Source organism: Caretta caretta, chromosome 2 (genome assembly GCF_965140235.1).
Source record: "Caretta caretta isolate rCarCar2 chromosome 2, rCarCar1.hap1, whole genome shotgun sequence".
Classification (NCBI taxonomy): domain Eukaryota; kingdom Metazoa; phylum Chordata; order Testudines; family Cheloniidae; genus Caretta; species Caretta caretta.
In genome coordinates this window covers 147,826,210-147,927,990 of record NC_134207.1, presented here as the reverse complement: position 1 = coordinate 147,927,990, position 101,781 = coordinate 147,826,210, and the positions used below count along the sequence as shown (strand labels likewise).

At 42.8% G+C, this 101,781-nt stretch overlaps 1 protein-coding gene across 1 annotated transcript; it reads right to left on the bottom strand.

The window, feature by feature from the left end:
* Positions 1-15,791: 15,791 nt before the first annotated feature.
* On the bottom strand, positions 15,792-93,569 carry SLC6A19 (solute carrier family 6 member 19). The gene is made up of 12 exons (XM_048839508.2): positions 93,285-93,569; positions 68,144-68,284; positions 62,071-62,208; positions 50,660-50,841; positions 49,676-49,786; positions 48,248-48,360; positions 43,680-43,808; positions 38,014-38,170; positions 34,255-34,459; positions 33,939-34,098; positions 19,563-19,725; positions 15,792-16,346 (listed from the first exon to the last, which is right to left on the bottom strand). Exons 1-12 carry the CDS (start codon positions 93,484-93,486, stop codon positions 16,137-16,139), a joined length of 1,911 nt encoding a protein of 636 aa, XP_048695465.1. The 5' UTR covers positions 93,487-93,569; the 3' UTR covers positions 15,792-16,136.
* Between the last annotated feature and the right edge of the window lie 8,212 nt (positions 93,570-101,781).

Here is a 101,781-nt window from a genome sequence, read left to right as displayed (position 1 = left end):
GTGGGTTCCAGGACTAACTGCTCCAAGAAGCAGTCATTTAAGGTGTCACGAAGCTTTATCTCTGCATCCCATCCTGAGATGATACGTACCCAGTCAATAAGTTGAAGTCCCGCACTATTATTGAGTTTTATTATAATAGTCTCTCTAATCTCCCTGAGCATTTCACAGTCACTATCACCATCCTGGTCAGGTGGTCAGTAATATATCCGTACTGCTATATTCTTATTATTAGAACATGTAATTACTATCCATAGAGATTCTATGGTACAGTTTGGTTCATTTAAGATTTTACTTCATTTGATTCTACACTTTCTTTCACATATAGTGCCACTCACCCACCAGCACTACCTGTTCTGTCCAGCCAATATATTTTGTACACTGGTATTACTGTGTCACATTGATTATCGTCATTCCACCAAGTTTCTGTGATGCCTATTGTCAGAAATATAAAGGAAAGGGTAACCACCTTTCTGTATACAGTGCTATAAAATCCCTCCTGGTCAGAGGCAAAACCCTTTCACCTGTAAAGGGTTAAGAAGCTAAGATAACTTCACTGGCATCTGACCCAAAATGACCAATGAGGGGACAAGATACTTTCAAATCTGGAGGCGGGCAGGGGGGACAAAGGGTTCTGTCTGTCTGTGTGATGCTTTTGCTGGGAACAGATCAGAAATGTAAGCCTTCCAACTCCTGTTAAGTTAGTAAGTAATCTAGCTAGAAAATGTGTTAGATTTCCTTTTGTTTAATGGCTGGTAAAATAAGCTGTGCTGGAGGGAATGTATGTTCCTGTTTTTGTGTCTTTTTGTAACTTGAGGTTTTGCCTAGAGGGATTCTCTATGTTTTGAATCTGATTAACCTGTAAGGTGTTTACCATCCTGATTTTACAGAGGTGATTCTTTTACTTTTTCTTTAATTAAAATTCTTCTTTTAAGAACGTGATTGATTTTTCATTGTTCTTAAGATCCAAGGGTTTGGGTCTGTGTTCACCTATACCAATTGGTGAGGATTCTTATCAAGACTTCCCCAGGAAAGGGGATCTAGGCTTGAGGGGGATATTTTGGGGGAAGACGTCTCCAAGTGGGCTCTTTCCCTGTTCTTTGTTTAAAACGCTTGGTGGTGGCAGCATACTGTTCAAGGACAAGGCAAAGTTTGTACCTTGGGGAGAATGGTAAGAATAAGCTTAGGGGGTCTTTCATGCAGGTCCCACATCTGCACCCTAGAGTTCAGTGGCACCTTTTATAACAATATCCTTATTTAATATCTCCTCCTTACTAGGACATAGACAATCTCTATTAGTAGAGCCTCCCCTAAGGTATGTCTCTGTCTGAACTATGTGCTCCTCCGCACATGTCAGCTTTCCCCCAGCCCTTAGTTTAAAAACTGTTCTACAACCTTTTTAATTTTAAGTGCCAGCAATCTGGTTCCATTTTGGTTTAGGTGGAGTCCATTCCTCCTGTATAGGCTTGCCCTTTCTCCAAAGTTTCCTCAGTTCCTAATAAATCTAAACCCCTCATCCCTACACCATCCTCTCATCCATGCATTGAGACCCTGCAGTTCTGCCTGCCTACCTGGCCCTGCGCGTGAAACTGGAAGTATTTCAGAAAATGCTACCATGGAGGTCCTGGACTTCAATCTCGTGCCTAGCAGCCTAAATTTGGCCTCCAGAATCTCTCTCCTATCCGTCCCTATGTCATTGGTACATACATGTACCACAACCACTGGCTCCTCTCCAGCACTGCACATAAGGAGAGACATCTAGATGTCTCGAGAGAGCCGTAAACTTTGCACCAGGCAGGCAAGTCACCATGCGATTCTCCTGGTCATCGCAAATCCAGCTATGTTTCTAATGATCAAATCGCCCATTGCTAATACCTGTCTCTTCCTAATACCACACCATCATCTGGAAGGAGGGTCCCAACTATGGGATTGTTTCCCTCTGCTCCAGTTGGATGTTCTCCTTCTCTGAGACTTTGATCCTCCTCAACAGCACAGAGGCTGTCAGACAGAGGGTGGAACCATACTACTGTGTCCCATCTATGTACCTCTCTGTCTCCCTTAGCTCCTTCAGCTCAGCCACTCTGGTCTCCAAAGCCCGTACACGGCCTCTGAGGCCCAGGAGCTCCTTGCACCAAATGCACACAAACGTCACCTGCCCATAGGGCAACTAATCATACATGCTGCATTGGGTGCAATAAACTGGATAGCCCCCACTATGTTGCTGGACTTCTGCCTGCATTGTCTTTTTACTCCTGAAGTTAGTTCTTTTGTTGAGCTGTTGTTTTTATCAGGGTCTTTTTTGTGTCTTAAGTTTAAAGAAGTTTAAGGAATATCATGTGTATCTAGCCCCCCCCCCCCACTCTCCTACTCACACTCTAACAACTGTCTTGCAGAATTCCCCTGTTAGCCGCTCCTGTTCGTTAGCTCCTCTGGTCGCTTAGGAGTGGGCTTTTTAAAGCCCTCGTCTTCCTGAGTAGCCCCACCTCCTGGTTAATGGCTGAAGGGTTTAGGGATCAAAACCTCATTAAGAAGCTCTCAGGACAAAGTTGCATATACAGGTGTTTTTATATATATATATATATATATATATATATATATATAATGCCTGTTGGTACAACACCTTTTCTCATGAGCTCTTACTCTAACAAAATTGCCTTAGGTTCATAAGAACAAGATGTAAACAAATTAGAATACCTTAATTAAGCAAACTAATATGAAGTTAGTTATTTTCTAACTGCTATTTTTCTTTTTTGCAAACTCTCCTGACACTAGCTTCTTTGCATGTGTAAATACAGTTTCTTTCATGATTTACATATTAGTAGCAATGTGCAGTAAACTAATATATTTTTAAGGCCAGAAAGGGTTATTGTTATAACCATCTCATCTTATAATGCATAATACAGGTCCAAAACATTCAGTATTTTCTGCATCAAGCACATACTTCTCTTTGAGTTTTGCATATTTTTTAAAAGCTTTCTTGTCTTGATTTAAAGCCATTAAGTGATGAGACTCCACCACATCCATAGGTAAGTTGTTTCAATGGGCGATTCACTTGTGATCTGAAAACTCCTCAGTGCCAATTGGTTAAGGGTTCGCTGTTCTGTAACAGCAACACCTATCTGGCCTGACAAGCACACTACACTTAACACACTGTTTTCGTAAAGGGTCCTGTGAGAATACTCATGAGGGCATTCTGCACAAAAAAATTAAAAATTCTGCACAAAGTATTTTAACATTTTGCAAAATTCTGCAAATTTTATTTGTCAAGTAAATGTGGAGACTCTAGCATGATATTGGGGAGCACAGGCCACTGGCTGCATAGAGATGGGAGATCACTGTGTAGCTCCCCACTGGGACCCGGACTCAGTGGTGAGGCTGCACCCAACCCTGATGCGGCGCAAGGACCGGGCCTTCCCCAGAAACACCCCAGGGCCCTGCCCCTCCCTACCAGGTGCACCAGGTGTGAGCAGGCAGGCTCAGCAAGGCAGGATCCAAGCTTGGAGGGGTTTAGTATGGGGGGATCCAGGTGTGGATTGAGAGGGTTCTGTGTGGGGCAATCTGGGTGTGGTGGGGATCTGGATGCACAGGGGTTTGTTGTGGGGTTCTGGGTGCAACGGTAATGGGAATCTGCAGGGGGGGGTCTAGGTGAAGGTGGTTGGGGCTCAGTGGTGGTATCTGGGTGTGTGGGGGATAAAATTCAGCAGTGGGGGGTTCAGATGCTGGTGAGCTCAGTGTGGGGTCCAGATTCTGGTGAGCTCAGTGAAGGTGGGGGTGTCCAGATACTGGGGAGTTTGGTTCAGTGAGGTGGGGATCCAGGTGCAGCTGGTTGGGGCTCAGTAGGGTGGGGATCTGGGTGCAGGTGGCTCATTGGGGTGGTCCAGGTGCAGGGGGAATGGGGTTTGTTGGAGGAGTGGGTTCTGGGTGTGTGGGGGGGGATGAGGCTCGGCAGGAGGGTCTGGATATGAGAAGGTCTGGATGCACAGGTGTTGGGCAGATGGGGGAGCAGCTCTCTGTACAGTGATCCCTCCTCCTGCAGCTGAGGAGTGATTGGTGCAGGAAGCATGGAGGAGGGGGCAGTTTTCAGAGCTTCCTACAGCCAGGGGAGAAATCTGGGGGTGGGTCTGACACAGCCCCAGATGCTGTGCAGGGGAAGAGGAAGTCCTGTCCTCCCCAGCCCAGCTGGAACTAGAAGTTGAGCCCAGCGCAGGATAGGAGGCAACAGCCAGGTCTTTCCCAGTCCCACCCTCCTGCCCCACAGTGATTTACTGCTCTACTGGCTGCCCTGGGCATCCAAAACATACTGCTGGGAAGGGTCATATGACTGCTCTTGTGGCTTCCCTTTGCTTCTCCATCAGAAAGTCATTTTTCTGCAGGGAAGCAAAGAAATCTATGGGGGACATAAATTCCCCAGGAGTAGATGTCTAATGGAAGCTTATGTCATATTGATTCATAATTGTTATGTATTTATGTACAGTTGATATTTTAAAAATTGTATATATGCATTGAAAATACGTTTTAGGATCTGTGTCCCAGCCAGAGTTGACAAACAAATTGTTTCTAGACAAAGGAATGTTGATTTACCTGTCTTCTTAGATTCGTGTGTAAATTAAGCATTATAAGTTGATACAATGGAGGAAATCAACATTTGCAGAGGAAATCAACAGGGGGATGTGAATTCAACAGAGGAAAGCACACTAGAGTCTGAACCCTATGGGGGCAGGGTCATGCTGACTCTGGAAACAAAGACAATGACCTCTAGGAAATATAAGGAGAAGCAAAAGGACATTTTCGTATCCATTTCACTGAGGAACATCCTTGGCAAAGGGGAGTGATTCATGAACCTGGTTTGACTGAAAACCAGCAAGCTCTGCAGAAAAATTTAGGTGAGAGATTTTTTAGACAAAGAATTGTAGCCTGCTAACGTTAAGTTTTAGTTTAGTAAAAGCATGTTATACTCTTGTTTTATTTGTAACCTGTTGTTCTTATTACCGTTGCTTGCTTTCCCTTAAAATCTTTACCTTTGTTAACAAACTTACATTGGTTTTCACCATAAATAGATTACAGTGCTGTGTTCTTATTGGAATTGATACTCAGTTGAATCACGCAAGTTGCTATGTTACTATGCCTGTGGGAGTAGCAAACCTGGTAACTATTGTTCGTGTCCAGCAACAGGGCTGGACACTTAGGGACAGGGGGAGGGAAACACTTCTGAGACGTTCGGGACTGGGGTGCATTAAGTGTTTAAATGTAAAACAAAGTAGAAACTGGCAGAGCGAGAGGAGAGTGCTTTAATGTCTGAAGGGCTGACATCCAGCCACCACAAGAAAGACTCCCTCTGACTGGAGGCAGGAGGGTAGCATGGTGACCCAAAGTCCAGGAAACCTGAGAAGGTGTCAAATCGCTGTCAAAACTTTGCACTTTATTTCGAGTCTGACTTTGTCTAGCTTCAGCGTCCATGCTCTGGATCTCATTTATGCCCTTCCCCGCTATATTAAAGAGCTGTGTACTATCAGAAATCTCTTCCTCATGTACAAATATTGTAGTCTGTGATCGAGTCACCTGATATTCTCCATGTTTACAGATTATAAAGACAGAAGGGATTACTGTGATCTTCTCATCTGATCTCCCGTATAACATATACTTCCTTCAAATAATTTCTGTTTGAACTAAAAGCATATCTTTTAGAAAAAACATTCATTCTTGATTTAAATTACCTTCACTCTTAAAAAATTACACCTTATTTCCAGTCTCAATTTGTCTAGGAGCTTAAATCACATTTTCAAAAGAAATGTATGTACTTTGGAGCCTAAGTCCAATTCATTTTCACTGAGACTTAGGTTCCTAAGTCACTTATGCCTTGCAATGCTGCACTAAGCAACACTTAAATCCTTTAAAACTCTGGGCCATGGTGCAAGAACTCATCAGGTTTTACAGGCTCCAGAATTAATTCTCCCTGCTCACATTTTGTTTAAAAAGCTTTAGTCAAAAATTGCAGCCGCAGTAGCTTAAGATGAAGAGTCCTGGTCTACTACTGTAGAATGAAAAGGAGTACTTGTGGCACCTTAGAGACGAACCAATTTATTTGAGCATAAGCTTTCGTGAGCTACAGCTCACTTCATCAGATGCATACTGTGGAAAGTATAGAAGATCTTTTTATACACATAAAGCATGAAAAAATGGGTGTTTACCACTACAAAAGGTTTTCTCTCCCCCCACCTCACTCTCCTGCTGGTAATAGCTTATCCAAAGTGATCACTCTCCTTAAAATGTGTATGATAATCAAGGTGGACCATTTCCAGCACAAATCCAGGGTTTAACAAGAGCGTCTGGGGGGGGGGGGGTAGGAAAAAACAAGGGGAAATAGGTTACCTTGCATAATGACTTAGCCACTCCCAGTCTCTATTCAAGCCTAAGTTAACTGTATCCAATTTGCAAATGAATTCCAATTCAACAGTCTCTCGCTGGAGTCTGGTTTTGAAGTTTTTTTGTTGTAATATCGCAACTTTCATGTCTGTAATTGTGTGACCAGAGAGATTGAAGTGTTCTCCGACTGGTTTATGAATGTTATAATTCTTGACATCTGATTTGTGTCCATTTATTCTTTTACGTAGAGACTGTCCAGTTTGACCAATGTACATGGCAGAGGGGCATTGCTGGCACATGATGGCGTATATCACATTGGTGGATGTGCAGGTGAATGAGCCTCTGATAGTGTGGCTGATGTAATTAGGCCCTGTGATGGTGTCCCCTGACAGGGTGCCCACATATCTATTTAGGGGGGAGAGAAAACCTTTTGTAGTGGTAAACACCCATTTTTTCATGCTTTGTGTGTATAAAAATATCTTTTATACTTTCCACAGTATGCATCCGATGAAGTGAGCTGTAGCTCACGGAAGCTTATGCTCAAACAAATTGGTTAGTCTCTAAGGTGCCACAAGTACTCCTTTTCTTTTTGCGAATACAGACTAACACGGCTGTTACTCTGAAACCTGTAGAATAGTGTAGTGTTAATTAAACTACAACAACTCTTTTATTCCTCTGCTGACTATGTAGGATACAGTCACTTCACCCTCTGACTGATCCAAAGAGTAGTTGCATTCACAGACAACCACATTACAACTTCTGGGTCAGGAACTTTGTCACTTTTTTTGGCATCTTCTATGTCATATCCTAATTTCTTCCAGTTTAGAGTGGGCCAGTTCTATCAGGTTAATTGGTTAAGCTTCTCTTACCCAACAGGAAATGAAACCAGATATTATAGGGATAACAGAAACAGGGTGGAATAGTAGTCATGACTGGGCTACAGGTATTGAAGGGTATGTGCTGTTTAGGAAAGACCGAAATAAAGGTAAAGGCGGTGGAGTAGCACTGTATATCAATGATGAGATAGAATGTAAAGAAATAAGAAGCGATGAAATGGATATGACTGAGTCCGTCTGGGCAAAAATTAAATTGGGGAAGAAAACTATTAGAGCCTCCCCTGGGATAGTACTTGGGGTGTGCTATAGACCGCAGGGATCTAATTTGGATATGGATAGAGCCCTTTTTAATGTTTTTAATAAAGTAAATACTAATGGAAACTGTGTGATCATGGGAGACTTTAACTTCCCAGAAAGACTGGAGGATGAGTGCTAGTAATAATAATAGGGCTCAGATTTTCCTAGATGTGATAGCTGATGGATTCCTTCAGCAAGTAGTTGCTGAACCGACTAGAGGGGATGCCATTTTAGATTTGGTTCTGGTGAGTAGTGAGGACCTCATAGAAGAAATGGTTGTAGGGGATAATCTTGGCTCAAGTGATCATGAGCTAATTCAGTTCAAACTGAACGGAAGGATTAATAAAAATAAATCTGCAGCTAGGGTTTTTAATTTCAAAAGGGCTGACTTTCAAAAATTAAGGAAATTAGTTAGGGAAGTGGATTGGACTGAAGAATTTATGGATCTAAGGGTAGAGGAGGCCTGGGATTATTTTAAATCAAAGCTGCAGAAGCTATCGGAAGCCTGCATCCCAAGTAAGGGGAAAAAATCATAGGCAGGAGTTGTAGACCAAGCTGGATGAGCAAGCATCTCAGAGAGGTGATTAAGAAAAAGCAGAAAGCATATAGGGAGTGGAAGAAGGGAGGAATCAGCAAGGAAAGCTACCTTACTGAGGTCAGAACATGTAGGGATAAAGTGAGACAGGCTAAAAGTCAAGTAGAGTTGGACCTTGCAAAGGGAATTAAAACCAATAGTAAAAGGTTCTATAGTCATATAAATAAGAAGAAAACAAAGAAAAAAGAAGTGGGACCGCTAAACACTGAGGATGGAGTGGAGGTCAAAGATAATCTAGGCATGGCCCAATATCTAAACAAATACTTTGCCTCAGTCTTTAATAAGACTAAAGAGGATCTTAGGGATAATGGTAGCATGACAAATGGGAATGAGGATATGGAGGTAGACATCACCATATTTGAGGTAGAAGCGAAACTCAAACAGCTTAATGGGACTAAATCGGGGGGCCCAGATAATCTTCATCCAAGAATATTAAAGGAATTGGCACAAGAAATTGCAAGCCCATTAGCAAGAATTTTTAATGAATCTGTAAACTCAGGGGTTGTACTGTATGATTGGAGAATTGCTAACATAGTTCCTATTTTTAAGAAAGGGAAAAAAAGTGATCCGGGTAATTATAGGCCTGTTAGTTTGACATCTGTAGTATGCAAGGTCTTGGAAAAAATTTTGAAGGAGAAGGTAGTTAAGGACATTGAAGTCAATGGTAAATGGGACAAAATACAACATGGTTTTACAAAAGGTAGATCGTGCCAAACCAACCTGATCGCCTTCTTTGAGAAAGTAACAGCTTTTTTAGACAAAGGAAACGCAGTGGATCTAATTTACCTGGATTTTAGTAAGGCATTTGATACCATGCCACATGGGGAATTATTAGTTAAATTGGATAAGATGAGGATCAATAGGAAAATTGAAAGGTGGATAAGGAATTGGTTAAAGGGGAGACTACAGCGGGTCCTACTGAAAGGTGAACTGTCAGGCTGGAGGGAGGTTACCAGTGGAGTTCCTCAAGGATCGGTTTTGGGACCAATCTTATTTAATCTTTTTATTACTGACCTTGGCACAAAAAGTGGGAGTGTGCTAATAAAGTTTGCGGATGATACAAAGCTGGGAGGTATTGCCAATTTAGAGAAGGACAGGGATATCATACAGGAAAATCTGGATGACCTTGCAAACTGGAGTAATAGTAATAGGATGAAATTTAATAGTGAGAAGTGTAAGGTCATGCATTTAGGGATTAATAACAAGAATTTTAGTCATAAGCTGGGGACGCAGCAATTAGAAGTAACGGAGGAGGAGAAGGACCTTGGAGTATTGGTTGATCATAGGATGACTATGAGCCGCCAATGTGATATGGCTGTGAAAAAAGCTAATGCGGTCTTGGGATGCATCAGGAGAGGTATTTCCAGTAGGGATAAGGAGGTTTTAGTACCGTTATACAAGGCACTGGTGAGACCTCACCTGGAATACTGTGTGCAGTTCTGGTCTCCCATGTTTAAGAAGGATGAATTCAAATGGGAACAGGTACAGAGAAGGGCTACTAGGATGATCCAAGGAATGGAAAACTTGTCTTATGAAAGGAGACTCAGGGAGCTTGGCTTGTTTAGCCTAACTAAAAGAAGGTTGAGGGGAGATATGATTGTGCTCTATAAATATATCAGAGGGATAAATACCAGAGAGGGAGAGGAATTATTTAAGCTCAGTACCAATGTGGACACAAGAACAAATGGATATAAACTGGCCACTAGGAAATTTAGACTAGAAATTAGACAAAGGTTTTTAACCATCAGAGGAGTGAAGTTTTGGAATAGCCTTCCATGGGAAGCAGTGGGGGAAAAAGATCTATCTGGCTTTAAGATTAAACTCGATAAGTTTATGGAGGAGATGGTATGATGGGATAACATGGTTTTGGTAATTAAATATTCATAAATAGGCCCAATGGCCTGTGATGGGCTATTAGATGGGGTGAGATCCGAGTTACCCAGGAAAGAATTTTATGTAGTATCTGGCTGATGAATCTTGCCCATATGCTCAGGGTTTAGCTGATCGCCATATTTGGGGTCGGGAAGGAATTTTCCTCCAGGGCAGATTGGAAGAGGCCCTGGAGGTTTTTCGCCTTCCTCGGTAGCATGGGGCACGGGTCACTTGCTGGAGGATTCTCTGCTCCTTGAAGTCTTTAAACTACGATTTGAGGACTTCAATAGCACAGGTGTGAGGTTTTTTTTGTAGGAGTGGTGGGTGAAATTCTGTGGCCTGCGTTGTGCAGGAGGTCAGACTAGATGATCATAATGGTCCCTTCTGACCTAAATATCTATGAATCTATGAATCTATGTTCACAATGGTCTCTTCTGGCTGTGGAATATATGAAACAACAGAGGGGGTCCTCTCTATTCAGGAATGCCAACTGAAAAAATATCTGTTTTCCTTTAAATAAGAAAATTAACCCCCACATTTTAATGTCTATCTTACAAGTCCCTTTACTGTCTATCTTACAAATGAGGACTTGTGAGGATTTAGTAATTCAAGTACCTACATTTCTCCATACACTAACTCACTGCCTTAAAGTATAGCTATACTTTTTTGCAATGGGCTATCTTTGTTATGTTGGAAAGTCAGGATGGATTGCCTAAGACTTGATCTTTTCTTTAAAAAAATGTGCAAAGTGATACATGTGGACAAAGGGGATAGCTGGATAAAAGAGGCTTACAGTGAGGGCCTTAAATGCTCTGGTGCTTAATACTTTAATGATTACTGTAGATGGCACCTCCATCAATAAATGGCGCAGTATCTGTAAGGTGGATAGAAAGCTGGCTAGATCATTGGGCTCAACGGGTAGTGATCAACAGCTCGATGTCTAGTTGGCAGCCAGTATCAACTGGAGTGCCCCAAGGGTCGGTCCTGGGGCTGGTTTTGTTCAATCTCTTCATTAACTATCTGGAGGATGGCATGGATTGCACCCTCGGAAAGTTTGCACATGACACTAAACTGGGAGGAGTGATAGATATGCTGGAAGGTAGGGATAGGATACAGAGGGACCTAGACAAAAGACAGGATTGAGGCAAAAGAAATCTGATGAGGTTCAACAAGGACAAGTGCAGAGTCCTGCACTTAGGAAGGAAGAATCCCATGCACTGCTACAGACTAGGGACCGAGCGGCTAGGCAGCAGTTTTGCAGAAAAGGACCTAGGGGTTACAGTGGACAAGAAGCTGGATATGAGTCAACAGTGTGCCCTTGTAGCCAAGAAGGCTAACGGCATTTTGGGCTGTAAAAGTTGAAGCATTGCCAGCAGATGGAGGGCCATGATCGTTCCCCTCTATTTGGCATTGGTGAGGCCTCATCTGGAGTACTGTGTCCAGTTTTGGGCACCACACTACAAGAAGGATGTGGAAAAATTGGAAAGAGTCCAGCAGAGGGCAATAAAAATGATTAGGGGGCTGGAGCATGATTTATGAGGAGAGGCTGAGGGAACTGGGATTGTTTAGTCTGCGAAAGAGAAGAATGAGGGGGGATTTGATAGCTGCTTTCAACTACCCGAAAGGGCTTTCCAAAAAGGATGGCTCTAGGCTGTTCTCAGTGGTAGCAGATGACAGAACGAGGAGTAATGGTCTCAAGTTGCAGTGGGGGAGGTTTAGGTTGGATATTAGGAAAACCTTTTTTAGTAAGAGGGTGGTGAAGCACTGGAATGGGTTACCTAGGGAGGTGATGGAATCTTCTTCCTTAGAGGTTTTTAAGGTCAGGCTTGACAAAGCCCTGGCTGGGATGATTTAGTTGGGGATTGGTCCTGCTTTGAGCAGGGGGTTGGACTAGATGACCTCCTGATAGTCTATGATTCTATGATCAATATCTTAGTGTTAAGTCTTGTATAGTTATGTTGTTGTATTTGACCTGGGGTGGTAGGGTAGGTAGAGGTTAGCAGGAAGTTGCGTCCTGACTCTGTGTGCTGGAGTTAATGCTTGCTGTGTCCCAATACATCCCTGTGAGTCTATCAGTGAGTATTACAACTCGTAGCAGTAATTTCAAAATGGCAAAAGGACTTTTGCCTGAGAAGTAGTTTATGGTCACGCAGATGAGATTGGAATCTGTGAGTAGCTGACAGACTGAGCTGTTGCTCTCTGTGAATGAGTTGGTAGATGAGAAAGCAGTACAATACCTAGTAGTGGTTTTGGATAGTGATTCCAAAGCCTTTTACTAGCAGCTTGCCTGTGCGGATTGTGGTTCCTATAGACAGTTATGCAAGCATTTACACAACTGCTGTGAGGGGGGATTGGCCTTTTTGAAATAGGAGAAAGAATGGCAAGTAGACTGTCTTCTGAGAGTGGCCAATGCTAGGTGCTTCAGAGGGAATGAACAGAACAGGTAATCATCAAGTGATCCATCCCCTGTTGCCCATTCCCAGAAGGATGGAAATGGATTTGCAATCTGTCTGAATATACATTCACAATTCACCATAAACCTAGAAAGCAAAATGTGGTTGTGGATGCTCTCAGCTAGGTAAGGAGCAGTGAGACTAAATTCACCCTGGTCTTCATCTAGCAAGAACAGTCTAAGGACCCTAAGTTATGTTCAGTGCACCAACAGATCTATCAAAGGAGACCCAGGCTGGGCAGGTCCAGCACAGTACCAGGAATGATTATCCTGTGATCTGGCTACCAAATTGCTGGTGCATGAAGGTAAAAGGATTGTCTCTTCCAGCCAGTTTACAGAAAACAGTACTAGAGTGCCTTCATGATCATGAAATGGCAGGCCATCTGGGGTATAACTGAGCAGTGTATTTTTGGCAGATTTTTTTAGACTGGGCATGGCTGCAGATGTTAAAGACTTGGTACTTTCCTGTCTTGCCTGTCCAGAAAGGAAAGCTGCAGCAAGGAGAGGCAGGACTCCCTTAGGGGAAATGCCCCAACCTACTAAGCACAGGGAGTTCACACACACTGACCACTACCAGAAACACCAGGTGGCAATTGATAGCTGCTGGTAATGTATGTGATGGCACAGTCACTGAAAGATAGAAGGAATGATACAGTTACAAATACATTAATGAAACATGTAACATAGCAGTTTGGCCCTCCAACTTTTATCTATAGTGATCAGGGGAAGGCATTTGAATCACAGTTACTACAGGAGGTTTTCCAACAATGCCAGGTAACTATGTGAGGACCAGCATTGCCCACCTGCAAGTAATGGGGAAGTGGAGAGAGTAAACTGCACCATTGGTTCCATGCTTTGAGTCCAACAAAACTGGGATCCAAAGACATGTTTTCATAGAATCTCAGGGTTGGAAGGGACCTCAGGAGGTCATCTAGTTCAACCCCCTGCTCAAAGCAGGACCAATACCCAATTTTTGCCCCAGATCCCTAAATGGCCCCCTCAAAGATTGAGCTCACAACCCTGGGTTTAGCAGGCCAATGCTCAAACCACTGAGCTATCCCTCCCCCACAAACTTGTTTTGTCGTCTTTGTCTAGAAAACTAGATAGCACTCAGCTAGCTATTACTCTCCCTATGAGATTATTCTTGGACTCTGCAAACCATGCTTCCCTGTAACAATGTTCAGGCAACAGGGCCTTGCTTGTTCCTGCACCTACACGTGTGTGACGCGGCAGATTGTTATATCAGTGATCTAAGAACAGCATTCCAGAAGGTAGCAGTGGAACAGATGAGCCAGAGGTGAGCATGCCCACAAAAGATGTCAGGAAAGAGGAACATTAAATTCCCATCCCGGAAGGCGAGAAGATGTGGTTACGCAACTGGAAAAGGCAGTCTGGAAAAAATCCCAGACTTACTCCTTTTTAGAGGGGCTCGTATACAGTAATTCAGAAATTAAACAACTTATTCTTGCTGATAGAAAAAGGAAGAGGTAGCCTTGCTGCAGAGGCTGATTAAGGTTTCCTGCCCTGGGCCAAAGCAAGTGGGGAGACCCTCCCCACCCCTTCTGACTGTGGTCCCACCCCCCCATTCCACCCCTTCCACCTGTGGCCCCGCCCACAACACCATCCCTTTCTGGCCCTTCTCCCGTGGCCCCATCCTGTTCCACCCACAGTCCAGCCCCATTCCTCCGCCCTCCGCCCACTGTGGCCCTGCAACCCTTTCGCTCCTTTCTGCCATCCCGCACTGCAGCCCCAAGACTGGAGAAGCTCTGTCCTTCTGCCATGACCCCGGGGCCACAGCAGGAAGTGAGAGCTCCTGCAGTCCTGGGGCCACAGCCGGGGTCAGGGCGCTGGGGCTTCCCCTGCCACCTGGAACTTCTGAAGGGAACCAGGGTTGGGGCACTGGCAGTTCTCTTGCTCCACCCACCAGTCCAGCACTTGTGCCGGGGACCAGGGTCAGGGCACTGGAGCTTCTCCAGCCCCACCTGCCTGCCCAGTACTTCTGCCAGAGACTGGGGTTGGGACACTGGGGCTTCTCCAACCCCACTTGGCACTTCTGCCAGGGACCAGGGTTGGGGCTCTGTGATTTCCTCTGCCCTGCCCCACCCATGGCTTCTGCCAGGGCTCCAGGCTTCCACTGCCCCATGGCAGATTTCTTCTGGGAGCCCATTTTTCTGGGGCCCCCAATTGACTGGTACTTCTGGGCATGGGCCTCATGGGCCCATTGGCAGATTTGCCACTGCCTTTCTGTAGTCCACTGAAACCTGATGAACAGATTTATTGAAAGAAAAGGGAGAGTAAACACTGAGGATGCTCCTCAACTGTCCCAGAGGGATGCAGAACAGGATTTGAAGGTACCCTAGCAGATTTTTGTTCCTTAGAGTGGGAGACAAGTTTGCAGGCAGAATTGCCAGAGTATTTTCGGGACCTCAGCACACTGCAGTCTTCAATGCACAGTCTGGCCACAACAGCTATGCCTAACCTGGAGGATGTAAACCCTCCAACTTGCTAATAATCTAAATCTAACTATGAACAATAGCTCCATTGTTAAATATGGGACTTGAGCAGGCAGACTTACACCGAAGCTTGTGTGGATGGCAGACTACCTGGATTCCTAGGAGTTACTGTTTTAAATCCTTATTTTACTGGCGGGGATAAGTTGTAATGATTAGTGTAGACAGCACCTCCACCAATAGATGGTGCTATAACTTTATCTTAGTATTAAGTTGTGGTCTTGTTCGTTGTAGCTGGCCTGGTAGAGAGTTAACAGGAAGTTCAGTGCTGCTTGTGTGTGCTGAAGTTAGTACTTGCGTGGTCCAATAAATTCCTATGATTCTATAAGCAAGTATTACAATACTGTATTAAAGTGAGGTGAAGGGGTGAAGATCTTATCCCAGCTTGCCCTAGGGTTGCCAACTGTCTAATCACACAAACCCAAACACCCTCACCCTGCCCCTTCCCTGAGGCCATGCCCACTCAATCCCTCCTCCCTACATCGCTTACTATCCCCCAAGGAGGGAGCATGCCTTAGCCCCACTGCACCGCCGGACTTTCAGTGCCTGTAATCTCCCAGTTTGGCTTCAGTAGCCTCCGGGAGATTCCAGGAGACTCCCGGCAAAACCAGGAGGGTTGGCAACTCTAACTTGTCCCCTGTCAGCTCCCCCTGCCATCAAGGACATTGTGGACAAGAGGTGTGTCTGAGACCACTCCTCCTTCCACTGTTTGTTAAATAGGAGCTAAAAAAGGTAGATTGTGCCATTCCCTGAGCTGCTGCTGCTTCTCTCCTATATTGTCAGCAGGGGAAAGAACTATCTGCTGGCAATTAGAAAGTAAAGGGGAAGTTAGTGAACTATCCAGAGGGTATAAATAAATCAAGATATGATTTTCATACTTAGAAATGTTTTAATATTTAAATATTTAAAACTTTCGCTTGAGGAAAGTATTTGTGACTCTGTGCAACACAATGATATCTGTGGTTAAAAACAATTGAGTGTGCAAGGCAGAGGTCAGCATAAAATTAGTGTTCACATTAGTTCTCCTGCCTGAACAGTCAGACACTGAAATCAGTTACTGTAGGATTCACTTAGTTTCATTGTTCCCCTAGGAACCTCACATCATTGCCCCTTTATGACAATGGAACTAACTATGGATTTCATTTACATTTTTTTGGTTTGTTTTTCCTTCCCTCACTAACTAGGTCTTTTTTCCATCTCTTTGAAATATGTTCTCATGCACGATTCTTCAGGTCTCCATTCACAGAGGGCTCAGAAACTGAGATGACAAGGCCCTGATGTCCATCTTGTTCTTGACAGCAATTTCTGATGCCTTTGTAGATGGCGAGGACAGGGATGACCAAACAAGGCACTCCAGCCAAGATTACAATGATGGCATACACCCAGTCAGGATATCCAACTTTCTCTGATTTGGGGAACTGATCCTGTGAGAATAAACAATCAACTTTCAAGGACTTGTGGTGGGCAAAATATATAAGAACATTCAACTCAGGAATATAGTCCTGGAAGAGACTCTCTTTGGTTACTGAGTCCAGTCCCCTGATAATACAAGCAACCCTGTTATATCCCGTTCATAAATGTATCAAGATTCATCCTAAAACTAGTTAGGTTGTTTGCCCCTCTAACCCCATTAATAGATATAATAAACAGTAATACAGAGAAAACCCAGAACCATAACATTAATTCCTCCATAACAGTATTTTAACTCTGAAAGGATAAGGGAGTATTTGTAGTTTATGCATTAAAAGATATAAAACAAGATTTTTTAAAAATAGCTTTTATAATTTGAGTTCCACAATAATACCATTTAGCATTTAACATCTTAAAAGCACTGATGAGGTTCAACAAGGACAAGTGCAGAGTCCTGCACTTAGGAAGGAAGAATCCCATGCACTGCTACAGACTAGGGACCGAGCGGCTAGGCAGCAGTTCTGCAGAAAAGGACCTAGGGGTTACAGTGGACAAGAAGCTGGATATGAGTTGACAGTGTGCCTTTGTTGCCAAGAAGGCTAACGGCATTTTGGGCTGTATAAGTAGAGGCATTGCCAGCAGATGGAGGGCCATGATCATTCCCCTCTATTTGGCATTGGTGAGGCCTCATCTGGAGTACTGTGTCCAGTTTTCGGCACTACACTACAAGAAGGATGTGGAAAAATTGGATAGAGTCCAGCAGAGGGCAACAAAAATGATTAGGGGGCTGGAGCACATGACTTATGAGGAGAGGCTGAGGGAACTGGGATTGTTTAGTCTGCGGAAGAGAAGAATGAGGGGGGAATTGATAGCTGCTTTCAACTACCCGAAAGGGCTTTCCAAAAAGGAAGGATCTAGACTGTTCTCAGTGGTACCAGATGACAGAACAAGGCATAATGGTCTCAGGTTGCAGTGGGGGAGGTTTAGGTTGGATATTAGGAAAACCTTTTTCAGTAGGAGGGTGGTGAAGCACTGGAATGGGTTACCTAGGGAGGTGGTGGAATCTTCTTCCTTAGAGGTTTTTAAGGTCAGGCTTGACAAAGCCCTGGCTGGGATGATTTAGTTGGTGATTGGTCCTGCTTTGAGCAGGGGGTTGGACTAGATGACCTCCTGAGGTCCCTTCCAACCTTGATATTCTATGATTCTATGGTACACACATTGACTAAGTAGTCCTCACAACATCACTGTAAGATAGGTACAGTAAGTTTTTGTTTCAGATAATTAAAATGAGAAAAAGGAGAGGTTGAGTGATTTGTCCAAATTCACAGATTAAGTCATTGTGGCATAGCTGGGGCTAGACCACAGGAGTTCACTGGTGGTGTCACCTGGTCTATGCTCTAGACTACAGTGACTTCTTTGTTACTGCAAATTCTATCAACCTATTTTTTTTCTGCAGTAGATGGGGCTAGATTTTCTGAGCCTAGAGGGTTTTGTGTATGTTCTGAGTCTACCTTGTCAGGTTTCAGAAGTTTCATACCTGAGGGTGGCAGCTCTGAGAGGTGGCTCAGTTGGTTAGGAAGAAACAAGGAGCTCAGGGGTGGAGTTGAAGACCTGCCAAAGTATCTCCCCAAAAAGTGGCTTTTGTGCAAGCCTTCCCTCTTTCAGCTCCCTGACACCCCCAAATGTCTTCTGTAGCACTGCAAGCTCATGATACTAAGTATTTGTCTTAAAGCCTCAATTCCTGGATTCATGTGATTAAGTGAGAATTTCCATTTTCTTCTTTTCTTTTTTAAAAGTAAATTTCTAGCCATAGAAAAGCTTGAAAATTTGTATCAAATCCACACTGAAGGCTTAAAAATCAAAAGATAAATAAAAAGAACCCCAAACTTCCCATTTTTAAAAAATCAAAAGTTTTTGGGACTAACTCATGAATTTTGAATGATGGGGAGTTTGCAATAAAATTTTTGCCCAGACTTTCCTCTGACATCCCCTCCCAAAGTGGCTTCTCCCTTAGGAGATCACAAATAAGAGACTCTTTGGATAGGGCTCAAGGCAGACAAACCCCACCTGTGGCAGCAGAACTACTGGCTGCAATGTCATTCAGTCTTCCTATAGGGCCAGGAGGCTGTGTCCTGTCCCTGAATATTTTAGTGCTCTTTGCAGATGCAAGGAAGAGGAGGCTGTGGCCCCTCTTGGCAGAACCCTTGAAAACAAGATGGAGGGTAGCATTTGGTGCCCCTGGGGAAAGCAGGAAAAGAGGTGATGGAGCTTCCCCAGAAGTCTGCTGAGGTAAGAGGTGAGACCTGTGTCCCAGGGGCTAACTGTAGGGGTTTGGGGAGCTGGCATACACTGTGAAAGAGGGTAAAAGAGATGGAAAGACCCTGGGCATGATTCACTTAGGGCGGGGAGGGGGGTAGAGTTTCAGGGCATTATCAAGTTGTGAAAAATCTTAAGTGGGGAGTTGGACCAGTATCTTTATCCTCTTCTTGGCCTGAGGGTGGTGAGGCTTCTGACCAGGGCCAGATGGTACAGCTCAGCGGTGCAAGGCTGGGGAGCTGTGAGAAATTGGCTGAGGCCTCCCTATTGTTAGTTCATGAGTGGCTGGAAAAAGCATTCATGGAACTCAGCTGTGTGTGTCCTTGCCTGTGGCTGTCTGTGTAAGTGCAGTACCTGGAGAGGTTTGCAACTTGTCATAATATAACAGTGGGAGAGGGAGCCCAGGTTAGTAAGCCAGTTAGAAAGCTCAGCGGTACCCCAATTCCAGGTTGCACCCTGGGAAAACCAATCACAACCTCACTGCAGCTCTTATGGATTTTCATGAATATAAATGGCTTCAGAATCTGACCCACTTGTCTTTTGTTAACAGTGACAGCTCTCTACATTTCAAACTGTTATGCAATCCCTACTTTATAAATGATTAAGTTCACAGGGTCCTGCCTTGATCCTGTCTCACAGTAGGATTCTCGTTTCCTTCTCTTGAGTAAAATTACTAAGACATCATCATCTAGCAATTCCCATTCATTTGTGGCTGAATTTAGAATAGCAAGTTCATTTATCTAAGGTCTAACATTTAATTTTTTATATTCCATTTTATGCACTGTAGCAGAGTATTCATGAGAACACTGTTGAATGGGCAACATGGGGAAGATGGATGTAATTAGTACACACACAGAAAGAAGGAGGAATACATAAAAAAATTGAAGATATGTGTTTTGACCTTATGTACTTACATAATTAGGATCCCAAATGATATAGAGCAGTTCTTGGTTGACTTTCACCACAAAGTAAAAGAAGAAGATAACTATCATAATGAGAGGACTGACAACTCTCCATGTGACCTGCCAGAAAATGTTGGGTTTGTGTCCAATCATGAACTCTATATCCTTGTTAAACCTAAAAGCAAAGGTAGAAAGTTCAGGAAATTCACTCCACTGTAGTGGTTTAACAAAGCACATTCAGAGACTGTCCAATCATATGCACAAATGACAAAGTAAAATGCCCTAATTGTACTTTTCAGAACTTTCCAATGCCACAGTAAAATATAAATGGTAAAAACAAGATTTAGAAATATTTTTCTAATTCAGGCAAATATCAATATAATTATCCTATAAGTTTGAATCAAATTTCCCAAAAGCAAGCCAGGAAAAATACTCTTAAAAACATGCATTATTTCAATAATTGTGTGACTGCTTCTGATTTCACACTGCTTATAATTATCAAGAAAAGCAAAAAGATCAAAGCTATCAACTTATGGCATGGTATCTTCAAAAAGTAAGAACAGGTGTGAATTGGATGACTGAGTGTAAGTTGAGTTTCCCTCTGATGTAAAGTAAAACTTCTCAAGGTTTTTCTGTTTGCACCTCAGAACTGTTTCTTTTAAAAAGTGTAACATCATTTATTACTGAAAGGAGAGAAGGCAAATTGAAGGCATTTTTAAATGTGGCTTTTATGTATAAGGTCCACTTAGATAGTCATAGCAACTGTATTTCAGAGTGTTAAGTAGAGGACTGTGACTTTTCTTAACCAGACACATGCTACTTAATTATAGCCATTTTTGAAACTGTCCTTCAGTCCTCTTTTGTGACTGTCCAGTAGATCGCTTGGGCGTGTGTCTGATTGAGCTATTGAGTTGCCTTAACCGCTGTGAATGGTGCACAGAATCAGGATCACAGATGCCCACACTCAGCTTTCCCCAGAGATGCTCCACCTCCACTCCACCCGTTCCCCCAAGGCCCCACCCTTGCTCTGCCTCTTCCTGCCCCCACTCTGCCCCCTCCTCAAAGCTCTGCCCCGTCCCGCCTCTTCCTGCCCCCATTCCACCCCCTCCCCAAACATACCCTGCCCTCATTCTTCTTCCTCCTGATCAGCAGCAGGCGGGAGGCACTAGGGGGAGGGGAGGAGCTGATCGTCAAGGCCCATGGAACAGATGATCGGTGGGGAGGCTGGTGGGTGCTGAGCACCCACTATTTTTTCTGTGGATGCTCCAGCCTCGGAGTCAGTGCCTATGATCAGGCTGAAGATAAACTATCATATATATTTTATTTTCTCCTTTTATGTGAGTGGGACAGAGCCCCAGCTGCCATTGTAAAGCTGCTAAAAACATGTGGTACCAAGGCTGGGGGCATGCCTAAATGGGAGAACAGACGCTTCCCGGGTTATGCAAAACCCGACTTACGCAAATCTGCACTTACAGAAAAAGTTCCATAAGGTAGAAATAGGAAGTGGGTTGTTTTGGGTTTTTTTGCGTGACAGTCGGGAATACATTTCGACTCATGCAAAATTCAACTTATTCAAGGCGTTCCAGAATGGAATGATTGCATAAGTCGGGAAGCATCTGTAAAGTTTTCTATTTGCAGACACTTTCCGTTTTGATGAGATATATTATTTTTTCTCTTAAAATCCACAATAATATTTGAGGCATTCTGGGACTCCTTAAGCCTCTGTGCTGAATACTTACAGCACACATTGAGTTCAATTGGATTTGTGTGGGTGATTAGCACTTCTGAAAATCCAGCTCAGTGGGTCTCAGTTTAGCAGTCAAAATCAGAAGCCACTTTTGAAAATTTTGGCCTTTACCTCTCTATGACCCAGTTTCCAAATCTGAAAAACAGGGAATAAGGGATGAAAGGACCCTGACACAAAGTTGCTGGAAGGATTGCACAGTCTGTTACCCACAAGAGTAGAAGCTTCCATATCACATTAAGCTTGTGCAGTTTGTTTTTAATATTTAGAACTGTCCAGATCGGTACAATGTCACCTAAGCACTGCACAGCAGGCACTGGCAGATTCTGAAAAACATGCAGGAATAAACCGTACACTGTTCAGAAATGGCTACTGTGTAGAAATCTTTTTTAAAAACTTAAAGATTCTACGACTGTCTTTCCCAGTTAGGAACATAGGAATTGCCACACTGGGTCAGACCTGAGGTCCATCTAGTCCAGTATCATGTCTCCAGCTGTAGCCAGCACTTTATGCCTCAGAGGATGGTGTAAGAACCCTATAGGCGGTGGATGTGGGATAAACTGCCCCAACATTAGGTCTCATCCTGATCTTTAGTAGTTAGAGATTGGCTTATGCCCTAAAGCATGACATTTTATGTCCTTTCCAAAAATTTTATCATTAACTATAATTTTGCTTATTCTTGTTACTCATGTAAATGTCCAATCCCTTTTTGAATATTGCTAAATTCTTAGCCTGAATAACTTCCTATGGAAATGAATTCCACAGTTTAATTACACATCATTTGAAAAGTATTTCCTTTAATCAGTTTTGAATTTGTCACCTTTAACTGCATCAAATGTTCCTTTGTTCATGTGTTGTGAGAAAGGAAGAATAGAAGCTCTTGATCTCACTTCTCTATAACATTCATTATTTCATATACTTTATCATGTCCCCACATGCTACTCCTAAATCCTTATCTCCTTTCTATTTTCCTCACTAGGAGTTAACTTCCACTTTTTAAAGGATGCCTTTTTGCCTCACGCTGCTTCTTTTACTTTGTTGTTTAGCCACAGTGGCACTTTTTTGGTTCTCTTATTATGTTTTTAAATTTGGGTATACATTTAAGTTAAGCCTCTATTATGGTGTCTTTAAAAAGTTTCCATGCCACTTGCAGGGATTTCAGTTTTGGCACTGTACCTTTTGATTAATGTTTCACTAACCTACTCATTTTTGTGTAGTTCCCCTTTCTGAAATTAAATGCTACAGTGCTGGGCTGCTGTGGTGTTTTTTTTATTTTAATAGCCTCTCTAATCTCCCTGAGCATTTCACAGTTACTATCACCATCCTGTTCTGGTGGTCAGTAATATATCCCTACTGTTATATTCTTATTATTAGAGCATGGAATTACTATCCATAGAGATTCTCTGGTACAGTTTGGTTCATTTAAGATTTTTACTTCATTTAATTTTACGCTTTCTTTCACATATAGTGCCACTCCCCCACCAGCACAGTATTTTGTACCCTGGTATTACTGTGTCGCATTGATTATCATCATTCCACCAAGTTTCTGTGATGCCTATTATATCAATATCCTCATTTAATATGAGACACTCTAGTTCACCCACCTTATTATTTAGACTTCTACCCCTGGTATATAAGCACTTTAAAAACTTGTCACTTTTTAGCTGTCTGAAATTACATAATGTAATTGAATGGGACTATTTTTTTTCATTTGACTCTTCCTCATCAGATCCTACCTGTATTTTATCATCTTCCAGCCTCTCCTCCTTATTAGGACATAGAGAATCTCCATGAATAGATTCTCCCCTAAGGTATATCTCTGTTCAAACTACGTGCTCCTCCGCACCTGTCGGTTTTTCCCCAGCCCATAGTTTAAAAACTGCTCTATAACCTTTTTAATTTTAAGTACCAGCAATCTGGTTCCATTTTGGTTTAGGTGGAGCCCCTCCTTCCTGTATAGGCTCCTCTTTCTCAAAATTTTCCCCAGTTCCTAATAAATCTAAACTCCTCCTCCCTACACCATCCTCTCATCCACGCATTGAGACTCTGCAGTTCTGCCTGCCTACCTGGCCCTGCGCATGGAACTGGAAGCATTTCAGAGAATGCTACCATGGAGTTTTGGACTTCAGTCTCTTACCTAGCAGCCTAAATTTGGCCTCTAGGACCTCTCTCATATCCTTCCCTATATCACTGGTACCTACATGTACCACAGCCACTAGCTCCTCCCCAGCACTACACATAAGTCTATCTAGATGTCTCAGGAGAGCCGCAAACTTTGCACCAGGCAGGCAAGATACCATGTGGTTCTCCCGGTCATTGCAAACCCACCTATCTATGTTTCTAATGATTGAATCGCCCATTGCTAATACCTGTCTCTTCCTAATAACTGGAGTTCCCTCTCCCAGAGAGGTATCCTCACTGTGAGAGGATACCACATCATCATCTGGAAGGAGGGTCCCAACTATGGGATTGTTTCCTTCTGCTACGGTTGGATGTTCTCCTTCCCTGAGACTTTCATCCTCCTCAACAGCACAGAAGCTGTCAGACTCGGGGTGGGACCATTCTACTGGGTCCCAGAAAGTCTCAACTATGTACCACTCTGTCTCCTTTAGCTACTCCAGTTCAGCCACTCTGGTCTCCAAAGCCCGTACATGGTCTCTGAAGGCCAGGAGCTCCTTGCACTGAATGCACATATACACCACCTGCCCATAGCATACATGCTGCATTGGGTGCAATAAACTGGATAGCCCCACTATGTTGCTGGACTTCTGCCTGCATTATCTTTTTACTCCTGAAATTAAATCCTTTGTTGAGGTTTTGTTTTTATCAGGCGTTTTTTTTGGCTTTAAGTTTAAAGAATGAATCTAGCCCCCCTCACACGCTCCCTCTCGCAATTCCCTTGCAAAATTCCCCTGTTAGCCACTCCTGTTCACTCTCTCTAGTTCCTCACAAGTCCCCTCTGGGCATCACTCACCTAAATAACTTTGTATCATGTGCAAATGTTGCTACTTCATTATTCATTCCCTTTTCAGATAATTAATACATATATTAAACAACACTGGACCTAGTACTAAACCTCAAGGCACCTTTGCTATGAAGAAAATTGAGCATTTAATCCTTCTCTTTGTTTTCTCTCCTAGTCAATTCTTGATCCATGAAAATACTTTGCTTCAGACGCCATGACTCTTTAGCTTCTTAGTGGCTTTTGTGCTAGACCTTGTCAAAGGCCTTTTTGTAAGTCTAAAATTATGTCAACCAGTTCTCATAGATTCATAGATTCCAAACCCAGAATGGACCATTGTAGTCATCTAGTCTGACCTCCTGCATAATGCAGACCATAGAACTTCCCTGAATTCATTCCTGTTTGAACTAGAGTATATCTTTCAGAAAAATTTCCAATCTTGATTTTAAAAACTGCCAGTGATAGAGAATCCACTACAATCATAGAACTGTAGAAGATTAGGGTTGGAAGAGACCTCCGGAGGTCATCCAGTCCAACCCCCTGCTCAAAGCAGGACTAACCCCAACTAAATCATCCCAGCCAGGGCTTTGTCAAGTCAGGCCTTAAAAACCTCTAAGGATGGAGATTCCATCACCTCCTAGGTAACCCATTCCAGTGCTTCACCACCCTCCTAGTGAAATAAGTTTTCCTAATATCCAACCTAGACCTCCCCCACTGCAACTTGAGACCATTGCTTCTTGTTCTGCCATCTGCCACCACTGAGAACAGCCTAGCTCCATCCTCTTTGGAACCCCCCTTTAGATAGTTGAAGGCTGCTATCAAGTCCCCCCTCACTCTTCTCTTCTGCAGACTAAATAAGTCCAGTTCCCTCAGCCTCTCCTCATAAGTCATGTTCCCCAGCCCTCTAATAATTTTCATTGCCCTCCACTGGACTCTCTCCAATTTGTCCACATTCTTTCTGTAGCGGGGAGGGGGCCCAAAACTGGACGCAATACTCTAGATGTGGCCTCACCAGTGCCGAATAGAGGGGAATAATCACTTCCCTCGATCTGCTGGCAATGCTCCTACTAATGCAGGCCAATATGTTGTTAGCCTTCTTGGCAACAAGGGCGCACTCTTGACTCTTGCTAGCTGCAATTCCAGTTGTGTTTTGGCCTTTCTGATTACACCCCTGCATGCTGGAGCAATATTTTTATACTCCTCTCTAGTCATCTGTCCAAGTTTCCACTTCTTGGAAACTTCATTGTTGTGTTTAAGCTCACCGAAGATTTCTCTGTTAAGCCAAACTGGTCGCCTGCCATATTTGCTATTCTTTCTGGACATTGAGATGGTTTGTTCCTGTGCCCTCAATAAGGCTTCTTTAATATAAAGCCAGCTCTCCTGGACTCCTTTTCCCCTCATATTAGCCTCGCATGGGATCCTGCCCATCAGTTCCCTGAGGGAGTCAAAGTCTGCTTTTCTAAAGTACAGGGTCCATATTCTGCTACTCTCCTTTCTTCCTTTTTTTCAGGATCCTGAACTTGACCATCTCATGGTCACCGCTGCCCAGGCTGCCACCCACTTTTACTTCCCCTACCAATTCTTCCCTATTTGTGATCAGAGGTCAAGAGGAGCATGGCCCCTATTTGGTTCCTCCAGCACTTGCACCAGGAAGTTGTCCCCAACACTCTCCAAAAACTTCCTGGATTGTCTGTGCACTGCTGTATTGCTCTCCCAGCAGATGTCAGGATGATTGAAGTCCTCCATGAGAACCAGGGCCTGTGATCTGGAAACTTCTGTTAGTTGTCTGAAGAAAGCCTTGTCTACCTCATCCTCCTGGTCTGGTGGTCAAAAGCAGACACCCACCACGACATCACCTTTGTTGCTCTCAACAAACTCTAAACTTAACTCAAAGACACTCAACAGGCTTTTCTCCAGTTTCATACTGGAGCTCTGACCAATCATGCTGCTTGTTGCACATACAATACAACAATTCTGGGTAAATTCTTCCAGTGGTCAGTTACTCTAACAATCTATGCTTATTTTCAGTCTAAATGTGTCTAACTTCAACTATCAGTCATTATCTATTATCTGATTTCTATTCCCCATGTAAGTATTTTTAGACAGTGATCAAGACCTTTTTACTACTACTTTACTGGCACATTCAAATATTTCTAAGAGAATAGCAAGACACAACTTACCTTTGCAGAAACTGTGCTGGTTAGATGTGTTTATATCACAATCTTCCAAAAATTGTTGTTGTTCTGTTTCAACCAATTTGACTAATAAGCCTTACATATGTACCTGGCTATATTTCCTCAGATCATCCCCAGAGCCTTTAAAACATGAGTGGCTAACAGGGGAATTTTTCAAGGGAATTGTGAGAGGGAGCGTGTGAGGGGGGCTAGATTCATTCTTTAAAACATAATTACAGCATTTACTACCCTCAAATATTCTATAACAGTGGTTCTTTTTAATGAGAGTGCATATTTTTGTTAGAGGCTCAGCCACTTCATATTTAAGCTTCTTCAGAAGAAGATGTGTGTCCCTATGAGTGCTCCACTGTAGATGTATCTGCGCCTCTGTACCGCTAATCAGAGATTTTAGGTAGCAGTGTCCATTCAGCCTGCACAGGTGCTCTCCCTCCCTCGTGGTTTGCCTGAAGACTATCTAATGCTGTGCGGGCAAACTACCCCCCATTCCTTCTCTACCACAAAGCCCCATATTGGGAACTCTGAAGTAGAGGGGAGGAGGGTAGGTTGTGGAGCACCCATAGGGACACACATCTCGAAGAACCATCGTTTCTGCACAGGATGAGTAACGTCCACTTCTTCTTCGAGTAGTGTCCCTCTGGGTGCTCCACTGTAGGCGACTTTGCAGCAGTATCCCCAATGAAGGGCTGAGACTTTGAGTGGAGTCTGTTATTAAAGAGAGTAGTGCAGAGCCAAAGATGGCATCAGAGGCTGAGTCTCCAGTGATCACATAGTGCTCTGCAAAAGTATGGGTTGAGGCCCAAGCTGCAGCTCTGCAAGTTTCCGTTATGGGGAGATCCTTAAGGAATGAGACCGAGGTAGAAACTGGCCTCGTGGAGTGCGTGCAGAGTCCGGATGAAGGCAAGAGGTTGAGCCCCTGGTACAGTGAGTAATGCAACCAGAGACCCATTTGGATAATCTTTGAGCCGATATTGCAGAACCTTTGGATCTTTCTGTAGCCAATGATTTTAGTTTCTTATCCATTTATTGTGTGATATTAAGATTAGTCAATATGTTTTATTACATATATTCATTGTATGTTAATTAGAGTTAATTTGTAGGATTATAAAAGTATATGATTGATCAGTATTTATCAGAACCAAGCTAAGTTCCCTCTAAGCTGTGTGACCACACAGCAGCCTATTAAGTGCCACGCAGGCACGCAGGGCTGCGCTGGGGAGAGATGCCCCCCCATAGCACCATACTCACTGCAGTGCCCCTCCCCAAGCCTCGACAGTACCAGGTATATAATGGCACCAGGCTCACACTCAGCAGGGGCCCTGCGGCCTGGCCCGGCACTCCACTTCACTAGGCTCCTCTCTGGACCCTTCCCCATGCTCCTATGGGCCCGCCGGCCCAGGGCTCCTCTCTCTGACCCCGCCCTCCGTCATGGGGTGGGAGGGTGGAAAGGAGCCCATCATTCCTCTGGGCCACTGGTGAGGGATGGTCTGCGGTGGATCATCATTGGCAGCCCGGACTGTGGATGGACCTGCTGCGGCCAAGGGGGAGAGGCTCCCCAACCCCCGCCCTAACCCAGCGCTCCTCTTGGACCTGCCACAGATGAGGGGAGAGGCCCTCCAGCCCAGCCCCCTGGTCCCTGGAGCTGCTGAGGACAGGGAAGAGGTGCCAAAACCAAGCCTAGCCCAGGAGCTGCCGGGGCAGCCTGCACCCCACCCCCTCATCCCAGCTTGCACCCCCCAGGAGGAGGCTCTCACCCCCTTCTGCACCTCAACCCTCTGCCTCAGTCCTGAGCCCCTCATCCTTGGCCCACCCCACACCCCCAGCCAGAGTCATTAGCCCCCTGCACCCCAACCCTCTGCCCCAGCCCTGAGCCCCCTCCCACACTCCGAACCCCTCGGCCCCACCCCATCACATGAATTTTGTTATGTGCACCAGTATGGAGGTGATGTGTCACCTCCATATTTGTGCACATAACAAAATTCTTTCAGCACATGTATGGGAAAAATTAGAGGAACACTGGAACCAAGTATTAGATGTGAGTAAGACAAGCTGAAACAACCTGTTGGCTGAGGCCTGCAAGACTTTAGCTTAGCTATTTTAGGCCTTGGAGACAAGAAACCATGACTTAAATCAGTGACTGAGAAATAACCCTAAGATTATGGGAAAAGAGGAACTAAGTGGTAATATTGCACAAAATTATCCAGAAGATTAATATTAGATCATAAAAATACTGTAAAGGCCCATCTGTCTCAGATGTGTGTCTTAATCACAGGATACAGGTTGTGCATCAGTACTAGCGAGAATAAAGGCAAATTACACAGCCTATAGAAAAGTCGGGTTCCTTAAGTTTCCAGGGGATACAGACCAATAAGAGAAAAGAAGGTTGACACTTTTATGGACATGCACAGAATGCAGGTATAGACAGAATCACATTATAAAAAGGGGATGCCCAGAATGGGAAAATTGAGCTCCCTATGGGAGATTCCAGCAGGAATCATTCCTCTACTGATGATCGAGCCTTGAGGGACCCATCAGACCCTAACACTATTGTTAAGGATGTGAGTATAATTATATTTGTAATTTTTGCATAGGTCTGTATAAAATTTCTATATGCTTGGTAATCATAACTTTAATTGTAACTTTAATAAAACTTGTAAAATAGACTAGACTTTGTACTGGTGAATGTATGTGTGGTCACACTACCCTTAGTCTTTATGTGTTCCTAGGGACCCTAACTCTGAAGCAAGTAGCAGAGGTGACTTTCATAGAATCAAATCATAGAATATCAGGTTTGGAAGGGACCTCAGGAGGTCATCTAGTCCAACCCCCTGCTCAAAGCAGGACCAATCCTCAATTTTTGCCCCAGATTCCTAAATGGCCCCCTCAAGGATTGAACTCACAACCCTGGGTTTAGGAGGCCAATGCTCAAACCACTGAGCTATCTCTCCCCACACTCTGTTAAGCCTGAAACTGTATCCTCCAGAGCTGAACCTACGGTGGTGTAATACCACATTACAAAATGCACTTTGAATAAAATAAAAGGCTACATTTCCACGAACGAAAGAGTTTAGGAGACTTCCTATAGTCCTTAGTCCTGTCCAAGTAGAATGCTAGCATTTTTCTAACATCTAGCATAGGCAGAATCGCTTCCCTGTTATCATGATGTGGTTTTGGGAAAAAACAGGAAGATGGATTTGTTGATTCATATGAAAAGCAGAAGCTACTTTTTAGGGAGAAACTTGTGATGCAACCTCAATGTTACTTTGTCTTTAAAAAAGAGTGTGAATGGCAGGTGTGCCATCAGGGCTGCTATTTCTCCTATGTGCCTAGCTAAGGTGATGGGAACCAGAAATGCTGTCTTCATAGAATCATAAAATATCAGGGTTAGAAGAGACCTCAGGAGGTCATCTAGTCCAACCCCCTGCTCAAAGCAGGACCAATCCCCAATTTTTGCCCCAGATCCCAAATGGCCCCCTCAAGGATTGAACTCACAACCCTGGGTTTAGCAGGCCAATGCTCAAACCACTGAGCTATCCCTCCCCCCCATGGACAGGTATGAAAGAGAGTAAGTCATTATGGGCTCAAAGGGAGGCTAGTTAAGGCTCTGAGAACTAGATTAAGATTCAAGGTTTGAGTGAAAAGAAAAAGAGGACTTGTGGCACCTTAGAGACTAACAAATTTATTTGAGCATAAGCTTTCGTGAGCTACAGCTCACTTCATCAGATGCATTCGGCTTGAGTGGGTGGTCTCACATGCAGGAACAGGTTTCCAATACTCTTATAGGAATCTATGTGTCAGTGGGTGAGCGAACACTGAATATCCATCTACTTGACAGTGGAAGGCCATTATGAGTGCTAGATGTACTTTAAGGGAGCTGAGAGAGAGTTCTGATTTTTTGAGGTCTAAAACATAGTCTAAAATCAGAGGGAGGGAGAATGACACCAAATTTGGAATTGTTTCCATTTTTGCAGGTAAGTATGCCGAGTGGTCGATTTTGGCTGTGTAGAAACACCTTGTCAGACGATTCTACCACTAAGTATTGGAACCAAGAAGGAGTCAAGCCTAGAGATGAAAGATCCACAAGTTGGGGTAAAGGATGAGTCTGTAGTTTTAAGAAAGTCATTTTGAGAATGGGCCAAAGACAGACCAGAGGACATACTGCCATCTATGCCAGGTAAGGGAACCAACCTTACCTTGGCCAGGAGGGGGCAATCAAAATAACCCTTGTCATTGTATTGTCAACAGGATCTTGGATAGTAAAGGAAATGGGGGAAAGGAGTATAAAAGGTCCCTGACCCATGAGAGAATGAGAGCATCTCCCAGAGACTGTTTCCACAGGCCTCTCTTGGAGCAATAGTGAGGACATTTCTTGTTCCAGTAAGTAGTGAAGAGCTCTATAGTCAGGGTTCCCCAAAAGGCAAATATGTCGTGAAACACCTCTGAGTTCAGTTCCCATTCGTGGTTTTGTGAAAAGTTCTGACTGAGACTGTTGGCTGTCATGTTCTGTATCTCTGGTAGGTAGATGGCTTAGATGAGCATGTTGTGATGGTTGCACCAATTCCAAAGTTTGAGTGCTTCTGTACAGAGGGAGTGAGATCTGAAGCCTCCCTGACGATTTATGTAAAACATATTGTCCATCATGATCTTTGTGAGAGAAAGTGTGCACAGGCGTTCCTGGTAGCTCTTAATGCTCCCAGCCTATTAGGGAGGCATCCTTCATCAGAGTTGGTGATGGTTGTACGAATGGGACACCTGTTCGGACATTGGATGGGTCTTTCTACTAGTCCAGGGAGAGCTTTACAGTGTAGGGCAATTATAGGGGTTTGCTTAGTTTGTCCTTGTTTGGGGAATAGAAGGATCTGAGCCACATCTGTAGACACCTCATGAACAACCGAGCGTGTGGCATGACGAAAGTGCATGCTGCCATATGACCAAGCATCTGTAGACAATTCCTGGCTGATGTTTGTGGACTGGCCTGGACTATCTCAATGAGACTTGTGAGGGTGGTGAACCTGTATAGCAGGAGGAATGCCCTCACTTATACTGCGTCAAATTCAGCACCAATAAACTCCAGTTGCTGTACTTGGGTGAGTGCTGATTTCTGGGTGTTGAGCTGTGGGCCCAGTTGTAAAAATGTGCACATGGTCGTCTGAGTGGCTTGTGTGGCCTCCTTAAATGAGGGAGTCCTGAGGAGGCAGTCATCAAGGTATGTTCACAGGTGTGCTGCTATGATGGACAGAACCTTGGAGAATACCCTGGGTGCAGATGAGAAGCCGAATGGGAGCACCCTGTATTAATAATGGTTCTGGCCAAAGGTGAACTGTAGGAACTTCCTGTGCGACAGTTTGTATTGAGATGTGGAAGTAGGCATCTTACAGGTCCAAGGCTAAAAAACAATCTCCTTGCTCTAGAGCTGAAATAATTGCTACTAGCATGACCATCTTGAACTTCTGCACCTTCACATATCTGTTTAATGCCCTTAGATCTAGAATGGGCCTCCAACCTCACTTCGTCTTGGGGATCAGGAAATAACAGGAGTAAAACCCCTTGCCTCTGAGTTGCATCAGAACTGATTCTCTGGCCCCTAAGCATAACAGATTATCTCTTTTCTGGCAAAGTAAGTTCTCATGAGAAGAGTCCCTAAAAAGGGACAGGGAAGGAGGGTGGCTATGGGGGAGGGGTGTGAATTGAATGGCATAACCCTTCAAAATAATTTTCAAGACCCATCTGTCGGAGGTGATATTTTGCCAACTTTTGAGAAAGATGGTCAGGTGACTTCCGAAGGGCCATGACAAGTGCATAGATGGCAGTTGATTTTGCAAGGAACAGCTGTTTGAGACCGTGACAAACCTGTCAAAAGTGCTTAGGGAAGGAGGGTTGTGAGGTCACAGACTGGGGGGCTAATTGCTTCCATTTTTGTATCCTGGATCTTTTACATTGTGGCTCGTAAGAGTGCTGTGATGATAGGTACTGAGGTGGTCGTGAACTGTGCTGTGATTGAGAGCCATATTTTCTCTTTTGTCCAGCAGTATAGATTCCCAGGGATCATAACGTGGCCTGGGAATCCTTCAGAGTATGAAGAGAGGTGTCAGTCTTATAAGCGAAGAGCTTGGGGCCTTTGAACGGGAGATCCTCAACCATTGGCTGTACTTTTTGGGGCAACCTGGAAAGCTGTAATCAAGATGCCCATCTCATTACCCCTGCTGTGGAGACTGAGTGGGCTGTTGTATCTGCTGCGTCCAATGCCATCTGTAGTGCAGTTCTGGCTACTAACTGGACCTCTTTGAAAATGGCCTGAAACTCTTCTTTTTGCATCTCTGGTAGACGTTCAATAAACGCATGGAGTTTTCCATAATTAATAAATTCATATTTTTTCTTTTTTGTTTTTTTTTTTCTAACTGAGAAAAACAGAAAGTCTAGACTACTATATGCCACTATGAGGGTGATCCCTCCAGCAAGGGAGGCGGGGGGGAGACGATCTTATAAAAAGTTCTTTTTTTAAAAATCCCAACAGGGTAAACAGAAACTCTAACTATTAAAGACAACAAAAAGACTAAAAATAACTACTACTTAAACTAATGATGCAGAGAAGGAAGAGATAACTTCTCGCTCCATTTGAGGCCAAAGGTAGTTGAGAAGGAACTGGGGGCGATTCACATGCACAGCACTCAATAGTGTCAAGGCAAACAATGAGAGCGCATGTGCGGGCCGAACAGACACTGCTACCTAAAATCTCTGATTAGAGGCTTGGGGCATAGATACACCCACAGTGAAGCACCCATAGGGACACTACTCAAAGAAGAAGTCTTGAATATGTAGCTAGGCCTGGTGACTTACTGCTTTATAAATTATCAATTTGCTCCAGGACCATCATCTTCTGACACCTCAATCGCTGCTATCATCTCATCGTTATTACCAGAAAGAATTAACTAAATCAGAAAGTTAAGAAGTAAAGATGTTTAAGTGTATTTACAATGAATCAATACTTTAAAATACAGGTATATTTCCACTGACAGTTTAGCATAACCGTAGGCACCACACTTAAGATTCATATGAACTAATTATTGCATATTTGCATTACACTGTCTAATACTCATTTAAAAAAACTAGGAATTCATATGCAGAATACTCTACTCTTGAACACTTGCTAAGTATATTATTCTCTTGCAACCCTTCTGAAAATAATTTAGTTTTGTTTTAGGTGTGTAGTCAGGTATCATTTATGGTTTACTATTACCTGTTGACAGAAAAGCTGCATAGCTTTAATCTACAGTACAAATCAAGAACACTAAATCTTAACAGATATTTTTCTCTGTTCATTGAGAGAGTTTTTTTTTAAATTGTAAGACAAAGGCTAAATTATGTTTGTGTCATTCCTGTGAATTCCATTAGAGAGCAGACATGCACTGGGGTATAGTAAGATGGCAGCTATGGTCTTCATTCAGTCCTGCATAGTTTCTACAATACTTAAGTCTATGTTTATTTCATACCTGTCTATCCCATAAATGTAGACGACTGAAAACATCTCACAAAAAGCAATTATCAGCAAGGGAATTGATCCAGCAAAACTGTCAAATAGTGCCAGCCAGTAGTTACCAGAATTCAGCACAAAAATAAAAGCAAGCAAATAAGACCCGGCACAAATCAAACCTGTAAATAAAGAACAAAGTCAAATATTTTAGACATAGACTAAAGCATAAAAACTAATAAGAAATGTGAGACTGTTCACTTCTAACTAATTTTAAGACAAGACAATTCCAAATTTCTTTAAAGATGAGAGATACTGAAGAACCATACAATACCTACCTGTAACAAGTTCCTTAGGCCATTTTTTGGGTATGACATTAAGATCTTGCAAAGGTACAAGAACACCTTCCATGTTTCCAAACATAGATGACAAGCCTAAGCAGAACAGCATGATAAAGAAGAGAATGGACCACAAAGGTGAGACAGGCATTTTGGTGATAGCTTCAGTGAAGACTATAAAAGCCAAGCCAGTTCCTTCAACTCCCTGTAGAAAAATAACAGCAGACTCAAAACGTAGGAGCACTGACACTATTTAGCATTTAAAAATACTTCCATGTATACCATAGATGGTAATGCATTATACTGTACTATAGTTATACATTTCTATTTATTTTCATAAATCAACCCTAATTCTGCATTATGTTTACTGTTACATGTATAAAGAAAAGGAGTACTTGTGGCACCTTAGAGACTAACCAATTTATTTGAGCATGAGCTTTTGTGAGCTACAGCTCACTTCATCAGATGTTTACCGTGGAAACTGCAGCAGACTTTATATACACACAGAGAATATGAAACAATACCTCCTCCCACCCCACTGTCCTGCTGGTAATAGCTTATCTAAAGTGATCAACAGGTGGGCCATTTCCAGCACAAATCCAGGTTTTCTCACCCTCCACCCCCCCACACAAATTCACTCTCCTGCTGGTGCTAGCCCATCCAAAGTGACAACTCTTTACATAATCAAGTCGGGCTATTTCCTGCATAGATCCAGGTTTTCTCACATCCCCCCCACCCCCATACACACACAAACTCACTCTCCTGCTGGTAATAGCTCATCTAAACTGACCACTCTCCAAGTTTAAATCCAAGTTAAACCAGAACATCTGGGGGGGGGTGGGGTAGGAAAAAACAAGAGGAAACAGGCTACCTTGCATAATGACTTAGCCACTCCCAGTCTCTATTTAAGCCTAAATTAATAGTATCCAATTTGCAAATGAATTCCAATTCAGCAGTTTCTCGCTGGAGTCTGGATTTGAAGTTTTTTTGTTTTAAGATAGCGACCTTCATGTCTGTGATTGCGTGACCAGAGAGATTGAAGTGTTCTCCGACTGGTTTATGAATGTTATAATTCTTGACATCTGATTTGTGTCCATTTATTCTTTTACGTAGAGACTGTCCAGTTTGACCAATGTACATGGCAGAGGGGCATTGCTGGCACATGATGGCATATATCACATTGGTGGATGTGCAGGTGAACGAGCCTCTGATAGTGTGGCTGATGTTATTAGGCCCTGTGATGGTGTCCCCTGAATAGATATGTGGGCACAATTGGCAACAGGCTTTGTTGCAAGGATAAGTTCCTGGGTTAGTGGTTCTGTTGTGCTGCTGGGTTAGTCACAAGTCTTGGGAGACAGGCCAGTCCTTGCCTACAGACAGCCCCGCAACCTGAAGCAAATACTCACCAACAACCACATACCACACAACAGAACCACTAACCCAGGAACTTATCCTTGCAACAGAACCACTAAACTGGACAGTCTCTACGTAAAAGAATAAATGGACACAAATCAGATGTCAAGAATTATAACATTCATAAACCAGTCGGAGAACACTTCAATCTCTCTGGTCACGCAATCACAGACATGAAGGTCGCTATCTTAAAACAAAAAAACTTCAAATCCAGACTCCAGCGAGAAACTGCTGAATTGGAATTCATTTGCAAATTGGATACTATTAATTTAGGCTTAAATAGAGACTGGGAGTGGCTAAGTCATTATGCAAGGTAGCCTGTTTCCTCTTGTTTTTTCCTACCCCACCCCCCCCAGATGTTCTGGTTTAACTTGGATTTAAACTTGGAGAGTGGTCAGTTTAGATGAGCTATTACCAGCAGGAGAGTGAGTTTGTGTGTGTATGGGGGTGGGGGGGATGTGAGAAAACCTGGATCTATGCAGGAAATAGCCCGACTTGATTATGTAAAGAGTTGTCACTTTGGATGGGCTAGCACCAGCAGGAGAGTGAATTTGTGTGGGGGGGTGGAGGGTGAGAAAACCTGGATTTGTGCTGGAAATGGCCCACCTGTTGATCACTTTAGATAAGCTATTACCAGCAGGACAGTGGGGTGGGAGGAGGTATTGTTTCATATTCTCTGTGTGTATATAAAGTCTGCTGCAGTTTCCACGGTAAACATCTGATGAAGTGAGCTGTAGCTCACGAAAGCTCATGCTCAAATAAATTGGTTAGTCTCTAAGGTGCCACAAGTACTCCTTTTCTTTTTGCGAATACAGACTAACACGGCTGTTCCTCTGAAACCTGTTACATGTATAAAGTATATTACTGAGATAACTTTTCTGGAATGGACAATAACAAAATAAAATCAAACCATGTAACCAATTTTTCCCTATAGTTTTCTCCTTATCTCCCACAATTGTGCCATGAATAGAATGCTCATTGAAACCACTGGGAGTTCCGGTCGAAAAGGACTGTGCAGATGGAGGCATTATATCAGATTATAAGAAGCCCAACGAGCCAATTTAGATGGAGTCAGTTTTTCACAGAATAACATCAATCCTAAACAGAGCATCACTATAACTAGAAGTGCAGTTTACACATTGCAATTCAGTAAGACAGTTTGAGTTATGCTCTGAAACCACTCCTATTTCATGGGCAATAAACCCAAATACAAACTTTTAAAAATATCCACAGTTTTTAATATATGTTAAATGCTATTTAGTTTGCAAAGTCAAGCATTCAAAAGCTTGAAAATACCAGATTTACAAATGCCAGAGCAATCTTTATTTTCCCAATTTGTGCATCCATCCTGTGCACTGAATAAGGAAAATATAGTATTTGAAAATCCTGTGGAAAATATAGTATGTGATCATGTAATTAAAGACAGTATCCTAATTCATATAAACAAAGGGTCTAAATTAAGATGTCCAGGAAACTGTAAATCTGACAATCCCTAACTTTTGATTGCTTGTCTTCACAACCTAAATAGCTACCTCAATGTAGGGTTTTTTCATATGTATTTTCCTAACTTTTCTAAAAGATAAAGGTAAAAATAAAATTCTGTTATATACAACTGTAACAAACCCTTCCCACCAACCAACCATCAGCAGGGTTTGAAACCTAACCCTTTAGCATGGCAGCACTAGCTGCAGGTAACTGAACTTCAGGGTTAGCTGGCAGCAGGTATGGTTGTTGTCCCAGAGTGGGGCTGGATGGGTCCAGGGTTGGCTGGGATTGGTTGGAGTGGGGAACTTGGCCCAATTCTTTCTCCTCACCTTGGGAGCTGAGGGAAATCCTGCCCCACATTGTGCCCCAGAGGGAGACATGGGCCATGTTTTGGGTCCAGGCTGGGAAACCAGCCTTTCTTTCTTTTCTCCCACTACAGCTGCTCTGGCAGCTCCTAGGCTTTTCCAGAGTAGTGTTGTCTCCCACCACTTTAACAGTACACTGAGCCTGGGCTTAGAATATTTGTGGGTTTTTTTATTATTCTGGGTGGCTGCCAAAAATTTCTTGAGGAATGAAAGTGAGAGGAGGGAAATGTCAATGTTTAACAGTTTTTAGCTCAGCAAAAGCTGAATGGATTTTCATGCGCCAAAGAAAAAGCACTTCCCTAGTCCAGAGGCATTCCTTCTACCAAATATCAAAAGCATGCTGTAAATGGAGTAGATCTGAAAGCATCTCATAGAAAAGGTTGCAACAGGTTCCTTTATAATGGTTCATCCATTGCATTTCCTTTATAATGGAAAGCGTTAAGAAACTTAAATATAAGGGCTGTTACCAGCTCACTCTGTAGTAGTGTCAACTTACATCAGTTAAGAAACTTTCGAGGTTACAGGTCTCAAACTTAAGGCCTACAAAAGTCATTGTATCAGTCATGTTACACCACTTCTGCATCTGTTCAAAGTTTTCCTGGGTTACATTACCTTCTGGCAAATCGAAAGCATTTGTCAGGGTAAGAATATTTCTGTAAAAGTAAAATATAAATAATTGGAAATTAATGTTTGTATATAAGCAAACTAAGATTTCACCTTCATCATCAAATACATTATCATTAATTCCATGTCTCATAGTCATAAAGAAGACACAATAAAGAAAGGTGTTGTATTTGTCTAGTTGTCTGTGTACAGGACTGAGTGCCAGGAAGTCCACTGAGTTTTGCAGGTACAAATTCTAATGTGGGGGCCCCTACTATGTGTCACTATGACAATGCCAGCCTGACCCCCAGTGACTGAGTAGGGGGGGATGGGCAGAGAGGACAGCTGGCCCCTCTGCTCTCAGAGCCCTAGCTGGCTAGAGGGCAGGGAAGAAATTCCACTCCTGGCCTCCTGCTACCAGCTCTTCTTTCACTGGAGAAGGGGAATGCTGTTCCAGAGCAGCTCTGCCCATCTGGATACAGGGGATTGGCCATAGGCCACCTGACTGGCTCTGGGGTGAACTGGCTGACAGAGTGCAAAGAAAAGCCCTCATAGGTCAAAAAGAGAGCACATGCTGCTACTGGGAGGGGCAGGCCTCACTAAATGCAGCCTGAACCCAGGGCTAGGAAACTCATCCAGGAAACATGGTGTATGCAACCCACATCCAACACTGAATCATCCATTGTATTCCATGCCTCAGTTCAGGAGACATTATGGAAAAAATTCTGCTGGCTTTGTACGAACCAATGAATGAGATTTTTAATGAACTGAAGGACACAGACATCATCAGAGAAAGTTACAGCATTTGGGCAACCCCCATCATCCTGGTCATGAAAGCATGGGAAAATCCAATTGTGTGTGGACTATTGGAAACTCAACCAATTTACACATAAAGATGCACATCCCCTTCCTCAGCGAAGCTGCTCTTCATTCTGCCTCCCTCATGATATAGCTAGCAGATGTTGGCAGAACAGATGGCCCTAGAGGACCAGCAGAAGATAGCATTTATCACACCCATGACATTTTGTGAATTTTCATACATGCCATTCAGGCTTTGCAATGAGATGGAAATGTTCCAGTGACTGGTAGAGCATTGCCTAGGAAACAAGTATTTCCAGATTGTCCTTTTGTACCTGGATGACATCATTGTGTAGTCAAAGGTTTATGAAAGTTACATGAAATATCTAGATGTTGCATTTACTAAATTAACTCAATATGGGCTGAAGATTATATCTTCAAAGTACCACTGTTGAGAAAGTGGCATACCTCAACCATAGTGAGACAGCAGATAGGATCTTCTCTGATTCAGAAAAGATCCGAGTTATTAATGGTGTGGACAACCATTTTTTATACATGCCTAGAGTTTGTTAGATACTACGAAAGACTTTCATAAAGGACTTTGCCAAAGCTGGGTGCATCCCTTCATGCCCCATTATGAGGATTAAAGGGCAGGGTTGCCAATAGGAGTCCCATGGATTGGACTGAGGAATGTAAGGAGGCCTTTGAGTGCTTGAAGTTTGCCCTGGTAGGAACACCAGTATTAGTCTACCTGGAACACATCCATATTTTCAAACTTTATACAGATACCAGTAACAAAGGACTGGGCACTGGCCTCTCCCAGGACCAGGATATACAGGAGATGGCAATTGCATATGCCAGCTGAGGAATTAATGTATCAGAGCAGAATGACAAATGCTACAGCTCTTCCAAGCTAGAATTCCTGCCCCTGGACAAAGCCATAACTAAGAAGGGCTACTAGGCAGCTGTTCCCATCACTTTATATACAGATAACCTCATGGCATACATCAACTCTGCCAATCTGAGAACACTAGAGGAATGCTGGACCTCAAGGCTGCCTATCTATACCTTCATGCAAATACAGCTGCTCTATTTAGGTTTCAAATAATATTTGAGTCAGAAATGCTGCAAAGTATAAAGATTTGGGGAGGGATAGTTCAGTGGTTTGAGCATTGGCCTGCTAAACCCAGGGTTGTGAGTTCAGTTCTTGAGGGGGCCATTTAGGGATCTGGGGCAAAAATGGGGATTGGTCTTGCTTTGAGCATGGGGTTGGACTAGATGACCTCCCGAGGTCCCTTCCAACTCCATGATTTAGAGATGATGAAATTGCTAGAAATCTTTCAGCATAACAGTGCTCTCTGGCACTGAGTGCAAAAAGCTATCCTGGAAGCCACCCAACAGCTGAAAGCTGAGGCAGTGGATCGATTTATAGGAGCTGAGGGGAAGACTGGTATACAGCACTTGGGATCCCAGGACAAAAGAAGAAATTGCCCAGACTGTACTGCGTCCACCAAGGGCTGAGATGGTTCTCCAAGTCTGCCACAATGTTTCCGGCCACTTAAAAGCTAAAAAGACAGTGATGGCTGTCCGCAGGTGGTTTTGCTGTGTGGACCTGACCCAAGAATGTGCAGGAGTGGTATGAGGATTGTAAGATCTGTACCTATAAGAGGAAACCAATACCAGGGAAAAGGACCTTCTTTAACCCAACAGAGATCAACTCATGTTTACAGTTGTTAGCATTAAAACCACTTGAAGGTGGAATCAAGCCAAAGTGAGTCATAGAATCATAGAATCATAGAATATCAGGGTTGGAAGGGACCCCAGAAGGTCATCTAGTCCAACCCCCTGCTCGAAGCAGGACCAATTCCCAGTTAAATCATCCCAGCCAGGGCTTTGTCAAGCCTGACCTTAAAAACCTCTAAGGAAGGAGATTCTACCACCTCCCTAGGTAACGCATTCCAGTGTTTCACCACCCTCTTAGTGAAAAAGTTTTTCCTAATATCCAATCTAAACCTCCCCCACTGCAACTTGAGACCATTACTCCTCGTTCTGTCATCTGCTACCATTGAGAACAGTCTAGAGCCATCCTCTTTGGAACCCCCTTTCAGGTAGTTGAAAGCAGCTATCAAATCCCCCCTCATTCTTCTCTTCTGCAGACTAAACAATCCCAGCTCCCTCAGCCTCTCCTCATAAGTCATCCTACATCCTGATCATTGTAAATAACTAAATAAAATTTCCAGCTGACAGTGCTTCAAGGACATCACTGTCAGGTCAGCCTGAAACCAGGGGTAGGAAACCAACCTAGGAAGCTGTCAGGTGCACAGCTGCAGTCAGGCTGGAAGACGCAACCCAGATTCAGTGAAGAAGCCCTGACCAGCACGATGATCATGTGAACAGACATATTGATCACCATCCTCTTTGTAAGGTCCCTTAACGTGTTGAAGACTGTTTTCAGGTATCCTCTCAGTCTTCTTTTCTCAAGCCTAAATATGCTCAGTTTTTTTGACCTTTCCTCATACGTCAGGTTTTCTAAACCTTTATCATTTTTGTTGCTCTCCTCCAATTTGTCCACATCTTTCCTAAACTGTGGTGCCCAGAACTGTATACAGTGCTCCAGCTGAGGCCTCACCAGTATTAAGTAGAGTGAGACAATTACCTCCAATGTCTTACACACAACATTCCTGTTAATATACTTCAAAATGATACTTCACAATTGCATCACACTATTGATTCTCATTCAATCTGTGATCCACTATAACCCCCAGATCCTTTTCATATGTGTGACTTCTCATAGGAGTACATTAATAGTCCTTTTTTTACTAATTGATAAAATCTGGTACGTATCTGACAGTGGTATTTATTTCTTAGTTGATTCTCAGCTTCCCAAAGGTTATGCAAGTGAACCAAGAGTTTTGGGCCTAGTGAGAATCAAATAGATTTTCCCACCACAAGCCATGTACTAAATTTGAATTTGAGGATAGCTTAGCAAACTGGGATGGCCCCACCACATTAACAATTCCACAAAAAGTGGTAAATCCAGCCCATATGGATTGTATAGGTTTCTCATTCTACAGATCCAATCCACATATCTGAGGAGGGTAGATGCATAGCTCTGCACTTTGAGCTGTTTATTTTTGAGGATGTGCCCCAAAGCGCACACACAATTGTTTGCTCCCACAAAGTACTCATATAGGTATGTGCATATTCAAATCTGCACACAGACATCTGGAGACCTGGTGCTGAAAATCTGCCCCTAAATTATGATAAAGAAAAATTATCTAAATCCTGTTCAAATAAACCAAAGTAAAATTACTCACCTGTTCCCACCTGGGTCATGTATAAGTGTATAATAGGGTATACCAGCCATTCTTGTATTTATTATGCAGACATTTTGGGTCAAATAAGGATTTTAATTACTCTTTTTACAATATTTATTGGTAATAGTGAATACAAATATATTCAAAATTATATTAACTTTTACAATTAAAGAAATTATATTCATAAATAGATATCAGCGGAACTGGTTCCGCAAAATAGTTGGGACATATTCATTGCTGGTGTGAGCTTTAATTATTTTTTGTCTAAATCTTCCATGGAAAAGTTCAAATTTTCTTTCAAAAAATCAAAAACTGAAATTCTACAATTCAGAAATTATGCCAGGGCCTCGTGAGAGTTGAAGTTATGGTTTCTCATGCTACCATTCACCTTTATAGCCTGGGTTCTATGGATGGATTATATCTCCTGTGATGCAGCATGGTCTCACCTCACAGTGAGGGGAAATGGCTGCATCATGGGAGTCCCCAGTTTTGGTGCATCATGGGAGATATGTTTATACAGGAGAATGGGGACCTGAGGAAACCAAACAACAACTCTCATGACAAACCATAGCAGGATAACTGAATCAGTAGGGAGTAGAGAGAGCTCAGTGGTTTGAGTATTGGCCTGCTAAACCTAGGGTTGTGAGTTCAATCTTTGAGGGAGCCACTCAAGGACCTGGGGAAACCCTGATATTCTATGAAATAGTTTGGATTCTGGCTAACTTATTTTTGGTTTTCAGGAATGAAAATTCAGTGGAAAACAATTCCTTTTCACATACACACACAAAAAAAATGGTTTAGTGGATAACCCAATTTTCTGCAAAAATATTTTCACTGAAATATTTGACCAGTCCTGAATTCAGTGGTTTATGCCTGATTATGCTAATGGTAAATTGTCTCATTACATGTAAAACTATAGTTATTTCAGTATTCATGGTGGGTATTTTGCCAATTTGATCTACCTCTGTGCCAATGGAAATTGCCTCCTTAATAGCTATTTCTGAAAGAACTATATTGACAAAATTATCTCACAAAATGGAATATCAATGACTGGATGGTTTTAACTCTCTAAAACATCACTGTTCAGAACTTTCAAAGGTTAGGGTGGCTATAGGTGGAAAAGGAGGACTGGTCAAACAACTGCCACGCATTATGGTACCATCATTTTGGTTTATTTACTTTTCCTTTACAATGAAATAAACACATCTTACAAAATCAGATGATCAAAAGTTATTGATCTTGGACATGATCATGATTTTTGTTTAAGTTACAGTCAACAATATGGGACCAGATCCTGTAACTGGTCCATAGGGCTCCTTGTGCAAGCAAGTGCTATTCACATGAATAACAGAATAATTCTAACTGAACTAATGGTGTGGAAAGGCAGGCTGCTTCCACTCATGCTAAACAAAAGTCTGTGTAATTAGGTTTTATTACAATTTACCTGTTGAAACAGTCATCATATCTCTCTGTTGCCCTGAACCCAATGATGGAGTATATGACAGTTGCTGCATAAATGGATGTGAAACCATTGATTATAGAGATAATCACAGCATCTTTCTCACAGTTGTTGCTGTAAATCAAAAGACAGAAACATCAGTGAATTTTCCCAATATATATATAATATTAAAAATTGATTATTGGGATTATCACAGGACCAGGACACTAATTTATATGTATATAAAAAGTTTTCTGAGAGTTTAGAAACAAATCTGTTAACTAGGTTGAGATAAACTTAATTAAAAACTGTATCCTCAAGAACTTTAACATTGCTCAGTCATTTTTGTCTTTAATTAGATTGAAGGAATAACACAGCTACATCAAACTTTCAATACAGTTAAAATTAATCAATCATGTGCAAAGGTTATACTTGAAGAAATGTGTAATTAAGCTAAATTATCAATGTGTCAGAGGATAAATTAGAATAAGAACATAAGAACGGCCATACTGGGTCAGACCAAAAGTCGACCTAGACCAGTATCTTGTCTTCTGATAGCGGCCAAAGCCAGTTGCCCCAAAGGGAAAGAACAAAACAGATAATCATCAAGTGATCCATCTTGTCACCTGTTCCCAGCTTCTGACAAACAGAAGTTAGGGACACCATCCTGGCTAACAGCCATCAATGGACCTATCCTCCATGAACTTATTTAGTTCTTTTTTGAACCCTGTTGTAGTCTTGGCCTTCATAACATCCTCTGGCAAAGAGTTCCACAGGTTGTCTGTGCATTGTGTGAAGAAATACTTCCTCTTGTTTGTTTTAAACCTGTTGCCCATTAATTTAATTTAGTGACTCCTAGTTCTTGTGTTATGTGAATGTAAGAATATAGAATGTAAGAGTATTGCTCTCATTCGCATGCTTGCAAGATGGTTTTGTTGGGGGAAGGGGAAAGGATATGAATAATGTGACTTTTCCTAATCACTGTGACAGAGTGTCAGCCCTAGTGACCAGTTTATATTTTACCCCTTACAAATCATGAACTCTTGCATAGCTTATATTTGTTTTAAGGTTATCTATACAATAAAAAAAGGCTAGAAACTTTTTTTAAAAAAATTATCCTTGACTTGTATCTATCCCCCAAAATCATGGGGACTCTGCAGCTAGAGGCCCTGAGGGCCCCAAATGCCAGTTATCTGTGTGTGTAAATGAAAGCTATCTCTGGCACAAAGAGCACACCTACATTTTTGAGGTGTATTTCACCTCTATTTGAAAACTTCACCTCGGATAAGAGATACTCACAACGATCATGAAACAATGAGAAATTCTGTGCATTCACATCCGGAATAGTGTGCTCAAATAAGTCACGATGCATCACATACACTGTAACAGATATTGCAACCTCATGCAATATCTTTGGGGACCATATTGTATTAAGTTTATATATCACCGTGGGCCATAGATTATATGAAACTCCAAGGAAGAGGGTTATCACAGCTACTCCATGAACCAAAGTAGTGGGGAGTGATTAAAGTGAATCACTTTGTAAACACTTCCAGAGAGGTATCACCCCCTGAGAGGTTTGCATATTCTGGTTCATACTGGGTTTCCCAGAGACCAAGAGACAAAGAAAGGGATTTTTTATATAAAAAGGCTGGGTTTAAACTGACTCAGGGACTTCTTTCTCATCCAGCAAACAAACACCTGATAAATTTAGTGTGCTTAAATCTGTTTATTGTTATGTTTTCTCTGTATGATTTTACTTCAAGAATAAATGTTCTTGCTGAGAAAAAGCTGTGAAGTAACCTGTAACTGCTGGCAGTACACAGTTCATAGCCCTTGGAGAGAAAGCAACATACAGGCCCTGGTTGTTAGGAAGGCTGGCTTACTGAGGATATCACAGGGAGCTGAGCCACCTTAAAACTTTCTGATCAGAAGAGAGTGGGACGAGGATCCCTGCCTAGAGACAGGTGACTGCTAGAGACCTGAGAACCTGACTAGGCACTCCTGGTGTGGACCATGGAGAGGAGTGGATACAGATTCAGTACCCTGAAACCGTGACACACATTACATACATTCATAGAGTTTAAGGCCAGAAAGGACTATTAAGTTATCTAGTGTAAACTTCTATGTCTCACCTGCCACTAAATTTCATCAGGTTTCAGAGCTGTAGCTCACGAAAGCTTATGCTCAAATAAATTGGTTAGTCTCTAAGGTGCCACTAGTACTCCTTTTCTTTTTTGTAAATTTCATCAGTTACCCCTGTATTAAACCTATAACATTTTGTATAATGAGAATCCAATAGCAAATGGGCACAACTGATATTTGGTTACAGAGTGCCTGTAACTTTCTGGTTAGTATAACTCAACCCCCAACTCCATCCATTTGTCATAATTTCTATTGACTTGATAATATATTTTATCTCTCAGTGTATGTAATGTATTTCTTGAGACCAAATCCTGCAATCTTTAGTTTGTCGATTCAGACAAAAAGCTCATTAAAGAACTTAAAGGGAGTTTTGCTTCAATAAAGTGAAGGAAGAAATGCATTATCTGGACACTGAAAAATCAAAGGACTACATTGTCAACTATGTATCAGAGGGGTAGCCGTGTTAGTCTTTATTCACAAAAACAACAGGGAGTCCAGCGGCACCTTAAAGACTAACAGATTTATTTGGCCATAAGCTTTTGTGGGTAGAAAACCCACTTCTTCAGTTGCGTGGAGTGAAAATTGAAGATACAGGCATAAATATATATAGGCACATGAAGAGAAGGAAGTTACCTTACAAGTGGAGAACCAGTGCTGAAGGCCAATTCAGTCAACATGGATGTGGTCCACTCCCAATAATTGATGAGGAGGTGTAGATTGTTGATGATGTGCTGGAGAGGTTTTAGCGGAAGGCTGTACATGATGGCCAGTGGGGTTCTGTTATTTTCCTTGTTGGGCCTGTCCTGTAGTAAGTGACTTCTGGGTACCCATCTCACTCTGTCAATCTGTTTCCTCACTTCCCCAGGTGGATATTGTAGTTACTTACTACAGGACAGGCCCAACAAGGAAAATACACCACTGGCCATCACGTACAGCCCCCGGCTAAAACCTCTCCAATGCATCATTAATGATCTACAGCCTATTGTGGAAAACGATCCCCCACTCTCACAGGCCTTGGGAGGCAAGCCAATCCTCACTTACAGACAGCCCCCCAACCTGAAGCAAAAACTCAACAGCAACTACACACCACACCACAGAAACACTAACCCAGGAACCAATCCCTGTAACAAACCCCATTGCCTTCTCTGTCCCCATATCTACTCTAGTGACACCATCATAGGGCCCAGACACACCATCAGGGGCTCATTCACCTGAACAGCTACTAGTGTGATATATGCCTTCATATGCCAACAATGCCCCTCTGCCATGTACATTTGGCCAACCTGGACAGTCTCTGCTTAAAAGGATAAATGGACACAAATCAGACATCAGGAATGATAACATACAAAAGCCAGTAGGAGAACACTTCAATCTCCCTGGACATTCAATAACAGATTTAAAAGTAGCCATTTTTCAACCACAAAACTTCAAAAACAGACTTCAAAGAGAAACTGCAGAGCTACAATTCATTTGCCATTAATTTGGGCTTGAATAGGGACTGGGAGTGGCTGGCTCACTATAAAAGCAATTTTCCTTCTCTTGGTATCGACTCCTCCTCATCAATTATTGGGAGTGAACCACATTCACCCTGACTGAATGGCCTTCAACAGTGGTTCTCCACTTGTAAGGTAACTCCCTTCTCTTCATGTGCCAACATATATTTTTGCCTGTATCTGCAATTTTCACTCCATGCATCTGAGGAAGTGCGTTTTTTACCCACGATAGCTTATGCCCACAGAAATCTGTTAGTCTTTAAGGTGCCACCGGACTCCTCATTGTTATTGTCCGCTATGTGTGGAGAAAACTCGGGTATAGTATATGAATTGCCATGAACTGCCCAAAGATGGAATTTCTTTAGAATTGTCCTATTTAGGGAGCAGGGATTACCCAGCTGCAGACTTGACTTGGATTCTTCTCCTTACATTTACAGAGTTGTTGAGCCCTACAGAGGCTCTGGCTATCTATGCAAGAGCCTTGTGACTGTGCACTGCTTCTGGACCCCATGGCATGGTGCGTTCTGAACAAACCAAGTTTCCACCGACTGGCCTATTTTGCCATTTCCTCCCCTGCTTTACAGCTTTGCTCTGAAGGGTGAGGGAGGGAAAGGGGGAGGAAACATTCAGTATGTAGTGATTCACATCATACAGGTTTATGCTGAATTCATTAGTATTATAGTGCATTGGTGTGCTCTGCTAGGATACGAGAAAAGAACAAGGGCTTCCAAAGGATGAAGAGAAAAGAGGATTGAAGTTGTACTCTTTTATCCCTCCAAAGAAGATGTGCTGGGTCTGAGTCTTCTCAACTGTTGGAGCTGAGAACCATCCAGCCCTAAATAATTATGCAATTAAAGGGCAGAATCTAACTGCAACACTTTATATCAAGTAATGAAATACTGATATCAAATTGTACTTTTTGTGCTTGCTACTTACTGAATGGAATTGTAACTAGAGAAGGAGATGAGGCCTCCGAAGGCAAGGGAGAAAGAGTAGAATACCTGGGCTCCAGCATCCAGCCATGTGACTGGGTTAGCCAATTCGGTAACCTGAAGTATCAGACAAAAGGCTTCATGAATGTATAATATGACATCTTATGATGTATAAATATTACAGCTTATACTGAATATCAGAAAGTCATAATAGTGACTGGAACAAGATCATTGGAGAGATGGTACATAGTTAATTCTCACTCTTAAAACATGGACAGCAAACAAAATGAGTGCTTTTATAAACTACTTTTCTTTGTGTTTCCTGTGTGTTAAAATTAAATATAAGTAAAATTAAATAAACAAATATATACAAAGACAAGATTATGCAAATAATTGTCTCCCTGTAGGTGACAGTAGATTTCTTATCTCTTTTCTCCAAAAAGTGTTTAAGTTGTACCACTTAATACTGATTGATCAGTAGATAAACCCTGATATCTGGGCTTCCCATGGCAGCTGAACACTTATTTTAGTGAGAAACTGCTCTGAAAATAAACCATTTTAATACAGATATCTGGACAGAAAATTCCAAGATAGGACTATAATCCCATCCTAATTCCACCATTTATGTTTGAAACTCAGGCCAAGTGCTTTCTACTGGTAGAGTATGGAAGCGTTCTAGAAGCAGAATGTAGTAGGAGGTGAGAAAATAGTTCACATTGTTCTGGAATGATCCGTCTGGCCCATTCAGGAGTTCAGCAACATAATTTGAGGGTAGCATATATTCTTTCATGTCTGAAAGAATAATCAGCATGATATGGTGATAGGTTTGAGACCGTAATCACCACTACAACAGAAGACCCAAATGGCTAGCATGCAATTATTAACAATTTCCTAATGTGTTCCTCTAATGAAGTCGTTCCAAAACTTGGTTCATGGCTTGTTCAGGGTAAGCCCGTGGTGGGCCACAAGATGCTTTGTTTGGCTGGGAAAGGGAGCTGCCAGTGGGAGTTGCAAGCAGCCATACCTGTAGACACTCAGGTAAACTCATAGAATACCAGGCTTGGAAGGAACCTCAGGAGGTCATCTAGTCCAACCCCGTGCTCAAAGCAGGATCAATTCCCAATTCTTGCCCCAGATCCCAAATGGCCCTCTCAAGGATTGAACTCACAACCCTGGGCTATCGCTCCCCCCAGCTTCTCACAGCCCGCCAGCAGCTTACCATGAACAAGCCACGAATCAAGTTTGGGAACCACTGCATCTAATGCAAAGAAGGGCTCTACCATCCAACTCAAGCCTTAAGGAAATGGCTTTTAGGATGCCTGAAGGATAGTCAGAATACATATTGATGGAAGGGGTTTATTTTCTACTTGTCATTAATGATACAGATATCTACTTAATGGCCTCATTCACAGACAAAAGAATCCTCACTTACATTGGGAGTGAAGAGATATACAATTCCACTGACTGACCCTTTCAATGTCAAGCCACGGATCAGGAAAATGGTAAGCACAACATAAGGAAGAGTTGATGTTACATACACTGCCTGGAGGAGGAACATATAAATATTTTAAAATATGAGATAAATACTGTTTCGTGAAAAATAGCATAGAAAGAAGGAAATGAGAGGAGAAAACAATGAAATGTGAAACAACAGATAAACAACAGAAAAAAAGTGTCAAATTTGTCATGATTAACATACTGTTGGAACTCTTATGTTTGAGAAATGCAGTACACGTATATTTTGAATTATTAATATATATATTTTGAGTCAGTGCTCAATTTAAGACAGGTTGTAACTCTTCAGCATTGAAATCAGGTCATTCTGTCATGACTGCTAACTATGGGGGAAAAAAATCTACAACCTGATGTCTGATTATTACTGTTGATAATTAGGGGCTATTACAAAAATTTGGGAGCTGCTGAATGCTCAACATTTTTAAAAATCAGGATACTTATTTAAGTGCTTAACTGTGCACTTAGGAGCCTAAATTTAGGTACTCATTTTTTAAAACCTTGGATTTGGTATTCAGATAGTAAATATTGAGGGATGAGCACAAACCCAAATAAGGACATACACATATGATTTGAGAATGGTCATAGCAGAAAGAACATTGGATCTTGGATCCTTCATTAAAGACATCTTAAAGGTAAATAAGTACAGAATGAGAGAAAGGCTTGTTGAGATCAGGGAGCTGGATCCTACTGAATCCACACATAAATTGAATCCCCATCCATCCTACTTCCCTGTTCAAAAGGATTGCTGAGATATATTTTTTTAATTGACATTGGCAATAGTATTACTTTTGCTTATGAAATATGTAGCTTTTATAATGTGACTAGTTTCACATGTCCTCCTGTTAAATAGGGAATCACAATAGAATTTGTATATCTCACTCTCATATAAAACAAAATGTACCTTTCCTGTTGTTTCAATGCCTCTGATTGTGCACACGTACAGTACTCCCCAGGCACATGTTAAACACAGTAAAAGCCACCACTGTATGGTGCCTGAATCATCAATGGAAGTGGAAATATTTAAAGTTTCTCTATACCAGAAATAATCTACAGGAGAACTCTTGGCACACTCTTCTACATAACCTGTAACCATAAAAAAGATGGTCATTCAGTAAATTTATTATAGATATGTAAAATAATTATACACTGATGATCTAATTCTATCCTAAATTACACAACTGTAATCCCACTGAAATTTGGTTGGTAAGTCTCAGAACCTCTTAGAACCTGGTTCCATGGGAAACTAATAGATTCTTACAGAAGGCCAGCCTAATGGCAATTCTCATAGAGATTTTGTTGTTTTATTAAACCTGTTGTTTTATTAAGTCTGTGAAGCTGAATAGGAGAAAGACTCTTGTATATGAGTTTCCTTTCCCGCCTTTTATTGACTGGCTATGAGGCGGTTATGGTGGCTTGGGGAGAAGAAAAGGGGAGGGAAGTTATGAAAACAGGTCCGTTTCTACAGTATGTATTTTGGATATTTTTTTTCAAATAAAAGAGATGTATGCATGGGTGTTCTTCAGGGAGAGCCTCCTTCTCCAAACTCAATTTAAAAAAAAATCTTTGAGCCTTCCATTGTGTTTATCTTGCAAGAGATCTTTTCTGAGAATTCCCTTCTGGAATGTCCTTGAAGCAAGAGTCCCTATTGCCATTAATTGCCCTCTTTCTTCTCAATATAAAGGGCACAATTCTAGAGTTGGAACAATGTACAGGTGGATCTACTGATTGTTGATCTCTCTGCATGAACAGGTAAGTTTGGCTAAATGTAAATGTATACTTCTAGAAACAAAGAAAATAGTGATATGATAAAGGAGTCTATCCTGGGAAGTAGTCACTCTGATAAAAATTTGAGGGTCATGGTGGATAAGCAGCTGAATGTGAGCTCCCAGTGCAACACCGTGGCCATCCTTGGATTCATACACAGGGGAATCTTGAGGAGGAGTAGGGAGGTTTGTATTTGGCACTGGTACATCAGCTGCTGGAATATTGTGTCCAGTTTTGGCATCCACAGTTCAAGAAGGATGTTGAGAAAGGTTCAGGGAAGAGCCACGAGAATGATTAAAGGATTAGAAACCATGCTTTATAGTGACAGACTGAAGGAGCTCAATATTTAGCTTAATAAAGAGAATAAAGGGTGACATGATTGCAGTCTATAAGTATCTACTTGGGGAAAATATTTAATAATGGGTTCTTCTGTCTAGTAAATAAAGGTATAATACGATCCAATGGCTGGAAATTGAAGCTAGACAATAAGGCATACATTTTTAATGGTGAGAATAATTAATCATTGGAACAATTTAGCAATGGTTGTTGTGGATTCTCTCACACTGAACATTTTAAAATCAAGATTAGGTGTTTTTCTAAAACAGACATTCTGGGAATTATTTTGGGGAAGTTCTGTGGCCTGTGTTATACAGAGTGCTTCCTGTCACAGGGCAGCCGGCACCAGTACTCAACGTCAGGGAGACCTGACTCTAGAGAAGAAGCAATGCATTGGACTCACAGTCCAAGATATGCCAGGCTGATGACCACCAAGCTGCAATGGTGGAAAATGAACTAGGCTACAGGACAAGTTCCCAGGAGCTGAAATAGAGCCCTGCAGTTCCTGACAGAGCACTCTGGAAAGCACAGCCAGACATGATTAATTTAATAGACATCAGAAAGTTACAGGAGGTGAAAGTCACTGTGGATGGACAACACATACTGGAGCAGAAAGGCAGCGCTTCACTGAAGGATTTGAAGTTGCAGCTGAACCTGAAGTGGAAGCAAACAGCAACATCCCCACCAGGTCCAGCAACTGCTGTTGGAGGTTGAGCTAAAATGGGAGATGAAGAAAGAAGAGAAAGAGGCTGCTAAAGAAGCAACTTGGGAGTCTGGAGAGGGCAAAGCAACTCAAGACCTCCCAGCTTCAGAGCTGAATAAGCTCACCAATAAACTGAAGCATAAGCATCAACAGCTACAGTTGGAGAAGGAAGCTCTTTACAATGATAGCAGGACCAAAATCAATGAGCTTCAACAAAGGACAAATGACAAGCTGAAACCAAAATCAGAAACTTGGGTGGGGGAGGGATAGCTCAGTGGTTTGAGCATTGGCCTGCTAAACCCAGGGTTGTGAGTTCAATCCTTGAGGGGGCCATTTAGGAATCTGGGGCAAAAATTGGGGATTGGTCCTGCTTTGAGCAGGGCGTTGGACTAGATGACCTCCTGAGGTCCCTTCCAACCTTGATAGTCTATGATTCTATGAAACCGCAACAGCGAAACCATCTCTCTCTGGTGTGTGGGACCAGCTGCAAAGCCAGCAGAAGCAGCATGAAGTGGCTCTGCAAGCCCTCCAGGACCAGATCTGGACATTGAAGACCCAGGAGATGAAGCTGCTAAGGGACCAGAACACAGTGCAAAGCCTAGAACTGCAACAGCGGCAGAATGAGGAGGCAATTGTGAGGCAACAGGATGACATCAACACCTAACTACAGGAATCCTCCTAAGTCAAGGGCCCCCTCCTGTAAGCAAGTTAAGGAACTGAAAGGACTAAAATAGTCCAGGAGAGAGAAGAGCTATGTGAAGAGGGCATGAATATGGACATTGAGATGGAAAACATGGTAACTGTTTACTAAGGGGCTTACGTCCCCACAGAGGAGTGGACAACAATCCAAGCATTCTGGAAGATGGTGCAGGGAGATGGATTCACAACTCAGCGAAGGACTTATAATCAGTGCCTGCCAATACAGAATTGACTATAGAAGCTGCAGTATTGGTGGTAACCTCTACAACTACCCAAGCAAACCCAACTCCTCATGGAGAAGGTTAGAAGACAACCTTAGAAAACATGGTTGCTACAGCCCACAGGGCAAAGTAGAAATCATAGAAGAATCACAGAATCATAGAAGAGTAGGGTTGGAAGATACCTCAGGAGGTGATCTATTCCAATCCCCTGCTCAAAGCAGGACCAACACCAACTAAATCATCCCACCCAGGGCTTTGTCAAGTCCGGCCATAAAAACATCTAAGAGTGGATGTCATAAATATAAAGGGAAGGGTAAACCCCTTTAAAATCCCTCCTGGCCAGAGGAAAAATCCTCTCACCTGTAAAGGGTTAAGAAGCTAAAGAAGGGTTAAGAAGCACCTGACCAAAATGACCTATGAGGAGACAAGATACTTTCAAAAGCTGGGAGGAGGGAGAGAAACAAAGGGTCTGTGTCTGTCTGTATGCTGCTTTTGCCGGGGATAGAACAGGAATGGAGTCTTAGAACTTTTAGTAAGTAATCTAGCTAGGTATGTGTTAGATTATGATTTCTTTAAATGGCTGAGAAAAGAACTGTGCTGAATAGAATGACTATTCCTGCCTGTGTACCTTTTTTGTAACTTAAGGTTTTGCCTAGAGGGATTCTTTATGTTTTGAATCTAATTACCCTGTAAGGTATCTACCATCCTGATTTTTCAGAGGTGATTCCTTTACTTCTATTAAAAGTCTTCTTGTAAGAAAACTGAATGCTTTTTCATTGTTCTCAGATCCAAGGGTTTGGGTCTGTGGTCACCTATGCAAATTGGTGAGGATTTTTACCAAACCTTCCCCAGGAAGTGGGGTGCAAGGGTTGGAGGATTTTGGGGGGAAAGACGTGTCCAAACTACATTTCCCAGTAAACCCAGTTAAAGTTTGGTGGTGGCAGTGGAAATCCAGGGTCAAAGGTTAAAATTAATTTGTACCTTGGGGAAGTTTTAACTTAAGCTGGTGAAAGTAAGCTTAGGAGGTTTTCATGCAGGTCCCCACATCTATACCCTAGAGTTCAGAGTGGGGGAGGAACCTTGACAGTGGAGATTCCACCACCTCCTAGGTAACCCATTCCAGTGCCTCACTAGTGAAATAGTTTTTCCTAATATCCTATCTAGACCTCCCCCACTGCAACTTGAGACCATTACTCCTCGTTCTGCCATCTGCCACCACTGAGAACAGCCTAGCTCCATCCTCTTTGGAACCCCCGTTCAGGTAGTTGAAAGTAGCTATCAAATCCCTCCTCATTCTTCTCTTCTGCAGACTAAATAAGCCCAGTTCCCTCAGCTTCTCTTCATAAGTCATGTTCCCCAGCCCCCTAATCATTTTCGTTGCCCTCCACTGGACTCTCTCCAATATGTCCACATACTTTCTGTATTGGGGGCCCAAAACTGGACACAATACTAAAGATGTGCCCTCACCAGTGCCGAATAGGGGGGAATAATCACTTCCCTCGATCTGCTGGCAATGCTCCTACTAATGCAGCTCAATATGCCGTTACCATTCTTGGCAACAGGGGCAGACTCTTGGCTCATATCCAGTTTCTCACCCACTGTAATCCCCAGGTCCTTTTCTGTAGAACTACCGCTTGGTCAGTCAGTCCCCAGCCTGTAGCAGTACATCAGTAGCAGTGCATCTGCACTTCCATCCTAAGTGCAGAACTCTGCACTTCTACTTGTTGAACCTCATCAGATTTATTTTGACCCAATCCTCCAATTTGTTTAGGTGACTCTGGACCCTATCCCTACACTCCGGCATATCTACCTCTCCCCCATCTTAGTGTCATTCGCAAACTTACTGAGGGTGCAATCTATCCTGTCATCCAGATCATTAAAGAAGATGTTGAACAAAACTGTTCAACCAACCCCTGGGGCACTCTGCTTGATCCCGGCTGCCAACTAGACATCAAGCAGTTGATCACTACCCATTGAGCCCAATGATCTAGCCAGCTTTCTATCCACCTTATAGTCCATTCAGGCAATCCATACTTCTTTAACTTGCTGGCAAGAATACTGTGGGAGACCATTATCAAAAGCTTTGCTAAAGTCAAGGTATATCACATCCACCACTTTTCCTATATCCACAGAGCCAGTTATCTCATCATAGAAGGCAATCAGGATGGTCAGACATGACTTGCCCTTGGTGAATCCATGTTGACTGTTCCTGATCACTTTCCTCTCCTCCAAGTGCTTCAAAATGGAATCCTTGAGGACCTTCTGCATGATTTTTCCGGGGACTGAGATGAGGCTGACCGGATTCTCCTTCTTCCCTTTTTTAAAGATGGGCGCTATATTTGCCTTTTTCCAGTCGTCCAGGACCTCCTCCAATCGCCATGAGTTTTCAAAGATAATGGCCAATGGCTTTGCAATTACATCCGCCAACTCCCTCAGCACCCTTGGATGCATTGCATACGGCCCCACAGACATGGGCATGTGCAGCTTTTCTAAATAGTCCTTAACCTGTTCTTTCACCACTGAGGGCTATTCAGTTCCTCCCCATACTGTGCCGCCCAGTGCAGCAGTTTGAGAGCTGACCTTGTCTGAGAAGACCGAGGCAAAAAAAGCATTGAGTATTTCAGCTTTTTCCACATCATCTGTCACTAGGTTGCCTCCCCCATTCAGTAAAGGTCCCACATTTTCCATGACCTTCTTCTTGTTGCTACCATACCTACAGAAACCCTTCTTGTTACCCTTCACATCCCTTGCTAGCTGCAACTCCAGTTGTGCTTTGGCTTCTCTGATTACACCCCTGCATGCTGGAGCAATATTTTTATATGCCTTCCTAGTCATCTGTCCAAGTTTCTACTTCTTGTAAGTTTCCTTGTTGTGTTTAAACTCACCAAAGATTTCGGTGTTAAGCCAAGCTGGTCACCTGCCATAGTTGCTGTTCTTTCTGCACATCAGGATGGTTTGTTCCTGCACCCTCAATAAGGCTTCTTTAAAATACAGCCAGCTCTCCTGGACTCCTTTCCCCCTCATATTAGCCTCCCAGGGGATCCTGCCCATCAGTTCCTTGAGGGAGTCAAAGTCTGCTTTTCTGAAGTCCAGGGTCTGTATTCTGCTGCTCTCCTTTCTTCCTTTTGTCAGGATCCTGAACTCGACCATCTCATGGTCACTGCTTCCCAGGTTGCCACCCACTTCTAATTCCTCAATCAATTCTTCCTTGTTTGTGAGAAGCAGGTCAAGAGGAGCATGGCCCCTAGTTGGTTCCTCCAGCACTCGCACCAGGAAGTTGTCCCCAACACTCTCCAAAAATGTCCTTCATTGTCTGTGCACTGCTGTATTGCTCTTTCAGCAGATGTCAGGGTGATTGAAGTCCCCCATGAAAATGAGGGCCTGTGATCCAGAAACTGCTGTAAATTATCCGAAGAAACCCTCATCTACCTCATCCTCCTGGTCTGACACCTACAACGACATCACCCTTGTTGCTTCTGTCCCTAAACTTACCCCAAAGACTCTCAACAGGCTTTTCTCCAGTTTTATACTGGAGCTCTGATTAATCATACTGCTCTCTTACATACAGTGCTACTCCTCCAGCTTTCCTCCCCTGCCTGTCCTCCCTGAATAATTTATACCCATCCATAACAGTGCTCCAGTCATGTGAGTTGCCCAACCAAGTCTCTGTTATTCCAATCACATCATAGTTCCTTGACTGTGCCAGGACTTCCAGATCTCCCTGCTTGTTTCCCAGACTTATCATAGAATCATAGAATCATAGAATATCAGGGTTGGAAGGGACCCCAGAAGGTCATCTAGTCCAACCCCTTGCTCGAAGCAGGACCAATTCCCAGTTAAATCATCCCAGCCAGGGCTTTGTCAAGCCTGACCTTAAAAACCTCTAAGGAAGGAGATTCTACCACCTCCCTAGGTAACGCATTCCAGTGTTTCACCACCCTCTTAGTGAAAAAGTTTTTCCTAATATCCAATCTAAACCTCCCCCACTGCAACTTGAGACCATTACTCCTCGTTCTGTCATCTGCTACCATTGAGAACAGTCTAGAGCCATCCTCTTTGGAACCCCCTTTCAGGTAGTTGAAAGCAGCTATCAAATCCCCCCTCATTCTTCTCTTCTGCAGGCTAAACAATCCCAGCTCCCTCAGCCTCTCCTCATAAGTCATGTGTTCCAGACCCCTAATCATTTTTGTTGCCCTTTGCTGGACTCTCTCCAATTTATCCACATCCTTCTTGTAGTGTGGGGCCCAAAACTGGACACAGTACTCCAGATGAGGCCTCACCAATGTCGAATAGAGGGGAACGATCACATCCCTCGATCTGCTCGCTATGCCCCTACTTATACATCCCAAAATGCCATTGGTCTTCTTGGCAACAAGGGCACACTGCTGACTCATAACCAGCTTCTCGTCCACTGTCACCCCTAGGTCCTTTTCCGCAGAACTGCTGCCTAGCCATTCGGTCCCTAGTCTGTAGCTGTGCATTGGGTTCTTCCGTCCTAAGTGCAGGACCCTGCACTTATCCTTATTGAACCTCATCAGATTTCTTTTGGCCCAATCCTCCAATTTGTCTAGGTCCTTCTGTATCCTATCCCTCCCCTCCAGCGTATCTACCACTCCTCCCAGTTTAGTATCATCCGCAAATTTGCTGAGAGTGCAATCCACACCATCCTCCAGATCATTTATGAAGATATTGAACAATATTAACTTCTTGCACTTGTGTACAAGCACCTAAGATAACTACCCGATTGCCCGGATTTCTCAGTATGAATCAGGAGGCCTCCCCTGTTGCACCCTCCTCCTTGTGTTTCCTCCTGGTATGTTACTTCCTCACTTACCTCAGGGCTTAGGTCTCCATCCCCTGGCTAACCTAATTTAAAGCCCTGCTCACTAGGTTAGCAAGCCTGCTTGCAAAGATGCTCTTCCCTCTCTTCATTAGGTGGATCACATCTCTTCCTAGCAATCCTTCTTCCTGGAACAACATCCCATGGTCAAAGAATCCAAAGCCCTCTCTCTGACACCACCTGCATAACCACATATTTACTTCCACAATTTACTTCCCTACCTGGGCCTTTTCCTTCAACAGGGAGGATGGACGAAAACATGACTTGTGCCTCAAACTCCTTTACCCTTCTTCCTAGAGCCACATAGTCTGCAGTGACACACTCAAGGTCATTCTTGGCAATGTCATTGGTGTCCACGTGAAGAAGTAGGAAGGGGTAGCGGTCCGAGGGCTTGATTAGTCTCAGCAGCCACTCCATCACATTCTGAATTCTAGCTCCAGGCAAGCAGCACACTTCTCGAGTCTGGTTGGCAGATGGATTACTCCATCCCCATTAGGAGGGAGTCCCTGACCACTACCATCCATCTCCTCCTCTTGGGAGTGGTGGTCGTGGAACCCCACATCCCTAGGACAATGCATCCCATGCCTTCAGGTCAATGGGGTCTCCTTCTGATCACCGCACAATTCAGTGCATTACAGGACCAAAATGTGGGTAGCGCTGAAGGAAATAAAGGAAATACACTCCTCAAGAGACTGTACCCTGTCTCAAGCCATGAAACGAAAGCAAGAGTTAGCCTATCTGATGATAAAAGCAAATGACAGGGAATGACAGTACTTGTTGTTATTGAAGGATCTGAGGGAGCTCCATGAAAAATCCTTCAACAGTCCCATGGTATCAAGACCCAAGGTAAGAGAATTGAACTCCTAGAGGGTGACAAGGCAGCCCTCAAGAGGGGATTGAGTCCCAGGAAATGTCAGACAACACAGGACAGATGGGGTGAGGCAGTGCCTCAAACACCTGAAAGGGAAAGTTGCTAGGCTGGTGAGGAAGAAAGTCATCCCCAAAAAGGAGCTGAAGTATAAGAGGAAGGACTGAGACATAGATTTTGGAAACAGCAGTACAAAACCCTAATCAAAGTGGAGCTAAAAAGAAGTCTAGCTTAAAGGTAAACTGGGACCCTTCAAGGGAGGAGAGTAAAAGTGATTATCCAGTGGATAACACCACACATGAAGTGATGTGGATCCAAGAGGCTCAGAAATGGGCTCTCATAAGCTGTTTACTGAAGGCTGTAGGAAAAAAGATTAGATTGGTAATAATCAGAAACTACAAGGGAGAATTAGGCTAGATGTAAGACAACATTAACTCCAAAAGATGTACCTGGAAAATCTATCCTGGAAGGCTGTATCTGAGAAGATCAAGAAGCAGCCTGACTCAGATTTGCCAATGGTGAGAGACTAATGCTGTTAATTATCTCTGATGCAATCAGAGGACTGGCCATACGAAATGTACAACTGGTTTTGAATTATGATGTACCAGAAACTACAGAGGAGTTTGTTTGCCACACAACCAATGTAGGACTTTGGCGAACATGACTTGCAATATTGTCATACTTGGGTGATGAGAATAGAAGAATGGTTAAAGGATTTGCAGACTTCCTTGTCAATGAGAAGGACCTCCCTGGCTGGAAGAAATGATTGCTAGGTGACCTATGTCTCAGTCCTGGAGAATGTGTTTAATAAGGTCACCCTAGTTGAGCCCATTTAGACATAGGCAAATACCGAATCTTGCCTTGGGAAGGGCAATGTTCAGTTTTTAAAAGGGGGGAGGGAATACATCACAGGGTAGCTGGCCCCTATAGGGGTGGGGGTAAGGCACCCAGCTTCACCTGTGACAGGATCTGCTAAGGAGAGTGACCCACCCCAGATGTACCTGCAGATAGTTAATTGCCCAAGTAGCTGGGAAGCAGTTAATTAGGTAAGAAATACCTGGGCCTAATAAAAGCTCATGAGGGCTTAGTCAAGAAGCCAGGACAGAGGAAGCCCCTGAGGTAAGAGACTTCTCAAGGGAGCTGGTTAGGAAGCTATTCCAAGTGATGTCTACCTGGAAAGCAGAGGCCCATGGAATAGGCAAGGGACAGGAACAGCCCTGGAGAACAAACTGAGTGTGGAACCTCCTTGGAAGCTACCAGTGATTTGCTCAACAAAGGGGAAAGAGTGGCAGCCAGCTAAAAACCCAGGAAAGGCCCAAGCTTCCAACAGGAAATTCTGCCTGAGAGTACTCCATGGCTAGAAAGGCAAGATATAAGATTGATTAAACCAGAGGTGGAGAGTTCCCAGTGGAGCAGCTGACTGAAGTTTTCATTTATGTTTTCCTTTTTCTGTTACAATAAATGAGACCATCAGAAGAGGTTGCTCATTCATACTAGAAAGGCCTGCTTGGTCTTATACCCAGATGGGAAGAAACTGAGACAGAGGCTCACCTGCGACACCATGCCTGACTGCAAGGGGGTGGGGAGCACTTCCATCTCTGTACTACTTCATACACACACGGTCAGTGTTCATCAACCATTAGTCTTTCCATGTAGTGGGGCAATATTTAAGCATTTGTTGTTGGTTCAAGGCAATCTGTTCTGAGATCAACACCCAGAATTGGATCTTTTATAACTGTGTAACCTAAATATCATTCTGGTCTGGACTACCAGAATATGCAGCTCTTGTGCCACATACATTTTGTCATTAGTGGTTACTATTTTCTGAAATAGTGCAGTTGAAAAGTTGTATCTAACATGTCTCACCTCACTGAGATGTATTCATATGTCACAAAATTTTGCAGCCTCCTCTCATATTTTAGGTAAATAATTTCCAATCTGTTCTCTTCTCTGCCACAGACTGGAATGTTCAAAGCTGCCTAAAGGTTTTAGATGGTCATTTCCCATTTGAAAGCTCCTAGGCATCTTTGAAAATCTCAGACACAGTGTTAAAAGTTGTTAAAAGAAAACTATCAATTTCACTTGTGACAGAAATCTGAAGTTTCAAAGATGATGCTAAATTAATTTTCATATGTTTCTGAGTTTGTTTATACAGAGTGGGGCTCTTTATAACTTTAAAATTTGATTGTGCTAGTGTGAGAAAAATGGGTACATTCTATCTTTGCATACCATGAAGCATACAAAAGCATTATTGAACTCTATCTTTTTTAACCTACCAAGATTTTTTTTTATGGTGCCAATAATCCTCCATTTTCCTAATCTCCAAAGTGCTCCTGAATACTAGTGTTTGCACTGGATCTTGTACTTTTGCAAATACCGTATATATGGGAAAATACATGTATCAACTCTCTCCTAGTGGCTCGGGTTCTAAAGAGGTTACAATGTGTCAGTTATTTCATCTAAAGGCTGGAATAATAACTCCAGAACACAGATTTCACTTAAAATGTCAAAATGTATAGTGAATACTTTTCTGCAAAACTGAAATATTAAAATATCAAAATACTCCCTGATAAAGTTATCGATACAAGGTGAGTGAGTTAATATCTTTTATTGGAGCAACTTCTATTGGTAAGAGAGAAAAGCTTTCGAGCCACACACAGCTTGTCCCTCTCACCAACAGAAGTTGGTCCAATAAAAGATATTACCTCATATCTACCTTGTCTCTCTAATATCCTGGGACCGACATGTCTGCAACTACACTGCATACAACCCTGATAAAGTTGGTATGCTATGTTATTTTTATACAAAAAAGTTCTTATTGAATTAATTGCTAATGACAAAAAGTGCTTTACAAATGAAAATCCTGTTTCATAATCTGTACCAGTTCTGTTGGCATTGAGTGGGCAGTCACTCCAAGGCAATGGCTCCTGGAAAGAGTTGAAGAAATACCACATCACCCAGGCAATGATAGTGTTATAGTATAAACCCACCAGGAAGGATACAAGCATTGCTGCTATACCTAAAAAAAAAAAAAAAGGAAAAGATTATAATATGCAGCTTTTAGTCGTTTTTAAAGGAATGTTAAAATATATCAACAAAAATATAAGACATTATAAAACTAAGCCACCAGACTGATCTCAGTCAATTATATGAATGCTGTGAAAATTTGTATCTTGACAATGTAAATTAATAGTTTTTTTTTTAATGGATATAGATGAACACAATTCTTGTATTCTAGACACAAAGTAACACATATTATACATACAACCTCTCCATATAAACAACATTAGGGTTACAAAGGCAACTGTATATTTGGCATTCCCTAACTTTTGAATGCTTGACTTTGTAATCTTAACATTCTTTTAACATAAACTTAGGGTTTTATAAATGAAATTTTCTAGCAAGCAAACAAAAAACAAATTCCATTATTTTTTAATCATCTTGATCCCACATGGGTAATCAGCAGGCTTGAGATATTTAGCTAGACAGCACAGTCTTCTGTCACTCAACCTAATGGAGAACTTTTAGCAGAAGTAGGCTGTTATCCTCTATGCGGTCTAGCTAGTAGGGGAGAGGTGAGATACTCATTTAGGTTTACAGGTATTTGCTAGACAGCAGAAGAATGTTGAGACTTGGGTATCCTGGGTTTAATTACATGTTCTGGAGGATCATGTGCTCTAATGGTTATAAAACTTCTGTTCCTGTGTCCAAGTTCCTTCCTACCTCCCTCTGCTGTAATACCATTCCCAACCTAGTCTATTTGTTTATGTCCCTGTCTTCCCTTCTGCTCCTCACCCCCTCTGCATTTGAGTTCAAGAATATACTTCTCCTCCTTCACACTGCTGGCATCAGCAGGGAGAGCACTGAGATCACAGGAAAGAGTGAGTCTCCCTGATCTCAGTTCTGGTGATTGATGCCAGCTGAGAGGAGCATTTCCAGGGAAAATCATGGGGACAGTGGGACTTCTTAAAATCATTTCATTATGATTTCTGAGATCAAAATTATATCTTTTTCCCAACACTCATTCTGTGAGAGAGCTGACCATTATAGCTGAAACTTTCCAAAAAAAAATTCAGTCTGATGCAGACACCTGGCATGAAAGCTACCAACTCTGCACGTAACAACAAACACTAAAAAATGACAGCAACGTATGTTGCATTTTCACCAAACACTTGTATAACCCTCTTTATACCCAAAGATAATTAAGGAGTAGATTGTGATTCAGACTATATACCCATTCAGGGGAGTAACCCCCAGCTCACACTCCCACTTGAGCCATCTGGACCTTGGGTATAGGTGAGTAGTAGTAAACAAAGTTATTTCTGCTCTAGAGTAGGTAGGCAGTGACTAGGTGGGAAATGGACAGAGTGGTTGGAGCCTGGGTTCTGACCCCCACCTTGCTGGTAAGAGTAGCTGAGCCAATGCTGATGTGGTTAGATGTTGATAGATGTTTGGCTGCGTATATGTGTTCCCTCTGTGTGCTGCCCCAGCCCTGCGCAGACAGCTGGCATGGCAGACCTCGAGCGAACCGCCCAATGATATGGTAAGAGACAAAAGCAGCCAGCCAGGTTTATTGTCAACGAAGCATGGTACAGATTCTACTGAGCCTGCAGATTCTACTGAACCACTAATAAATGTATGCCCTTAACAATGGACCAGCTCAGTGAATGGTGGGACTTTCCATTCATCCCTAGGCCAGACAAAGATAGTCCCTCTGAGATACATCTTTATACCCTGATACAAACAAGTTAGTACTCTCCCTTTGACATAGTTAGTTAATGTCCCGATTTGCCTAGTAACCACCTTGTACATGTTGGTTCGATCAAAATATCTCTATTATGTATTGTCATCCTGACCTTATCTTTTAGGAGGGGTCAGTGTGTCCCTGTTATCCTTGGGGAATGTTTTTGTATCATCCTTGGTATCAGGATGTGTTTGCGTAAATACTCTGTGCTTAGTACTTCTTAAGAATGTGCATTTCTGCAATATTCGCCCTGTTCTTGCTAGATTCTGTGAGCAGATCCTGCCTCATACCAGGCCTCTAATACAAGGGTTTATGTCTCAGGCTCTCTTCCTACTACAGCAGGATGGGGTAGAAAGTTAATGATGGTACGCAGGATAGCATTAATTTTTCTACACACCCCCTTCCCCCGCAGGAGCAAGGAGGAAACAGGAGAGAAAAAATCCCAGGTATGTCTCTGAGTCACAATACTTCCTGAAGCTACTCCCGGAGTAAGGCAGTTTATGCACCACCACTGGCTCAGGCCTAAAGATTTTGCCTGAAGACAAAAATCTAGCCCTACACATTGAAAACATAGGGCCAGATTCAGATAATCTTACTCACTTTGACTAATACCTTACTCCACAAGTGGGCTCCCTGACTTCAAACTAAAGTAAGAGAATCATTTGGCATTAAGGAAATTATACAAATTTTTAAAATAAAATCATAACTTTTAACAGGGTCTGAACTCATTACTTTTTATATAAAACAAATATTTTAAGTAACTAAACTAAACTGATTTTTGTTACTATCCATTGGAATGTCAAGATCCAGTGTGTAACGCATGCTGGGCATATGCTGCTTTAGAATACATTCTTCCCTTGGTGAGCATGCAACTCCCATTAGCAGAGATGTATCTCTGCAATAGTTTAGAAGGAAAATTTTGTACTCCACTTAGCTGTACTGACAGCAGAAAGAAATGAGTTTTTACAAAAATTAAAGATATGATATTGAAGTGACTTTAGTGACTGTGATGTGTCCCATACTGACAGCCCTGAGAACTAGAAACCTCTTCCTGGAGAATAGGTACAGCATGGATAACAGCAGTAGTACAAGCTTCCTCACCAATGTGCGTTATCAACATTTTTTACAATTTCTGGGCTGAATGAATAATTCTAACTCCACAAATTCAATCTTTGGCTTCTGGTGAGACTACCAGCATGGGTGCAGAATAGTCCAACTATAACAGTGTTTTTTGTGGGTCCACTAGTATCCAGGTTGACTCCACAGAATTACTAGGTCATCAGATAGCTGCCAGATAGTAATTAGTGACTAGTGATTAGAGATCACTACTGACCTGGGCTAGATTCAAACCAGTTACCTACAGATAAAAAGCTTCTCTGTATTTATTACCCAGCCTTGAAGCTGGGAATATCATTACAAAGTTATTCATTATGTAAAAAGTCACCATCTATAAAGTGTGAAGATTTACCTGTGGATTGTATCTCACTGTAAACACGCACTACTAGTGAGAAATGAGCATACTAATGCACTCATAAAAAGTAACATATGTCCCTAAATCTTCAGATTGTTGTAGAAGGTTTGCATTTATTTGCAGTCATTTTGTTCATGGCAGGTTAGCTAGACTATTTAGCCACAGTCCTGAGCAATGGGTGGTGCATAAGCTACACCAGCCAAGGAGTCACTGTGCATAACAGATACCTTTCTGGGATGTAGAAATTTGCTGCCAGTATAGCCTAACAGCAAATTATGATAGCCCTGCACTGGCTTATCTGAGAAGCAGGAGTGCAGTACTCTTGTACACCCAGATTGAAGTGCCCAGTAGCATGCACAGAGATCTTACCATCCCTTAAACTGTGCATGGTCCAAGTCACAATGTAGCCTTTTGATTTAAAAAAGTGGGGAACTCTCTGAAGACATCCAGAATATTTCTCAGTGAGAATTAGGCCCTATATTTTAATGCTCTTTGACTGCACTATTTAGAGGATGTCTCTTGCAGGAAGTTTACCAAGATATATCTGTTGAAAGCAGATTGCTTTCCTTTTCAGGGGGGGAGGGATAGCTCAGTGGTTTGAGCAGTGGCCTGCTAAATCCAGGGTTGTAAATTCAAACCTTGAGGGGGCCATTTAGGGATCTGGGGCAAAAATTGGGGATTGGTCCTGCTTTGAGCAGGGGGTTGGACTAGATGTCCTCCTGAGGTCCCTTCTAACCCTGATATTCTATGATTCATTATTTCAAACAAACAAGAAAATATTGAAGTTGCTGGAACCAATTAAGGCAGGCTAATTAGGACACCTGGAGCCATTTAAGAAGCTACCAGAATCAATTAGGACAGGCAGGCTAATCAGGGCACCTGGTTTTAAAAAGGACCTCACTTCAGTTAGTAAGGTGCGTACGAGGAGCTGGGAGCAAGAGGGCACAAGGAGCTGAGAGTGAGAAGGCATACTACTGGAGGACTGAGGAGTACAAGCATTATCAGACACCAGGCGGAGGGTCCTGTGGTGAGGATAAAGAAGGTGTTGGGAGGAGGCCATGGGGAAGTAGCCCATGGAGTTGTAGCTGTCACAAAGGTGTTACAAGAAACACTGTAGACAGCTGCGATCCACAGGGCCCTGGGCTGGAACCCAGAGTAGAGGGCAGGCCCAGGTTCCCCCCACCCCCTCAACTCCCTATTGGATGCAGGAGGAGTTGATCTGGACTGTGGATCCCACCAGAGGGGAAGGTCCCTGGCCTGTCCCCCAACCCAGTAGGTGGACCATTAGAGACTGCAGGAATTGTTCTCCTTCCTTTTACCCATGCTGGCTAATGATGAGGTTAGCTGAGTGGATGGCAAGTTTGAGCCACTAGCAAAAGTGGCCAAACTGTGGGCTGCCGTGAATCTCTGAATGGAGCAAATCCGCCAATCAGTGCAGGACCCACCAAGGCAGACGAGGAACTTTGTCACAGTACCTTCTTTGTGTTCTGTCAAATCTGCAGTGAAAGTGTTCTTAAAATAACAACATGTGCTGGGTCATCATCCAAGACTGCCATGACATGAAATAAAGGCAGAATGCAGGTAAAACAGAACAAGAGACAAACAATTCTCCCACAAGGAGTTCAGTCTCAAATGTAATTAACTCCTTATTTTTTTTTATCGAGCATCATCAGCATGGAAGCATGTCCTCTGGAATGGTGGCCGAAGAATGAAGGGGCATACGAATGTTTAGCATATCTGACATTTAAATACCTTGCAACGCCAGCTACAAAAGTGCCATGCGAATGCTTGTTCTCACTTTCAGGTGACATTGCAAATAAGAAGCGGGCAGCATGATCTCCTGCAAATTTTAACCAAACTTGTTTGTCTGAGTGATTGGCTGAAGTAGGGTTGAGTGGACTTGTAGACTCTGAAGATTTACATTGTTTTATTTTTGAATGCAGTTTTTTTTGTACATAATTCTACATCTGTAAGTTCAACTTTCATAATAAAGAGATTGCACTACAGTATTTGTATTAGGTGAATTGAAAAATACTATTTCTTTTGTTTTTTACAATGCAAATATTTGTAATAAAAATAAATATAAAGTGAACACTGTACACTTCATATTCTGTGTTGTAATTGAAATCGATATATTTGAAAATGTAGAAAATATCCACAAATATTTAATAAATTTCAATTTGTGTTCTAGTGTTTAACAGTGCGATTAATCGTGATTAATTTTTTTGAGTTAATCATGTGAGTTAGCTGTGATTAATTGACAGCCCTATTATTAATGTATACAATGTTGTATACCAATTACCACTTATGACTGACAGACATGGAGACTGAACTCCTCCAAATAACTCAAAATAACTACAGCACAAATTGTTGGCACACTTAAAAAAGTTAATTCCAATTCTAGAGAGAAATTGTTCTAGCCATATTCCCCATTCTCAGAGATATTCCCTGTCACCTGTAATCTCTCTAAAACCAGGGTGCAGTTTTTAAGTGTGCCCACTGTTCCTGTGCACTGGGAATGGGACATCAAATAGTTATCAGATGGTAACAGCTTTGGATCACTACTAACCTGGGCTGCATTCAGGTGGACAATGTAGAAGTTAGTCTCTGAACTCATAATTCATCCCCTGAGACATTCATTCTGCTCCAAAGTAAAACAATAAAGCCTCAATGGCAAAATTAATAATGTGGGCTTTTGTGCATTCTGTTTGGTTTAGTTGTAAGCTTCCTGAGACTTACCTACTCCCTTCAGGGTAGGATGGATAGAACTCCAGACTCCCACACTGCCTTTTCTCAGTCTTTGACCAATGGCAAACTCAAGATGAAGCAGTGGGATACCTTCCAGGACAAGCAAAATGAGAAAAGGGATCATAAAGGCTCCTGAAATAAAAATAAAAATATTTCATACATGTGAAATACGATTCTGAAGCAGGAATTTCAGTTTTACACGGGAATGATGAAGCTATATGGAAATTATAGCAGAAGGAAAACAAGATGTAAAAATCTTTGTAGAGAACACTTTTCTCTGAACAGTGTTTTTGACTAATCTTATTTTTGATAATAACTGGTACCATGAGACCAACCAATCTGGCCTGGCTGCCAGTCCTGTCCAACATCACCCCTTTTGACATCAGGCAACAAGTCACCTTGTGGAATTTGCTCCTTAATGTGCAAAACATGCCATATCTACCCCTATTTAAAGATGTGCTTAATCGACTCATCCACTGTTTTAGCTCCAGGAATCCCTGTAAGACATTTCTTCTAAAGAAATTTGATGTCACCTCCAGAAGGCATACTAAATGACAAAGAAGAAGCATCAAAAATAGCCAATGCCTGTCTTGTGACAGGACCAACAGTCCATCTCCCTGTGTGTAAAACTCAATCACTTCAATGTACAGTGATCAGATGTGCTGCAAATGACGGTAACTGGAGTCTTTAAGACTCTCCCCTTTGCCACTGTGGTCAGTTAGAAGATGTAGGCCATATACTTGCAGGCTCCACCTATTGGCAAGCGCTGCCTGGTTCCCTCAAGGACTTGCAGAGTGCCCTTTCCTCAGCTATTGAATGGTTAAGACATTTAGACTAACACACTTGACTTAAATATCCATGTGCATAACAATTTGATATCCAGATTGTTCAAAGGAAGAACTTTATTGAATCTATGACTTCAACCAAGTGAGACTTATTTCTTCCTACAGTAACAAACAGGCCAAAACTGTGCACCCAATAACGAAACTCAGAAGGGGCACTCCCTTGCATTGTATGGGAATTGTGGTTAGCTGCTTCTGTGGAACTGTCACCCTCTTTCTGGCACCGTGTAGAAGATTCTCTTTGGGGTTGGGATTAATGCATTGGCATGAGTGGTAGGGACTGGTTGGGATGCAGGTGAATATTGGCAGGACGGGGCAGTCCTGTATTGCGTGCAGGCAGTTTGGGGCAGTGGCAAGGGATATATCTTCCTCCTAAATGCCTAAATGTGAAAGGTAACCCAACTTTTTTAAGGTGGGGAGAAGGGGGGAACAATCTCAGTGAATGCCATGCCTCAGTGTAGATGGCCTTGGCTCCTGCAGAAACCAGTGAATCTACAGAGTTTCAAGGTCTCAAGACCCTACAGTTCTTTCTGGAGGAAGTTAATTCCATCTGCCAAATGGACCCAATTCCTGGGGGACACTATGAGGAAGATTAGCCCCTTTACAGGTTTTACCACAGGATAACATGATTTAAACATAGGCAAGAGAGGCAATATCTTTTATTGGACCAAATTCTGTTGGTGAGAGAGACAAGCTTTCAAGCCACACAGAGCTCTTCTTCAGGTCTGGGAAAGATACTCCCAGCATCACAGCAAAATGCACTAAAGAAGAGCACTCTGTGGCTTGGAAGCTTGTCTCTCTCATCAAAAGAAGTTGGTCCAATCAAATATATTACCTCACCCAACTTGTCTTTCCTGGGACCGAAACAGGTACAACTACACTGCATGATTTAAGCATAATCACTATCCCAATATTTATAATATAGATTCTAGATTGGAAATAAAAAAGACAAATGGTAGATAAAAATGCGTAAATACAAATTGATATGTGCTCAGAGTTATGGGTGAAACTCTGACCATATTACTCAAAAAACACTGATAAGGGGACTCCATTATAAATCCCTTAATATCAAAGGTCGGACTATAGTATAAATTCTTGTGCCCATGTATCACCTACATTCTTTCATTTTAGACAGTTTTTTCTTCAGAAGTGAAGACTTTCACTGTAGCACCTTCACTTTATGGCAAGAAATGTTAGAAACAACAAGAAGGGGTTCTACAAATATGTCAGACAAAAAAAGAATGATCAGGGATGGTGTGAGGAAGGTGAGCTGGTAGTAGAAGATGATAAGAAGGCAGTGTTGCTCAAGGCCTACTTTGCTTCAGTCTTCATACAGAAAATAACATGTGACTGGATGACAAGCGAAGTCATCATAGACAATAAAGGGGAAGGGATGCAGATCAGGATAAATAAAGAATATGTCAGAGATCTTCTGGCTAATCAGAATGAATTAAAGTCAGCTGGGCCTGTGGCTATTCACCCCCAAGGTGCTGAAGGAATTAGCTGAAGAAATCTCTGAGCCACTGACAATAATATTTGTATACTCATGGAGGACAGGTGAGATTCTGGAAGACTGGGAAAGGGTTAATGTAGTGCCCATCTTAAAAAGGGGAAAAAGGAGGAGTCAGGGAATTATAGAACAATCAGCTTGATACCTGGAAAACTACAAGAGCAATGTATGAAACATTCAGTTTGCAAATACCTGGAAGATGAAGGGGTGATCACTAGCAGCCAGAATGGATTTACCAAGAACAAATCATGACAAACCAGCTTGATTTCCTTCTTTGAGAAGGTAACTCATTTGGTGGATAGGGAGAATGTGGACATAATATACCTGAATGTTAGCAAGACTTTTGACATAGTCTCCACATGAAATTCTCATAAGTAAGGTGGAGAAATGTGGTCTCAATAGAACTACCATTAAGTGGATACATAATTGGTTAAACAACTTCAAACAAAAAGTAATTATTAATGGAATTATGCCAGATTGGATGGAGGTCTCAAATAGAGTTCCACAGGAATCTGTTCTGGGTCTGGTGTTATTTAATATCTTTAGTAATAATCTGAGTGTAGGAATAGACACAAAGCTAGGGAGGGGTTGCAAACACTGTGGCAGATAGAACTAAAATTCAAAGGGATCTTGATAAATTGGAAAAAAAGGGTATAGACAACAAAATGAAGTTCAACAAAGACAATTGAGGAAAGAAAAACCAAATGCACAAACACAGAATGGGGGATAACTTGGACAATTTAGACACAACAAATCCTACATCTTGTCAGGGGGTTAGTGTAGGTGACCCGTGTGGTCCCTTCTAACCCGATGATTCAATGATTCTAAGTTTTGTTGGTCCAAATATTTTGTTATATAACTAGAATTGTATGTCCCAACCAGAGCACTCAGAAAATGAACTAAACCGTTATACTTTGCACATACATAATACTTGGCTCATATATAAAACTATGCTCCAAGAGATCTTTTGAAGTTAATTCCCAATGTCAGATTATTAATAAAGAGCTCCTTCAAGTTTCTGTGTAAAGGAAAACTATACCAATCCCTCTAATAAGGTTTCCTGATGCTTTCCATTATATTTTTTTCTGTAGGAAGAACTTTAATCCCTCCATGGTTTATAGAAGGAACTTGAAATTTGGCATGGAGAAAGTCCTGTGGGTAGAGGGGTGCCTTTCAGTCTTCCCATAAAAATTCATTCATATTTGGCCAAATTATAACGTATCAAGAATCACTATATGCTGTCTGTGTTTTGCTAGAGGTTTGCTGCTAAATCTTTTAACAGCCTAACTATTCCATATGGCTCTCAGCTTCTCACTTCAACACGCCAGACAACTAAATCTCCAAAAAGAACACAAGCAAAAATGTCTCTTTGGCCTAAGAGAAATTGCTCTAGAGTGGAAACTAGGCCAGTATTTGTTTAAATCTTGCTTCTTCTACCAATTGATAATAGGCATTGACAAATTGGAAATGGTTCAGAAAAAAAGTGCAAGAATGATTCAAGGTCTGGAAAAACCAGTTTTACAATGAGACACTTAGAGTTCAATCTACTCATTTTATCCAAGAGAAGATTAAGAGGTGATTTGATCACAGTATCTACTTGGGGTAGAGATTTCTGATTGTAGAGGGCTCTTTATCTAGCAGTTAAAAAGTATAAGAAGATCCAATGGCTGGAAGTTGAAGGCTGATTAATTCTAACAGGAAATAAGGTACACATTTTAACAAGAAGACTAATTAATTTACCAAAGTATGTGATGGATTCTCAATCATGTGGATTCTTTAAATCAAGATTTGATATCTTTCTAAAACATATGCCATAGCTCAACCAGAAGTTATTGGGTTATGCAGGAACTACTGGGTAAAATTCTATGACCTGTGTCATGTGTTAGCAGTCAGACTAGAATATAATGGTTCCTTCTGACCTTAAAAATATATTAATCTATGTTTTATGCCCATGGTTTGTTAGTCAGCAAAGCGACCTGAGATAAAGGTGTTAAATATGTGGTTTTAAACAGAATGATAAGAAGTAGTTATGTATATAATACACACTACAGTTCAGTCATATATTGGAAGGAAAAAGGGTTTCAAAAAATGGAGGTTTTCTGTAACTGGAGGTTCTTTGAGCTGTGTGGTAACCTATCTATAGTTCACATATGGATACACATGTGCTTCATGCGCCTGAGACTGAAGAATTTGCAAGTAGTGTCCATTGGTCCACACCTGCATCTGGCATTCCTCATGCTCAGTACCCAGGGTGTAAGGGGAGGTGTGGATTAACTACCTCTCCACTTCCTTCTCCATCATGAATCCAGACATGAGCTGAAGGAGAGAGGAAGGAGGGTTGGTAGTGGGATAGAGATAGGTGCCACATATCTCAAAGAGCCTCCAACTACAGGTAAATAACCTTGATTGTTTCTTCAAGTGCTGGCCCCACATGTATTCCACATGTGGGTGACTGGTAAGCAGTATTCAAACAGGAGTGGAGTGTGAAGTTGCAGGCAGTATAAATATCTGAATAGTGCTGTCATGGAGTCTTTTCTGCTGTGACTGAGGATAGCTTAAATGGCCTCCGAACATGAATGTTACAGATCTGATGCCCATCCAAAAACCAAACCATGAGATGAAAAGGCCACAGGTTGAAATATCCAATCTTGCCATTCTCCTGAGTTACAAAATCCAGGAATGGTTAGATGCTGATGGGAGGATGGATTGACATTCATAGGACATCCAGAAAAAAACGGTTACTCGCCTCTAGTAACTGTTGTTCTTTGAGGTGTGTTGCTCATATCCATTCCAATTAGGTGTCAACCACTGGGTCCTCTGACTCCACCACCTCCTTGGCCTGCAGACCCATGTTGCACGCCACCTTGCAAAGGTGGGCACGGCTGTCTATGGGGGGAGGTCCAGAGACAGAAGTGCCCACAACAGCCTCATCTGGGGAGGAGGACGAGGAGGCTAAAGGGGGAACAGGGTTCTCCTGTCCCTCCTGCTCATCAGGTACTTCTCATCCTGTCTTGCTGGCTGGACCAGGTAGACCAGGGTCCTGCTCAGGAACTGGAGTTGGAGTTGGTTCCATGCAGGGGCAGGGGCACAGTGCCTCCTCGGCACCTCTAGGGGTGGGGCAACTGGCGGAAGCCTCTGGCACCCACAGTTCAGAGGTGGCCAATCGGGAGCCTTTAGACTGGGCACCCTGCGCCTGGTGGTATGCACACAGGGTCCAAAATGGCCACTGTGCTGGTCCCTGGCACTGAGCGGGCCACGGCCCTGCCCCTACCTCACAGCATCCATGGCCTGACCAGAGTCAGCCCCGCTCTGAGTATCTAGATCCCTTCTCCAAGTCCAAAGACTGGGATTGGGACTGCAAAGGCCAGGATGGTGCAAGTGGAGCTGACCCGTCGAGCGGTGCTGCACTAGGGAGTGGTGTCTTGACGCCGGAGAGCAGTGCTGCGAGGCTGGAGAGCGGTGCCATGAGGCTGGAGCAGTACCTATGATCTGGAGCTGCACAGGGTTGCTGAGCATTGTCTGGACCAGTGCCGGAACCGGGACCTGCTGTGTGATGGAGATCGACGAGTGGATCAGTGTCACAAGCAGGAGCACTGGAATGACTTGGAGTGGCACCACGAGTCTGAGTGGCACCGCAAGTCCGAGTGGTGCCGAGATTCTATCAGCAGTACCGTGATTCTATCAGCTGTGCCGAGGGATAGAGCATCATTGGTTTGCCTTGAGACGGTGCCATACAATGTGGTACTGGAGGCTTGGTGCAAAGAGTGGGTGATCTCGGCACTGTCATGGTGATGAGGTCCCTCGCAGCCTCAAAGGTGTCCGGGGTGGATGGCAGCTCCACCTCCTTGATTACCTGGGCTGGGGAGTCCAATGGGGATGGTCCCTCTTGCAGGGCCAAAGTTGACAGTGCCGTCTCCTCAGACTTCGGTGCTGGGTGCTCCTCATGAGGACATGCCCCATTGGCCAGCTCCAGAGGGGTGGACCTCTGGGATGGAGAGCTGCTCCTCCCTTGCTTCTGGTGCCATTTCTGCACCTGGGAGTGGGAGCAGTGCTGGGTTGATCCCACCAGTTTCAGTGCTGGGGAGACTTGGTGCCACGGGTCTCCGCCAGAGTCCATCCACGGTGCTGCTTCCACCACTGTTGCTGGGGCACTATACCCCGATGAACTTGGTGCCGGGTCTTGCCGTGCCAGCAGAGGCTGAGGTCTAAGTGCTGATACCAGCCAGTTCTGTGTTCTTGGGGAACTAGGGTGCAGTATCTAGACTGTCTGACTCATGAAAGAACACCCCCCACCAAGCCTCTGCTAGAACCAAAACCAATCAGAGAAAAGACTTGCAGAGAGCAGTGAAGGGTGGTGGGAGACACACCTAGATCCCTCCTGACAAGGGTGACAAGACTAAGGCATTTCCATTAGCATACAGAATGAAGAACAGAGGCAACTCCCCTAGCTTCATCTGCATCAAAGATGGAACAGGGAGACATCCCCATTAGCATACAGAATGGAGAACAGAGATTCCAAGGCAAGAACTGCACTGAACTCTGGGACAAGAAAAGCAGGGAAGCACTGCATCCTGAGGGATCTCTGCTCCAGATGTTAATGAACCTACGCCTGCACACACCCAGCTCAGCAGTTATCAGACCAATGCTAGTAATAAATCCTTGATTGATATCCAAAATACTGAAGCAGCCTAATTGCATTGTAAGCTTCCTGGAAAAAACATGACCCATAACCAAGAGTGATCAGCTCCTTTTGTCTAGCCTTAAGAAAACCCCTGAGTCATCAGTTTACCCATAAACAAATCTAGTGTTCTCCCTTGAACCATTGTTGTTTCCCTACAAAAAACCTTACCCACACTCCAGTAAGTGTTCTGATGCATAGATCCAAACTCTACATCTGTTCCACTAGGATTTCATCTTCTCCTGACTGATCATGCTGGGGGCTCTGCCTGTCTCCAGCACACAGGACATTGAGCTACCACCATCACCTGGGAACCCTGACCAGTTCAAGCTTCATGGAAGTAATGAGATCCCTCTCTCTCCCTCTTTTCTTTTCTACCTTAGGTATAACTTTCTAACCTTGACTTGTTTGATCAAATATAGTTTTCTATATATGACTTTTGTAACCTTTAATAATGTAACTGTTATGTTTGTTTAGGCTCTCCTTGTGTGGTTATAATAAATAACTTTTATGGTTAAGCTGGTTGCTTCCCTCTCTTTCTCTTTCTCTCTCTCTCTGAACTTTACTCTTTTGTGTTTTTAGCTTCCCCATTTACTCTGCAGCAACGCTTCTCTTACCTAAGTTGAAGATCTCTGTAGCGCCCAAAAATACTGTGGGGTTTGCTCATCAAGTGGGTTACTACCAGTACAATTGTGACATGAAAGTGGGGATGGGGACCTGCGCAACCTGTGACATACGAGGGTGGCAGCTTGAAAGTGCTCCTCAACCCAGACTACTGAGTCCAGAGGCATATAATGGTGACAGCTTGAAAGTGCTGCTTGACCCAGTCCACTCAGACTTGCTCTGTTATAATGTGTGTGTTTGTATCCTTTCTGGGGCTGGAGGAACCCAGCCCTGGGGAACCTAGGTCCTACAGAATAGCTCCATTGGGAGGGGACTTGCAAAAGGGAGGAGTAGAGCTCCATATGAAAACATAAGTGACACAAGCAGTACATTGATAGAATTACAGTCATCCCCCCTGAGAAGAGTAACCCCAGTAAATGAGCATACCCCAAAGTAATGGGCAAATCTGGTAACAGTGCCGCCTCCATAAGGAGCTGCTTGAGGCAAAAGTCTAGCTCCTTTTTGGTTCTGGGGCAAAACCCCTTACAAATCCTGCACCGATCAGCTTGGTGAGCCTCCCACAGATACTATATACAAGCATGGGGGGGGGGGTTACCCATTGGCATAGGCTTGCTGCAAGACTTGCTGGGCTTGAACCCCTGCGACTTGGGCATGTAAGCCCTCCCAAGAAAAAGCAATCACAACAGAGGGTAGACCCCCCCCCAGCCCAACTGCTAACTACTAATACTAACTAACAATTAAACTAACTAATACGTATAGAGAACAACAAACAAATGAAGCTAGGGAAACATGGTAGAACTTGCTGAGCAAGACACCACAGTTCCAACGACCATCACTGGTGGTAAGAAGGAACTGCGGAGGCACCACATCGGCAGGGTCATATATTGAGCACCATGAAGGCGCCACTTCAAGGGCCTCCACAGCCAACTTGACAGGTGCTGCTAGGGGAAAAACTTTCCGATGACTATGTACGTGGTGCGCACACACCTAATTGGAATCGATATGAGCAATCTCTAGAAGAAGAACAAGAATTATGTGAGCTAATTGGGTGCAATGAGAATAACTTGAGTTTTGTCATGACAAATCTTTTGTAGAATCTCTGGTAGCAGTGGGATGAGAGTAAAGGTGTTTCTCAGGTGGTCTGTCCAGAATAGCAGAAGGAGTCCCAACCTAGTGCTGCTCTGTAGCAGTATAGATCAAACTTCTTGTTCGTCTGGCTGGAGAGCAAGGCCCAGAAGTCATTCCCCACTGAATAAAGATTTTGCTTCAGTGTATCTGCCACTTGTGGTATGTGGAGAAATGCCTGCTGAGATTGTCTGCAGAGTTTTGCACACTTGGGAAGTACATTGCTGGGAGTGTGATGTAGTTCTGGGTTTACCCGTTCCATAAATTGACCACTTGTATTCAGAGAATTGCTCCTTCTTGTTTGTTTACATAGAACATGGTGGTCATGTTCTCGAGTGTTATCTGGACATGTTGGGTTTGTATGAGTGGGAGGAATGCCTTGCAGGCCAGTCGAACTGCCCTTAATTCTAGGAAATTGATGTGTATCCCAAGGAGACTACACACCTTGTTCCATGTGACTGCCCTGTGGGCTCCTCAGCCTATGAGAGATACATCTGTGATTATGGTCACATTGGGTGTGGGTATAGTGAAAGGGATTCCAGCTCTTAGGACACACATAGGGACCAACACTCTAAGAAGAAACCCACATACTGTATCCCAATTGTATAGATATTACATTATTTAGAAAGATAATAGGATTACAAATGGAATTCTTTTGTGTAATAGTTCTTAAATGCAAAGTTGTAAATCTTCTAAACTAAATGTATAGACACTGGTTTAAAAAATGGAATATAAAGTTTTCTGTATCAGTGCTTAAGAATAAATAACTAAATATATTTAGCTACATGAATATTAATATAATTATATTTTAAAAGCAACATAGTAATTGGCCATTTCCAGTTCTGGTGATAATGGCTTTTCTTTGTTGAAATGGGATTCAGTCTTGAAGTCCTAATTCAGGCAAAACCCTGTTCCTGTTTCTCTCCTTCCCTCTCTCTGCAACTGTTCTGGGGAATTTTGTAGTTGGGAGTATGGGGACTATGCTGCGCATAGCTTCTGTGTGGGAGGTAAAAAGGAAATAATTTAAACCCTCACCTTTTTATAGATGTGCACAGCAGCCAAATAACCTGGTTATTTATTTATTTATTTATATGTGCGTGTGTGTGTGTGTGTATATATATATATATATATATATATATATATATATATATATATATCCATGATAAGTAGATTGGATTTGCACTTTGAAATCTTTACAACATAAAGTCCTTAATGAGGAACTGGACTTTAATGCCTGTTTTAGTATTATAATTCAACACTGTAACATTTGGTTTTGATGACATCTCGATTATTATTTCTTTTCATTAAGTAGATTTAGAAATCTAATTTAATTGAATAATTTTATTTTTAATGTAAAATAGAAAGCATTGTATTGCCTTCACTTAATTTCCAATAAACATCATATGCAAAATGTAGTCTAAAATGTTTTTATACACAGTATCTTCTTGGGGTGTTTGCTTGAACTGTGGTTGAGCTTCAATGGTTCCAAAATCACAGTCAATCTGATAACAGTGGCACAACAATCAACAAGTTCTGTACCACAGAGTAGCAAGGTTTGCTGTAGATTTATAGTAATTGTATACTTAGGATATTTTACTAGGGTTGTCAGCTTAAACATTACATCCTGTTTTTCACAATGCTCTGTCATGGATGAAACACAAATGTTTAACACAGTCAATTAAATGGCATATTTCCCAATAAAGATTAACCATAAACAAGGTCTAATGTCAGAAATGTCTATCAAATGAAAGTAAATATCATTCTAATTATGCTAGCTGAACTGCCAGTGTAAATTTCCTGACCATTACACTGTGCTCATATTGACGTTGTGTATATTTGGTAGTCCCATATGTTAGAATTTTTAATAGTTTTTAAGAAGGATACAACAATATCATTCAACTGTACACAGTAAATATTCCACTTTCAAAAAAGAAACTACAAACAAAGCCAATGAAAAAGAAAAACAGTTACCACTAATTTCTGTTTTAGTGTTTGGCCCTTAAAAAGGCTCAGATATAGCATTGTGTGTAGGAGAGAGAAACCCTCAAACAAGTCTAAATTTAAGTTTTATCCTAGTCAAATATCTGGAAGATAAAAGTTCTCTGTCAGCTTCAAATATTGATTATTATTTCAAGTCAATATAATGAGTTTAGGTTTTAAGAGTCCCTGTTTCATCACAGTCCAAAAATCATACTCTACTTCATTCCAGTCCCTTTATATTGCTCAGGTAGAACAAAACAAACAGAGTCTGTCAAAACTCCTAGCTAGGCATAGCCCTAGTTTGAGAGAATCCCTTGCCAGAATAAAGCAGGTACAGTTGCCATCTACACTTCCATCCCCATATCCTCTAATGACATGTTGAGACATGTTGAGGGTGAAGAGGGGTGAGCAGAAGCAGCATCCAGAGAGCAATATGTTCTGGCAATACCCAGCTGCTATATGGTCCCATAGGAACTACAGATAACAGGTGCATATTAGAACAGCCTATGTTCTGCTATGTCTGGGACAGCGAATCAGAGAACCATAACTGGTTCTAGCAGAGCTGAATGTCGCAAAAACGTAATCCCACATTTTTTGAACCATGTATAACTCAGAGTGGAGAATAAATATAATTTATTGATAGGATTTTTAAAAGTGCTCAACATTAACTCAAAGATAAATCTTGACTTATGAAAATCCCACTTTATATGTATAATTATATAAACAAAAAAAAAGTTTAGCTGTTAAAGATGCAAAGTTAAGCACTCAAACGTTAGGAAATGTTAAACAAATAATTAAGATTACCCGTGCAACCTTGATTCTGCCTCTTTGTGTGTATGAATTATGATACCATTTTAAATAATGTGATATTTTTCATGGGATTCCTGCCTCATTCAGTGAATTGAGTGGATTGCATGGTTAGCTATACAATTTTTTTAACCTCATTGTTCAATGTGTAACCCCTATTTATCACACCCCAACCAAACCCTGCACTGAATACAGAATTATTCATTTTTCTCATGTCTTTTTGGTAGTTTACTTCTTCACAAACACTATAAGAACGAAATAATTGCTATACTGGGACAGACCAATATTCCATCTAGCCCTGTATCCTGTCTTCTGACTTTGGCCAATGTCAGATACGTCAGAGCGAATAAACAGAATGGGGCAATCATCCAGTCCCTGCTTCTGTCAGTTGCAGGTTTAGGAACATTCAGAGCATGGGTTTGTGTTCCTGACACTCTTAGCTAAGAGCCATTGATGGACCTATCCTCCATCAACTTATCTAATTCTTTTTTGAACCAAGTTATACTTTTGGCCTGGCAATGAGTTCCACAGATTGATTGTGTGTTGGGTGAAGTAGTACTTTCTTTTGTTTTAAACCTGCTGCCTTTTATCAGGTGACCCCTAGTGTTAGGTGAAGGGGTAAATAACACTTCCTTATTCACTTTCTCCACACCATTCATCATTTATAGACCTCTATCTATCACCCCTTAGTTTTATCTTTTCTGATTCACAGTCCCAGTTTTCTTAATCTTGCCTCATATGGAAGCTGTTCCATACCCCTAATCATTTGTACTTTTTCAAATTCTAAAGTATCTTTTTTGAGATGAGGTGACCAGGACTGCACGAGGGTGTGCCACGGATTTATACAGTGGCATTATGATATTTTCTATCTTATTATCTATTATCTAACATTCTGTTAGCTTTTTTGACTGCTGCTGTGTGGTGTTTAGATGCTGCTTGTAATTATTAGAACTGGGAGTACTGGCTGTTGGGAGTCGGAAAGGACAGGAAACAGGAAAGGGGAGGATGTTGAGGAGGCTGAGTGAGAGCTACCAAGGGTTCAGCAGCAGCTTGGTAAAGAGGTTTCCACTTGAAAAATAAAGTCCTGTTGAAGTTTGTTAGTACCTTGCCTGGTTGCTACAACATTTTGGCGACAAGGATGGATCTTCTGCCTCTGAACCTACCTGCACCCTTTCTGCAAAGCCCAGGTGAGCCTCCAATTGCTTTTACTACCTGGATCCATACGTTTGAGACTTATCTGCTTGCAATCAGTGCTACAGAGATTTCTGAAGTAAGAAAGCATACTCTGCTAATCCACTGCCTTGGAGCAGAAGGGCCGTGTATAATTTACACTTTTCCCCTTGCAGATGATAAATATGAGACTGCACTCACTGCATTAAAGAACTTTTTTGTGCCAAAAGTGAATTAGTAGCTGATCGCGACAGATTTTGCCAGCATGAGCAGAAAACAGGAGAGACTAAATGCAGTATATTGCTTCCCTGAGGAGTCTGATTGTAACTTGTGACTTTGGGAATATGGCAGATAAGGTGATTAGAGACCAGCTCATCGAGAAAACAACCATGCTTCATGTAAGAGAACGCTTACTTCTAGGACCACAGCTTACACTAGAAAAAGCAATAACCATTGTTACTCAGTTTGAGTCAGCTACAGCTGAAGCCAAAATAATGAGTATGGATACAAGCAGCAGAGTCCAGGCTGTGACTCCTTTGCAGAAAAGTTCACTATTGCTGCAGACAAACGATTACAAGAGGGAAACTAATGGAAAACTACCAAATCAGCAAATTCAAAATACAGTAAAAGCATGCTTTCACTGTGGATCCCCACAACACCTTGCAAGCTACACAGGATGTCCGGCAAAAGTAATTCAGTGTGATCATTGCAAGAAGATTGGTCATTTTGCTAAAGTATATCACAGCAGCCAGTTCAATCAACAGGTGCATGCAGTTACAATACCAGATGCTACTGTTCTGACCGTGGACAAAATCACTACTGCAATTGTCCCCAACGCGGTGCCCGCGGGTGCTATGGTGCCCACCGGGGCATTTATGTGGGCCTGCCTACTGACAAGGGAGCGCTTCCACCGGACAACCCGCTGCCGAGGAGCACGGCCGCCGGACAACCAACTGCTGAAATGCTGCCCAGAAGCGGCAATGCCAAGAAGCATTGCCACCAAAATGCCGTTGCTTCTCAGCGGCATTTCGGCAGCGACCCTTCTCGATGACTCCACTTCTCGGCGGCATTTTGGTGGCTGGTCATCCAGCGCCCACCACACTCTTCTGGGAACATGAATATGCTATTGCAACAGAAAGGCTGGGGACCATTGCACTACTGCACATATTCCAGAACAAATGAAGTGCACTGTAAATGTTTCCACCATACCCTCAGGCAAATCACACTCTATTCAGCTAATGTTGGACACTGTCTCAGCAGTACCTATACTACCTGATTCCATTTATTTGCATTACTTTAAAGACGTGCCTCTTACTGAACCCAAACTTCACTTGGTGTGCTATTTGAAAAACCATATTCCAGTACATGGCTGCCTGCCAGCAATAGTTACTTTTGGTGATTGCTGTGTAACTGAAGAGTTCTACATTGTCCACAAAGGCACTCCTGTCCTTGGCAGAGATTTATTGGCTGCTTTAAATCTCAGGGTAGTTCATGGATGAATTGATCTTCCTCAGTAAAGCACTCTTGCAGTACACACACCAGTTTCAGCTGGGACCCAACACCAGGTTGAGGAGAAACTCGACTGTACTTATGGGTTTCTGCATAAAGTTAAAATGTGGAATAATGTGATGCCTGTATGACAGAAGTTACAGCGCTTACCATTTTCAGTCAGGGAAGCTATTTCAAAGGAACGTAGAAAACTTGTTCAAAAGGACATTATTGAAGAGATCGACTCCTCAGAATGGGTTTCACCTATAGTAGTGATGCAGAAGAAGGGTGAAGGCATTCGCCTTTGTGTGGACTTAAGGACAAATAAAGCTATTGTGATTGACAGCCATCCTCTTCCTCACATAGAAGAAGTACTTGCAGAACTCCATGGAGCAAAGATGTTTTCTACTATTGATTTGCAGAGCGCATACTACCAGGTTATGTTGCATGAAGATAGCAGAGACCTCACAGCATTTATTACACATGAGGGACTATTTTGTTTTAAACGTGGTCCATACAGTCTCGCATCTGCCCCAAGTGCCTTCCAAAAAATGATGTCATTGATTCTGAAGAATCAATATGGAGTTCCATGCTATCTGGATGATATTATCCTGTTTGGAAATACTTCTGAGGAGCATGACAATAACCTGCAGTCTGTACTAAACTGCATCATCAAAGCAGGCCTCAAACTCAATAGGTCCAAATGCAAATTTAGACAAACTGAACTCTCCTTTCTGGGGCTTACAATTTCACAGGCTGGACTAAAACCTGATCCAGATCATATCCTGGCAATTTCAAATGCTCCTTCTCCAACAGATTTGCAAGCCTTACATTCCTTCTTGGGTCTTACCTCCTGGTATGCAAAATTCATTCCCAATTATGCTTCTGTCATTGAACCGTTATGAGAATTACTACAGAGAAGTTCAATCTTAGTGTGGACAATGGATGCACAAGCTAGTTTCAAAACAGTGAAAGACTTGATTGTACATAGTCCAGTACTTGCACTATTCAGTCATGCTTCCCACAATTGTAACTACTGATGCTTCTGATTATGGACTTGGGGCTGTCCTCACACAACTTCATGAGGACACCACAGAGAGGACTGTTGCATTTGCTTCAAGGACACTAAGTAATGCTGAGAAAAAATATTCTACAGTCAAAAAAGAAGCACTTGCTTGTGTCTGGGCTACTGAAAAATGGAAAACTTACCTGTGGGGCCTCACATTCAAGTTGCGCAGACCACAGCCCTTTGATGACATTGCTCACCACGAAAGGACTTGGAAGAGTAGGATATTGTATTGCTAGATGGTCTGCAAGACTTTTCTTTTTCAATTATGGACTGGAATATAAGCCTGGAAACCAAAATGTGGTAGCTGATTGCCTTTCTCACCTGCCTTTGCCTTCACCAGATGGTCCACCGGAGGATGAAGATGTAGTAGTTGCGCTTATTAAAGCACTCTTACTGCAGTTACAAAAGAACAATTTCAAGCTGCTTGTTCAGCGTGTCCAATTCAACAAAAACTACCGGAATTTCTGACAAAGAGATGGCCCAGTAACCTTAAAAACCTTGACCCAGTTTTGCTGCCTTATTTTAGAGTTTGGGATGAACTTTCTTTGCTTGATGGCTGTGTGCTACTAGGTACACACCAGCTACTTGTGCCAGAATAATTACAGTCAACACTCATACACCTGGCACACGATACTCATCAAGCAATTGTCAGAACCAAGCAACTATGGGATCTGTATTGGTGGCCAGGGATGGACTCTCAAAATGAAGCACTCATAAAATCCTGTGTCACTTGCCAAATGCATGAAAAGACAGCACTGACATGTACCCCTCATTACAGTCTGCTCCTCTTCCTGAATCTGCATGGGAAAAAGTGTCAATTGACATTGTAGGACCCTTTGATACTGCTCCAAGTGACTGCTGTTATGCCAAAAAGAAAAGGAGTACTTGTGGCACCTTAGAGACTAACCAATTTATTTGAGCATGAGCTTTCGTGAGCTACAGCTATACAGACTAACACGGCTGTTCCTCTGAAACCTGCTGTTATGCCATCACTTTAATAGACTATTTCAGTAAATGGCCTGAGGTAGCGTTTACATTGCAAATCTCTTCTGCTACAGTAATTAAGTTCCTCTCTTCACTTTTTAGTAGGGAAGGTAGCCCCAAAAAACTAGTTTCAGATAATGGTAGTCAATTTACTTCCCTAGAGTTTGAAACTTTTCTAGCAGAGAGGAAAATTTTACACAGAAGGTCATCCCTATATTACCCTCAAGCCAATGGGGAAATTGAACAGTTTAAGATAAGTTTGAAAGAGAGTTTGCAAATGGCTAAACTGGAAGGGCGATTGTGGATAACCTTCACTACTGACTTCTTGAAAGCAAACCGGGCTACACAACATGCCACAATACAAATATCACCAGCAGAGTTACTGCAGGGAAACATATGAATACTATACTGAACATTGCTGGATTGTTAAAGGCATGACCTAATGTCCCAACTGAGGATGATGTGAGAAAAACAGTTAAACAGAACCAAGCAAAGTATAAGGCTTTCACAGACAAGTGGCTGGGTGCTAAGGAACCAAAGTTTGAGTATAGTTCCTTCGTTAGAATATGAAAACCTGGAATTTTACGCAAAGGGGACCATAAATTCACAGCTCCTCTTAAAATCATAGAGAAGAAGGGACCTTACACCTATAGACCTTCTGATCGGCGGGTATGGAATGCTTCTTATCTTGCACCTGCCTATGCACCAAGAGGAGATTATGCCAACACCCAGTCTTCATTGGATGACTTCACTGTAGTATCAACACAACAAGACATTGCACTGGAACTGGGGGCTTGAGAGACAGCCTGTCAGACCCAAATGACCACCTGTCTGGACTAGAGACTATGTTATGTAGTATCTACAGTGTTTTCAGTATAATATTTCTGCCAACAGTATAGTGTCTTTATTTCATATTTGTTCCTGTGGTTAGAACAACAATGTTTGTTTTAATTGGGAGAGTTTCTTACGAGAGGAGGGAATGTGGTGTTTAGATGCTGCTTGTAATTATTAGAACTGGGAGCACTGTCTCTTGGAAGTCTGAAAGGACAGGAAACAGGAAGGAGTGGGGAGAAGTTGAGGAGGCTGAGTGAGAGCTACCGAGGGTGTAGCAGCAGTTGGTAAAGAGGTTTCCACTTGAAAAATAAAGTCCTGTTGAAGTTTGTTAGTACCTTGCCTGTTTGCTACAACATGCTGCACATTGAGTGGATGTTTTCAGAGAACTCTGCACGGTGACTTCCTTTCTTGAGTGGTAACAGCTAGCTAACAGATAAACTCACCCCAAGGATCACATACTCTCTCCTCCTTCACCTTGAGAATTGCTTTGCATATTCCCTTATTTGCCACTCCTGTTTGCTAGCTCCTCTGGTCACTTAGGAACTGGCTTTCTAAATCAGTGTTTTCCCTGAGTTAGCCTCTCTTCCTTGTCAACGGATCCTAAAGTGGTTAAGGATCAAGGGATAGCAGACTAGAGCCTTGTTAGTAAGCTCTCAGCCTTGCCTAGCAGGCTGCTTAGCTCAGCACATAGCCCCCAGAACCTACCACACTATAATCTTCAATCAAACAAGCACATGTTAAGCAAACTAACAAACAGACAAACTCAGATAAGGATCACATCGTCTCTCCTCCACCACCTGGAGAACTCCCTCACAAAACTACTCTGTTTGCTGGTCCTGTTAATGAATTTATCTTCACAACACCCCACTGGGGCAGAATGTTGATATTATCTCCATTTTACAGATAAGAAAAAGAGGCACAGAGATTAAGATCAAAATTGCCATGTGCCCACTAATTTTGGATGACCAAATTGAGACACCTTGAGCAGATTTTTAACAGCATTTATGTAGCTTGATTTCAATGAGAGTTAGGCACATTGGGATTTTCAAAAGTGACTATCTTTATCTTTAGATGCCTAAATACCTTTAAAAAATCTGCACTAAATGAGTTAGGAGTCCTGTGGGAAAAAATATGTGATCATGTAACTGAAGACGAGCTGCACCCCTCTGCTGAATTAAAGCAGCAAAGTATTTCCTAACTCTTGACCTTGTAACCTTAACTTCTTTTAATGCATTGTTTTCTTTTTAATTTAATTTCCTATGATTTTTGAAAAGCCTAATGAAAAAATATATTCCATCACACTGAATCATATTGTCCCCATAGATTATGAGGTTTGGCACCTTTAGAGCTACAGATTTCTATTACTTGAGCTAATGGAGCAATTGATTGCAATAATAAGCTAAAGGAGTAATTGTGGCACCTTAGAGACTAACCAATTTATTTGAGCATAAGCTTTTGTGAGCTACAGTGAGCTGTAGCTCACGAAAGCTTATGCTCAAATAAATTGGTTAGTCTGTAAGGTGCCACAAGTACTCCTTTTCTTTTTGCGAATACAGACTAACAGGGCTGCTACTCTGAAACCAATAATAAGCTGTTATCCTTTATGTGGATCAGCCACTAGAGGGAGATGAAAGACCCATTTTACCAGTGCATGTCACAGTTTTTTGCTGAAAGCAGAGAAATATTGAAGCTTGGGAATTCTAGGTTTGATTCTAGGTTATGGAGAGGAGTCTGCTCCAATGGACACAGATCCTTCTTTCCCTATTTCTCAGTCCCCTTCTGTCCCTATCTCCTAGCATGTACTTGACACTGTGTATCTGTGTCCCTATCTCTCCACCCTCAAGCTCATCTGCCCCATTTCTCCCTTGAAGCCTGTTTCTGCTTCCCTCTTCTCTTTCTTGTCTGGACACCAGTGGAGGAAGCATTGAGACCCTAGGAGAGACAATTTCCATTCTCTCAGTTCTGGTGCCAGGAGGAGCAATTGCAGGCAAATTCCTGCACAGCCTCTGCAGTCATGGGCTGTAACATGCGTTGCTCTGTGGGAATGGATTATGCTTAATCTGATGACAGCTAGGAGCTATGTGGGGATGGAGAATGCTCAGGGGGGCTGGAATCTTTGGAGAATGTTTCCAGGCTCTAAAAAACTTCTTTTGAGCCTGTCAGCATGAGATTTTTTTTAAAAAACTCAGAACGCAGTCAAATTTATGTGGATTTTCCCAGGGACAGCATTCCTGATTTTAAACATATACACACATACAAATGGCATTCAGGGTTGTATTAAATAGTAACTTAATAGGTAAGACAAAAGAGGTAACTGCCCCCCTCTACTCAGCACTGGTGAAGCCTAAACTGGAGTACTAAGAAAGATGTGGACAAATTGGAGAGAATCCCGAGGAGAGCAACAAAAATTATAAAAGATTTAGAAAACCTCCCTGTGAAGAGAAGTTGAAAAAATTGGGCAGTTTTAGTCTAGGGCAGTAGTTCTCAACCAGAGGTCCGGGGCCCCCTGGGGGGTCATGAACAGGTTTCAGGGAGTCCTCCAAGCAGGACCGGCATTAAACTCACTGGAGCACAAGGCAGAAAGTCAAAGCCCCGCTGTGCAAAGCTGAAGCCCGGGACCCTGAGCCCTGCCACTTGGGGCTGAAGCTGAAGCCTGAGCAACTTAGCTTTGCAGGGCCCACTGTGGAATGGGGCTCCAGGCAACTGCCCTGCTTGCTACCCTCTAATGCCGGACCTGACTTTTATATGCAGAAAATCAGTTGTGGTGGCACAGTTGGGCCATGGAGTTTTTATAGCACATTAAGGGGGGCCTCGGAAAGAAAAAGGTTGAGAACCCATGGTCTATGGCATTGGTTTTCAAACTGTGGGCAGGCCTCCCGGGGAAGGGAGTGCAATGACATCAGAAGATTAGTGAGCAGCAAGGAGTCAGCTGCATCCTGTGGGCCCTGCCTGGTGATGATGTTAGGAAGCTGCTGCTATTGCCTAACTGGAAATTTTACACTGGTTTGTGTGTTGGGGGGCAGGGGAGGGCGCTTAAATTCAGATTAGGCAGGCAGCATGCACACTGCACAGGCATCACATTTGGTGGGAGGGATAGGGGTCGCTGTAGCTGTAGCCTCAGGCTGTCAGAAAGCAGCAGTGCAGAGGAGGTGGAGCGTCCCATCCAGCTGCAAGTGCTTTTACTCCACTTAGCAACAGGTGGACGCAGCTGAGCAGCTGGTACCTACTCCTGACAGGTGTGCACATGGAGGAAGTAAGTGAATAAGAGATGTCCCTGTCTCCCACCTCTCACAGGCACCCAGCACCAACCCCATACCTTCCTCAGGCACCCTCTACTCCCTGCATCCTCCCAGACACCCACAAACCACTATCCCCTGCCTCCTGCTCTCCCAGGTATTGCCACTTTAGCTGGCTGGGCTATGTCTCTTCGGTTTCCCATATTGGTGGGGCAGGAGGGGTACACATGGAATATAAATCTTTGCCAGGGGTGGGGAGGCACACAGCAAAAAAAAGTTTCAGAATCTCTGGTTTAGAGAAGAGAAGGCTGAGGGGAGCCATGATAAATCTTCAAATACGTACAAAGTTGTTATAAAGAGGCTGGTCATCAGTTGTTCACCAAATGTATAGAACAGCGGTAATTTGCTTAGTTTGCAGCAAAGATTATTTACATTATATTAGGAAAACCTTCCATCTGTAAGGACAGTTAAGCTCCAGAACAGGTTACCTGCAGATGTTGTAATAAACCTCAGACATGTCTCTTTCTGCATGGAAGAGCATTGTAAGTATGAAACTGCTTAGTAGAAAAAAAATCTCTTTCTCAGACAAAAGCATAAAGGATCTAATAGTTGAAAATTGAAGGCTGACAAATTCTAGTTGAATATGGGGTGCACATTTTAACAGAAAGGAATTTGTTTACCAAGGTATGTGCTGGATTCTCAATCATGTGGACTCTTTAAATCAAGAGTCTATGTTTTTCTACAAGATATAAGCTCTAGCTCAACCAGAAATTATTGCATGAATTACTGGGTAAAATTTTATGGCCTAGTTTTTGCTGTGGCTGCTTTTTCGATTTCTTAATTATAGAGTGATCATCATAGTTTCTAGTAACCAAATACATGTCTTAAAACTAGCATAAAATATAATTAAAAATAGGGTCTGCTCTTACTATGCAACTATTTGGCTGATTATATTTAGATTTTTTTCTAATCTTCTTTTTACCTACTCTTCAACTTCTGCTATCCCCATGATAGGCTTCTATAAAACATTAGATTTTGTGCAAGAATCTGAAAACAAAAAAAATCAGAACTCATTCTGCTCTCCTCTGGTCTGTTGTTCCACCGCCCAAGATTCTGCATGTAACATGCTTTGCAGCTGGATCCTGAACTTTCCACCATTGGCACAGATAGTTTCTGTGCTCAGTTCTTGGCCTCTAATCCAGCTGCTTTGTGCTGTTTAGACACCACAGAGCAACCAGAAATCTGTTTTAAAGGGACAGAGAGACAAACTGGATGAGGTAATATCTTTTACTGAACCAATTACAGTTGGTGAGAGAGACAAGCTTTCAAGTGACACACAGCTCTTCTTCAGGGGCAGCTCAGGAATTCCCTTGACAGAGCAGAATACTCAGCTGGCATAAAACTAGCACAGATTGTTCTATGCCACGCACTCTCCCCACCCATAGCAAGTAAGGAGGGTCAGATCCAAACAGAGGGTGAGGCAGAGCACATAATTCTCCTCCCGATCCTCAGCAGCACAAGAGTCCTAGAGCAGCTGTTAGGCTGGCCTAAATTATGCTGGGCTCATGCTTCCCTCTCCACTCCTCTCAGCAATACTGAACATACACTTGGTTAAATCAAGGATTGAACACTCTGAGTTTTCTGTGAGGTTCATGAAGGAAGAGGTAGTCTTGCAGGTAGCCTGTTTACAGGCTGCTATAGACCTTAAAGAGCAGGGCCCGGACCTTGAATTGGATCCAGTTCTGAATATACTCCAATCTGAGCACGAAGCGCTTTGCACATACACCAAGTGTGCCTGTTCTCATCCTGGTATCATCACATGTCTATTCTGGGCTCTCCACCCTGGTCTTGGCTGTGTGCCTGTGCCAAGCCCTTCTCATGCCTGATCTAGACCCACTCTGTGAGGCCTATTGTCTATCCCAGCAAATAACCAGTTTGGCCTGACTGGGACTCTTGAGCTGGCCTCTCTGGTGCCATTTTCAATGTGGCAAATAGTCCCTCCCATGTCATTCCAGTCTAACACAGTCATACGTGGCTTCATATCCCAGATACAACGCAGCCCATCCAAATTGTCATAGGGTGGGACTTGGATAGATATGTAGACGGCATTGGATGTACATCCATGGGTTGCTGAACTTCCTCAAAATTGCACACACTACTCATACTACCACACTGTGGCCCCAGATGCCAAACAAAAGATGGGTAGAAAGTACTAATGTACATAGGATGGAAAACTCCAGAGAAAAGGATTTGAACTCATAGTCTTAGCATATAACAAGCAGTATTAACACCTCTAATCCACTGTATGGTTCAGAGAGTAGTGCTCACCAAGGAGTTTCTGAGGAAACAATAACTCTCACAGATGTAAACTGTCTGTAAGCAAAGGTGCTAAAGCTATTAGCATGCAATAATTTTTGAAATAGTTCTAGACTGGTTCTTGGTAACATTCAATAGCTAATGTCAGGGGTAGTCCATGCTATAAATAGGTCAGACCCTTAGATTTTCTATAGCTTTGCCTCTAAAATGTTATAACCATCTCATTTTAGGGAGGGCTGTGTCTCAGGAATCCCTTAACCAAACGATCCCACATTTGCACCACAAACTCTATTCCAGTCCTTGTTGCGGCATACCAAATTGCAAGACAACCTCCATATGCACATGCATTTTAGAATTATTTGAACATTAAAAGCAGCTCCTGATGGAGGCGTGGGGGGTGGGGAAGGCATTATCTGAAGAATTCCTGGATCAAAGGACTACAAACTTGAACCATACTGTGACCTGGCCCTTATGAGGCATAACAATTTTCAGAACGTATCAGTATGCATAATAATATTAGACCACTTTGAAATACTAACACTTTTATCCAGAAATTTTGTTTTTACAGCAAAATTTTTAAAGGAAGCCCATTTACACAGTCCCTGCCTCTCTGGAGCAGAACACAAGAAGAGTGTTAACATACATTTTCAGAAAGCTACTGAGGGCAGGTCTTAATCTTCCAGTACACGGGTGTGGCTCAAGTTCAATGGCCACAGTAGGTCACCTTGAACCAACCAGTAACTCTGATAGCATGCTGTCTGCAAACACTCTGGTTTACTACAGGGTCTCAGTCCAGATGCTCTGGCATAGTGCCAAAGTGTGATATACACTGTAGATCCAATCTTTTCCCTGAAAAACTTTTAAAATATTTTTTTTCTTAAAAGGACTCTGGGTGCCAGCTACTAACTGAAATCAAATCCAGCTAGGTATTATTGGTGTGGGGAAAATCAGTGCCATAGTCTGAGGCCCAGGTTTGTGCAAAAAATTGATGATTGTAAAAAATTGATGTTAGTGATAGTGATACAGCATTCAGGCCTGTATATTTGTCTGAGATGGAATTTGGGGTTTTGTTTACCCATTTTACTTTTGATATTCTTATATCCTTTCTGACGTGTGAACAAAGAATAAAGACAGGGTGTGTTGCTTCTGCCTAGCCAAATGCAGTTTTTAGTATAATGAGAAAAAATGAGGATTAGAGTCAAAGTGTTGCTGGATATGGTGGGAGTTTGATATATGAATGTACAACTCCTTTTCCGAGATAAGGTCAAGCAACCAGTTGGGAGGGGCAAGGGGGATGGGAGGGAAAAACATTAAAAAACAAGAAAAAGCTGGCCTTGGCCAGGACACAAACTCACTCTCTACTCCTCCAATGGGGTACAAAAGAGGTGGTACCAAAGCTCCCAGACTCACGACCACCCAAAACAGAATATGTTTATAAATTTTAAGGGGTGGTGCCAAGGATGTGCACTGCAGGTATAATTGAGCCTGCTAAGAAAGAGGAGGGGAAACGGGAGAAAGCTCTGCAGGTGTACAGAGCTGTGGATTATGCTTGCTTGGTAATCCCAATAAACATCATATTGCCTGCACTTTGGTCTTTGGTCTTCTGCTTTCTGTCTGCATAACAAGAACCAAGGGAGGGCAAGTGGGAGCCCTAACAATTGAAATAATATTTTCTGGGGGCGGTATCTCAGGAATCTCTTGTTCAAATGACCTCACATTTGGACCACTATCCTGAAACCAAGGAGATATAGTAAATTACAAGGCAATCTGAGTATGCATGTGGATTTTGGAGCACTTAGAAAAATTGGCTGTTAAACAGTAAACTATTCTCAACTTTAACTCTAGAGGTGCTACACCCCACTATCATAATTTGTATTTATTCTGACATCATAGATATACCATGTATCAGTCCAAAGCTAATCAAAACCTCTAAGCTGTAAACCCCTGGAAATGTGTTATATACCTTCAACAGTAGTTTTCCCTCAGCCACTCTCAGAATCATGCCCTTGAAGTGCAGTTTGTTAGATCAGTTTCTGTGTTCAAAAATACATACTACATATGAAAATATATTTAATATATTTAAAAATTAATGTGAAATTAAACTATATTTATAGTATTTAGTAACAATGAAATCTGTCTGTCCCCTTACTAGATAACTTATCTTAAGACACTGCCTCAAAATATCTGAGTACATAATGGCATCACTTTTATTTGAAAACCACCTCCATCAAGCAAGTGATTTTTATCAGACTATTGAGTGTTTGCTTAATACAGGTTACTGTGTATATGTTACTGCAATATATGTGTTAAGTAAGAAATTGCATTTATATTATTTCTAATATACCATGCATTTTAATATGAAAAACAGAACATTTTTGTACTGTTACCTATAAGCAATATATCTGATCAAGATATATACCAAAATATATACCAAAATAGATATACTTAGAAAGCTAATTAAAAACTTACCTCCTCCATGGCTCTGGCAGAGATAAGGAAATCGCCATACATTTCCTAATCCCACACAAAACCCTATACAGGTTAGCATGTACTGAGCCTTGTTATCCCATTTTGGTCTCGTATCAGCCTCTTCTTTCTCAGTGGTTTCAAGTTCTGCGTGGGAAGGTATCCTATTGTCCAGGCCTGGGTTGGGCAGCTGAAGCTTCACCATTCTGGCTGAAATTACTGCCCTAGAAAAGATTTCAGGGAACAAGTAGCTGGTTATAGGTCTGAATAAAATGGGAGCATTTAATGCTGGCTTCAGCTATATATAGTGAACCTTTGGCACTAAACTTGAAAGTTCAGACGAGTGACAAAAAGAAGCGTCAGCAAATCATTTCATTAACCAAGTCAGCTCTGATACTTATTAATGCCTTATCTGCCAAGGCTCCATTGAACACTTTGTTCTGTTAGTACAAAACATCATTACCAGTTACTGCCATTCAAGGGGTAATCTGCCCTAAAAATTCTAATCACCTAACAGATTGTGAAATACTCCTTGCCACTCCTCCTATGCAAAGTCAGTTGTAATACACATTTAGCACTATCAGCTATAGAGTAAAACTATTCCAGTAAATTCAGAACTAATAAGTGGGTTCCAGACTTCTTCCAGAAAAATAAATTTTATGAAAGTCTGTGTCATGCATAAGTTCCCATAGAACACTTATAAAACCTTAGTTGTACCTCTAAATCCCAGTAAGGAGGATTTTTACTGATACATTTACCTCTTATTTGGCTGGATAATATCACTGAACAATGTGACCAGAAAGGAAGGAGAGGCACAGTGATTTTAAAACCCATAGCCTTCAGTTTCATAAGTGTTCACATCTAATCATCACAAGATAAAGTCTCAAGAAAGGAGATGCCTTTTTATTAATAGGCTTAAAGTCATAATGATTAGCCTTATTTATGATTCTATAGCAGATTGTTCAATGTTAAAAAAGAAACACTTGTCAACAAGTATGACAGTTGCCACCGTTTTTTTTCTTATTCTCTTTAGGAGTGAAACTGTGGTATCCCAGTTACTATTGTGGGTAACTGTTTTCAAATGCTATGTTTCTAATGACAAACACTATTGTATACTAATATAAAATTAACACACTGTACATATATGTTAAGTAAAATTTGCATTTTATTTTGTACTAAGGTCCACAGATTCATTATGATAGCTTTTCAGGCTATCAGTCAATTGTGAGAAGGAAGTGATATGGCCCAGCCCCTAAGAACCCAGCTTGTTCTATTTCAGCTTCCCACTTCCTCCTTGTCCTTGGAGGGACGATGTTACTTGTTCTCCCCTAACCCCTGGGCTTCGGGAGCTGCAGCACTTTAAGCAGGGCTCTTTTGCGCAGCAGCGCTTTAAAGGACCCTGCTTAAAGTGCTGCCGTGGCAGCGCTTTAAGGTCTCTGCCCCTTTTGCAACCTCCCTCGGCGGCAGCCCTGCCAGTAGGGACCCGGCAAGGCCGCCAATAGGGAGGCGCAAAAAGAGCAGCTATGTTAAAGCAGGGTCCTTTAAAGCGCTGCCACAGCAGCGCTTTAAAGTCAGCTGTACAGGCCGCTACAGGCGGCCACTTTTTTACTGGTGTGCTGTACCGGCCCATACCGCCTTCCTTTCACCCCTGCCCCATGCTCAAAGCAGGACCAACCCCAATTAAATTATCCCAGCCAGGGCTTTGTCAAGCGGGGCATTAAAAAACTCTAAGCATGGAGATTCCACTACCTCTCTAAGTAACCCATTCCAGGGCTTCACAACCCTCCTAGTGAAATCATTTTTCTTAATATCCAACCTAGACCTCCCCCACTGCAACTTGAGACCATTGCTCCTTGTTCTGTCATCTGCTACCACCGAGAACAGCCTAGCTCCATCCTCTTTGGAACCATTAACATCTTAATCACCTTTTACAAAACCTTTTAAAATCCTGCTGTGCTCCTGGTTCAAAATGATCCCACCGCTCTGTCACCATGTCAAGGTTCCTTCCCCACTCTGAACTCTAGGGTACAGATGTGGAGACCTGCATGAAAGACCCCCTTATTCTTATCAGCTTATTCTTACCAGCTTAAGTTAAAAACTTCCCCAAGGTACAAACTTTGTCTTGTCCTTGAACTGTATGCTGCTACCACCAAGCGATTTAAACAAAGAAGAGGGAAAGAGACCACTTGGAGACGTCTTCCCGCAAAATATCCCCCCAAGCCCTACACCCCCTTTCCTGGAGAAGGCTTGATAATATCCTCACCAATTGGTACAGGTGAACACAGACCAAAACTCTTGGATCTTAAGGGTAATGAAAAATCAATCAGGTTCTTAGAAGAAGAATTTTATTTAAAGAAAAGGTAAAAGAATCACCTCTGTAAAATCAGGATGGTAAATACTTTACAGGTAATCAGATTCAAAACATAGAGAATCCCTCTTGGCAAAACATTAAGTTACAAAAAGACAGAAAAACAGGAATACACATTACTTCCAGCACAGTGAATTTTACAAGCCAAAAAACAAAAGGAAATCTAACGCATTTTCTAGCTAGATTACTTAGTAACTTTACAGGAGTTGGAAGGCTTGCATCCTTGATCTGTTCCCAGCAAAGGTATCATACAGACAGACAGACAAAAGCCTTTTTCTCCCCCCTCATTGGTTATTTTAGGTCAGGTGCCAGCGAGGTTACCTTAGCTTCTTAACCCTTTACAGGTGAAAGGATTTTGCCTCTGGCCAGGAGGGATTTTATAGCACTGTATACAGAAAGGTGGTTACTCTTCCCTTTATATTTATGACATCCCCCGTCACTCTTTCTTTTGCAGACTAAATAAGCCCAGTTCCCTCGGCCTCTCTTCATAAGTCATGTGTCCAGCCCCCTAATAATTTTCGTTGCCCTCCGCTGGACTCTCTCCAATTTGTCCACATCCTTTCTGTAGCAGGGGGCCCAAAACTGGACGCAGTACTCAAGACGTGGCCTCACCAGTGATGAATAGAGTGGAATAATACTTCCCTCAATCTGCTGGCAATAGTCCTACTAATGCAGCCCAATATGCCATTAGCCTTCTTGGCAACAAGGGCACACTGTTGATTCTTATCCAGCTTCTCATCCACTGTAATCCACAGGTCCTTTTATACAGAACGGCCACTGAGCTAGTCAGTCCCCAGCCTGTAGCAGTGCATGGGATTCTTCTGTCTTAAGTGCATTTGTCCTTGCTGAACCTCATCAGATTTCTTTTGGCCCAATCCTCCAGTTTATCTAGGTCACTCTGGACCCTATCCCTACTCTCCAGCATTTCTACCTCTCCCCACAGCTTTCTGTCATCCACAAATTTACTGAGGGATATGTCTACACTATGAAATTAGGTTGATCTTATAGAAGTCGATTTTTAGAAATCGATTGTATACAGTCGATTGCCTATATCCACACTGAGTGCATTAAGTCGGCGGAGTGTGTCCTCACTACCATGGCTAGCATCAACTTAGGGAGTGATACACAGTGGGTAGCTATCCCACAGGTCCCACAATCTCCATCGCTCATTGGAATTCTGGGTTAAGCTCCCAATGCCTGATGGGGCAAAAACATTTTCATGGGTGGTTTTGGGTACATGTCATTAATCGCCCCTCCCTCAGTGAAAGTAATGTCAGAAAATAGTTTCACGCCTTTTTTCCATGCAGATGCCATACCACAGCAAGCATGGAGCCCACTCAGCTCAGCTCACCATCACTGCTGCAGTTGTGTCCTAGGTGCTACTGTCCGCAGACGGTGCAGTAGGGCTGCTAACTGTCATCATCCACTGCTTCTGCTGCAACTCTGCTCTCCTGCAGATGCCATACCACGGCAAGCATGGAGCCTGCTCAGCTTACCATCACCGCTGCTGTTGTGAGCATTGTAAACACCTCACGCATTATCCTGGAGTATATGCAGAACTGGGCTAAGAGGAGGATTTTGATGAGGACATGGACACAGATGTTCCTGAAAGCACGGGCTGTGGCAATTGGAACATCATGGCAGCAGTGGGGCTGGTTGATACAGTGAAACACCGATTCTGGGCCCGGCAAACAAGCACAGACTGGTGGGACCGCATAGTGTTGCAGGTATGGGACGATTCCCAGTGGCTGTGAAACTTTTGCATGCGTAAGGCCACTTTCCTGGAACTCTGTGAGTTGTTTTCTCCCCCCTGAAGCACAGGAATACCAAGATGAGAGCTGCCCTGACAGTTGAGAAGTGAGTGGCAACAGCCCTGTGGAAGCTTGAAATGCCTGACTGCTACAGGTCAGTCAGGAATCAATTTGGAGTGGGCAAGTCTAGTATGCGGGCTGCTGTGATCCAAGTAGCCAATGCAATCATTGACATTCTGTTAGCAAGGGTAGTGACTCTGGGAAATGTGCAGGTGATACTGGATGGCTTTGCTGCAATGGGGTTCCCTAACTGTGGTAGGGAGATAGACGAAATGCATATCCCCATCTTGGCACTGGACCACCTTGCCAACCAGTACATACACCGTAAGGGGTACTTCTCAATGGTGCTGCAAACACCGGTGGATCACAAGGGACATTTCACCAACATCAGTGTGGGATGGCCTGGAAAGGTGAATGACGCTCGCATATTTAGGAACTCCACGCTGTTCAAGCTGCTGCAAGAAGGGACTTACTTCCCAGACCAGAAAATTACCACTGGGGATGTTGAAATGCCAATAGTTATCCTCGGGGACCCAGCCTACCCCTTGCTCCCCTGGCTCATGAAGCCTTACAGAGGCACCCTGGACAGTAGTAAGGAGCAGTTCAACTATAGGCTTAGCAAGTGCAGAATGGTGGTAGAATGTGCCTTTGGACGTTTAAAAGCTCACTGGCACTGTTTTCTGACTAGGTCAGACCTCAGTGCAACCAACATTCCCATTGTTATTGCTGCTTGCTGTGTGCTCCATAATATCTGTGAGAGTAAGGGGGAGACATTTACGGTGGAGTGGGAGGTTGAGGCAAATCGCCTGGCGTCCAATTTTGAGCAGCCCGACACCAGGGTGATTAGAAGAGCACAGCAAGGTGCTCTGTACATCAGGGAGGCTTTGAAAACCAGTTTCATGACTGGCCCGGCTTCGGTGTGACAGTTCTGTGTGTTTCTTCTTGATGCAGACCTGCTCCCTTTGTTGATTTTAATTCCCTGTAAGTCAACCACCCTCCCCCCTTCAAAATAAAGTAACTATTGTTTTGAAACCATGCATTCTTTCTTTATTAATTAAAAAAAAGAGAGAGAGAGATAGCAGACAAGGTAGCTGGGGTGGGTGGGGGAGGAGGGGAGGACAAGGCCACATTATTTATTGTAGCCACACTAAAAATCAAACTGTTTGAATGACAGCCTTCAGTTGCTTGGGCCAGCCTCTGGAGTGGAATGGCTGGGAGCCTGTAGCCTCTCCACCCGCGTTCTTGGGCATCTGGGTGAGGAGGCTATGGAACATGGGGAGGAGGGTAGGCAGTTATACAGTGGAGGCAGTGGAGGTCTGTGCTCTTGTTGGCTTTCCTGCAGCGCCAACAGATGCTTCATCATGTCCGTTTGCTCCCCCTTAGACTCAGCCTCATGTCCTGCCTCCGCTCTTTGCACTCACTTAATTTTTTTCTTGGCCTCTGCCACTGAATGCCTCCATGCATTAAGCTGTGCCCTATCAGCAAGGGAGGACTGCATGAGCTCGGAAAACATGTCATTGCGAGTGCATTTTTTTTCGCCTTCTAATCTGCGATAACTTCAGGGACGGAGATGATAGGGGGAGTGTAGAAACATTTGCACCTGGGGGAAGATAAAAAGGGAGACTAAAATTGAGTTGGCTTCTTACGCCTTCATAACATGTGGGAATGTTTTCAAACTGCAGCATCCCCCTTTCCCAGAGCAAGCAATGGGTTGGGTTTCACATTTAAAAGAGGAGGCTGCAGTATTTGGGTAGATGTGCAGCAAACACCTACCCCCACCCCACCAAGTGGCTATTCTGTGGGATGATCCCTTTTAGCCAAGCGTAAACAGACCAGCGTGAATGGGGTCCTTTTACTGTTCCCTTACAAAAATTCCCCTATTTCAACCACGTGACCATGAACACTATTGGTTTTAAACCCTGTATTGTAATTACAAATGTGCACTCACCAGAGGTGCCTTCTCCAGCTTCAGGGTCAGGGATCCTGCCTTGGGAGGGTATTGGCTCCAGGGTGATGAAAAGGTCCTGGATGCTGGGGAGAACAGATTCACCACTTGCCTGCCGTGCATTCTTCTCCTCTTCATCCTCCTCCTCTTCCTCATCCACAAAATCCTCCTCCGTGTGGAGTGAGACTCCCCCCTTGCAGGTGTCCACAGACAGTGGTGGGATAGTGGTAGGGTCCCCCCCTAGAATGGCATGCAGCTGTTCATAGAAGCGGCATGTATGGGGCTCTGAGCCAGAGCAATCGTTTGCCTCCTTTGTCCTTTGTCCTTTAGGTTTGCCTGAGCTCCTTAACTTTCACGCCACATGGCACTGCTGTGTGTCTCTGGGGTAGCCTGTGTCCAACATGCCCTGTGAGATTTTAGCAAACATATTTGCATTTCTTCTTTTGGATCGGAGTTCTGCCTGTACAGATTCTTCTCCCCATCCATCAATCAGATCCAGTGTCTCCCTTTTGGTCCATGCTGGAGCTCGTTTGCAATTCTGGGACTGCATGGTCATCTGTGCTGCTGAGCTCACTACGCTGAGCAAACAGGAAATGAAATTCAAAAGTTCCCAGGGTTTTTCCTGTGTACCTAGCTAGTGCATCAGAGTTGAAAGTGCTGTCCAGAGTTGTCACAATGGAGCGCTCTGGGGTAGCTCCCGGAGGCCAATACCATCGATTTCTGTCCACACTACCCCAAATTCAACTCAGCAAGGTCAATTTTAGCACTACTCCCCTCACCAGGGAGGACTACAGAAGTTGATTTTAAGAGCCCTTTAGGTCAAGGGAATGGGGTTGGTTGTGTGGACGCGTTCATTTTTAAATCGGCCTAACCCTAAATTCAACCTAACCCTGTAGTGTAGACCGGGCCTGAGGGTGCAATCCATCCCATCATCCAGATCATTCATGAAGATGTTGAACAAAACTGGCCCCAAGACCGACCCCTGGGGCACTCCACTACATCCTGGCTGCCAACTAGACATCAAGCCGTTGATCACTATCCATTTAGCTCGATGATCTAGCCAGCTTTCTATCCACCTTATAGTCCATTCATCCAATCCATATATCTTTAACTTGCTTGCAAGAATACTGTGGGAGACTGTTTCAAAAGCTTTGCTAAAGTTAAGATATATCACGTCCATTGCTTTCCCCATATCCACAAAACCAGTTATCTCATCATAGAAGGCACTCAGGTTGGTCAGGTATGACTTGTCCTTGGTGAATCCTGATCACCTTCCTCTCCTACAAGTGCTTCAAAGTGGATTCTTTGACGACCCACTCCATGATTTTTCCAGGGACTGAGGTGAGGCTGACTGGTCCGTAGTTCCCCGGATTCTCCATCTCCCTTTCTAAAAGATGGGCACTATATTTGCCTTTTTCCAATCATCCAGGACCTCCCCTGATTGCCACAAGTTTTCACAGACAAGGTCAGTTCTTCACAGACAAGGTCAGCTACCAGACTGCTACACTGGGCAGCACAGTATGGGGAGGAGGTGAGCAGCCCTCAGTGGTGAAAGAACAGGTTAAGGGAGATACAACTGCTGTCTATAAATACATCAGAAGGATAAATACCTGGGAGAAAGAGGAATTATTTAAGTAAAGCACCAATTTGGACTCCAAGAAAAATGGATTTCAACTGGCCATCAACAAGTTTAGGCTTGATATTAGGCGGAGATTTCTAACCATCAGAGGAGTGAAGGTCTGGAGCAGCATAGACATAGTCATAGACTATTTAGCAGCATAGACAAGTCATAGGCTTGACTAGACATAGTCATAGTCAAGGCCCATCAGTGATACAACTGACCCATTGAGAAAAGGCAGATACACCTTGTGATTCAGCAAAGCATGCAGGGACATGCGTATGGACAGAACCCTAAGGCTTTCAAGTCATGGCTGGGCAGCTTGTATCTGAGACAAAGGAAGCACAAGCCACATGGCAGAGGATATAAAAGGCCCTGGAAACCCCTCCATTTTGTCTTCAATCCTGCTTCTTACTTCTGGAGGAAATTTGCTACAAACTGAAGCTCTGAACAAAGGACTGAATGACCCATCTCAGCTGTGGATGCACTCCAGAGACTTGATTTGAACCTGCAGTTTATTCCATTACTGCTACAAGCCTGAACTAAGAACTTTGCCATTACTGTATGTAATTGATTCCATTTAACCAATTTTAGCTCTCATCTATATTTCTTTCTTTTTATGAATAAATCTTTAGATTTTTAGATGCTAAAGGACGGGCAGCAGCATGCTTTGTGGGTAAGATCTAAATGGTATATTGACCTGGGTCTGGGACTTGGTCCTTTGGGATAGGGAGAACTTTTTTTCTTTTACTGCGGTA

Coding starts and splice junctions, on each gene's coding strand:
- SLC6A19 (XM_048839508.2), bottom strand. CDS start 93,486: ATGGTGAAGCTTCAGCTGCCCAACCCAGGCCTGGACAATAGGATACCT. Junction 62,209..68,143: donor TCCTACCCTGAAGGGAGTAG/GTAAGTCTCAGG, acceptor TTTTTTTTTTAG/GTATAGCAGCAATGCTTGTA. Junction 34,460..38,013: donor TCGAAAGTTTCTTAACTGAT/GTAAGTTGACAC, acceptor ATTTTTCTACAG/GGAGTTGAAGGAACTGGCTT.